Consider the following 107,558-nt stretch of genomic DNA (forward strand, 5'->3'; position numbering starts at 1 on the left):
TAACCCTTAACTGTACTAAGTTCGGTGTCATTTGAATGACATGACCAAGAGCGAGTCTTATTCGCTGTATGATGGTGATTTGTTTATTGGTATTACGTTTGATCCAGACACGATCAGCGTGATCCAGATACGATCATCTCGAGAGAAGATCGACCAGCATGTTTTACACCCTATAAAACATGACAGGTAAGAGTATTTTTCCGTAATGGCGTAATATAGGCGTTTTGCTATACCCTGCTCAACAAAAAATGTTTTCGTTCAAGGTTATTTAAGGTTAAAATGCTATTTTCGTTTTACTACATCAGCCGTAAAAGAGGAACTTACTGTTAAAATTAACCCGAAAGCTTTAACACAAAACATTCCATTTTTCAATCCCTCGAGGACAAGAACGAATTTTTCCACTTTCTTACCCTGTTCCCTGGTCAGGGTAAGGGTCCAATATTAAACATCCCCAATATTGGCTAACTCGCCCTGAGCCTTGCCTAGAAAAGTATAACATATCTTATCTAGACAAGTTGGCTAATATCGATAGTGTGATGTTTACAGTTGAACAAAACTTGATCCGCTTGTGTATTTTAACCCTTAACTGTACTAAGTTCGGTGTCATTTGAATGACATGACCAAGAGCAAGTCTTATTCGCTGTATGATGGTGAATTCATTGTATAGTTCATCCTTCTGAGCAACTTTCTCTCTATTTTTTTAAATACATTTCTATGTTCTATATTATGAAATATATTTTTTTTCATCCGTGTTATTCTATTTTAAACAGAATTATTTTTTTTCATCTGGGCTTGATGCTTGATCAGAAACTACGACACAATCAGTACAATAAAAAAGCTCATGATTTTTGCAAGCCTCCTTTGATAGATAACTTTGGTCAAATGGTTTGGAGCAAATGGTGGAGACACCTGGTACCGGAAAGTGATCCGTAAAAGAAAAAGAAAATTGTTCAGTCCGACCCTATTAAATACTGCGGCCGTCAATTTATATGCAAATGAAAAAAAGCAATTTTATTGTGAGCTGCAACCATTATTTGCGTTCAGTTGTTTTGTTGTCTTCTGTTTGTCACCAGTTTTAGAAATGGTGTCGATCCGTACAATATTCGCGCCAACAGTTGTTTCGGTATGTACACGTGATTGTGTGTTATTTACATGCATCCGGCAAGGAATAGGGAGGAGCGTCATCTTTTTTATGTTTGATTTATTTGTGTGAAATAGTATAAAAAATTTAGGTGTAGTTTATTGAACAAAACAGTTGGCTTTATGTTTCGCCTGTTACGAGAATCTAGGCTATTGTGGAATGTTCTCTGAATTGATCTCTTTCTGTTTCATTAAACTCAATTAAGTTTTACGATGTGTTTTATATTGAATATGTAAGATTTTTTGGTGCTCGTATAAAGTGAAATTTTTGTACTTCCACATTCCTTTATTTTAATAGAATGTTTCTACATTCTCGATACATTCACATACTCGATTGAAGAATATTTTATTAAAATTACACATTTCTACTACTTAATTACTGACTTCCAACAGCCGACATCTTGAGTCAGCATATAGCAAAGCACCGGATTAGAGTGCTTAATCCTTTGTCATTAAATTGTGCCATTATTGACACCTCGCCACTAAAAGACGACGCTTCTGCTGCATGACAGTCGACAATGTGAGCTGGCTTCGACCTTGCGTAGGCCTGTGTTGGTGGAGCATTTGCCCTAGTAAGTCGAGGGATAGGATGACTTCTACACGTGGTGTAGACTTCTCACATTTTTCTACCGATTTGCATTATCTTCCTTGCGAAAGGAGCTTCATCACGCTTGTAAATGAAGCGTAACGAGCACTAGGAGTATGGCTTTTTGGGAAGGAATAAAATTTACATTTTATGCTTTGTTCTGCTTGTTTAAAGTTGCCTTCTACAATGGTTTGGATAAATGTATCATTTTGTGGAAAAAAAGGAATTTGTTCAATTTTCGTTACTGTTTTCTAATATTTCAATTATAGCGCTTTACGGTGATTCGTAAACAATTGTTAATAATCATACCATGAAAGAATAGGGATATGTTCATATTTATTAAAAGCACAGAGATACATAAATCTAAACAAATCCAAATCAATATTTGCAGCCAGAATATGTTTGTGATTCATTTGAACTTAACAAACTCTTTTGTATTCTGCAATCCGGGAAAATTCATTCGATTTCTTTTGTCGTGTATTTGTAGCATGCTAGTAAAATTATAATTTTTCATCTAAACATAAAAATATAACGATTGATTTCAACACTAGAAGCCGAATGTTGGCTACAGTTGTCGTCCATCCAGTTGAACGACTGCGAGAAGCAATAAAAATTCATGGGCCATTTAAAGCTGTCAAAGGATCAAAACTTTTTTATTTATCACTTAACGAGCATTGTTCGGTAGGCCAGTAGCTTGTCGGCTAGGAATAAATTTACTGTCCTTCATTCGGTGGGTCTCACAGTAACGCGTCGGATCAGTGGAATGTTTGCACCGTTACGGCCACATTAACGAGGTGCTTTGCGAAGCAACGCCACTTGGACATTGGTCAAAAGCATGCCATCTGCGGTACGTATGTGAAGCATGTTGCAGAAACTTTTGTCATCAAATTTATTGTATCACTATTTCTGTTAAGCTTCCAAACACGTAACAATCTAGTACCGTGTCATCGGGATGAATGTTACTGATTTTTGTGTCTTTTGGTCGGAAGATTTGACTTTTAATTCTTTGCAATGCTTGCTATATCATACTGATAATTCTTCTAATATAATACAAAATTTCTCATAATAACCATCAATTCTCAATGTAAGCAAGTTGTCTATTTTCTACGTAAATTACTTATTTTGTCCACGTGGACATTGGCCTTCATGGTCTTCATACCGCGTTGGTGGAAGGTGTCGGTTGTTTGTCTAACTACCTTAGTTTATTTTACTCGAACTGTACGCTACTCGGTATCACTCGACATCCGAACTACTCAAACTCTTTCTCGCATGTTGAAACAGTAGGGCACTCAAGTTGCAGACAATACAACACCTTTCCCTTAGCACGCTTGGCTGTAGTGAATCAAACGGATGACAAAATGAAAGATGATTGTGATCGATGTACACTCTAATGATCTGCTTTTCCTCACCCTAGGGTGACAGGAAGTAGCACCAACATCAGGACTTCAAGAGCGAACCAGACAAACACCATCGGGAATCGATCAAACCGGTTCCGACGAAATGTGGATTAAATCAACAAACCCGGTCTCTTTCACACCAGTCATGAGCAGCAGTGTGAAGTCCGTATAACGATTCCACGGATGAGTACTAAAAAATAAAAGGTTCGTTTTGTTGTCTTTCTATGTCTTCCCCATTGCTGGAATCTAACGAGACTTTTGTCCGCTCCCACATAAGGAATGAGCAGGGAAGCTTCTGGTGCTTCCGTTAGTTGCTGCCGTTGTTTTCTTTTGCCACCGCTAGTGGAGATACTGTATCATCTTTCATTTTCTGATGAAGCGAGGCAATAATAGGAAGCTGCTCGATCGATCACAAACACTCGAGATTTTCACTCAATTCCTACGAGAGTTTTGTGTTCGGCACGGTGCGAAACCAGCTGTTTTCTATGGTTTGTCATGCGAATGGGTGAACGATTTTTTACGCTGAAATGTTTCAGAGCGCTTCAAATGTAAGAAAGTTTATGAAACATTTCACGACCAAAGGAACGTTTAAATGAATAGTAGTTTAAAAACATTTTCAATTAAATCAGGCAACTATGGAAAATTATGAGAATAAAAATGATAAACGTACTTCACTCAACCTTCTATTTTAACATGAATTTAGCATAATATTATGCTAACTTTTTGAACGATCCGTTTGGCTGATGTTTGTGTTATCAAAAATTAATATCTTAATAACTAAATTCCAATTTCATAAAATGGTATATTTACCTTCGCGCTCATGAAGACCATTGAAAGCGAGCAGGACAAAGCGTAAAATGTTAATTTCATTCCTTCCCGAGTGCTCGTTACGCTTCATTTACAAGCGTGATGAAGCTCCTTTCGCAAGGAAGATAATGCAAATCGGTAGAAAAATGTGAGAAGTCTACACCACGTGTAGAAGTCATCCTATCCCACGGTTGAATAGGGCAAATGCTCCACCAACACAGGCCTACGCAAGGTCGAAGCCAGCTCACATTGTCGACTGTCATGCAGCAAAAGCGTCGTCTTTTAGTGGCGAGGTGTCAATAATGGCACAATTTAATGACAAAGGATTAAGCACTCTAATCCGGTGCTTTGCGATGAGCTTTGCCAGTAATGGAACTGAAGATGTTGTGCAATCATCTGTTCGCTGTGACCGTTGTTCGTTGTTCGGAAGTGTGTGCTCATTAATGAATTGGAACCCCGTTTGTGATGAAATGAAAGTCTTCATTTGCGAATGAATTGTTCGATTATGTGGTATATTGCTTGTAATGCGGAGACGAATACAGCGTATAATCGTTCTACAATAAAAAGTCTTATTGAATAATCTATACAAATGGCGGGTATAATCTGAGGCATTCATATCAAGTGCGTAGATAGTAGATGGCTTAAAAAGTTGCAGCTTGAAGTTCAGATGTTAAGTATGGGTTTAGTAAGGTTTTGGCTCGGTTCCATGGTACCGTACTAACTGTTTCGCCTGTCACCACCGCACGCCCTTTTTAAGGACGATAAACGATTTGAAATTTGTTTTCCTAACACTAATACTTAACATTATACTGAATTGGTTTAAATCTAGGTTAGAACGATTATAAAAATGAGATTTTATTGTTTTTTTTTTAATTGAAGCCTAAAGAACGCCATATTTGGCGCTGGAGGCAAATATTTGTAACATAAATTAAAAAACAAAAAATAATTTAATAAAAATACTGATTATATAATCACGAGTCTACAGTCCACATTGTTTAACCTAGAAGACAAGGCTATTTGTCCTGACTCGAGTGGTTCTGGCAAGCCATGTTCCATTCCGATTTGAAGTCCATGCCGCGACGCCATACAAGAGTTTCGACCTTCACTATTCTCGGCGTAGTTAACTTAAAGACGACGGATCCGGAGTGGTGTATTGTGCGATTACTCTTATCTCAAATATCCGAGCACTCGTATCTCGAAGTACCTTCTGTTCTATATTTTATTAAATCATGAACCAAGCAGGTAACAAACAAATGCATGATTATAGTTATATATTGTATACTTTTGTTTCTTTATTAGGTTAGTTATGGCATTTTTAATGGCGGCGGGATGGTGCAAGGATTAAAACTTTTCGTCTCTTATTTCTCTGAGGCTCTTTGGTGATAAGGTATGAGAATTCAACTTCCTGACCCTTCCCTTATTAATCCTACGCAACAAGGCATCAAGGTTTATGAAACCGGCAACTTAAGGAATATATCCGAAGCCTAAAAAAACTCGTCCTGTCCTCCTTTTCCGGTGGTTGAACGGATAATTTGCGGGATGTGCGTATTGAAGCTTCTATCCGTTTCAACCTATGTTTACAAGCGTAAATACTAGCGTTAGCGCTAATTTTTTTGCTGAAATCAGAAATAGTGCCTTCAGGGCATATGCATTTGTTTTTCAGCGTATCCATCAGCAAGCAAAAGGTGAGCATTGTAGATTTAATATTTATTCAAAGCTCGTTACAGATCTTGCTATATGACAATAACTACACAAATGGATTTTGCTTTGTATAAAAATGTAGGTTGTTAATTTTGGTCCTAATGTTTGGCCTGTTAGTTGTTCGGAATTCCGGAAGACTATTGACTGCCAACTGAATCTGTAACGAGAGATGCCCAAAGAAATGGATGTGTTGAAGGTAATGAATATTTGGAAAATTTTAAACTTGTAGCGACGTTGTGTAAATCCATACGTCTGATACGTAAGACTTTATACGTCTGACGCACGCACCGAGTGTTACAACGCACACCACAGTGTTACCAGACGACACACTATTACTTCTAATGTAATGTAATAAAAGCTAGTCTTAGTAAAGAATAAAATGCAACAAGTGACCACCAACGTATAACCGTCCAGCTTCAATAATCCCATAACTGGTGACCACATAAACTCCTGTATTATGTTGGAATGTATTGAGTTGAACACTTGACGATTAACGTTGTGTTCTCAACATTTTTATACATTTTATATCTAGAAATAATCCTAACCAATCTTAACTTACTGTTCTTCATTTTGCCTCTATAAGTATAAAGAGCTTTTGGGCTTTTTCTTTTCTTTCAAGCATGAAGAAGGATCAAGCACGTAAATGTTAATACATTGTTGACGCGAATATTGAACGTTTCGACAGTGCCATTTAAAATAATCGCAAACATGTAAGACAACGGGAGGTATCGGTATCGGTTGCATGTCACAATAAAATTGCTTTTTTTCATTTGCATATAAATTGATGGCTTCAGTGTTTAATAGGGTCGAGGCAAGTAATTTTGTTTTCCTTTTATGAACCACTTTCCGGTACCAGGTGTCTCCATCATTGCTCCGAACTTTGCAGTATCATTGACTTTTCGTTCGGTGACGTATCCAGCCGAAACAATTTGAGAAAAGTTATCTAAGGGAGGCTCACGAAAGCCATGGGCCAATTCATGATAGCTCGTCTCATTTGCGTGCGTAAATTAACGCAATTTCGTCATAGGAAAAACACGATAGTAATATTCGTTGATGGAAGGAACGTGAAGGAGTGAAAGAAATGAAAGATCTTTTGGGTTCCTATTACCATTGCGTTTTAAAATATTTTTTACAGTGTCGAATCGATACTGACATACATAGAGCGTTCATAGCGAACGCAATATACAAACTAAAAAAGTTTCAAACATTGGAAAACACCGAAACTGTCAAATATCATCTTCCCCACGATCGCATCTGCTCCAGTTAAACAGCACAATATTGCCTTCCAAACGATCCCAACAATGCACGGAAACATTCTACAATTACTTTCAATATTTCATTGTTCTCAGCGCTCACTTTCCGGTATTTCCTGGGCCACAATCAATAATTCTCATTAGCAATAACCGTCCGTAATAGTTCGTTGCTTCATTCCACGGCAAATTGTGCAAAAGTATGATCGCTGGCTGGTTCGGCTCGTTGCAAGCGACCCAACGCGAAGCATAAAGTTGGACATTTAATTTGCAAACTTTTGTCGGTAATTCATTTCCCGCTCCCGAAACGAGGAACCAACGCAGAGATACAGCACCATAGCACCATGCCACGGTGTGGTCTCAGGTTGGCGGCATCGACTCGCAATGGGTCGCCGAAAGTTATTGTTACATCCATGGCCATCGAACGGAATGTAAACAAGCCGTTTATAAAACTGCCAAAGTGCGTGCGGAATACGACGAAGATACTCGAGTTGGTAATTTATGTCTCCGCTCCACTATGAGCCTTTCCACGTCTAAGGCTATCGACGTTACAAATGGTGTGCGCGAGTCAAGCAAGCTTAGCGATACGTTTTCATTAAAAATTGTCAGCTAGAAGTCGACAAATGACGCAAAAAGTGGCCCGCTTTCCACTAATTGCCAATCGTTGCGGGTCGTTGATGATGCGTCTGATTCCGTTTAGTGAGTGAACAATCAATACATCATAAGGCGTTGACGCTTGGCGAACGGAGTTCTGTGGTGCTTTGCCTTTGTCGCGACCTTTTCCAATGGTGTTTCTTCGATTTGGTTTTGATTGCTCAGCATTCTTTTTTTTCGGTACTTCGACACTCTGTTAACTGTTCACGACCTACGGAGTTGCGGTTGGATTTAATGGGATTTTGATAAGACATAAAACATTAATAAAATCCGGTCCAAGCGATGATGTACAGCTTCAATGTAGCTCCAATCGTCCATTCCGGATGTTGAGAATGAAGCAAAATGGAATGGGAGTTGTAACGGCCGCAATGGAAATGTCTGAAATGGTTTGAAAGGAGGCTTGCTCTCAATGACTTTCAGCGAAGAAATAATCAGATTTAATACCAGTGAACTGAATGTAAACAATATCGATCTGCCGCACGGAGAACATAAAATCAGAGCCAGCAACACCAGTTTGTGCAAGAAGTGGCGTGATTCATGTTAATGTAGTTAAAGCGTCAAGGATTTTGTATTTGCAATTTTAAACGAATTTTCGTTAAAGTGTATTGAACAGTTTTGACTTTTAATGGCAACAAAATTTACATGAATTAGTTCTATTCATTGGCGTTAAAAGGAATTGTGTTTCTATTTTCGTAACGATTGCCCAGAACAGGAAGTGACATCTCCCATCGGAGCTGCACAATGTACAATTAAGCCGTCAGTATCTGTTGCAACGAGTTAATTGATTTGCCCTGCACAATAAGAGCGAAGGCAAGCTGTTGGAGTTGGAGCTCGATCGTCACCCAACCAGTTGCCAGACAAATTTAAAGTGAACAGGAACCACCATTGAAGCAAACGAGGAACGTAGCTTTAGATGGGATTCTGGAGTGAAACACTAGTTCAAACCACGGTGCCGTATAGGAATTAAATTAGCGCTGGAAAAATGCTTTCCTTCCTTCGATCGGACTCTGCACAGGTACGGATTGGAATGCGACTAATTAGAGAGAGAATTTATTCAATTAAAATCCAACCCATAAAATGAGGATTACGTGCTGTATGGAGCAAACATTGTCCAGGCTTCCTGCTTGGGAGTTCTTTTGTAGTAAAGCTTTATTCTACCATCCACACATTGAGAAAATGTTTTCCGTTTAAATGAAAAGAACAATGTAGGTGAGCATTTTATCTTTAGAACTATTTTATAACAAAGTTGTAAAGGAAGCAATAATAGCGAGCTTAGTATCCCATATTCCTGGAAAGAGATAGAATCAGACATCAGAAATTCATATTATTACTTCCGCTTAGATGTTACAAAACAATGCCGTTAGAGAGAGTTGTTTCGATTTATCAATTCATATAGAAAAGCATCATTTGTCTCAAACGGCATTGAACGGCAACTATGAAACAATCCAGTCATGTACCATTTTTAATCAAAAGATACTTAACGTCAACCAGCAACTCAGGTCAAACGAACGCACATAAGGACAAGCGACACTTATGACTGGCTTGAGACCAGATTGTGTCACAACGAACGATGCCCGAAGCGTAGAGGTTAGTTGGAAATCGATGCACCCGATGTACTTCCAGCTGTCGCACGGATTCATTTTGTCTTTCGTGACATGGAACACTTTAACCAAGCTGACGATCATGCCACACAGTCTCCATTCGGCATGGAAGATGATAGTCGGAGGTAATAGAAAAAGATGTTAAACTGAAGTTATGTATTCTGAGTTTTGTGGAAGAAATTCAGGACGTGGGAGTTAAGGAAGCGTACACCAAAGAGATTAAAGCTCACCTTTTGTTCTTATGATTGAATCGGGGATGATAAGGAAAGCTCCATTGTCTTCGGATATTTTCAAAGTTATCAATATGTGTTTCTTCATTTCCTTGCTCCACAAAAACAAGTATGTCTGTCCCAGATGGGCAATTAAGCAAGATGCACTAAATTCGTCCATAAATCGGCTCAATTAAAATTCAATTCAATTTGCACGGAATCAGTGCTTGATTACGACTGTGCCACGGGCTTACAAAGTGCAGTTTTCTTTACAAGTTTATGCCATAGCTATAATAGGTACTGTAAACTTACAACAAGTAGTTGGCGAACGGAAAACGAAGACGAACTCTGGAACAAAATACCGAGAATAGCATACACATATTGGTTCATATATCCTTGGGGGAATAAATAGACCCGATGAATGGTCCGCAGAAGAGTATAATCAACAGTAATTAGATCTGAACAGTACTCCATGCAGTATGTCACGGTTCTCCAGTCCAGTTCCCCAGTCGGTCAGTCTTTACTTCAACAAAGCTGAGGTTTCACGGTAACATCAATATGCGTGATTAAGTTTGCGGAAAGCTTTGAGACTTGCACACTCGCAGAAGAGATCATAAATGACGCTTTAAAACTAAAGTAAACTTGTTGTCGCTTCATTACTTTCCAACACCCGAACGGCTCGAGAACCAATTCCTTGGACACGGTATTACATCCCCATCGATTCTCCGCAGCATGATTAATCGCTGTCAAAATTCATCACCGTGATTGTTCCCTGATTAGAGTGACACACTAGTGAGGCATGATTCTCGCTGTAGCGTCATTGTACCATCATTCACGACAGACGACACGACCAACATAATCCACCCACCCGGTAAAGTGATTAATTATGGCAGCATAATCATAAATTATTCGCTTTGCTGGGCAGCCGAACACAGCTGGCGTGTGTACTGCCTGCATTGAAGGTCATTTGTTGGATGCAAACCATGAAGTTAGTGCAGTAATTGCTACACGTGACTAGTGTTTTCCAATGGATAATAAAGTTTGAGATAGCAGATGGACAATTTTTAAGATTAATTCGATTTTTTTGCTTACTCTCGATTTCTGTAAGCTTTTCTTTCTAATTTATTTTATGATGCTCAAATCAAACTTGGTGTAAAATAGTTCTTCGACATGTAAAGTGCATTAAAATAAGACTTAATACGAACACAAATCAAGTACAACATTGATCGCACTAAATGAGAATGCGAAGTAAAACACTTACATCCTTTCTGTTCAACTTCTGTTTGCATGTAGTTTTAAGTTCCAACTGTTCCTCCACTCCATCGTTTGTGATTTGGTGGTTGTGTTCCATGCCGGTGGTACGGAATGTGTCAGTTGTTGTTATTTTAAATTACTCGGTTCAGTTGTCACCCGTGGAGAACTTCAACCCCTCGAGCACTTGTACGCTGGGTGTTGTGTTGTGAAGCAGCTTAAAAAAGTCCGACTTGGGGCAAAGTGAAACAAAACAAAAGCTTGTAGTGTTTTGTACTCCTTTGTGTGTTCTTCTCACCCGGCTTTATATTGTTACACGGTTTGTAATATTATTTGCTACAGTCCTGGTACAAATTAGAGTGGAGCATGCAGGAGTTGGAGTACTTTTAGAAGCAGAATATAAAAATATTGTATTTTATGTCGTATGGGAATGTACAATGTACAAGATAAATATATCTCAAAAATAAGTCTGTTAATTGGTTAAATCTTGCTAAAACCGTGTGTTTCAACATCATGTCCACAAGTAAATGAACGCATCACAAGTAAAGCCAACATCGATTGTTGTAGAACTATAATAGAAAAATAAACAAATTAAATGTAGTTTCGATTTGTATTCTTCTCTCAAAAACACATTCGTAGTTCTAGCGTGTTTCGTTCGAGAAGCGGATTCTTCCCGCGCTCGGTAATCTCATCAGCTGTAATCTTTATTCGCCAATCCATTTGGTAAATCACCATTTAGTGGCAATGGTGGCGAACGTGCATGCAGTGTCCGACTTTGAAGTGCAATTGCAGCCAGATCAAAAGTGTTAGAACTGTGTGCATCATCCAACCTGTGCGATGCAACAAAGCCTTTTATGGTAGCGACGAGGACCACCATGTGAAGCACGACGGATGGAGTTAATGGTTTGAATGTGGTAGTAGGTATCTGTACAAATCCAGTTACGGACATTCAACAGTGATTTCCAATCTGTGCAAATGCATCCAACAGATCACAGGCATTCGAGTGTACTTGTTGCGTTTTCAAAATAGAGACATGGAGAAAGCAGTCTCTGACCCTTCGCGTCTATTCGATGTGTGATGACACTGACCATGCCATGGACACAAGGACCAGATGCGTAACGATTTCGAATCTGTAAAGAGTCTGTATAATTACAACAGTTCAGGTATAACTTCTGAGATTTCTTCATGATAGATTATCATATTCAAATACAGTGAATAGTTTCATACAGATTCAGAAGTTAAACAGAAGAATAAATTTCCTTGTCATTCGTAGAATTTAATGAAATTGTTTTCAAATCGATAACAAGCAAATCCTTGGATTCTAGTTTTATTGAAATCCATTCATCAAGAACGAAAGCCACAAATTAATCATGAAATACCAAGAATGATTGATTGTTTTCATAATCAACATGAAATAATGCAAAACGATAATTCTGCAAAATTGAGCATCGTTTTAATTCGATGTGTTCTACATCAACGCTACATGAATATGACTGATGTTAGATGTTGAGGTTTAATTCGACAAAAGTTAATATTCATATTTAGTGAGTAATGCATAAATATCTCTTTGCGATTGCATTCTGAGAAACGACCAATATTCTATGATTCTTCCTAAATAGTTCATGAAACGATGACCATCGAATGAATTGAAATGATTTAAAGAGTTCCTTTACATACAATATGCATTCTTTTTCAGATTTACAATTGGATATTCCTATTAAATCATTTATCGTTTTCAATTATACGACCGTAACCTTCGTTCGTTTACTACCCTTTAATGGTGGTAGTATGCGTGTGTGCCATACATTTGACAGATGAAGCTTCTGCAGCACAAAAATATGTGACAATGCTTTTAAACAACTCCTGCCGACCGGTTGAAGCCTAACGCTTTTGCATTCCTGTAGCGTCCGCAATGGCAGATCCATCCGTTGGTCGTAAACGCACCATGTAAATGCCATAAAACGAGCTCATAAAACGCAAAAGAACAAGACAATTTGCAAGCGTACGCGCAACACCTGGCCAAAGTGATAATATATCACTTAGCTCCCAGCTAACGACGATAAACACTGCTCCACACACACACACAGTTTCCTTTTGCTGGCACATCCGGACATTAGAGTACCTTGGCGCGGATTTTTGTGAACAAGTTTGTGTTCTATCGGGCAACATCATCGGGTCGCAAATTCATCTTCTTTGTTGATATTTGCACATCATTGCAACGAGATTATCCATCCTTCTGGATGCTTCGTTCTGCAGTGCGAAGCTCCCTTGCTATCTTGTTATCGTATACGCACGCAGTTGCGAGACTTTATGCTATATTCACGACACACGGTTGCAAGTATTTGCATTTTCGGCAACGCAGCATCATGCCGGGTCGTCGTGCTTTTGCATGTGTTAGTGGAGGACCTGGTGCTCTACCGAGTTCTCCTTGAAACCCAGCCAGGATTATTGGTGTTTGTCTGTGGCGGCTAAATTCTTAAGACAATATCCACCACCAGCTGCACTATCTCGTTGTATACGGCAAGCAGATGTTATGACTCAGAAGAAAGGTCGTGAAGTGAGAAGTTGCTTTTCCTTTACGGTAGCAGACGATGAGCCCAAGAATAGCGTTGGGGTATATGGGGTAAGACGAGAAAGAGTAGTGTTGATTATTCATAACGCAATGCAAATTATACGTGAGTTATAATATTGTCAGATATGGTTGAGGGAATGCCTTAGCCGTGTGTGCATTGCATTAGAAGGAATAATGAGCGAGTCATTAATTTCGGGACGATTCAAAACAACTCGCAGCAATAAAATGGCAAGGTCCTGGGTTGATGTGAAAAGTGAATGAAAGAGTGTTGGCAATTAATTAATTTTTGGATGTTTTTTAACTAACGAGGTCTTTGAATGAATAACACACATTGTATGAATATTGACTAGTTTCGTGTTCAACACCGTCAGAAGTGTATCACACTTTGAATATTGAATATTCACCGCAGTATAATATTGTTTATTCTCTGTCAGACTAGCTAATCCCAAGCATAACCTCCCAATAACCCTTTTAAAGGAATGTATCCACTGTAAAGGGCATGACCGTGGCAAACCAATTCGAGGCCTTTCTCAATCACACAATTAGCCGAAGCTGGATAATATCGACTGCCTGCGGGGCGGGTGTGGATCGAGTTGAGCTAATTAAACGGAATACTTACAATATTGGATAGAAATTAATGGTTTCGCCATTGGAGCGTGCTTTCCACGAGCGAGAACAAGCGCCATCTGTGTTGACCTGCAAATACTTGAATGGATAATGCCGGTTATGTTTGGTTTAATATTCGAAATGGATTAACATTTGCGTACCGGAGAGCGAGATGAAGAGTATATTATATAGAATTCCATCGCGTGTTATCGGATGTGATTACAGATTGCAGGATTGGATCAATGCTCTAATGTTGTGCACTTAAATAATTTCAGATAGAATCAATGTAAAAAAGACAACACCAAACAAGTGCCTTTGTTATCTTTGTACCCATTTGTAGAGCAATAGTCGAACAAATTCGGGTTTTCGTTGTGAAGAACAACTCGGAAATTGCAATAATAATGATACATCTAGCATGAAAGTTTCCGTTTGCAGAAACGAGTTAGATTTTTCCATTTTCCAGCAAAATAGATTTTCTCTTTCAATTCTATCGCAAGGTTTCATTTTTTCATAAAATTGTAAGAAAACTTCATAAACCGAACAATCAATAGAGCGAAACAATGAAGTTTTTTTTTATATAAATTTGATGCATATCCATATCCATTGCAGCAAACCCACATCGATATGCTTGGGAAAGTGAAGAAAAGTTAAAAGAGCTACATTTCAACGGGTTCCACCACAAGGGGAACATCATTTTCCTTATTGTCAAGAGGCGGCTGCAGATGGCGTTTTCTAGCAAAGACATTTGTTATTCATACCGTTGATCTTCACCATCGGAAACATCGTACGTTTGAAGTTGTTTCAATTTGTAGCAACTCTTTGTGCAACTGATCTGGCAATGCAATAAGAAAGAAGGACCAACAACAACAAAAAAACTAACAACCGTGGCTTTTATACTCTGGCTATCCTTACATACTTGCACAGTGCATCAGTTTGTAAAAAGCTCTTCCAGGCACAATTGCAGTTCCACATAAGTTGTTTTGGGAAATAGGAACGACTACATTTCGAATGCGCTTCTACGCTAATGCATATTTCACGTTGTTGTTTCGTTGTATTGTTTCTAGAGCTGCATTCGTTGCAAATGAGCATCCGAATGCCTACCGCAAAAAAAAAACAATCCACACCACATAAAAACCTATTCCTGCCACTTTACCGGTACACTTCCAATCTTACGCAATTGCACAAACATTGCTCACGAAAACGGAAAGAAGCTTGACATAAACTTTCACCAATGCAACTAAACCTAATGGATGCTTCACATTTATCAGGCACCATCGAACACACCGTTTCAGTGGGCCATGTTACTTGGCAACATGGTGGAAAACCATAAATCTGTACCGTGTGCCCTGTCATCTCACTTCCGGCAATTCTCACAGCGAGAAGTGGCCACTTGCGAGAAGTGTTACCGTTGCACACTAGTGATGGGAACTCCGGAGTGAAATTATGAAACCACTCCGATTCGGGAGTTGGAAAACCGGATTCGAACTCCTAATTACAATGGAGCCAACTTCGGAGTTGACTACGGAGTCTGAACTCCTGTATTTCTCCGGAGTCAAACCCGGAGTTGAATGCGATATAGAGGCCAATTTCCGCAATCCGGGTAAATGCTGAATTTTTCAGAAGTGTACTGTACGGATTATCAAACAATTTTTCAACTAAATTTTTCCCAATTGTACTGAAGTTTTCTTGTAATTTTTCTCAAAATTCATGAAATTCTTCCACATGTTTTCCCAAAGTTTTTTTTTAAATAGATTTTCATATGCTTTTTTTTGTTTTGGATTTTTTCAGTTGAAGTTCTCTATAGCCTTCTTCTAGGTTTCAAATAGTTGTCTTTTGGGTTTTCCACAGTTGTTCATTGGTATTTTTCATAGTTTTCAATGTTTTGAAAACGTGTCTTTGATGACTTAGTCCGGAATTAGTCCTTAGTCGACTCCGGAATGTCCAGCAACTGGATAACACCGACTTCGAAAAAAAAAATGCAATTTTACCCATCACTATTGCACACTCACACGGCAACACGGCACAGCGTGTGTGTGTGTGTGACGATGTGTGGAGCAGACCCTTCATCGGCAATACTAAGGAAACTGCTGCCACTCGATGCCCTTGCGTCACGAGACACAAAGCGCATCGTGTCAAGACAAACCGGAAACCGGGAGAAACCCCCTTGCTGTTCTTGTTGTTCGCTTTCCGGTCTATAGAAGCGGGTTCCGAGGTTACTTTTCCGTGGCAAGCGGGCTCCTGATGCTGACAGAGTGATGATGAATTGGAGTACCCTTTCGTAAATAAAACATGCCCACTTCTTCTTCGTCGTCTAAGTTGCTGCAGACTGTGGTGAGTGGTTGGGATTAGAAACAAAAGTTTTTCGTATCCCAATTTCTGTGCATTTTTTGTTTGTTTGCTGTCTTTCATATTATTATCCTTCTTTTTTGCTCTCTCCTTCTTCTTCTTCATAGTGCGTACGAATTCACAACGCGAATAGACAATCATTTATCCATACGAAAGCGGTCCACGGTAACTGGGTTGTTGAATGGATCGTTTTAATACGACTTTAAAGTTGTGGAGAATCGTTATCACGGCAAAACTTTACCCAAGTAAGATAAAGTTGGACACAGTTTTCGGGCGGGGGAGAGCCGGAGTGGTACAACTAAGGAAATAATTTATCACTCACAGCCAAAGTTCTCGCACACGGTTGGGTTGAAGGAACTGTAAAAATTCGATCCATTATTTACAAAATAAAAACACTTCTACCGGTTACCCTGCTCACTCAAGCGGCGTAAGTGCTGACAAGGGGCGAAAACCCTTTGGAGGGTTTTTTTTATTTCTTTTAAAGTAATTAACCATCCCTATCGTACTTCTCTCAATGCAAAGAAAAACATATCGAACTGGATTTTACGGAAAAAAGGTGAAAGGACAAAACAAGAGATCTACTTGAATGAAGTAATGCTCGAAAGAAGCGCACACACACTCCATGATTTGATCTGCCAGTGAAGGATTTAAAATGTTCCATTTTCAAAGAAGCTTTCAAATCGCACTTCCACTACATGGTTCATCGCTTGATAAGGTTCGTTTGTAAAGACGAAAGGAAAAAGGCTAAACTATTTAAGCAATCCTTTTTACGTTAAAGGGGAATGAGGGAAGGGGTCCTCAGGTGCTCGAAGAAAACCGGGACAGTTTTGGGAACTTTTAAAAAAGAAGGGAAACTATCTTCAATAAGGAATTGGATGTACTTTTTTACAAGCAAGAATACACATTTAAGATTTTGAGTAGCAAAGCAATTTTTAAAAGTAACATGTAAGTCGACGCTTTTATAAGCCTTTCCATGAAAAATTAAGTAATGCTCTCCCCTAGCATTTCGTTCAAATTCTGGGCAAACCAATATTTTAAAACAGCATATTTGGAAAGAAGATAAACATGCTTGAAGCTAGGCAGATTTTCCAAAGATTCAATTACTAACAAACTAACATGGTTAATTCCAAAGATAAAAAATGAAGAAAATCACTCATCCACCAACAGTGCGTCTGAAGAATTTCTGATAAGAATTTCAAATTAACCGATTTCCAAAGTTTCGATAACAACAATGCTGTTTTCAAAGAAGCGTATTTTCACATAAGGAGAGTGTATATGATATGATACAGAAAAAAAAATGGAATGGAAATTATCGCTTCCATTCCATATCCATTCCGGTATCGACTCCAGCGCTCCAAACTCCTACGATTTATTTTTCTTCGAAATGCTCCAATGTAAATATGATGAACATCTGCGGAACAACACTAATTATCCAGATTATTTCACATCTATGCAGTTGTAGGAGGATTTTTTGTTTGCCTACGAGATTGCATTTCTTATGCCATTATCACGATTGGTTACGGAGTTCGATTTTATCTGGAAGAGTTGGAACCTCCGGGACAGATGGTAACGGTCTTAAATAGATGGCAACGGTCTGAAGTACTGGTCATATGCAAGGTGCAGTGCGTCCCTAAGGCTGGTAGACCCTATCAATGGTATTCGAGAGACCACTTTAACGGACACCATGGAACTGAGCTGTACAAGTTGCATTGTTGGAAATGTAGGGAATTCGTAGGATATTGGGAAGTGTCCCTTGGTCCCACCACTTATCAATCGTTTTGTTTTTTAACATATAATTTTAACATTTTAACACATATCTTAAAGTTAATTGTCAGGGTATGAGGTGGGACTGATCATCATCAAACGGCAGGATCGGGCATCAAATCCACATGACTGAGGGTGCTGAGTGCACGATTAAGTCAAGGAAAGCCAGATACGACAGACACAGACTTCTTTTAAGGTCTTATTTAGTCCTGCAGAAAAAGAGATCAGAGATCCTGGAGTTCTTCACACTTTGAAAGCTTTGAAAATAATTACTGAATATAAAACTTTTAGTGTGTCGTGAAAGCTTTGAACAAAGAGCTTAATTTTGCATATTATTTTACAAATAATATCGACGTTCGTTTCTTGCTTCGCGGCGATTATCATGTGAGTTCTTGCCCCAACTATATCACGACTCTCAGCGACTCTCTGCAAATATATCTCAGAACTTAAGATCTTCAAACTAATATAAAAATTATTCTTTTAAACCCGCTGACTGTATATCTTCCGTTAAGAAATTATGTTTTTTTATTTTTATTATATTATTATGAAAAATATTTATACTTTTCATTCAAATTTCGAACTTAATCACAGCAAATTATTTCAGTACCTTCAATTGCTTATTGATTGAAAGGTTAATTTCGCTTGCAATTACCGAAAGATTGCTGTTATGCCCATCATAGTTAGGTGCAATACAAATTGCTTGATCGTTTCCACATGACCACCATGTTTTTTTTTTATTTCTTTTTCCGCAAAAGGGCGGTAAATGAGCGCAATAAAATGAATGCAAAATAAATTATAAAAAAAAAACCATAAACCTCATCCCGTTTGACGCACTTCTTTTGAATGCATTTCATTTTGCATTTCAATTCAATCGGAGCAGCAGCATGAATTCATTTCACTCGAGTCCCTTGTCATGCCGTTGTCAGTCGCAGCCCCGATGTCAACGCTGTCGACGGTTGAAAAAGACTTATCAAGGGGACGGTTGGTTAGTTTATTTTCCCTTGCTAGGATTGCAATTATTTTACTGCAAGTCAAAAACACTCGCCACGCCCGGACAGTGTCTTGGCGCTTTAGCTAAACGTGACATGAAATTGGTTTGGTATGGCGACTAAATGGAAAACAAATTGTTACTAGCGTTAAGTTGCGAACGTCACTAAACCACTACATTTTCCATTTTCCTAACTAACAAAATTTTCTTTCCACCGCTTTCCATACATGCACGAGCTGAACATACTTTCAATATTAATTATGATCCTTTATTCATTACATTGCTCTTCTTTCCAACATAATATGCCCGGTGCCGTTGACCAGTCCCGGCCACTCGCGGTGCTGTAACACGGTCGCGCGGGTGTCGGTATGCTGAGTTTTGTTAATTATAATAATTTACTGTTTTACATTCTTGCTGCTGTCTAATTCATATGCATGCCCGTAACGTTTCTTTACTTTGATGCAACCTAAAACTTAAGCATCGCACGCGTTTGTTTATCTCTTTGTTTTGCTTTCGCTATTCAGGCTTGTTTTAAAGAAGATGCTAAAAAAAAGGCGCCATATCTCGTCTGCTCCGTCGATTCGGCACGAACCATGCCGCTCGTACGGAACACGCACGAAAAGCGAATGATGTGCAAATTGTCAAGATATCGGATAAGCTATAAATTCGTAAACTTAAACCAAACCAGAACGGATTCTATCTGCGAATCGCGTTCCCTGTTAACGCATACTTATTCCATCTGCAGTTGTTATTGTTGCCGTCCCGTGTCCCGTGTGTCGATTGAATGTAAAAAAGAGTGTTTTGTAAAAGCCTTCCAAACGGGTGACGTGTATAAATGGTTGGTTTTTGTGAGTGAGACGAGCGATCATCATCTACCAAACGGGAGACAATTAATGTTTTTTTGCGTTTTATTGTTGTGTGTACTAGTTACGTTCAGCTTTGGTTCAGTGGAAACATGATCAGTGGATTTATGGTGTAAATTCCACCTGCCATCCATTCTCATGCATTTTCTCTACTGGTTATTTTTGTTCTGGTATGCATTTCCTCTTCTCACAGCCAAAGAAACGTTAGAGTAATGATTTTTTTGAATACATACAGAATAAAACCAAGAGCTTTCGGGTCGAACACAAAATATCGGAACATGCAATGAAGTGTGTCCTCTTGGTCTACACAAGCGCTAACCTTGTACAGACCACTACGAAAGGCAAGACGAATGGTCTTACACAACACAGGCTGTAGATTTCAAGATAATGTGAAACAACCCATAAGGCAACAAACGATTGACTATTCTACTACGATGACATGCACAGTAGTAAAAGTAGATAGCCAATAGTAAAGGCAAATATACGAACAATTGGGCCGGTTTGCGTCAAATGAGTAGACGGAAAGAAGGAAAAACATGACACATAGAAGATACACTTTTGAGTGTGATAAGCAAACATTGAACTCGAACCATCATCACACGAAACCCCAACTAGTCTAATCGAAAACTATTTTCGATACGAACTGAACGCCAATTAATCATGCGGATGATTAGCAGAGACTTGTTGCCGAGGCAAACGCTTCATCATAACTAGGTATAAATATTCTTTGGAACGGGAAGCTTTAAAACGATCTAAACAAACAAACAAACAAAAAACACTGAACCGTACTCTACGCTTGACACTCTGCGTGTACCTTTTCATGGTGTAAATGCATAACCATTTGTTTGAATCTTTCGCTTGTGTAGACAATGTTTCCATTTAACCGAACGCACCCCGGTGCTGGTGCCGCGACATTGCACGGGCATGTAAAAGATGAAGATGCATTGATGCGTTGGTTGTTGTTGGTTTTTACAGTGCTTTTACATTACATGCTTGGTTCGCCCACCCGCTTTTGACATGGGCAAATGTTCATCGTTGATATACAGTTTGAATGCACACATATGTTGCATGTGTGCAAATGTTTCTATTCAATGCACCAACGACCCGCTATATACGCACATATTGATCTGACCTTTGATCTTTGATTTGTTTTCCACACCTACACAGTGCATATACACCCTCCTCCAACTTCCTTCTCTTCCTTACCGACTTGAGGGTGAAAATATACATTTCCTACTTTAAATTTCCAGAAGGCAATAAAACGATCAACCGAAAATAATCGGAAAATCTCTCATGCACATTTTTCGCGTCACTGTATTCTGTAGTCAGTTTTGAGTAATGCGTACATGCATATATACATATATATTTATATATGCGTATGTGTATCTACATCTTTATAAATAATTATCTCTTCTTATCCACACTCCCTCCATCTCGTTTCTATTCCTCATCATGTTGCTCTATGTGTAGCATCTATCTTTCCTTTTTTCTGTTTTCTCTCCCCTCTCGGACGCATTTTTCATCCATCTACACAGTTCATGATTGATCTGATCAAATCATACGTTACTGGCTTTTTGCTGCTGCAATGCTTTGATCCTACTGTACGGATTTTGTAACACTATGTTTGCTATTTTGAAAATGTACTGCATTATATATATATATCGCCGTAGCCGAATCTTTGTCGATCACAGATACACACGTCTACCGTATCTGCTCCAGTTGGATGAATAATATTACAGAGAACAACTTTCATGCGCTTGTGGAAATTTTGTATATTTATCCACACCTCGTGAAACTGGTACTGGTGTGAACATGTATTGTATGTGTTTCTATCGGTCACTCATTGGCTTTCACTCGTAATGCCGCTGCAGTTAGATGTGAATCCTGCACCCAAGCATCAACTTCCTCGCTTATTGGTGTGTGTATGTGTGTGGCTTTTTAACCTTTAGTGCCGAGGATAGTGCGGCCATTTACAATTGCTTGAGTTGACATAAGATTTCTACATACATTGTACGTGATCATACCACTGCGCTGCCTTTCTTTTTCCCAGTGTTCTCCTAGCTCGTGTGTGCCACTGTGGCATTTTATTTAGTTGCTTATTTTCAATTTTGCGATATCACGCCTACCGAAAATCTTGCGTATCCGATTTATTATCATTCGTTTAATTTCTGTTCATTCCGTTATCATTGCACACACACTAAACACGCTCGTAATACAAAAAAGCATCTCTTTTGCTTTTCTGATAGTGTGCTGTGTGTGTGTATTTGTATTTGTTAACAATATCAATCAATAAAAACTATTTATTTTTGTTTTCTCGCGTTCCTCGCTAAACTTCAAAGCGTTTTTTGTATCTCTCTTTTCTTATGCATCTTAAATTCTCTCACATTCTCACACGCTTCCCGTTTTGTCGCGACACATTTGATAGTCATCATCGTTTTGCTTTGTTTCGCTCTAGCCATTGCCAAACGAAAACTTCTGTGGCCACCCTTAACTATTTGCTGCCTAACCGATCCTATTCCATAATAGTCATCTCCCTTCCGAATGTTCCATTTAGATCACACGCTTACAGCCATAACTTTTTGGTTCGCGCTCGTATATAACTGACCGAATCATAGCGCTCACGTCAACCCGTTCCGTACACAGCTTAGCTGCCAAATGAATTTTGACGTGAACCAGCTGAGGCACCGAAAGTACGCAAAATAGGCACAGTCGAAACTACTGCCGAACTATTGCTGCCGGTAGCTACGGTGATGGTGGATGCGGTCGAATATGCATTTGCCGTCACGGTAGCTGCCCTTTCCCGTCCGAGCGTACTACTTCCGGCACTGGATGGGCGTGGAACCGGTGTGATCCAAATCGGTGTCGGTTTCGGAAGTGGTACGGCCGGTGGATAGGGCGGCAATTGTCTGTTGGAACCAGATCCACCAGGAGGCATCACATGTGACCCAGAGGTACTCATTAACGCGGTCGTTACAACTGCTGGGGGCGGTGGTGAAAAGCATGATCGTGCCGACGTTGCCGCATTGTGCATCGTTACTGCATCTTGCGGATATTGCGGAACTGGTTGATGTAGGTGAAGAGCTTGCAACTGCATTACTGGTACCGTTTGTATCGATGGTGGAGGAGGTGGTGATGGCAAGGAACAATCTTCCCCCTCTACTTCAGATCCTCTTCTTTCCATAAGTGAGCCATCCGGACGGAGTGCAGAGGGGGTAGCGGGTCGTAAATGCGACGTGGTCGTATCGTTATCAATACTTTGCAAAGATTGGTCAGAAAATACGATTGCTTTTATTGGAACATTTTTCAGCAACGCCGAGGACGACGACGCGCCTGATGAAGCCGATGCTACCACACCGGTCGCTACAGTGGTACCGTTTACCGTGTTAACTCGTTCATGGTCCTGACCTTGGGCCAATTGCTCTGCTGCAGGATCGTACGGCACAGAGGTACCGGTGAGCATGATTTCATCGTCACCATCAGTATTGCTGGAAGCGTTAGTGGCATTGGTGGCGGTGCTGGCCGGCGAACTGGCCGTTAATGATGACTTTTTCTTGCTGCGTCTCGTTAGGTAGCGGTTGAGAAGGGAGAGAAATTATTATTTCCGTTTATTGGTTGGATTTTGATTGCGCTGGGGTGTCTGCGGTCGCTGATTATTCGTTCCGCTATATTGATATTTTGCCTTCTTTTCCGATGGTTTCAGAATCTGGTGAAAAAAATATAGTCACACGCAAAAACAAAAACCATTATTATTAACAATTAAATCACCCAAAACACGCGATGCAACACACACCTGAAACGAACACATTAGATTTGCGTCTACCGACATCATACCGCCGGCATTGTCAAATTCACCACAATAGTTCGGTGCGGAAAACAGCGTTACTAGCGATCGCCGGGCGAAGAACTCGTACCCGTCCTCCACGACCTGATGCGCTCGGCAGATGAGATCCAGCTCGTGAATTAGCAAAAACTTTGCAACAATGTCGACACCGAACGTGAAGCTAACGCCACGATCGTTCTCTCCCCAACCTTTAACATCCTTGTCCGGATCACTCCACAGCAGATCGCACAGTAGCCCCGTATCGGGAACATCTGTTGGTCGCATTATGCGTTTAATTTGTTCCATATGCTATAAATAGAAGAAGAAAAAATACAACTCTTTAAGTGATGAAACCAGCACTAAATAGTGCACCGTTTACAAAACACTTACGTTCAAATCCGGGCTCAAGCCTCCGTGACAGCAGAATATTTTCTCATCAATAATGGCAGCAATGGGCAGGCAATTGAAACAATCCGTGAATGTTTTCCACAGTTTCACATTGTACCGCCGTTTGCATTCATCGTAGAAACCTAAAATTAAGATGTAATCAATTAATGCTTTCGTTCGTTCGAATAGCTCATGCTATCGATTTCTCACCATATATCCTATTAATACTGGCACACTCATGATTTCCACGCAATAGGAAAAAGTTTTCCGGATACTTGATTTTGTATGCTAGCAGGAGACAGATCGTTTCCAACGACTGTTTGCCCCGGTCTACGTAATCGCCCAGGAATAAATAGTTGGCCTCCGGGGGAAATCCACCGTACTCGAAAAGTCGCAGCAGATCTGTGTACTGTCCATGTATATCACCTGCAAGCAAAGGAAGATCATGATAATAGTAAACTTTGTTGCACAACAATCTGGTGGATTCTAGTAAAGTAGTGGGACTTTTTAGGTTTACAAAACTTACCGCAAATTTTAAGTGGAGCCTCCAATTCCAGAAGTATTGGTTGTTGTAGGAAGATTTCACGAGATTTTAAACATAGTGCTCGAATTTCTTCCTCTGGCATAGGTACTGATTTTCCTGGACGACATCCCCGAACTGCCATGAAGAAACAAACAAAAAAGAGACAATATTTATCAATACTTTTGATTAGTGTATATGATTCTATGTACACTTCAATAAAATACACACAAATTGTAGCAAAAAACCAGATGCATCCGCATACTAATATACCACAGTGTAAACAATTTGTCTAAAATTTAGCTAAAATTAACAGTATATTACTCGTTAAAGACGGACCATCACCGAACTCATTTTTCGTTATAACTAATTAGAATGCTGTTATAAATAGTGATCATTTAGCCGGAAGTGTAATAATCTGTCGATTCTGTTCTGTAACATAACACGTACTGTGCAAACGGTGTTATAATTAAATTATCCGCTTTGTAAAAGCCAAACACACAAACAACATATGCAACCGGTATGTATGTCAGGTAAGGCAAACAAAAACTCATTACATTCTGCATTCGAGTGGAACACTAGTCCAGCAACAGGACAGACATGAAAACATTAACTATTTATAAGCTAAATTTTTACTACCTTACCCAGGAGGTGATTCGTTTCCTATGGGACAATGTTTTACGGTTGAGTTAGTAAACCTGCTAACGTATGTTTGCAGGAATTCCGGGGCAATTTCGTTTATACTTGTAAGCTATAGAGTCAAGTTACTTTTGTATTCTTCTTTTGATGCGACTTTTTGGATGAATACATTACAACAAATTTATTGGATTTATTAATTTATTTGTATAAGTTTGGTGCTATATCAAATATTGCTTATATCGGATATCGTGTATCTCGGGAACTACCTGTAGATAGTGTACATACCCTTTATGCAGTAGTGTAAAATCCCATCATTGATGACTACACAAATCGTTAAGGTAAATTGCAACTAAACGGTTCTAGCGTTTCATTAGATCCTCACGTTTACAATGCTATATTTAACCCGGAGCAGTACGGTATGCTGCATTCATGCCATATCAGGTCAATTACTCTTGATAAATCAGAATAGCTTTAACATGCTTTATCGAAAGTATTAAAGAGACTGTGGACATCGATTTTATGTCTTACAACTTAGATGCCGTAGGTAAGAGTGATACTATATTCAATATCATGATTTCAAACCTTCTTCTTTAAGGCAGCTGTTCTGAGAATCCGACGTGAGATGACTCTTGAACACCACAAAATCAAATCTTCGCCGTTATACCTAAAATGCGCCATGGTGCAAACATTAGATCGATAATTGGATATCCTCCAACCATATGAAATTTTCGTCCGTGGAAATCAACTACTTATTGTAATTTCTTAAGGCTACGAGGAACTATGTTTTACTAACTAACCCAGGAAGATTATTTTATACATTCTTGAATATTACTGATAATAAATTGAAACTAAGAATATATTACTGCTCAAAAATGTCAAAAACTAAGCATATTGGAGAATTATACTTTGAATATGCATTTTTAAGAATACAACAACTGTTAATACACAAAACAGTTGAAAGAGAAAGAACTCCAAATTTCTAAATTAAAGCTGTAAAACATTATCTGCTCTATTTTTCTTATTCTCCCAGAAATTGTATTCAATGCAAACCCTCACACAACTGAACCGAATGTCATGGGAAGGTAATCAAGCAAAAGCGTTGCATTCATTCGCGAAAACAAGCCACCACGAAATTAGCTATTTCTCAAACCTGTAGCCCGCCTAGACAATCATATGGCGAAGATTTCATGCTTCTCTTCCAGGGAAAATGCTACGTTTTCCGAAATGTAAATCCGCTGCAAATGTTTTCGCCACGTGCTGTGATGCGCGAGGTGCGGAAAGCGACCCACAATGGGAGACCGGTTTAATTGCACCTAATTTACGATCAACGAACAAACCCGGTTTGTTGTAAGAAAATAAAATGGAGAAAAAAAAACCAAAAACAAACGTGACCAAAGGGGTTGCACCCACACGGTGAAGGCGGGGGCGAACTACAAGTCGATTGTGTTTTGTGAGTGCCGCGCGCTAGGGTGGTTATTAGCACGGTGACGTCGGTGTCGTCGACAATCCCCAACGATGTAGTTGCGGTATTTAAATCGTCATCGGCAGCATCGCGTGAGCCTAATCGAATGCAATTGATGCACGAATTAATGGCAACCGTCTTTGGTAACAATAGTTACAGAAATGTTGGTGTGATGCTAGCAGTACTAATGGAAATAACAGTAATAGTGGAGGAGTCCAACACACCAGCACTTCATCAACATTGATGGAGCGTTGAACGATAGAACATTGTGCGCTGTACATCCTACTTGGCATTGTAAACTAGGCGCGATTCGATGGAATGAACAAATTATAGCCTTGTAAACCGAACTAGATGCTGTACGACTCGAGCAAATTTTCTCTTCATCATCATCATCCAATTTTAGACATTTTACAATTCCTATTAGACACTATGCATTAGTCCATGGAAGAATGCGTGTACCGGAGAAAATGTCAAACATAAAAAACTTTACTATAAATATTTAACATCAAAATTGGGTCTATTCTCTATATTTTTGCTATTCCTCGTACGCCACGGGTTTGTCACAGAAATGTTGGGGATATGTAAAAACAGATGTTCTAAATTGCAACAAGTGTATTATCTACACACAAGTGACAGTGTCTGCCGCATGTCGCACAAATCCGCATCCTCAACATTAGTGCAATCGATTTTATCAGTGCATATTCACGCTAACTCGTGTTGAATTATTCCCATACACCCGAATGCCACATCATTGCATTGCCGTCGACAAGCGGGAAACTGTTCACAAAGCAAAACATAGCATGAAGTAAATAAACAATCAAATTGTTCAAAATCACCCATCCGTAACGCACCACACGGCATGTGCCGTTGCTAGTCGAAAGCAAAATCGTTGGCCATGAACTTCAACTACGCGGTGCGACGAAAAACCTCAAGTCTGGAGAGCACACGATTGTACGCCTCTGTACGGTCGTACCCATATCTGTCCTGCATTATGTATGCAAACCTTAACTAATGGCGGCGTGCTCAGTAGCTAGTAATTTGCTCAAGCCAAAAGCACCACAATCGCGCCGGTGATGATGACGCGCATTCTCGCATGATGACAGTTTCGTTACGCTTTGATTTGCATGCGGATCTGGAAACGTGGTTACAGTAGTGTCCAGCAGGGTTTTGCAGAATGGAGGACTATCGTTTGCTGGTCGGTATAAAAATTTAGTTTACTGCAATTACCACGATTCATCGTAACGACTTTTCAAAGCAGTGAGAATTAAATGTGAAACATGAATGAATGACACATTATAAAATTTGTTTTTTTTTTCTTACACATTATGCATTTCAAAATTAACGTTCAGTTAGTTTACCCTGCAGTGGAACTGTTATTGATCAATCAAATAGAATATACGGACTGTTTTCCACAAAAACGCTCAACGCGATTTATCCTGCTCGTACATTCGTACTTAGATTCCAACTTATTCGTAGACACAGTGTGTTCCCTTATCATAACACTAGCAAATTTTGTATACAGAACAATTCTGAAGTATGCGAAATACTGACCTGCAACGAAAATAAAATAGAAAAAGAAAACAAAACAAAAATCATTAGTGATCAAATTACTGAGAGGTTAGTTTATACTTTAGGTACTACTCAAAGACAACACACATTAATGTTTATCCTAAGTGCAGAGAGCACAGTACATCCGCAATCATTCAACAGAAAAAAACGTTACTAGCTACAACTAGTGGACAAGAGCATGAAAGATACTGTAGGCGTTACGGTAAAACGTACTTCGAAAAAACAACTCTACAAGAAATTGTACTAAGCTTGTAGTAGACTAGATCAAAGGGAAGTAAGCAACCTTGAACTTCAAAAAATCATATTTCAATTAAAACCACAATAAATCATGCTTTAAATTGGTTAAGTATTAAAAGTACAACATAATAAACCTTGCCATAAATCTGGGATTATCTTCCCATCCAAAGAGACACAATAAGCCTTTTTATTAGTGTTGCATTTAAATTTTCATTGTATATAGAATTTTAATATTTCTTTACCAACCTGCAACATCGCACAGTATATTTGCCTGAGCAGATGGAGGCGCCCGGTACTGCGGTAAAGCGTCTTCATTGTGAAGCTTATCAATGAACCTTTTTGTTTAACTTTATGCTTAGCGATGAAGGGTATCCCTTCACCAAATAGCTAAATGGCACGATATACCCGCATCTTCCGATGTATGAAATTTGGGTGAAGATGTAAACCACAATCATTTGGTGATTTTACGCCACACTCGGCAATCAATCATTCGCTCAACCTACGCGAATACATCGTACCGGCTAACGGCGTCACATGTGCTGATCCATCACCGTCGATGGTCTTTTGAACGTGTGATAAGAAAGGATCATAAATGCGCCCAGCATTTTAGCAGCTGCCAGACTAAAGGTAGCGTCTACTTCCCATTCTTTTGATGGATAAATATGGTATTAATTAATTCATCCTTAACTGAATTGAAGAAAAATTGGATGGAATCATTACGATAACAGTACCGAGAGAACATTCACATCCGGCTAGTTTTTAACTTGCTTATTATGTGTGTTGCAAGTACACGCAACCGGGAGGATGCCACGTGATTGTTTATATCCAACCCTGGGCGATGATAGCAGTGATAGGTATTAAGTAATTACTACCGTTCGTGAGAAAGCTTAAAAGCATCTCACCGTACAATTGATACCAAAACCAACGTTTGGTGAGGTAGAGATAATACAAAAATTAGATCATGTGCAACAGAAATAGCAACATGGATAAATAAAACTGAGCTACCAATCGGCATTATGCAAACACAATTATATGCATATAAATAAATCTCTTACTACTGACATCGTTGCATGTCTTTGACATGCGAAATTTAATACTCCCATAAAACCTCTATTTTTAACATTTAAATCAGTTGCGATAACTATCAACATCACAAACGGGTAGTGGTAAAGATTGTTGGCGATAACGCTAGCAATAACTCTTATAGCATATTATTCATCGTCTTATTTATTTACTTCAATGCTTCAGCAGCAAACCAAACGTCCACAGTACAGAAATGGATCAAATTTATCAAGCCGAACGATCATCCAATTAAGTCGTAAACGATAACAACACTAACAATCGCAATAAAATATGGTCCAGGCAAAGCCATAACCCTTCAAGCGCACGCCACTGTTGCCATCGCCAATTCATCCATGATAATGACATTGACAGCTAAATCAGCAACAGACCACAGCAACATTGGAACTTCACATGCTGGCAGATGGTTCACCTAACCACCGCGAGTTGACTGGCTAAACAATTCCGTCTAATTGCATTCACTCTTCACTGTGCTGTGCTTGTGACTTTGTTTTCCCTTTTTAATCCATTCCTGTCGTACGGGCACGTGTGAGTAATGGGCACACTGCGCGTCCCGTACGAAAAAAAAGCTTTACGACACTTGTGAGGAGCGAGTTCGTCTTCCAGATGGTTTCTACTGCGAATTCAAAGGACTCGAAGAAGCTAAAATCGGGAAATTTACATATTCAACGAAGGGAGTTGAATTTGCGAGAAAAAGAGAAACGCTGCGCATATTCATTCATGCATATGTAACAGGTAGCTGGCTAGCTATATGTCCCGACTCTGTTCGTGTGGACATCAACAAAATCATATCAGTTTTGGAGATGTACAAAACTCAGTACTAGCGAGCTATCGGAAGTCGAACTTCACAAATAAAAAACCTTGAATATCTTCCCATTTCCAATGTCTATTGACGTTGAGAAACAAATGTTGGAAAAATCATACCTGCACGGGAACTTGTAATACTAACCGAACAGTCATCTTTGGTACATCATACTATTCTGAATGCGATCGAATATTTACTGAGTTCCAAAATAGTATGTCATGTACTGAAGCCGCGAAATAACTTTTCAGTTTCTGTTAAGACTTAAAAATAGTCCATCCTGTGCAAATATAACAAAGAACTAAACAAGCAACATGATATCCGTAAATCTTACCTCAATAGTATTAAGATATTTCCATTCTCATCAAAAACATAAAAATCATAACGCGGTATAAAATACGGACTTCACATCAATTGAGAGTTCTATTCATAAAGGAGTTCTCCATTCTCCATCTCATTCTGGCAATTACGTGTTATTTTGTCCCAGACAATCAATCATTGAGTTTTTTACATTAAGAAAGTCATTTTCTAGCCAATTTAATCTACCAACAGATAACTAAAACACAACAAAACAAACTGCAGGCAAACAGGTCTAATGAGAATAGAACAATTAGACAAGGAATGCGTAGAGCGAAACATGGAAAATACACAACACAGTAGGAAGACACAACCACATTTGTTACATAACAATGTGGCACAGGATTCGGTAAGACAGAAAAGACAGTATAACACATTAAGTGCAAACAGCAACAGAAAGAAGAAAACGAAAAAATATTAGGACCGTATGCAAATAAACACTTTGAAAAAAAAAAACAAATTAGAAATATTTTCAATACAATCAAAAAAACCGGACAGGAAAGGTCAATCAATGTACTATACGTATCGCAACAAACGCAAACTAGAATAAAATGGTTACATAACAAACCGAAGGAGCAACTAATCATACAAACGGAACACACTACTCCCGAATGCAAAATCGCAATGCAAACGCGCAACGAAAATCAATAATTAAAACCAAAAAAAAACCAAAACCAAACATAACAAAAGGAATGTATATCGGCATTCCATATCAAGGCTCGCTATACCCATGAAATCGTGTGAGAATATCTCTTTCAGTTTGCCCTTTTTCCGGGACTCTTGCGCCTGCTGCTGCTGCAGTTTGTGAGCTGTTGGCACACGGCATGACGCACAGGGAGGTGTAGCAAACGAGTGTTATCGTGGCGCAGCAGAAAGGGGGTTTCATTCATTCGGGTGGATCACGCAGCCGTCGATCGTCGTGTGTACAGAAGCGGGGTAGAAGTACGAGATGATCCAAAAGAAAGCATAGAAAGGCAGGAAGATTACAGCACAATAGAGAGATGTATGTAAGTGGCGATATGAGTTACGAATAATGTACCACCGGTTTAGCACAATCGAAATGATGGGATTGGCGTGTGAATTGTTTGATAGGGTACCAATAGCATTCGCCCCAAAAGAATTGGTTTCAATTTAAAGACAGATTTCCAAGAGCATGTAACAATAATTGCCAGGTGACAGACACAAAAATTTCCCAGTTACACGATGATTAATACAGCACAATCAGAAATATACGTTACACGTAGCAGTTGAAACCCAAACCGATACAAGAACGCGATGATGATGGCGAGATAAAGGCATCGTAAGCCAGAAGTGTTAGGTTGGTTTATAGTTGTAAATTTTTTGATGTCATAATTATTGCGTGCGTGGAGTAGTTGTTTTTTTTTTGTTTTTGTTTTGCGTAGTTGTTTGTTCGTTCAAAACGAAACGAAATCCGGAATTTATAAAGCAGCGAGAAAAGAAAAAGAGAAAAAGAAAAGAGAGAAACGAAACGAATAAATAAAGCCAAAAATCTGGTTCGTTGTTAAAGAGATAGAGAGCGCATATTATAAAACAATTATTATTGATCATATAAAGTGCGAACATAACAAAGATGAAGCAGATCAGAGAGCTTTAAGGCGCATCGTTGTATGTTTTCAATGGATATTATGCATGCCAAATGATAGTATGATAGTACAGATAGGCAAGAGTACGTTAATGAAACTGCTCGCATGAAGCGCTAACCGGGAAATATCGTTGAAGAAACATGCAAAAGTTGAAGGCAATTAGAGTATAGTAGAGAAATGTGACAGAGTAAAATGAAAAACGTTTAATGCAACTCCCCCTTTCTCTTTCAGGCGCACAATGTTTTTAACCAATACCGTAATTGTTTTTAATACAGCGCTTAAATTAAAAAATAAAATTATAAAAATACGACACGCGCCTAACAGAAACACACAATATTGCAACATTGTAAATAATATCAACATAAAATACATAATTATTTTAGATCGGACGGCAATCGTATCAGGCATAAAAAAATGAAAGCAGAAATGATAGCAGAATGTACGATACTATCACTCAAGTACGATCGTGCGAGTATAAACACGCTCTGGGATGTATTTTGACACCCAGACGTCGTTTGTTTGAACTTACTACTGCATTATACTATTTAAGTTGGTTGTTTTATTTAATTCTGCTCGAAACGTTCGATCTGCAGTTATGTTATGCGATCGTTTAGTAATCCCTGGAAATTATTTCAGGAAAATAAAAGAAAAACAACCACTTTCTTCAATAACTCCATTAAGTTACTCATGACACAATAGAAAATTGTTGTCTACACTTCCAAAATATAAAAAACATGGCCTAACCTCGATTTAATCCGCTAGAAACAGGCTTTTTTGACATTTGTCGAGCGATTGATCGAAGCTCTTTATTAGGGAAAACAATCTAACCTTTAATCCACAGTCTAACTTGACTTACAAGGAAAGCTTTTAGCAGATAAGCCATAGTAGAATCACAAACCCAAATATTGCAAAAATGTCTTCTGTTGAAATGCGCTAATTTATATGCCTGAACTTGTACTTGACTGATACCGCCGTACTGAGACCGTGCTTCAATTCCAATATCATGTGCTTCTATTTCTTTATACCTGATGCGATTATCGTAGCATAGTGAACCTGTATGTCATGTATGTCATGTAACCTGGATGTTGTTGTAGTCCATGGCGTTGTTCTTTCATTTAAAAAACCCCCCTACCCCCTATATTAAAACCCTATATTGATAGTATTCAGATTTACGTAAGATGTTCGAAATCTTCATCTCAGAATTATTAGTGCTACTAAACTCATAACTGTTGGCAACTTTTTTTCCTTTACCAAAGCACAAAAATCGTGCATCAAAAAGTGACAGTGGTTTCACACCAGGGGCGTTCGCATTAGGGGGGATATGATGCCAGCATGGAAAACATTTCAAAACCCAATTTCCTTCCCAACGACGCCGGTCAACATACTGCAAAAAGGTAATAGTGTTACGACAGCAGCTCTTTTTGCCAGGCACGGAAAATTGTGGCGCGACACGTGAACCAACGGGGGGAGAGGGAGGATCCGATTTTCCATCTCGTTCCGTTTAAATATTCTTTGCCACAGCGTCTCGTCTGTCAGCGCGAGGGGGATTTTCATTTTCAACCTAATTATTGAGCTCAAATTGAACTAGCGAACCAATTTCCCGTACGCTCGTTTGCTTTGCGCTTTAAACTCCCCCTGGCAGGCCTTTCGCCGGCCATCACCATCATCATCGCCTTCACCAATTGGGCATGGTTGTAGTTGGGTTCGCGACAAGAAATTTCCTTAAATCACCCTTCCATAAAAAGAAATTACTTCTTTGCTTTACGCAGCAACCGTGCACACCATTTGCTTCTGGTGCCGCACCCGCTTTAGTGACCCCGGTGCACAGGTATTAAGACTTGTTTATCAAATATCCGTCCGCACTGATGATGCTGCTTGGGCCCGGGCCGGAGCAAGGTAACCGAAGACACCATACATCATCCAGTTTTCGTAGAGGTGTGCTAGCAACAGACAGCGGCAGTAGCCGCACGTTGTAGGAACCCCAAAAGCCACCCTCAGGCTAGAGTAAGCTAACACGAACGATATTGAATTTATACTTCGCATCCTTAGACTACGACCCCTCCCAAAACGGGGAGCGCCGAATTAGGGCATCCCGTTTCATCATTTCTCGCTATGCCAATGGATTTCCTAAGGGCCTCAACACCAAGCGCGAATAGCATTACACATCCGGAAGACATATTTTTAACGTTCTGCACCCGGTAGCGCCGTGTCGTGAAATGAAACCGGAACCGGATCATTTACCGTATCAAAGGTGATAAATATGTAACATTCAAGAGCTGGCCGGTCGCTTACGAAACCGTGACGTAGAGACATTCGTTTTCTTTGTTGCGCATGCCTTAACCAACTAACGATGTAACACGGCTTAGCGAAGCGAACCAGCAGCTAACATTACCTTCACCGGACTGTATAACAATCTATTGAGAGAACTTTAAAGTTGTGCAATCCAAAATCTTCCAGAAATTAACGTTACGGCTCTGTTTTATAGAGGAAAAGAAGTTTGGAGTCGTTTGAATTGCAACTCAGTGTTAAATGTTATCTGTTGTAGCAACTGCAGCTTCTTCAAAATTCCAATTCTAGCTTCCTTAAAATTTAATTATTTCTAGAAAAGCAAACTACGCAATCTCTGCTGTACTTGTGTATCTTATTGACGTTTAAATTTTATTTGTATATTCTTCGACTAGTTCTTTACATGATGATATCAATGTTATTACTGTGTAGCAGCAATTACTTGAATTTTATCAACAACTAAAGAACCTACGAAACGTGTCAATGCCAATACGACTCACCAATGTCACAATAAAAAATTTCCATTCACAATACTTTTGAAACTTATATCAATCATTTATTTGGAACTACCAAGTTATAGTGTTTTGGGTAAAATATTGTAAAACCCCATCACACATTGGCAACATAGCAAACAAGCATTGCAAAATAATGCAATGACTTCAGCAACTTGCTCCATCAGCGACAATCAAAGGCGATGAGAAATTGCGTCAAATCTTGGAGCCTGCGGTCAGCCTTGTCGAGTTTGAGTGACATGTTTACTCCGCCATTCGTTGTGGTCTTGCCTTCGCTAACTCTAAACAACACAATACACTTGCAGGAAAACAAATTTTGATCATCCGCGCTGTATGTAATGTCTGCACACTTTCTTTTTCTTCGATGCAGGCGAATGGCAGCGATTTAAAGCTCGACATATGTTGTCGTGATAGACTGTTCATGTACCCCATAGAGTACAAGTAACAATTTACCCGTACATGACATAATTAACCCTGAAACAATATTTACATCCACTAGCTTATTCAATATCCCAACACTAAAGACTACATATCTCGCGACAACAAAATTCAGCATTCAGCGTTGGACATAAACCATATCATGTTTAACTGAATATTGTATGAAGATAAGCAACAAAAAAAAACAACATACAGAACATCCTTCACTGTACCTACAAAGTCATGCTAGGCTACAGCATTGTCCTCTCTTGCATGTTCTAGCTATGTAACGACCTAAACCACATCAAAGCAAACAACCCACTTGGCAGAAATCGCATGAGAGGGGGGAAATTTCTTCATTCTCGCTACCCCTGACCGTCACTTTCGAGCGATCGTACGACAAACTCTCACTCCCCCACCCTACCTCACTCACACACGCTCCTATATTCTATGTAAACCCTCACCGCAACCTGCGTCACCAACCCACCCCACACCTGAACGGTCCCATACTCGAAGTGTTAGTCAATTTTGGTTCCACACTTCGAAGCCTGTCGAGGAGTGCGGCACTATATTGTTTTTCGCTGTCTCCTTTCTTTCACTGCAAAATTGCTTTCGCCCTGTCTTTGGCGTATTCATATGAGTTTGGCCTTTGTTGGAGGCGGAGGTGTGTGCGCAAGCGTTATCGTGTTTTGTGAAGTGATTCTTTGCTCCGGTAAGTAATGTGAAAACTAGTGATTGTGATAAGTGAATTAATTCTATTCCTTGTGTTTTGTGCGTAGTGAATCCCATCGAGTCGATCAGCTGATGGAAAGAGTTTGGCCGTGAAGCGGAAAGAGTGAAGCCGGAGTTAAACCGCAGGATGGCAGGACAAATCACATCGGAGAGAGTGCTGAATATTCGACGTCTTGAGAGGTACGCATTTTAACACTCGAAATGAGTTAAAGAAAAAAAAACAAAGTGTAAAGATTTCTCATGTCTCTCCGCTTTTTTTTTCTTCTATATATTTACAGAAACCACTGACGAACCCCATCCCACCGTCCGCTTCGCAGAACGCCGGCAGTTTTTTTTACCTGATCGTTCAGCGACCGCTTGCGCATGATGAGCGTAGGTGCAATAAAAAAAGGGATCGTATGTATTTCCTTGTAATTATTTCGTTCACGGTCGTGGTGTGCTCGGGACGAGGGTGTCCCGAATGCAGCAATAGGAAAGAAAGGGAAAGCGAGAAAGAACAAAAAAGCGAAGGAAAGAACGGGACAAAATAAAGCTAATTTTTTGGCTTCCCGGCTTATTATAAATAAGCTTGGGAGCTTCCATGCTTGCAAGCTTGCATGCTCGTATGCAAACGTACATGCGCCCCGCCCCCTATACCCGATTCCCCCACCCCCGCGAACGATCCACGAACGAGGCTTACTAAGTTGCTAGTAAGCCTTTAATAAGCCGGCTAATAAGCCTCGATGTCGTACGACTTTTGCCAAGTGGGAAACGTCTGTTGAAAGTGCGCGATGGCCTGAAAAATTGTCCGCCTTTTAGCGGAAGCTAAAATTAGAGAAATATGTTTACCCACTTGGCAGAAATCGCATGAGAGGGGGGAAATTTCTTCATTCTCGCTACCCCTGACCCTCACTTTCGAGCGATCGTACGACAAACTCTCACTCCACCACCCTACCTCACTCACACACGCTCCCATATTCTATGTAAACCCTCACCGCAACCTGCGTCACCAACCCACCCCACACCTGAACGGTCCCATACTCGAAGTGTTAGACAAATTTTGGTTCCACACTTCGAAGCCTGTCGAGGAGTGTGGCACTATATTGTTTTTCGCTGTCTCCTTTCTTTCACTGCAAAATTGCTTTTGCCCTGTCTTTGGCGTATTCATATGAGTTTGGCCTTTGCTGGAGGCGGAGGTGTGTGCGCAAGCGTTATCGTGTTTTGTGAAGTGATTCTTTGCTCCGGTAAGTAATGTGAAAACTAGTGATTGTGATTAGTGAATTAATTATAATCCATGTGTTTTGTGCGTAGTGAATCCCATAGAGTCGATCAGCTGATGGAAAGAGTTTGGCCGTGAAGCGGAAAGGGTGAAGCCGGAGTTAAACCGCAGGATGGCAGGACAAATCACATCGGAGAGAGTGCTGAATATTCGACGTCTTGAGAGGTACGCATTTTAACACTCGAAATGAGGTAAAGAAAAAAAAAACAAAGTGTAAAGATTTCTCATGTCTCTCCGTTTTTTTTTCTTCTATATATTTACAGAAACCTCTGCCGAACATAGGAACCCCATCCCTCCGTCCGCTTCGCAGAACGCCGGCAGTTTTTTTACCTGTTCGTCCCATGATGAGCGTATGTGCAATAAAAAAAGGGATCGTATGTATTTCCTGGTAATTATTTCGTTCACGGTCGTGGTGTGTTCGGGACGAGGGTGTCCCGAATGCAGCAATAGGAAAGAAAGGGAAAGCGAGAACGAAAAAAAAGCGAAGGAAAGAACGGGACAAAATAAAGCTAATTTTTTGGCTTCCCGGCTTATTATAAATAAGCTTGGGAGCTTCCATGCTTGCAAGCTTGCATGCTCGTATGCAAGCGTACATACGCCCCGCTCCCTATACCCGATTCTCCCACCCCCGCGAACGATCCACGAACGAGGCTTACTAAGTTGCTAGTAAGCCTTTAATAAGCCGGCTAATAAGCCGCAATGTCGTACGACTTTTGCCAAGTGGGTACCATCAACGAAACCTAGTTAAATCATTAGACAAGCAAAACTTTGCACCTTCTGGGAAGCACTATTGTAAGGGGGATGGTACATAACAGTGGGAAAACCCTGACATACATTTTCCTTCCCCACGTTCTATATTGTGTTTCGGCAGTATGTACTTGTTTTTCTTTTTGCCTGATTGTATGTAGATATCACAATCGCATCAGGAGCACTTTCTACCAGAAAATATCATAAAAATTGAACTATTTTAGTTTTCGATAAATAAATGATGCCAAAAATGTTACGTACAATTGTGAGATAAAAAATGCTTTTAAAAGTTGTTTATAACAATCTGCAGTGATTCGGATATTGAGGTGCATTGAAAAACTTTCTTGAATATCTGAAGAATTATAAATCTCTGAATGTTCTTGCATACTTGAGGATATTCGATGTTCTGAATTTCTAAAGACTCGGAAATGTCTAAATCACTCAAAATTTTTGAATGTTTCAATCCCTGAAGCTCTAAGAAATCACGATTTTAAAGAATATGTGAAAATTCTTTTCAAAGAACTCAATATAACTCAATGAATCTCCTATGAATCATACAGAACTTCTCTTTTTTTTTAATTTTCTTTCTCTATTTATTTACCATGCGATATATTCATTTTTCATCTCTATCTATTGTCCTCGTCTTTCTGTCTCTCTCTCTCTCTCTCTTTCCCTTTCTCAATTCCCCACTTTCTCTTTCTTCATTATTGATTTATTCTTCTAACTTCTGTTAGAACAATTTCATCGAACTGATATGAATCAGTGAAAATCTTTTCATCAACTATTGTTTTTTCTTCAACTAAACAGATTAAAAATTTAATGGATTTTCTCCACCCAAAAAGCTTTACACTTCCGAGGTCTAAAGACGAAAAATTGGTACGCCAACGGTACAAAACCATCGCTACATACGCTTCGTTCTACACGCTTTACAGTACGAAAGCGCGCATGAGGGAACGTCGCACCTAAAACAGCAATGAAAATCCTCCACCCAGGCACAAAAAAGGCCAAGTTTGAAAGTAATTATCTACCCTTCGAAACTTTTCCCAAACAACTTTGATACAGCTCTCTTGCTGCTATAAATTGGACTTCCGTTCCTCCCATCAACGCTTCGGTGTGACTTGAAGGGCTAATACATTTACAGTGCTGGAGGCTGATGCGGCCGGTCGAAACACATTATAAAACGCACCGAAAGCTGCTTTTGTCGGGGCAAACATTGCCCTTTTACCCTAACTTTTTCATTCGATCACTGGGAAAAAACGAAATAAAACCATAAGTTTCTCTACAATTCTCGGGGAGGGGAAAATAAAGAAAAAAAATGCGGCCCAAAACAGATAATATACCATGCAACGAGCCGAGTTCTAATTTTACCAATTATTTCTTCTCGAACTGAAGAACTATCGTTTCGCAATGAAAACGTTTGAAAGCGTCGAACCGTTTTTGTTAATCACACTTTCCGAGACAGAACATCCGAGGGTGCGGAATGAGCATTAAATTTTCTACGAACTATCACGTAACCCTGGTGGTACAGCTTTTGACAAACGCATCCACAAGCTTTACGGTTGATATCACTGCAGAAAATTCAATCAACAAGAAAATTAATTATTGCAGCTCTATAACATAGGGCACACTCCATTGTTATGGAAAGTACATCCAGGGAAGTTTTTCCCCCAGGCTTGTCGATAACTTGCCTCCTGCTCGGTATGTATGATTTCTTTCCTCTGAGGTTACCCACCATCGCTTGCTGATGAATTCTCCAATCGATTCACCAGTACGCTGTCCGGAAGCAACTCCTTGGCGAAAAAGCAACAACCCTTGCCACACCATTCCCGTGCGTACCCGTGTGGAAGCCATTGAAAAGTGAGAAAAACGTGATCCTAACTTGAAGAGTGCTCAAAGCAGCGGAGAGCATTCTATCATTTGCTTGGTTTTAGAGAAACATTTTTCCACCGAAGTAGTGCAAGCACAGAAGGGGAGCCCCAACATGACCCGTCGGGAGGGAGACAACACCGTCGACCAAGAACTGCCATTTTCCATTTTTCATTTTCTCCAACTCGTTCTCAACTTACACCAACTTATTCGTCGGCGAGTGTCATGGTCAACGCACAAAGTCCGCTTGAAACGACACATACCACCAACGCTGGGACCACCGTCTTACGGTTGGAAAAGCCGAAGAAAACTGCGTACGCTCCACCACGGTTACCGACCTATTTCCCGCCACAACCACAAACCACACACCCCGGCAAGCTGGTAAACTCTATAGCCCGAAGTTCATTGTGTCCGCTGGGAAGTGGTACATCTTTACGGGACTGGCAATGAAAAGTACACTACAGAGACTACGGAGCTACAAACCCTGCTGCTGGAAGTCTTCATCGTTTTCCACGGACCCTCTGCTGGTAGTATTAGTGGTCGAATAGAAATAGACACAGAAGGGATTTATCTGTACGGGAGCTCAGGACACGTGCTTTCCCTTTTTCCTTCTGTCTCCATCTCTCTCTCTCCCTCTCTATCGTTCTATCTATCTCTCTCTTTTAAACATTGTTCAACTATCGATTTTCTCAACCCAACCAGCTTGATGAAGGCGACCGTTGCAAAAACCCCTTATCGTTCCGCCCACTACCCGCGTCCGGACACGAAAGATAAGGAATGGCGGCCGCAACAGGAAAACGTCGCCTAACAAAAAACCGTCACTTGACATTTTAAATTGCATTAGCAATACTGCGTTGCATGCAGCCATGGCTTGCGGACCACCGCGAAAGTGATTTTCATACCGAGCTTGAAAAAAAAGGTCAAGCAAGACAACGTAAAAAGCAACAAGTACGAAAGAGAGAAATAATATGCTTTTTTCCTAGTAAATAAATATCTTCACCCAACTCTATACCTTCCATGGCACTCTCTGCGATACGTATTTAAAATATAAACTCTTCGGCTACTTTTCTCGATCGATTGCATCTAAATAACTTTCTTCGACACCTCTCGACAGCCACTGAATAATATAGGAATGGGGCAAAAAACACTAAGCTCCATCCCGCGGCATCCCTCGATTACGACCCACTTCATTGTTCCGGTTGGAAAACTGTTGAGTTTCCTTCTCTGCCTTCTTCCTTTAAAACCCTCTGGCTCGAATCCACCCCCCCTTAGCGGGCAACAACTTGAACCATAAAACCCAGGACTGCAGCAAACAAAACAGTGTGGCGCCTACATGGTCGTATTTGTCGGTGGCGTGCACATTTCGTGTCAAGGACATTCTCGATCGAAAAGTTAGAGCTATCAGGAACCACCGATCCAGATAGGAGGGTCGGCCACGATACGGTGGTTATCGTTGGGAAAGAAAATCACAACCAAAGCTCTCACGAATGGAAGGTGTATGGCACGATCTGTACGGCATAAGCGTATGTGCCGCGCTGTTGTAATGTAATTATGCATACAAAAAAAAGAGGTTCGAAAGGGAGCAAAGTATGGTTCCGTCAAGTTGGCTTCTGTCGATTGTGGGTCAAACCAAGACGCTTTTATAAACGAACGAGTCGGAAGTGGAAATCTAGGGTAATGGCAAACATATTGCCATGTCTGAATTGCTTTAGTAGCGCGGATGAAGTTGAGGTTTATATTCGTTCTTTGTTTTTATTTGTACAAAATGATTTAATTTCCACCTCCCCAAAGAGAGATGTCGCAAATGAAGCATCTATGTGTTGTACCATTATGATAAATTTATTCATCCTTATCAAGGTTGTGCTTATCACCACTCGCTGGATAAAAGTTTGATAAAGAATGAAATTCCCGGATGTCGTTTTCAACCATTCACTGGTTAAGACTTTTCTATTCAAACAATTCTGGAGGCACAGCAAACGAACATCACCTCTATCAACACAGCACAGACATTTGTTTATAGTCCATTCATCAATCAGCTTATATAAAGCAAACAAAATAATGAATCAGCGCACTAAGTCTGTGAATGTAAAAACATCGTGGGATTCACGTGGGATCACGTCACGTTTTAGCTTTTAGCGAGCACCTTGTGTGTTTTGTTCCAAAAAATAATGTATATAATTTTCTTTTTATTTTAATTTTCAATCTGACGGCCGTAATGTCAGATGTATAATTACTTATTAAATTAATAAATCTGGTTTTTAACCTGCATTGAAGAGTTCCTAAACAAAAGTGATTGCCATTTAAGGGAAACACCCATGCTAAGGGAATTTGACAAACTGTGTTCACTCACTAATTCGCGACTAATTTTAGTTCAAGCTTTCTAACCATGCACAGAGCAACTATACAAATCACTCATTGAACTGGAGTTCACTAAAATCTTCAATTCAATACTCAAGGAAAAATTACTTCCCTACTTTGTAAATTTGGAAATTTTTCTGTAAACAATTTCAATGAACTGGATTATTTTTGAATATATTTTTTAGTTCTATCTCAGATAAGATATATAACAGTTAGGCATCAACTACAGTAATTTTTGTTCACCTTTAAAAACTGAGGTGATTTGTAAAGGAGTTACACCAGTCTAAATTACCGGTCCAATCGTTTTGATTTCCGAATTGCTAAATTAATTAATTAATTTAGTCATTTTTTCACCAAATTAATGCAATTTTTTTAGCAATTTACGTTAGCACATTCCAAGAACGAAATGCCACATATTTTTCAATGTAAACACATGCTCCAGTTTCGGTAAATATCATGCTACCTTTGCTTATCTCCGGAACGAGTGCTCATGTACGTCTGGAAAAAATGGGTACAACCGATCGCACTCAGGGCAAACCTGTGATAAGATAGTGGGAAAAAGATCTTCCCGCTGCAATGTTTCTTGCACACGGTAGCAGCAACGAAGCTACTTTAACACGTGTGATTCAATCACACTGCAAATGGAGCAAATAAAAATTCTTTTAGGTAAGTTTGAAGACATCCTCTACCGAGATTTGTAGCCTATAAAGGTATGGATAAGTTAGGATTTTATGTTTATTTAAATTTTCTTTACAATTTTTAGAACGATCATAAACACATGAATTTTATTACTGTTATGCTATTTGGGTATTTTTGAAATTGGTAGTTGGGAGCCAAGTATACCTCAGTCGTAAGGACACCTTGGCTTCTTGTAACGTGTGCACAAATACCAATATGAATAAAGCAGAGTGCAAGTATTGAACTTAGTGAAAGGACGTGTTTTTTCTTTGCTCCCGAAATTCGTACTTGTGTCCTCTCTTGCAAATATATACAGTCCACTCGAAGAACAGTTTGGTCCTACGGAACCGGATACGTTGAAAACCAGTGTGCGTTATCTGTGCCTTTTCGCGTAAAATCGGTTTATGGAACATCCACAGTCGGATGTTAGTGGCGTGACACGTGGTGCGTCGCTACCGAGCCAATAGAGTAGCACTATCCGAAAAACAAAGGACCGTAATTCGGAAAGTGTGAGTCGTCGGATGTCAGCCCGAAGGCATTCCGATCGAAAAAAGTGCGTATTCAGTATAGAACCGCGTGCAACTTAGCTTGGCGTGGGTTTTGCCTAAAGCAAATGGCGGACCGGCGCAAGTGAAGTAGTGAGTGTGCATACGTAGTGTACAATGCAATCACCGTTTACACGGTCAAAGAAACTGAAACGAACACCAGAAAAACAATCGACATCTCATTCTCTAGAACCAACACAGCAACAACAGAAAGTAAAGAAAGATTCCAACAAAATGGATGCTCAGTTGAAGGTTTTAGTAAAGCAACGCGAGGCAGTGCGTCGAAAGCTAAGTCGTGTGAGTGCAGCCTTGTGTGATAGCGATGAACAGCCCAACACCAACGTAAAAAACGTGCGCTTCCTTCAGCTCCAAGAAAAAGCTTTAGCAAACGTGTACAACGAATGCAATGAAGTGCAGAATAAAATCTACGAACTAACGCTCTCTGAAGCCGATGACGAAGAGCAGAACGATCAGTACATCGAGTTTGAGAAAGTGTTTAACGAAGTTTCGCTGAAGTTGAGCATGTGCTTAGATTCCGCGCCCAAAATGGAGGCAGCAGCTCCAGTTGTGCCATCGATCCTGCCGCAAGCTCAGCCCTACCTTCCACCGTTGAAAGTGCCCTTACCGACTTTCGATGGATCGTATGAGAAGTGGTACTCATTCAAGGCTATGTTTACTACCGTAATGAATCGATACCAGCAGGAAGAACCAGCCCTGAAATTGTTCCATCTCCGGAACAGTCTGGTCGGAAAGGCGGCAGGTATCATCGACGACGAGCTAGTAAACAACAACGATTATGAAGCAGCTTGGAAGATCCTTACGCAACGTTACGAGGATAAACGGGTTGTCGTAGACAAACACATAGAGAACCTCTTTGGTCTAACCAAAGTCAGTCGCGACAATGCAGCAAACTTGCGTAAGGTGATCGACACCTGTACGAAAAACGTCGAGGCGTTGAAAAATCATAGTTTTCCGGTAGATGGTCTTGGTGAGCAAATGCTGGTAAACCTTATAGCCAACAAGTTGGATAAGAAATTAAGGGTGGCGTGGGAAACTAAACAAAAGAAAAACGTGTTTTCAACTTACGCTACATTGATCGAGTTTTTGGAGGAGCAATGTAGAATTGCAGAGAAGCTAGACACCGGCGTGAAACCTTCGACGGAAGCTGCGAAGCCAAGGGCAGTGGCAAAAACGCTAGTTGTCGGTGAATCTCAGCAACAGGAGAAGTGTCCAATATGCAGCGCCATGCATGAACTAAGACACTGTGAGCTTTTCAAGCAGAAGAGTGTCAGTGAAAGGCACGAAATAGTGAAACGGTGTGGCGCTTGCTTCAACTGTTTATCGAATGGTCACCGCATCCGAGCATGTCAGTCTGGTTCTTGCCGTCGATGTGGCAAGAAACATCACAGCTTACTCCACGAAGACAACCCTAGCCATGTTCCCGTTGGTGCTACACCAACGTTCGTGCCTGCTGAAGCTCCGACCACCTTGTGTGCCAAAGAAGTGGATCCGGAAAGACAAACCGTGCTCTCGACCGCAGTTGTTTTAGTAGACGGTTTGTGCAGAACTCCATATCCGTGCCGAGCAATTTTGGATTCTGCATCACAGCTAAATTTTGTCACCGAACGATTTGCTAACCTTCTCTCGAAAAAAATGGAAACCACGGACGTCATCGTAAGTAGTTTAAATGGTAATAAAACACGTTTAAACCGTAGGTTGCGCACGACGATCAGGTCTCGTGCCGGAGACATTGTTGCTGAACTGGATTTTCTAGTGACCCCACGAATCACTGGTGAACTTCCATCGAAGTCTTTTGACATATCACAGTGGCCCATCTCGAGCGAACAGGTGCTGGCCGACCCTACCTTCAACAGAAGAGGACCTGTCGATATGCTGATTGGCGCCGATTGTTTTTGGAATTTGATGCAAGATGGCCGATGCGAACTCGGTCCTAATCGACCTGTGCTGCGATACACAAAGCTAGGTTGGATAGCCGGCGGTGTGATTGCGAGTGATACGACGATCGTTGCGCGCACACTTTGCCATACTGCTGACGATGAGTCGCTCATCGATCTACTGAGGAACTTCTACAAGGTAGAATCCTGCGACGAGCCCCGCTCTTCTCCGAAGGCGGACGAAGAGGTGTGTCTGGAACATTTCCAACGCACTCACGAGCGAACTGCGGAGGGTCGGTATGTGGTTCGACATCCCTTCAACGAACGTAAGGGCGAGTTAGGAGACTCGCGTGAAACAGCGCTGCGACGTTTTCTGGCTCTGGAGAGAAAACTCGACAAGCAGCCGGACCTAAAGGAGCAATACTCGCAGTTCATCCGAGAGTACGAGAAACTCGGACACATGCGCGAGATTGTGGAAGCACCGAACGAGGATCCAGGGTCGGTGTTTTATCTACCTCATCACTGCGTGCTGAGGCCTTCAAGCACGACAACTAAACTCCGAGTCGTGTTTGACGGGTCGGCGAAGACGTCAACAGGTGTTTCGATAAACGACGTCTTGATGACTGGACCAACAGTCCAGAACGACCTCACTGCAATTTTGCTTCGTTTCAGAGGTTTTAGATACGTCTTCACACTCGATATTCCGAAGATGTTTCGTCAGGTGATCGTCCATCCGGAAGACACTAGGTACCAGCGAATCTTTTGGAGGTACAATCGGAACGATCCACTTACAGTAAGAGAGCTGCTCACGGTTACGTATGGCTTGGGACCCTCTCCATTCCAAGCAACCATGGCGCTCAAACAAGCTGCAAACGATCATCAGGACGAGTTCCCGAGGGCTGCCGAGGTGGTCAACAGAGGAACATATATGGACGATACACTGACGGGCGCCAATACACTTGCGGAAGCATGCCAACTACAACGAGATGTGACAAAATTGCTAGCGAAAGCTTGTTTCAGCGCCCATAAGTGGTGTGCTAATCATTCCGATATCGTTGCAGGAGTAGCAGAAGAGTTACGAGGAAATTCTTTTGAGGTTACCGACAACACCTGCAAGACGACCGTTAAGACGTTAGGCATTACATGGAATCCGTTTGAGGATTGGTTTTCGATATCCGTTCCTGACTTCGACAACCTAGAAGGAATGACTCGGAGAAGACTTCTGAGTCAACTGGCCAAGATTTTCGACCCGCTTGGATTCTTTGGGCCAGTAATTACATACGCTAAGCTGATACTACGAGAGGTCGGCGAACTGAAAATCGAATGGGATGACCCAGTCCCAACCGAAGTCAACGAGAAGTGGCAACACTTCCGAACCGAGATGACAGCGCTGAGGGAAGTCCGAGTTCCAAGATGGATTTCCTGGGAGGATGTGCTCAAGTTGGAACTGCAAGGGTTCGCTGACGCATCCGACCAAGCCTATGGTGCATGTTTGTACATACAGGGATCTTTTGCCAACGAGGAGTCCAGGATGCAACTGATTTGCAGTAAGTCCCGAATTCTACCGAAGAAGAGGAATCCGAAGGAGAAGGCCATTACAACCCCTCGAGCTGAACTATTGGCAGCACTGTTACTAGCAAGAATGGTCGTAAAGTTCCTGAATGCTACGGAGCTTCAAATTGAGTCTGTTCACCTATGGAGCGATTCAAAAATCGTCTTGTCTTGGCTTAAGAAACCACCGGAGCTCCTGCAGACGTACGTTTCAAATCGGGTAAGGGAGATTCAACAACTCGACCAATCATTCCACTGGCATTACATTTCCACTTACGAGAATCCAGCCGATTTGATTTCCCGTGGAGTCACGCCTAAGAAATTGATTAGATCAACGATGTGGTGGCAACCGTGGCCACTGCAACTCATCACCAAGAATGCGGACGAATTGGAAATACCAGACAACGAGCTACCAGAAATGCGATCTGGAGTGACGTTGACCATGACTGTTCCTTTCGAACGTTTCGCGATGTTTGAGAGGTTGAGCAGTTTTACAAAAATGGTTAGGAGTATGGCCTACTTGGTGCGTTTTGCTAGGTTCATCAAGTCACGCAAAACGGAGCTGGTAAAGGGTCGACTCACAGCGATAGAGATGCGTACAGCGACGTACGTAATTGTGCGGATGGTTCAACGCGAAGCTTTCCAGCCAGATATCCTCGCGCTGATGGACGGTGCAAACAAAAACCGTCGACTAAATGGACTGAAGGCGTTTTGGGATCCCGACGATGGCATTTTACGAGTAGGGGGTAGAATCAAGCGAGCTCTCATACCATACGATAGTCGTCACCAGATGCTGCTACCAGCTAAGCATCCTGTCACCGAGGCACTTATTCGTGAACTACACAACGACAACTTGCACATCGGACAAAGAGGTTTGCTTGCAGTTGTACGTCAACGGTACTGGCCACTGAATGTGAAGAGTATCATCCGTAAGGTAATACGAAAATGTATCGTATGCTTCAAGGCAAATCCATTGAAGACGACGCAGATAATGGGTGATTTGCCGTCGTATCGTGTTCAGCCAGCACCTGTCTTTGCGAATACAGGTGTGGATTACGCTGGTCCCTTCTTGATTAAGTCTTCCACAACTCGCAAGCCACAAATTACGAAGGCCTACGTCTGCTTGTTCGTATGCTTGCAAACTCGAGCCGTACACGTGGAATTGGTTTCGGACTTGACGACGGATGCCTTCCTTGCAAGCTTGCGACGATTCACCAGCCGTCGTGGATACCCGAAAACTATACGTTCTGACAATGCAACCAACTTTGCAGGGGCCAAAACGGAGTTGCATGAGCTTTGGCGTATGTTCCAGAACGAATGCGCCACGAAGAAGATCACCGATTATTGCACTGACAAGGGTATTGACTGGTCGTTCATACCACCTCGAAGTCCGCACTTTGGTGGTATATGGGAGGCTGGCGTGAAGCAGGTCAAACACCACTTGAAACGAATTGTTGGTGAAAGAAAACTAACCTACGAGGAGCTCTACACGACGCTGACACAGATAGAAGCGGTATTAAACTCTCGACCTTTAATACCGAGCTCTGATGATCCGTCCGATTACACTGCAATCACCCCAGCACATTTCCTGATAGGGAGGGAATTGCAAACTATTCCTGAACCTGACTATTCTATCCTTAAAGAAAACCGTCTCTCACGATGGCAGTTGGTGCAGTCTATGCTGCAACACTTCTGGAGACGGTGGACTGCAGAGTATCTGCCGGAGCTGCAGAATCGTTCGAAATGGTTGAAGCGGAAGGAGATCAAGGTGGGATCTCTTGTGCTGCTGATAGACCAGAATACACCACCTCTGCAGTGGCCTCTTGGAAGAATAGCGGCTGTACACCCCGGAGATGACGGTGCAACGCGCGTCGTTACTGTTAGAATGTCGAATGGAGCGGAGTTCAAACGTGCGGTAACCGAAGTCTGTTTGTTGCCGTTAGACGAGGATGAAGATTGAAATACTATTTCAACGCCGGGGAGGATGTTATGCTATTTGGGTATTTTTGAAATTGGTAGTTGGGAGCCAAGTATACCTCAGTCGTAAGGACACCTTGGCTTCTTGTAACGTGTGCACAAATACCAATATGAATAAAGCAGAGTGCAAGTATTGAACTTAGTGAAAGGACGTGTTTTTTCTTTGCTCCCGAAATTCGTACTTGTGTCCTCTCTTGCAAATATATACAGTCCACTCGAAGAACAATTACGTTACTAAATTGCTCCAAAGCCAAATGTCCATCAAAACGTGATCAATAGCATTGAAATTGTGCCAGAAACTAGCTACCAACCCATCCGGAAAATCTCTACCTTGAATCTCAAAAATACACAAACACACACACACACAAACAATTCGCACACTGTGAGATTTGTAACTCGTGAAAAACTATTTTTGGATCGCCAGTAACGTTCATCAGTGAAATTGATTCTGGTGAACGGGGAACTAACACACAAACACACCTACCTAAATAACCACCACAAACCCCTACAACCCAACGTACATGGAAAAAAGACCCTTTTGGAACAACTTTAACGTTAAGAGAAGTTTTTTTTTCTTCAGTAAAGCTCCTAGCGTCAATCGTCAAATGGAGCGATTTCGAATGGGATTGAGAAATTGGATTGAGAATATTCAAAAACTAACTTTTCACAAAATGGCATAATGTTGTTGCAAGTGGAGCCGTTGAGCGTTACAAGTGGCGATACATGAAAACACACAACATTCAAGGACACGCAACCGACATAGGTATCCCGAAAACACGGGGAAAATTATTTGCCAAACGGTCCACGGTCCAACCTAGCAACCCTAAACGTGCGTGCATGTGTGTGAGCGATTCTTTTGGACAGGGAGGCAACCCACTGGCAACCATGCGGGTCCAACTCCTCACATTAGCAACCAGACACATTATAAATAGAAATCCATTACCCATGGACATGGGTTCGCATGTTTGTACGACGCGGACGTAGTAGTGGTGTATGTCAATTTCGTTTATTTAGAGGAACTTCAGCTTAGCCCTGGATATGACGTTCGGTCTCCAACGTCGACTACGAAAAATCGGCAAATGAACGCCACAAACTGAAAATTATTTTCAATTTTTCATACCAGCAAGTCCAGAGTTGCGGTGTACAGTTTAGCTTTGCCGATATAGTAACATTGTATTGCGAGTGTCCAAAGCATGGCTAGAAGCGTCAACTCTACCTCAATGTTACCAGGGGAAATAACGTACACAAATCAAATGTAACATTTCATTCATACGACCTGTGAAGAATATTGAATTTGAAGTGTGACCAGCAAAGCGATACGAAAATTGACCGGTAAATATTAACCACATCGTTATGGAAGCTATTTATGGACATGAATTGCCAGGGCAGCAAGGGAATGCGTGCATTTGCCCTTCATCAACACTTTCATCGTGTGGTATATTAGATACACGATAAAGTATCATAATGCTCTGTATCCAAGAGATCTCGTTTCCAACAATCCCATTGTTTGCTACGCTTTCTGCCATCCTTCCCTATTAGCCTCCAATCAGTTCGATCCGTCAGCGTAAATAAACAAAACTAACGTCCCAGTTTGCGAGACGATGGCAGACGTTGTGAACCGTTGCTCTCGTATTTATGAGAACACTGTCAATATTTACACCACCGTTCGGTAAGCGCTAAACTCTAAATCTGCCATCATTCCTTCCACCATGTAAAAGAAGCGACTAAAAATAGATTCAATGCACCACAGACATAAACTGCGAATTGACAAACTTATCGCGAATTGCGACACTGCGCTGGTGATGAAACCAAATAAATCATCCATATGAATGAACTTCAAGCATCCATTTACCAAATAAATTGGGCGAAAACTTGATTTAAAATTCCAGGTAATATAAGTTTCTAACACAAAATCTTCCAGGGTAATAAAAAGGTCTGCAAAAAAAATCAGATAGTATGCATATTTTATATATTTTTTCATGAATAGAATTTATTTGACAGCACTGACAGCTGAAGACACATTACGTCGAACGGGAAGATAAACACATCGAAGATCATCAGAATTCGCGTAATTCTGGTTACGAGGTCAACGAGCATCAGATCGGGATTCTTTTCAAGTTCTTCTTCTTCTTTCTTGGCTTAACGACCTCTAAGGACACGCCAGCCATTTCTGGTTTACTAGACTTATTTTACCACGTAGCCGAATAGTCAGTCCTTGCTACGGGGGACGGTCCGGATGGGATTTGATTCCCGGTCCTGCCGTGTGGACCGACGTCGTTTATCACATACACCACCGGGCAGCTCCGGTTGAACTTTTCAAATGAAAGTTGAATATACAGAGATACATGTGGAATCGTTCCACCATTATCAAGCATTTGGCAAGCCAAATTCGATGCTGTGCAAAACTTTCTCACTCAAAAATCTTGACAGAAAAAGAACTCTGGATGTTGCTCGACTTGTGGATATTGCCCGATTATTAGGCGAAGAAATAATTTTAAATTTTCATACGACACGCTGAAACACACACACACGTTGTAGCATGAAATATTTATATACGTTACAGCAACATGAAATTCCATGTTCGCAACATGTTTTACCTTTCCGAGCAGTTGCAAATATCCATCTTATCGGCAAACAAATCGTATGATATTTTCATACTTTGGAGGCTTCTTTTCAGAAGAAGCTGACAGCAGAAACATACGACAACTGTGCAATATCAAGAGGATCTTATTATGATAAGCATGGGATCTATGAGCATACTGCCAACAAAAAATTGCTCCCTAACATTCTACATTTGCCCTTAACTGTCCTGCAGCGGAAAATATCGAGTTCAAATATTTTAGTGACGCGTCGTCCGCCCGCTTCAGATCTTTAACAAATGCAAAGAAGGGAGTCTACTCTTGTCAAACAAACACTTTATGAAGGAGGGAAAAGAAGGGTCCATACACCTCTCCGTGTGCAAAATGTTATGATTTATGCTAACGAGCACTTTCGCTTGCTGGCATGGAGTAGGAAATTTGATGTTTACAAATGAGATAACATAGCGAACCAAACCTGCAACCAGTGGAATAGCTGCTGGATGTAGAGCGTAGAAATGTACCAGAGTACGCATCAAACAACCATGTACGATATTGGAACGATTCGGCATTTTTAAGGCAGAATATAATACATTGTTAAGCAGAATATTGTTCCTCACACGATTTACCTCCAAGTGTTTTGTCATACTTGCTGACACACGCATGCCCGAATCAAACCTCGTAAAGCGACGAAAATTATTTTAATAAAAGCGACTCCCATAATCCCATCGACACGGGTTTGGAAGCCATGTCACTTTACGGTCCGACATTGACAAGCACCGGTACTTTGCAGAACGAACGGAACGAGTAAAGAAAAAATATAAACCAAACCACCTCTCCAAAAAAAACTAGAGCACTCCATATCAGCTAAAGTCAATGGGACGGAAAGCCAAACAGCATTAAACACCCGACCACCGCCCATCATGCTGGGGGTGAACTCCCCGAAATGGAAAAGGACGATGCCGTCAATGGTCATGCAGTAACAGTCTTATCGAGTGTCACTCGAAGCCGCGGCGGGCAAAGTGGATGGTCTCTTCAAAGCTTTTTCAATCCACTTGCTTACCATACTCCAGCAGTTAGAACCTCGTCCACCTAGCAGTAGGTTTGCCGATGTTCTACTTTTCAATCGATCCAAAACGTTGGATGAAACATTACAAACCCGTGGCACGGTTGCCAGTAATCATTGGTGTCACAAATTGAAAGAAATAAACAGACGGCAGGTGAAGGGATGTTTAAGTATCGATGAAGATTATGGAGAGTAGGGTTCATTTTGGACGACAAGTTTCAAGTGCGATCTTGCGCAATATGAGAAGAAATTAAAAGAAATTGAACGACCAGGAGCTGTTTACATTCGCATAAAATGGACCGCAATTAGTAAGTAGCAATATAAAAATTTATCCGTGTGCTTATGTAAAGTAAATAGACATTCCAATAACTTATTCTATTAACCTTTCTAATTCAATTCTGGCAGATGCCTTGCGTTTATGACAGGTTCAGGAGGTACAGTTGAAGTAATTTCTGAATTCCTTAGGAGTTAAAGTGGAGTATGAAGAGGAAGATGTGGATTCTATCCAATTTTCTTAGGGATTTTGAGGGTGATGGTAAAGGATGCTTTGTACAAAACCAAATTTATTTTGAGTATCATCCAGAGGGGAGGAAGTAATCCACAGTTCCGTAAAAATATTTCACTATAACTTGAAATGAAGACCAGAATTGTTCTCAACTTTCTCAATTGAGTTAGACACCCCTGTAATGTCGATTGTAATCCGCACATTTTGTTGATAATTTGTAATTTACAATTAATAAATAATTTTAATTGCCTGTAAACTGGCCACATAAGTATTGTACGCTGATGTACCTGTCAATGATCAGTTCATTTACTTACTTATCAAGTGCTACGTACGTACGTTAGTCAATATTTAATCATTTGTGCTAGAACTTGTAGCCATCTTCAACAGTTCATCGATGCATAAGTGTCAACTAAAAAGCACCGGTATACAAGATGATTTTGGTACAAAAATCAACATCAGCCATTTCGCTCCCCATCGGTAATGACATGCAAAATAAGCAAAAGGTGTTCCTATTAGACCACAGCCAAACCACCGAAGCGGATGATTGCTCTTTCCACGGTTCTATTCAATGAATGCCGTTGTTTTGTAACATTTTTTTTCTTCTACCACATTATACCATCCCCATCAATGGATGGTGGCCAGTATCTCCCGGCATGGCACAAGCAGGTGGGTGTTACCATTTAGCGGTATCCAACCGTTCCGGGTGCTCCCCAAAATGGAGCAAAACGAGCACAACCGTATCGAGCAGAAGTGGCAAACCAAACAACAACATAAAAAAATACAATTCCTCGCAAAAACCCACCCAAGAAACTTCCCACTGTCGGGGTGGTAGCGAACACACTGTTTCCTTTACGGATGATGCGGCTTCGCCAGAACCACGTGAAGAAAAAAAAACGGTACCGAAGCGCGAAACATTCATCGGCAGAAGAAACAACAGTAGGAAATTATCATAGAATGAGTCGAACTGACTGCCGACCAAAACACAGGTAGGGAATGGATGGAAGTAAAATCAGATCATCACCCATTAGGTAGCCCCCATATACATGGCAAGTGGTAAGATAATTTTACAGCACCACCAGCGACCAAGAGTATGTTTTAATGTATTTTTGTTTCTCTTCTCTTTTTCTCTTGTGTTTTCCAACCTCCATTCTTCCACTTACACTCGTTTCTCGAAAAGATCGCACATGATCTATCTGTTCTTTTTTTTTTTTTGCTATCCACTACAAACACTCTTTTTGGTCTGTTTAGTTCACTGTTGCTTCCTGTGGGTCGGAATAAACAAGCGAACACCATCCGGATCTAACGGATTCGCGGGCGGATAGCAAAACATTCATCACCCTGCGAATGAATGATTCTTAATTACGGTTTCCTTGCCTTCCTCTTTCGGCTTTTGATTCGACTGTTGAAGTTTCATCTTAACTCAGTGTCTTTTCATATCCAGCTTAAGTACGCGACCGATTGTTGGACCAGTAAAGGTAGTTGAGATCAACAGCGAACTCAGCTGATCAGGTGATGAATATATGACTAAATTGAACAGTTTAAGATGAATCATGAAAGTATGACTGGTTGTGTTTCCAACTCGTGTTATTAATTTGTCTTGTTTTGTTTAGTTGATTTATTTTGTTGATTAACTAGTTAATTCTGTATCTAGTTTTTTTTTTATCAGCTAAAAAATTCGTACGTTCGTTTACGTTCTTTAATTGATTTTTAATTCAATTTGATGAATACCATGAATTATATCGATTAATGATCATTTTATCTCATGTAAAAATGAGTTTCAGGTTCCAGCACTTCAATATATTCCCAATCACTACATCATCTAGAAAGATCCAACTTATTGAAGCTTTCTTTTTGCTATATCTTTCGTTTTCAGTATTTCTGAGAAGATTACACAGAAAGAGATCAGGTGTTTTTATTGCAAATAACACATCTGTTTTAGCAATACGGCCAGGCCGTTCTTTATTATTAAAAAAAAAACCCATCTGTTTTATTTTCAATGCTGTTGTATAAAGACAAATCATGACGTGTGCTCCTTTTATAATGTCAATAATAGTAATCGATTGGCACTCATGTGGAAGGATCACTAAAGATCACTGTTCAACCCAATAAACATTTTTAATTGCCCTAAGACGTTGACAGGTGCGCTGTCAATTTATGGTATCGATGCTATAATGCAGTGCATTGGACTTGAGCCCTCTGTGACTTGTTTATGGCACGCATATGACACCAGAACCATCTTTTGAATAGTCTTTTTTTTGGTAATATTTCCAGTGATACTCAACCATTAATAGGCCGTATTTTTTAGAGTGAAAACACATAAATTTAGTGATAAGATACATTGAAATTGAATTACCCTTAGTCAGTTCTAATCATCGCACACATGGAACGCAGATTCAGGCGGATTGGCAGTACATCAAACAATCATGCTCATCCTTCGAAATTACCGCTCCACAAGCACGGCTAAAAAGCTACCCACCAGCACCGAACCAGGGGCGCTGTACGGCAGCCAAAAATAACAAGTTCAAAAGTCGCAATATCGATTGGCGCGCGATAAAAATATTTCCCAATCAATTGAAGTCAATAATAGAGCCCGCGGGCATACGGGGGCGCTCTCTAAAAATTCAACACATGCAACATTAGCGCCGAAAGCGCGCGCACTTCTAAAAGCACGGGAAGGGAAAAAAAAAGTAAAACATATATGATTCGTTCACGGTCACAACAAAAATACACGCTCATCGCATATCGAACACTCAAAGGCAACCGATCGTTGACAATGAGGAACGGTTCGGTTGTTGTTGCTTTTGCTTCCTTTTGGTTTAGCAAAACAGAACCCGCAAACATCTCCCCGTAACGGATACACTTGGGGGGTGAGATTTTTGGGCGATTCCCAAACGGGACAATTCAATCGTGCATTGTTTATTGTTACAAATACACACACATACGTATGGCGGGAGATAAATAAAAACCACCAAATAAAGCAAACAAAACAGGGTGTACACAACAGGAGAAACTAAAAATATGGGTATGATAATAAAAGCGTAATGAAGTAAGCTTTTCCACCGAGAGACAAGGATAAAGCTAAAAGCCACCGCTTTATAACACTGCCCAGTTAGTCGAAGGATCAGTAACGGATAATCTCCGGCAATCCACACCCAATACTGGGGTTCGGTCAATACGAAGGACACTCGTCAACCGTCCAAGGACGTTGCCCAGGCACCGAACCCTCGCTACTTCATCGCCATCCCATCCAAAAACGTGCGAACCGTTCGGCAACGATATTGGTTACTTCCATCGATCGACCGATAACGACAGACACACGGTCGGTCCATCAATCGAAAACCTAACGAGCATTTTAATTATTAATTTTGGTGGTATGGTAAGCGCACTGAACACACAACACGATGATAACATGGACAGAGTGAGCATTCGCTGCTACGAAATTAATACGTTGACCCATCCCAAAGTTACACTCTTTTATTATTTTTTTCTGCGTATTAACACGCAACGGTCAAGAAGGGGTTTTTTATTAAATTTTCAAGCGCTTGGTGAATATCCCATACGCGTGACAGCTACGTGACACACAGGAGGAGCTTATGTTTGTTTCGGTTTTTGATTTTTTTAACAATTTATAGCACGTTACATATGATTTTTTTCATTATGTTTCGAGGTTAATTATAAAAATCATTTATAACAATTATTTGAAGTCGAGTTGTTTAACAATAGCAATCAATCACAAAATCATTTATTGAGATTGTAAAACTAAAGCATCATAAAATTAATTAATGATGTTGCATAATAAAATATTTCAAAAAAAAAGTGTACAATTTTACTGTCAACACATCCCTGAATGGTACTGTAATTTTGTCCAAAAAGTTGATAAATTATCGGCATATTGCCATTAAGCTTTTATTTGAACATTCACCAACAAGTGAACAAGTTTTGGTAGTCGATACGATTCTTTGATGACAAATGTTTCGCACATTAGTACAACAAGCTACTAGAAAAAGAATTGTCCCTCTTTTTTCATCGGCACATAACGATTCATGTGGAATCTTCTATAATGGAGGCCTTTTCATATGTATTAATGCAATAATTGATCATAATAACCAACCATATACGAAACATTCAAAGATTAAGGCAAAAAAGGCCACATCCACCAAGAATGGAAAGCCTTTTCTGCTTGCAATAGATTAGCAAACTCTACTCGAATGCTCCACGCAAAACAGATTCGCTGTCAGTGAAATTCTCCAACAGGATGGACCTACAGAGGGAGACTACTTCGAGTTTTTTTCTCTTTAACACTAGAACTACCAAGCGTTTAAAGCGTTTTTCGTTTGTGGTTAATTTTTAAACAATTTCGAATAGTTGGAATATATTTTATTGTTTATTGGAGATCGTACGATCGAATATGTATGTGAAACTCATGTTTCACCTACCTTAGAATTGTTTAACCCTAAAAAATTATGTGATGAAAATGAAGCGTTCCAGTCAAAATGACTGGTCCGGTAGTTCTAGTGTTAAAAAATCAAGTGCCTTAAGTATGAAATTAATAAGTAATTATTAAATAGTAATTATTAAAAGAAAAACAAAAAGGAATAAGAAAAAGGAGGAGTTTAGGTGGAATGAAATGTAAGTACTCGTGACTAATACATTTTGCACTATTTGTAACGCAATAATTGAAGAAATGACAGAAGAAAAGGAGAAAAAGCGAATCAGAATGAAAACAATAAACACAACAAATCAACAGCAATGAAATAAGGACATAGGAATAGAAAGAAAATGACGAAGAATTTTGTTTTGTGATACTGATCTGAGCTTTTCTGTTTCAGTTCCGACAAATGTTCAATGGGAAAACTCTTCTTTTTTTTTGCTATAACATGAACACGACAAACGACCAGCGAGTTATGGAATACAGTAGGATAGAAAGTGAAATGTGAAGGAAGACACAAATGGCGTTCATACACGCCACATCAGTATACACGCCGCAGTGGAACAACACTAGAAAAGATGGTTTTTGGTATGTAGGGAAAAGGCTCGAATAAAAATGAATTCCACGACGGGTTAAAGTTAATCACCCAAGATGGAGCGCACTTTTCCGACCATCTTCCACGGGGGGTGGGTGCGAGTATGGCACGGAACAGGTACGCGGGAGGGTGGTGTGTTGTGAAACGAAACGTATGTAAGTGTTTGGGTACAATATGAGGAGGACTCTCCGATGTTACAGAACCCCGTTCATTCTTGCGTGTGTTATGTGTGAACTAATGCAACTTGTGAATGGGCTAAACAACACAGCTACGCGGTGATGTACGTTGCCTTACCTTCTAGGAGCCGCTGGATCAGATTGTCCACGTCCAGCGTATAGTCGGCCATTGCAAGCTACGGTTTTCTTTCCCGGGAAGGTTGTTGGTAGTTGGCGAATGAGTCGGTCCCCGACTCTGGTTGCCTCCGTTCAGATCACTCCAATGTGAGAGTTGCGTTTGATTTCCACCGTTTTCGCGATGGATTGCTTCTTTTAACTTTCACTGCACAGTACAGAATCCCTATTGCTGCTGTGGGGATTTCAAACAAATTTGGATTTCTCGCGGTAGCGCCCACTCAGTTCCGATCAAATCATTGAATGTTTAACACTCTGGAACAAACACGGCTAATCGGCTACTTTGATGAATGTGGTACAAATCATCACTTGACAGAAGGACGTGATGTTCACTCACGTCCTGTCAAACCGCACTGGACACTTGTTTTTTTTTCTTCAATGGTTGCTGCTACTGCTGCTTTTTTCCCTGCGTGGAGAAGACATATGATGAAAATTCTTCAGATACTTTTAACCGCACAAACACCGAAACGCACACAAGCATACGGCGTCTAGCCCAGGGATAGCGCCGGTGACGAAATTAGCAAGCTGGCGTATAAGAACAATCGTCACACTGTACACTTGTGCTGTTTTATTAATAAAAAAAGGGTAAGACGAACGAGAGCAGGTTGGAGACACCGGCCATGATTCGCATCCGCAGCTTGTTCTCGCTGGTTACCGCCGAACTGTATTGATTGCACTTCCGATGGGACACACAACAAGCCGGCACGAAGCAATTAAACCTCCTTCAAAGTGTGCTATAACATACATTAATTTGAGGGCGAAACACACAAGCTGATATTAAAAATAGAAAAACAACATTTGGAACATTGATTCGCACGAAACGCGTAGGAAGTTTGGTGGTTCCATCTTTAACGCAAACCGGAAATTATTCTGCTTCAAAACGAGGTCCGTGTTTGCTGTCATTATTATTACTTCCATTCGACGACGCACGCGCATCTGGTTTTATTCACGCGCACAGCTTCCCGCTTTTTTTTTGTTAGGTCAACCCTACATTGAAAGGGATGAAAAATTTCTCATCATAAACACTACTACACAAGGGTTCCTACGCACACCATGCAAGGGGAGTTCACACCGGACCAATACGGTGGGAAATGTGCATTGTGTGGAAAAGATGTTCCCAACGTGGAGTTATGTCCGCACATAAATATACTTGCTCATGCACACACACACGAACACACATCCTCCGCACATGTCAGTGCAATATTCACACCCGAAAATGGAACGATTAACGCATACTTTGATACGGTAACACGATAGCGTCACACACTCATTCATCTCGCACTCATCGACTGCAAACAAACTAACGTGTTAAGAAAAAAAGACACACACACACATACACACGGTAGAAGCGAGTATTATTTTTGGACAACGGTCCCACCAGAGGAGAAAATTCTTTTTTTTGCCGTATGTTGCACACACTTTTCCGGAACGACAAATCAACCGTAAAGCGACCAAAAAAAGCTCGTATCAGACTAAAAATGCAACCTAAAACGAATGCAATGTTTCCGTCTTTTCCTGTTCCGGTTGTAGTTTCACACCCTTCCAACTAAAAGCCCCGTCTGGTGTAGCTGATTCAACGAAGCGAAAACTGCTTTAGACCAACAACTTCACATTGAAGCAAGACAAAAAAGACAGATAAAAATGTACGCGATCTGTCTTTTCTAGCTTGGTTCTTCACCGTGTATGAACAGATTCCAATCGGAACGCGAAAATGGGAGTAAAAACGCAAAATTAGATCACAGCCGCAAATGGAGCAATCTAGACACAGTTGGGGAACAGCTGAATATAGTTACACTTTTGCACACGTTCCCTTACGTTTCACGCTTACACTTCTACACTACCACCCGTCCCGGGGAGGCATTACCTTTCGTCGGAAAAAGCTAAATTCCGGCACCGTGCACGAAAAATCAACTCGTTCCGGGAGCGAATCACTTGACTGTGAACTTTCCACACGTCGTTCGCCGTTTTCTACCTGTGGGGAAAACTACACTACAGTGCACACACCTTTTTACGGACTTGTGCTGCTGCTGCTGCTGTGTGCGTGTGTGCCTGTATGAGTTTTTACCAAATGAGCATGGACAGTTCATCACGAATACGTTGACAAGCGGTTTATGTTTTGACCAAATTGAGGAACCACAGTTCATTATGGTCGTATTGGTTACATTCGGTGCCCATAGTTTGTATGGCAGCGAAGAAAGAGAAGGAAGAAAATCGTTGAAACACTGAAAAGGCCTTTTTTGCTTTTCAAAAATAGCACGAAATATCGGTTACAGAACTGTTATTTGTGTGTCTGAAAAAAAGTTTTCTATTCTGTGTATTTTTAAAATGCATTTTAAGTTTTCATTTATTTTGTTATAATATTTTAAATCTTCCGAAAATAAACAATGCCGAATGCAATCGATGCACAAACTTCACTTCTCCCTGACAGCACAGGGTGACCGAGAGAAAACATACAAACGTTCCGAAACAACAACAAAGCAATACAGCTTCGACGCATTTCCCGACCAATTTGCTATCAAAACTATCTGTTTCAATCGTACAGAATGGCCGATTTTGATTGGAACGATCACCACCGACAGCAGGTGCTACAGGGACGGCAAATATTAGAACGAACGTCTGCCAGTCTGGCTCGTTCGAATCAAATTGCCATCGAGACCGAACATACGGGTCATGAAGTGAGTGCCTTTATCGTTTCACAACTCCTTTGCTGAACAAGTATTTAACCCGTGTTGTTCCCGCTTTTAGGTAATTAACGAACTTGAAGTGCAGCGTGAATCTCTTCTACGCAGCCAGCACCGTTTGGAGAACGCCAATGATGATCTAAGCAAGTCCGGTGCCATCCTTCGTGCGATGAAGCGGAACGTATTGTACAATAAGCTCATTTTGATAATGATCATCGTGATGGAGGTGGTTATACTCGCGGGCATGATTACATTAAAGTTCTTATAGCGAAGGAAATATAATGCAACGGAATCCCAAAGTGTAACTGCAAGCGATTTGTTTTTCTTTCCACGCATTGATCAAATTCCCAATCTGTGATTTTTGAGCCATTTTCGAAACATTCAAAAAATTACTTCCCAGTGAAATTAGTTCAATTTTTGTTTATTATATACTTGTATCAGTATAAACGTGCATAATAAAAAAAAACATTGTTAAATCTTCAATTGTTAATAAAAAAAATATATCCTAGCTAACCTTACTGGTTTATAAGGTCTTTAAAAGGCCACACATTGCGTTATTAGATGTGAAGTTAGGAAAAATAGTAGCAAAATTGGAACCCATTGCACCTCAGATACGTATCTGACCTTAGCTTGACGAGCATGTCGCCGTTAAACTTTGCCTACCTATTTGTTCTTCAATACGTGCATGATCACCTCATCGACCGTGTGATTGTTCAGCAGCGCCTTAATGTCGTCATCGTCCATCGTGACGGAAAACAGAATCTTTGTGTTTTCGCGCATACGTGTCGTATGGTCACCGGCCTCCTCGCCCTTTGCCGGCTGATGCCCACAGCCCATGATAACGCGCCCGAGCACCTCCTCCACCGGTGCATTCGGCCAGCCGAAACTGCGCAACATATCGTCACCCATGAGCATCTGCAGCAGTTCGGAAATTTTGCATTCCAACATATCGTCGCTCAGGAAGATCGGTATGCTGTCTTCATCCGTGCGTGGACGCTTCGAACCGGCAGGTTTCAGTTCACGTTTGCGCTTCACTTTCGCTTCATTCGCTACCTTTGCTTTAGCGTCTTTCGGGCGTGTTGTGGTTGGTGATGCGACCGGCTTTACCTGTTTGGTGGGTAACGGGTCCTTCGGACTGGAAGTCTCTTTCGTTTGCTTTGTGACCGTTTTGACCGGCGATGATACTTTTGGCGAACGCATTGTTGCACCTTCCGGCTTTGGTTTTATACCGGTTCCGGATGGTTTTGTGGAGCTTGAAACGTTCCTCTTCGGCGATTCCCCCTCATCCACCATCGTTTCAACAGCCACCTTGCTTACCCTGGGTGATTCCTTTAGTTTCGGCCGTGCAATTACAGACGAATTTGCCGAAGAGTTAGATTCATTAAGGGAAACATTTTCCTTTTTCACTATCTCGACCGTTGACCGAATAGGATCAGTATTTGGTTTGTCTATAAAATCGACTAAACCGCTCTCGCCCAAAATCGCACCCGTATCATCCACTATCGGTATCAGCTCGAATGGAACCGATGTGGTAGGTAGCAGGTTTGTAATCGAATCCGAAGTGCTTGCCGGAATTTCTACCACCTCGAACATTTCCACCGTTTGGTGGGTATTGTAAGCGTCATCCTTCGGTGCGCCATCGTCCATCGTGGTGATCTGGTAGACGGCACCATCTATTTCCACCGTTGCTTCCTTTTCCGCTTCCCGCTTTGCGACCCGCTTTTCCATCTGCTCTTTCTCCGTTTCGTCGATGATTTTTTCCAAATAGTCACTGTTTGTAAAGACCATTAAGAAAATCAGTATTTTATCACTCATCTTATCATTCGTCAAGCAATCGCAAAAAGCATTACACAATTTGAAAAAGAATTAAGGATACATTGTAAGGTTCGAAAAAATGTAATTTTCATATTTTTAAAGGAAAAACTATCGCAATTATTTAAATTACAGCTTTAAATATGGGCTTCGTTATGAAAGCTTAAATTTTTTAAAAAATGGCAAACGTTTAAAGTTAAAAAAGAGGATTATGGCTTTAAATTCGTCAGTACTTTGCTTCGAAAAGAAATCATTAAAACAAATATTAATCAATTTGAAATATTTTTAGAAGTCCTCATTAAGTGTTCGTAAATTGGGTAAAGAAATTAATAAATATTAGATAACGGATTGTAAAACTTTGCTTTGAGAAACACTCATAAATTATTCGCATTGACATGAATTTACCTATTGAATTACTCATTTATCTCTGCTTAATCCTTTTACATTTGGAGGCTGATAATAAAGCAACGAAAGTACTTGCAGATTGACCCTTTCACTTACCGATGTTTTGAACGCATGTGCCGCATCAAGCAGTCGGACCGTTTAAACGTTCCCGAGCAAACCTTACACTGGACCGGATTTTCCTCCGTGTGCGTCCGCTGATGCAACATGATAGCACTTTTGGTGGTGAAAAATTTCCGACACACCAAACATTCATAGGCTGCAAGCAAAAGAAGAACAAAAAATAACATTATAAAACAATGATCGCAACGAAACAAAACACGAAAAAAAATCCTCCTCCCACTTACGCTTAACGTCCGAATGGATCAGCTCGTGGCGTGCAAGATCATCTTTGCGCAGGAACGTTTTGGGACACTTGTCACACTCGAACGGTTGCTCTCCCTTGTGCATAAACTTGATGTGCTCGTTCAGTCGGGCCTTCCGGCTAAATGTTTCATCGCAATCACTGCACTGGAACGCATTCTCGCCCGTGTGATTGAGCATGTGGGCCCGTAGCTGCGTGGCCTGGATGAACCGTTTGCCGCACTCCTGACACTCGTGCGGTTTCTCACCGGTGTGTGTTTTCCGGTGCCGGTTCAGCGTTTCACGTGCAGCAAACGTGGCCGAACATTCATTGCACCGGTACGGTCGTTCGCCCGTGTGCTTGCGCCGATGCTTCCGCAACGCTCCCGTGGACGGAAACGACATTGGGCAGAGATCGCACGGAAACGGTTTCTCTCCCGTGTGCGTACGAATGTGTATGTTTAGCAGTGATGACCCGTAGAAGGACTTCGAACAGTAGGGACACTGATAATCACGCTTACGCGCTCCCTGTCCCATGTGCGAGCGCAAATGTTCACGCAGATTGTCAATCCGCGTGAATTCCTTACCACAAACCTCGCACGGTAGCACCTCTACCTCCTTCGGGACCATACCACATTTGGTGTGCTTTTCGTGCCGGTCCAGATGGTAGCGGCGGGTAAAATCCTTCCCACACGCCATACACGCGTACGGTTTGCCCTCGTCGTGCGTCTTCAGATGCTCTTCCAAGATTGTCTGCGTGCTGCACTTTGCGTTGCAGTAGCAACAGGGAAAAGTGTCCGAGTCCGAATGGATCGAGCTCAGGTGTCGCTCCATGTACTCGTACGCCTTGAACGATTTGGGACAAAATTTGCACCGGATGTGTCCAACGTGCGCGGTGCTCACATCTTCCCCACAGCAGTAGCACGGATTATCCGGGTTCGGATTGCAGTACTTGTGAAACTCTTCACCCGGGTTCGCATGTTTGGCCGCTTTACGCTCCTTCAGGATAACGTCCTGTACCTCATCCACTACGCCGGGACACTTGTATTTATGGTTTTTTTGTTCCTGAAAAAATGTAAAATAGTATCAGATGTTTTAAACTTCCGGTTTATGCACGATCGCACGATCAATTAGCTCCCGCTGCTTACCAACGATGTTTTGAAAATCTTTTTACACGTCCCACAGTACTTGCTGCGCTTCATGTCCAGTATCAATCGACCGTCTTCCGTTTCGAGCAAATCCGGATCCGAGTCCGGATTGTCGGACAGTTCCTCGTAATCTTCCTCTCCGTCACCATCCCGAACGTCATCGGATGTGCTGCCATATTCCTGCTTTTTAATGACTGGTACCAGATCTATCTCATCGTTACCGTTCACCTGAACGTTGACCAAAATTTCTTTTTTCTTCGTCCCACTCGTACGGAGCGACCCGGCTCTGACAGAATTTCGACCGATCATTTCGATATTGCGCGCGGTAGGCCTGCAAAAGGTACGTCGCTGCTGTCGTCGGAAGCCAATCTGGATTGTGGCCCCGTAAGTTAGATTTCACTTTTTCGTTACACTCCAATGCCAGAACCGTACGCAGAACACGGCAATCACTTTAGGCGGCAAATCCGTAAGCATTGATATGCATACGCTTGTTCTAACCCCGCACGGTATGCGCCTACAGCCAAACCAATCGCACGCACGAAAGATATACAGTGCAGGAATGCTGAAAATACAGGTCCAACAGTTAGCGCTTACAACAACAACAACCCCCAAGCCCTGGATTTCTCTCTTGCCAAATGTCAAACTAGTTGCATACGTAAAGATGCTTGCGCACCGTAACACATAAAGTTAAGCCACGGTAAAATCAATGCGACTCACGTCTACATAGTTTAATGCTTACCCTTGCCGAGTGGATCACTTAACACTGCTTTTCACAACCGTAACACATCTTTGGGGAGGAAATTTCCTGGAGAATTGTGCGTGTTTTCTGCAGCTCAATGCTTAATTGTTCCCTATGTCTAGCGTGATTTGACATTACGACTTCAGTGACGCAGACACGTCAGCAGCGTTGCAGTTGAACAGGCGTTTTGATGTAAATGTGTAGTGGTAAATTAGGCGCATAAAAACCATAAATTGTCATGATGATACAGCATAACTTTTGAGAACTTTCTATTTGTTATCTTCGATACAACATAATATTGGTGACAAAATTAATTACACAAATTTCTTTTTCCCTACTTCTAAATAGCATCAAAACAAAAGTTGTAGTGAAAAAAAATGATTTTATTGGCTCCAGAGAGGATCGAACTCACGACCTTCGCGTTATTAGCACGACGCTCTAACCAGCTGAGCTATGGAGCCAGATGCTGCTTCGACTCTATAACTATTACTTGAGCGTAAGGCATTCTTCAGGCATAGAATGCAAGGCATTCACCGCAGACTGAAGCAACACCTTGCGGTAAATCGTTCTGATGCTTTACTTAGCAGTAATTCAATAAGTCATCATTGGTTAAAAAGTTCCAAAACTGCAGCAATGATCATCTTAGGTAAAAAAAAACCATCAGAATAATTATTCTGGCCTAAACTAGGGATACACTTTTAATTATTCTCCACGGATCTAGTGTATAGGCCCGGGGTTTACATTAGTGCTTTGCTTGTTGAATCTTTTGAAATTAGTCATTCATATGAATCTTCAGTGAAGTGCCATTCAAAACATGAGCCGATTCCCAAAATATTAATGAATTCTCATAAATTCAAATAAATCCTCAAAGATTCATGAAACCTGAATGATTCACTACCAACAGATTTATCGTTTCTGATTTCAAAGATTCATACAGACTCATGAATCTGCGTAAGATTCACCCAACTATTAGTTTACATAATAACGATTTATTTTACGATTAAAGAACACCTTCTTTCCCTGCGCTTTATACATTTTTTTTGTTTTATCCTAGTGGAGATTGAGTTGTTGCTTGCACCTGTCCACTTTACTGTAAGACGCGCTCTACCATCATGTATCTGTTTAGTTGCATAAAAAAGCGTCTACTATCACACAGTGGGAATGTGAACTACAACACTTCGATAACGTAACTATGGCATTGCTTACACAATACTAGTGTTTGTGTGTGTATACGATTGTTCCCGACAAACTGCTAGCGGGTACAGCAGGGAACTAGAATCCGTTCACGACAAATTTACATCCCATCTAATGTAGAGCTTCACAGCTAAATGTATTATTCCGTAATGTTTTCCTAACTCACGTCCTAAGAGAGAGATGTGCGCTACCGCGGTGATTTACATCCGTTTACAAGTGTATGAGATCGATCAACATCAATTTAAAATCGTCTTCTAATGCGCCTAATATACGGTACAACATTCCCACACCGTTATTCTCGCCATCCCACTCCCCACCTTGATACGATTGTTGATGAATCTAATTTTGTGGGCTGGTCTGCAACCAACCGCGGCTGACCAGATATTTTTTCACGATGCTCTCTGCCACCGAATTCATATTGTGGTCTAACGCGGGACGGCTTAGCAGGACCGTTTTTAGCGTGAGATATCTGGTAACGGGCATGTTTAGCGAACTGCAGAGTTGAATTTCGTTAGACGTCAGCAGCTGGCCGCCGGGCTGCTGTGCTGGATCGGATGCCAGGTTTCCGGCCGCGCCGCCGCCGCTCACCGGATGGTGCTGGTGGTGGTTGTGAAGCTTCTGGCCGCTCGTTGACTGGTGCAAGGCGCCCGAGCTCGTCACCACCTCCCGCTGTGAGCTATCCAAGCAATTTTTGCTGCTGTATGAGTCGTCGGAGCAAACCCGGTCTTCGGTGAGGTGCGTGGGCTTTCGGTCGATGGAATTTAAGCTTCGGACGTCGCTTTCGCTTCTTCTTGCCGATCCCACCGTCGATGGTACTCCCCCTTGGGTCGCACTCGCCAGGCCCGCCGCCACCGACGATGCTGTTCCCGTTTGGCCCATTCCGCTGCCCAACACCGAGGATGCCCCTTTGGCGATCTCTCCAGAGACGCCTCTGTTTCGGTTGTCCTGTCAAAATTTGTCGTATACAACCGGTGATCGACTGACCGTTTGGACCGATTATACATGCAAGCTATTTCGGAACCGTGTAAACAAGAGCATAACAGCCACATCAGACACGTGACCCGGGGTATAGAAGGGGGAAAAAGAACATAGAGAAAAGATGGAGACCGATTAACTTCGCGATTTGGCGTAAAGTGTATCCACAAAAATAGCTCCCATGTATAATCGGTGCCCGGCCGGCGTGCTATAATGTTGATGCTATGGAAATGGAGCACGATAATTGCAATGAAATGATTGTTCAATACACGAAACATTGTAACGAAAGTCAATGAATCAACCTGCTTCATAATCATATCAGTGTGTCCATACCGGTCCATTTCCATGGCTTTCAACGGCACGCCGGTGCGGAAAGCGACGCATATACATACCGTGCGTCCATGCCCGTATGGTCCCGTATTGCGATACTGTGCCGCGGCAACATGCTGCTCGAAGTGAACACATTCGTCGACGCGCTGAATGCCATTCCAGCGGTAACGGTTTAGCTCAGACAAACGAATCCGTAGCGCCCGTTCGCGTTCGAGGGAAGATATCAATCGTTCAAACTCTAGCGACGTGTAGAATTGAGAGTAAGTGCGTAACCGTTCGCGGAACTCACGCTGGTCGCGGGTCTGTCTAGCACGCTTCATATTGCCGCGGAAGAAGTTGGCTATCAGTTGATAATCTCGCACCACTCGTTTCCTTCTCGCACGTTCCCGTAACCGGCGGGTATAGATATCGACCTGGGCCAATTTTAGCAGCATATCCACATCTTCATCATCCGGCTGTAACGAAAGAGTAGAAACGAGCTGTTCCGCCGTTGGGTCGTATTCGCGCTCGAAATCGTCCCGATTTGGCATGTATCCCAGGGCAGCGGCTTCCTCGGCTGTGCAGTCCATCGGCGGTAGCTTCTGTATCAGCAGCTGACTGAGTGGCCCGGTATCGTCCGAGGTGTGATCGGTCAGTATCGGACGCTGATCGACAGCCGTCTGCCATGTGTGTCTGCCGATGGTACCATTGAGAAACTTTGACACATATTCGTCCTTTGCCTCCTCCGGTGTACGTGTTTCGATGTGTTTGCTAATATCCTCCCAGTTGCCGAAACCGTACTGCTCGATAGCATCAAGCAGATGTAGTTCTTCGCGTGCTGACCAGCCGCTTTTGCCACGGAAAATAGAAAGTATTCCCGAATCCATGAACTGGTACGAGTGATCATTCCGATGCGGTCCGATTTCGGCTCCTGCAGCAAAACACTGTAAACAAAACACGGTCATTCAAGCAAGCTGCAGGGAGAGACCCTTCTTCATTTTCTTCTTCGTCTTTGCATCAACACCTTACCGCTAGGCATAGTTCGAAGTCCGTGCACACCACACAGTGCACGCGAATCCCCGATATATCTTCCTGGCAGTTGGTACATGTGTATTTGGCGAACAGTTCTGTGAACATTAGTGCAAATAAAGGTTAGATACACTGTGGGAAAATTCACGACAAATTTTCGTCTTCCAGAACAGACGCTCGCACTTACCCGCCATCTTGGATGTGAGGCAAAATTTCGATTATTCGTGGTTGATTTTATTTTTAGACCTACCGTCGAGCAGTTTCTGTTGACTTTCGAGCAGATCTGCGTGACTGCGTCACTAAACGCGTAGCAATTTTCGCGTTTGCGAACGCGATTCAGTTTTTTTTTTGAAACTTCATACAAAAAAAATTGCGAAAAGTCGCTTTACGTATATTTTCAGCGAAAAATCGCTATTCGAAGCGCGATTTGACGCCATGAACGGTTTTTTTTTGTAACGACGACCAGGATAGCTCGCTTTTGCTGACAATAACAAGGTAAAAAAATATAAATTTAAAAATTAGATCGGTTGAGTGTCATTAAATATTGTAAAGTTTGAAAAAATCGAGTGCGTTTTTATTTTTTAAAGTACGTACGTGTTGTATATAATTATTTTGAATGTAAATACTATTTTTAAAACAGAAGAATGCCTGTTAAATTCGTAAAAAAAATCATCTCTTGGACATTTCCCAAAAAAAAAAATCAAAAAAAAAATAAATTAGCAAAATTTATAAAATGATGTATTTTAATGCGAATTTGTTGAAATAAATATCTTTGCACTCAAATAATGCTTTAAATAAAAAAAGAATAAAAATCTATAAAAAAATTAAATAAAATCTATAAATTAACCAATCTCCTAAGGCTATAGCCTCAGCGTTTTTATGGGACATTTAGCTAAATTTATAAATTGATGTTTTGAATTAAGTTTCTTTTCATTCAAATAATGCTTTAAATAAAAAAAGAATGAAAAATAATAAAAAAATTAAACATTCTATAAATTTGTAAATATTCTACGGCTATGCCTTAGCTTTTTTTGGGGAAATTTAGCAAAATTTATAAATTGATGTATTTTAATGCGAATTTATTGAAATAAGTTTCTTTTCACTCAAATAATACTTTAAATAAAAAAAATAACAAAAAATTTGGATTGGATTTGGAGTAAAGTTATTATATGTAACATTAAATTTTTAAATACCAGTTAAAAAAAATTTGTTTAACAACTAGCAGCTGAGCAGTGTTTTTTTTGGTAAGTATTATACATTCGATTTTTAAAAGTGATACAACTTATTAAGAAATGGATAGACACAAACTGACAAATATCAAATAGTATTATTATTGTTTCCGATTTTTTTGTTTGCCACGTGGATTTTACAAAGAAATTGATTTAACCTAAGCAACCAAAGGAAGGAAGTATCACGAAGATGGCAACGGAATTGAAACGAAAAACAATAAAAATAGACTTAAAAACATACAATCTAAATTGGTTATTTTGCTTAAACTTTATTCATAGTTTCGATTTTTTACAATTGTTTGTCAGTTTTGGTTGTTTTGCTCATCTACAATCTATGTACAATAATACTCGTTGGACTTGTTCCCAAGCTACCTACTCTTACGTATGCATGTGACCTCCATGGGATGTCCTACAGAATTGTCCTATACCGTCCACATTTCACTATATCTTTTCTTCCATAAACAGTAAACCTTTCATGAAGCTAAACCCGATTCGTTGTAAACACCATTCTGTTTTTCGCTCTTACATTTTCGAAATTTGTCACTTAAAGTAATTTCATTAAAATACACACGTAATTACGTGACTACTAAACTCGGATTGGGATTGCTTTGGCGTTCAAATCATGACTCGTAAAGCAATCTTCGACATATAAAATGAATAAACATGTAATGGCCTCAATGTGGTCATGGTACTGGTTTTTACACAATAAGATTTGGATGTGCTGCTCGAAAGGATCTGCAGTTATTGACTAGTTTTCCCTCCTTAGTTTTGTTGCTAATTAACGGCTAAGCGGATCTTAATTACATCAAATAAATACAGTCTTGTTCAAACTTAACGTCTATTAGCATGCGACACGTGTAACAACCATGCTGGATACTAAAAGTCCTCCAACCCTTACACGAACTTGTTGTGAAGCAAATAAGCATTCGTTAACTTTCCATGATCTGATAATTGTAATCCTACATTGGACATTGTATTCTCATCTTACACCATTCTATTGCTTGGTTATTCTGCAGTTATTACGACTCTACCATGATGATCTCTTCCTTTAGGGAGATAAACAATTCGCGCCAAATGATGCCCGGAGAATTTGAAGCTCATCTTGCTACAATTATTCATATCGCTTCCTAAACCGGAGATCGTCCCTATAAAACCCATTCATCCTAGAGGTTTATCTTTCGTGCTCCTCTCTTCCTGATTCTGTACAGCTGCAGTCGTTGTCTTATCCTACTAACACCATCCAGTGGTGATGACAGTTTTACCATTCAGAACTACTGAAAAGCTTTGCACCAAACAATTCTAGCTTCTACACAAACATACAATCACATTCACCCAACGCTTTAAAATAAATATTCTACAATGAGATTGCTCAAAACGAGACTCATCTTAAATAATTATACCCTTTCTGCTTGGCACAATGGTTAGTAGATACAGTCGTTGTTGTAGCTTCTATTAAATCGATACATATGTACACGTTCGTGTTCCGTGCCCGTTTGATCGTCACAATCTTCCTCATCCTCTTCGTCGTTGCTATCGTCACTAGAGGGGGGTGTTTCTAGTTGCGGTAATCCTAGGTCTAGGTACTCTTCATTGGACGTTATGCTCACAAGCCGATCCAAGTGTTGCACAATTTCACTGAACGTGGGCCGCTCTTCCGGTCGATAATGCCAACACTCTCGCATGAAAAGATATCTGAAACAATGAAAAAAAAAACATCCCCATTAATTAGTATCGTACTCGATGGCCTAGATCCTCAAACAACGAAACACGAACGTACATTTCAATCGAACAAAGGGGAGGTTTTTCCATCCGTTTCCCTTTTTTTAAGTGTTCCAACAAGTTATCCCACGTTGGTATCGACGGATATGGATTTCCTCCTAGTGTCATAATTTCCCACAAAAGAACGCCAAAAGACCATCTAGAGATGAAGAAGACAAAAATCAAAATTAATCATAGTTCGAATTCTATAGGCCATTTCAAAACTTACACATCGCTTTGTGAGTCGTAGAACTTTTCTTCCAGAGATTCCGGTGCCATCCATCGGATCGGTAGTTTACCAGTTGTCGTCTTTCGGTAATATTCCTGATCGTGGATGTCTCTTGCTAATCCAAAATCGGCTATCTTCATCACGTAGTTATCGCTTACCAGTATATTTCGGGCCGCCAAATCTCGATGAATGCACTGTATTGGACGTTAAAGAAAAGCCACGTATGAAACAAACTTCTAAAAAAAATGATACAAATAAACTTAACATACCCTTCTCGAAGCCAAATGTTCCATGCCCCTTGCTATCTGATACGCGAACGAAATAAGCTCCTTTTGGGTGAGAATTTTCTTTTCCTTCTCATTGGTTGCCTCGTAGTTTGATCCAAAGCGATGACTTCGTAGAAAATTCTTCAGATTGCCATGTGGAGCGTACTCCACAATCACGTACAGCGGTCCATCCTTGCAGCAACATCCCAGTAGATTGATGATATTCACATGCTTTCCGATCATCTTCATTACCTCCATTTCGCATACGAGATCCTTCACATCGGCATCCGTGTGTCCCTCTGAACAAAAAAAAAAAGACAAAACCCACACATTTCTTTAACAACCTTCTATCTTGCAACCCAATTTTCCATCCTTACCCTTTAACATCTTAACCGCAACCACGGTAGATGGATGACCTTTAACAAGCCCGTGCGCTTCAGCCATGACGACCTTTCCAAACATTCCCTCACCGAGACTCTTGCCAAGATGCAGCTTGTTGCGGGGAAATTCCCAATTCAAATCAATCGGAAATTCGTACTCAGAGATCATGGTGGGATCACAGTTTCCACTTTGCACTAGCGTCGAACGTTGTTTTTCGATGCGAACAATCGGCATTTGCTAATAGAAAAAAAACAACAAAAGCATACCTTTAACGCACCTATAAAAGAAGATAAGTAACCTCTTAAGTAACTCACCAATGCCTCTGACATGCCCGGTATGCTGCTCTCGACGATCGGTTGCTTCAACACGATCACCTTCTTCGTCCATTGGTTTACGTGTTCCATGGCACGATGCTTCATCTTTTCGCGCTTTAACTTTTTGCAGACAATGATTACCACACCGGCTAGCACCAGGAAGCAGACGCACAGAAAGAACGTCATGCCCATGATCAGCGTCGAGTGAGTTCTAACGGGATGGGCCGTCGGATTATCTTCCGGTGGCAGTTCGTCCAACACCTGCAGATAAGCACTCTCGTACGATGCACCAAGACTGTTGGCCGCAATACAGGTATACCAACCTTCGTCTGCGTGAGTTACGTTTTCCAACGTCAGCACTTCTGGATTGTCCGGATCGCGCTGTTTGTGGGGTACATTAGATGAAGATGTTTTAATATTTGTTGAAGCTTAATAATGAGCTTAAGCGACATTATAAATTAGTTACTGTTAATAGATCATTCCTGTTAGTCAACAAACTTACTGAAACTATCACTAAATCGATGATTAATGAGACGGTTAATACACAATGCGATAGCGTTTATTGTGTTAGCAATCAGATATTCTGTTTTGAACCATCACCTTAATAGTTTTTGTAATATTGTCGCAATCCACTTCGCAGAGACCTTTGTATTTGACCCACTCCACGTGTTTCGTGAGATCACTCAGTACCTTACACTCCATCGTAATATTTCCACCGACAACTATCGTTACATTTGATAATGCTTTCGTTATGATCGGCCTATGGTTAACACGATCTGTAAATTGATGGAAGAAGGATACGCTTTGTGTTACCGCAGTCAGATCTACAATATCCCACAGGACACCAGGTTTGCTATTAAACTGAAATATAAACTCTTTTATATAACCATCACCAGCAATTTTCCGTTAAAAGTAATACAAAACCAACCAACCAAGTACAGATAACCCATAACCCCTTTATATTAAAGGAACTCCACCATTGGTAGCCGAAAACCGTAGAACCGAAGTCGAATAAAGTACGTCAACCGTTCACCAACTTTAGCCAACTTGAACCTATTCGTCGGTACCTGTAGTTTAAGATTTTCCGGTATGGACACATTTTCCAACTCGACAATTCGTAGCTTCACCCACTCAATGTGTGGTTCCAGTTCGGACAGAGTCGGGCAGCGAAAGATGGCGGTGGTGTTAACCAGTGTGGTCACATTCTTCGGACGTTCGGTAAAAAGTGGACGTGCTGGAAAGCGATCTATGATGGTGATTGATACACCGCCGCCCATGAGGAAAGATAATGTCGGTCAATATCATGTTACGCATGAAAATACCTGATCCGCGCTGGTGGAAAGTTTTTCATTACGGTTTTCCATTTAAAACTTTGCAACTCACCTTTCACTTCGAGTTTGGTAGTGAAGTCGATGCATCCCACACGGTTACATACAATACAGGTGTAAAAGCCGGAATCCTGTGGCACTAGATCCTCCAGCACGATTGCCCAGTTAACCTTCTTCACTTGGCCCATGGTGCGTTCAATTTCGCGCCTATCCTTCGTCCAGGTTATGTTTGGTTTCGGATACCCGTCGGCAGGACACCGCAACCGTACCATGTTGCCCGATGGTTTAGACACAATCTTTGGCATGTGTTCCTTCTTCATGAATTCGGGCCAACGGTCGGGCGGTGGCGTACCGGACCCATTCACTGCTCCAGCACTATCCTCCGTCGTTTCAGCACCATGGACACCGGTTCCATTTGTCGGGTCTTCACCCTCATCGTCCTCATCTTCATCTTCCAAGTCCTCTTCGGGCTGTTGCAGCCGTTTCTCGGTCGCAACAGGATAGTATCGTCCCATGGCTCGCACCATCACCGTGTCTTGGGCGGGACCCGATCGTACATCTCCCTGCACCTGCGAATGGCTTTCCATCGTGTTGTGCTGAATATATGCAGGCTCAAGTTCTCCCGATTCTACGACCTCTAGCTCGGTAGTAGAATTAACGCAGCCATGCACATTGCACACCACGCACACGTATGTTCCGGCGTCCGTCGGCATTAGCTGCTTGAACACGATGGTCGATTTGTACGAATTGTCACGATATTCTTGGCCATCCTTCTGCCAGCTTATGTGCGGTATTGGCTGACCGATCGCGTCACACTTTAATCGATAATCTTCACCCACCTCACGCACTACCGAGCTCGGGTATGAATCGTCCCGTGTACCAAGTATACGCGGAGGACCTTCCTTCAGTTCGTTGTCTAGTATGTCTAGCGGCTTAACACCACTGGACGCGGGACCGGATGATGTTGCATGCAAACTTTTGCGTTCTAGATTTGCCATTCCGGCACCATCGCTCTGGTATTGGTCCGTTTCCTGGCTGAACACGGACAGTGTCAGATTGGACCATTCGTTAAATTCGGAACCGCATGAATAGTAACCGGCATCAGTTTTGCGAACTTGTTCAAAACGAAGTCTAGTGGAATGGGAGAGAAAAGATACAAAACCATTTCATTAGTCTACACATTTAAAATGTCTTACATTAATTTTTATCTTCAAACTTAAACATCTTCAGATAACTCAAACAGAATTGTCTAAAACTAAGTACACTATTAAGTTACATCCTCCCCTCGCAGTAACACACATAACGAGAACATTTACTCGTAACTGACTCTGGAATTAGACACCGCGAACACATGTTGAACAGTTGTTTAATACTACCAGGTTATCCGTCAGTATCACCTACTACGGAACAGAAGGAGCACTGTTTGGAAATAAATTCTAGGTACTTATGGTCCTACTTCCCGACTAGATCAGGAGATCCTCTACAGTTAGAGGGTGGTCCTATAAAAGTCTACAAAGGTATGGCAATAAATCCATCAAACACCAAATCCAATCACATGAACCCCTACAAAGCGGAACTACCAGAATACATCCCAAACGAGTACCCATGTCTGTCAACTGATCGCGCTCCCGTTGGGAACTCCGAGCGTATATTGGTCGTGTCATAAATTGCACTATTTCCCCTGCAGTAGCTGTACACGGCAATCAGTTCATTCAAGTGTCAATCGTTGGACTGAACTAATCCTGATCTAAAATTGTGTCTCCTTTCTTCTTAACTCCTTTTTCCTTCTCGTTTGTTCGTCAATCGACACAAGGGTAATGTACTGATCATTACTACGCGTGTGAAGGCACGTGGTCGATCGATCGATTCAATATTGGAGGAAAATTTTTCTGCGTCTTCTATTCGTTGCTTTTACGATTCTACATCCGTCCCACTCCGCTTTCGTGCACGCTTTGGTGCATGAAGGTTTGTTTATTTAACAACTATCTAATAAAGATTTGTCGATTGGTGGAGATTTTCACTCGATTGACTGTGGGTACCTAAAGACACAAGCGCAGCAGGGAAAGAAAGAACTCGACTTTTCTTTGGGAAATTATCTAAATCCTCACGGTCGAGGGGTTAATTGAATTTTTGGGGTTTTCCAATAACTTCCCTTCTTCGTGCACCCACCAGTGCTTGAATCTTCACTCGACGGTAGAATATTTCTTTCTATCCACAATCTTCGCGAACAAGCGATCGAGCAGATGTTGGAATGAAAACCGGCACAAAAAGTTTTGTTCCCTCCGTTGTTATGCAGCTCACTACAATCCATCCCTTTATTGCCTGATGGATGAATTAAATGCAGTTGTTGTTGATGCAGCACGCGTGCACTATCGTGCGTTTAGGATGGGGTTGTGGGACCGTATGTTTGTAAACATTGAGGAACTCAAGAGAGAGAGACGAAAAAAAACCGATGCTAAAACTCATAATTTTTCTTCACCTCCACTGTTTCGAAGGAGTATTTTTAGAATTGGTACATTGTCCAATCCGTTCCAAGGACGATGGATGTAAAAAGAATAAGTGGAAAATTGAGCCCTTTTAATGTACACGAAATACGCCGTATGTCCGATTGTGTTGTAGCGCGCTAGCCTTCAGCAACTGTCGTTGAAGAAAAGCAGTTCAGTTCCTTGTTTAACCGTGCGGACAATCACTGCCAGTCTTTTACAACTGTTTGAATGCAGTTTCTTGTAAACTGCTGTCGCGGAAGACGCTGGTAATTGCTCTTAATGGATTACAAATTGATGTACCGTCCCGGCTGCCTTTCGTCCCTACCATCCAAATGTCGGAATTGCAGAGTGAAAAAGATTGATCGCATGTGCATGTCGATCGATGAAAGAGCGAAAGTAAACCGATCGACTTTGCACGCAACAAGACTGTGGTTTTTGATCGGCGTCATCCGCACAATGTTGGCAAGCTCTCGTGAGGAACGTCCTTTGGAATTTGTATTTCAATTTAAACCATTGCAGCCGACTCATCTGCCACTGTTTTAATGTACACACATTGGACCTTAATGTAGTACCTGTACGAACCAACAGACCACAGTAAACCAGCACACAAGACCACTCGGGGCTGCTGATGGGATTATTTTAACAGTTTTTCTTTGACTCGAGGTAAAATACACTTCGCCGTACATCTCGATGATCGTAGCAACAGTAACAGCACATTGAATTCAGGGAACTCATCACTGCTTCTGTTTTCTTCCTAAATGCTAGGGACTGTTTCATCACGTACCGTTCGTTTAATTTTTCCCCCCACCGACCGCTACCATGGATCATGGAGGATACTGCCAAATTTCAAAAACTCTGCGTTTTGTGTTTATTTTAAGTTGCTCAATGAAATTTCAAACACACACCATTTTTCCATGTGTGCTGGCCGGTGGTAACAGTTCCGCCGCTGTGCTCTAAACATACGAAAGGCCCCACTTTTCCGACAGGACGCCGCGTACGTGCGCCCATGCGCCCGAGGAAAAGGTAAACAGTTTCAACCCAACTCTAACCGCCATCTGGTGAGTTTTCTTCTGGATTTCCACGAAAGCTAGATATACGGCTAGCACAGTTTGCTTCCCGAAGTATATTGGCTAGTTGTCTTTTTTTCTCGTTGCTCATCTGTTCATATCTTTTTTTTCGAAGCCGTTTGAACAATAATTACAAGCATCACTCATACATATTTTTTTTATTTCTGTTTGAAGAACATTTCATCTTATCAGTCGCGAGTTTGCACGAGATTATTTTAATTATCTGCAGCAAAACAAAAATTTTCTCATTTACTTACGATTTCGCACGCTTATGATCCACTGCAATCAATTTGCCATTCCTATACCACGTGGGACTGTCGAAATTGCACTTGATGATCAACTTTGTATAGAGTGGGACCGTTTCCTTCACGAGCTTTTTATTGCCTGCAATAAAACATGGAAGAAGGATGTTAAACATTTGGTTTAAGAAAAAAAGAAACGTTTTTATTAGTAAAGTGTTGAAATCGGGTCGACAAAACAGTAAAACAGAAGCAAGAGGTGGAGCGTCCGCGAACAATATAAAGCTAAAATTAAAGGTTTTGTTTGTAGCACATTTCATGAAGATTTCACCGCAAGACATCGCTCACATGACGTTCGCAAACCGTAAGGGAATAGAAAAGAAAACTCACGTCAGATGTAATTAAGTTTGGTAACTCTGTGCCACTGTCGAAGCTTAGCATCCGAATCCGAAATTGGACGGCAACGGGAAGATCGGCTGAAGATCGTCATTGAGAGCTGTGTCTTAGCCACAACCTGCGCATCACAGATCGCATCGAATATCACCGAGCGTTCTGGGGCGGGGAGTTACAGCTAGTTTGCACATGTTTCCGTTTTGATTATTTTCGGGACCCGAAACCCTTTCGGTGGCAAACGGTTCCGGCTTGTGTACGCATGTATTGGCTTCGTCGTTCTCCGTGTATTTCGGGGCGGTTTATCCATCGCTACCGGAACGAGGGATGAACCCGTTTTTGCGGCTTCTACCAGCTTTCGTAAAACAGATGCGAAACTACAAGATGCGGTTCTAAGCAACGCAGTGTGTTGATGGTTTCCGTGTTTATGGATATCCTTTCTGTGGATATCTTCGCAGCGTGCAGTAAGAAGACATTAAATCTAGCGAAAGATTTTTATTACTTTTGTCCAGATATCCATCATTGAAAATTTGCCTAGCGCAAAATGTCAAACCAATGGAAATTGCTTAAAAACCGTTGCACGAATCATCAACTTCGCTTTATATTTATAAAATAACGAATCAGTTTACCATATGCATGTTACCGGTGCAAAATGATCCAACATAAAACGGTTGATACAATTTCGATGAGTTTTACGCGTTTATGATATTAATTAAAACGTGAAAAGCTGATGCAGCTGATGTAGCGCTGGCAAAACCACGGCCTTTAATTAGTGACATGTGCATCGTAGCCGGTCGCGTCGTTTTTCGCCTTTCGCCAAGGCACGCACGCACGTGCGCAGATGAAACTGACGCGCGCGTGATGAGCGACACCGCTTCCTGACGGCTGGCTGTCAACGGTTCTGTCACAGGAGGTACGCGATTCAAACCCGATTCGAGTGCTGGTGCGATTCCAATAATTCACAGGTCAATGGTGTGATCGTACTGTACTACTACTCCCCGGTCCAATTATGCACGAGTATGAACTTTGCCGCGGTTTATACATTTTGCACGTTTCTGGCAGGCAAAATCATCGCCAGAGTTTCGACTCGAACATGATTTTTCGTTTCATTTTTTGCTTATAATTTATGTTCGAAGATCTCCTTTTTTCCATGCTAGACACCAAGCAGTCTGCAGCATAGACCTTTAGCTTGAAAGGTGTAATGTACGGCTGTGCCTAACATTACATACCCAACCATCTGAATACACTCTTCATATCCTGTCTAATGTCCGACGGCGAACCTACACATGGTTTACCTTAGGCATGTTGAGTGCATTCGCCCATCCACAGACAGTGACAACGTTTCCATGATCAAAGTAATGACCTTCGCGTGAACGATCGAAGTTAAAAAAAAACAACGATTCTCCAACCGAAACCGGTACTTCAACCTAAACTCTTGAACCACTCGAAAATAAAATATTAATTATAGCTCAGCGTCGTGTACCGGGTTGCGGTGTTCGAATGCTACATAAAGTATTGCACACTTCGGAACTGACGATCGACCTAACGTACGTCTAACCGGGCGAACAAGTGCACCAGACAGATACGCGTCGCAAATGGCTGGAACAGCTCCAAGTCCTCTGTGGCTAATTGATGTCTATGTAGCGTCCAGCGAAAAGCGTCTCTAGAAGGTTATGGTACGTTATGTATGGTTGCATCGATGCAGCACACCGCCGGCTTGGCATTCCAGCTAGTTCCGGTTGTTCTGCTAGAAACGTTTTTTTTTGTCTTGTCTCCCCCCGGTCACAGACAATACCACAAAAGAGTTGGTGTATGTAGCTTATGCAACTATGTGTCTGTTTTCTTCACCGCATCTTCGTGTATTGGTCGAGATCGAGATGCACAGTGATATATATTTCACTCGATGGATTCCATCTGGCCCACAGATGCTGGCTGCGTAAATTCGATCGATATCGGCCCTGTAACTAACCGTTTGAAATATGTAGAATACCGAACGTGTATGCTTCTGGCACAGCCGTTACTGCTTGGTCATTCATCTTTCATTTATTTTTTTCGCCAAAGCATCCAATTGCTGGAACGAAGCATTTGCATTGTAGCGTTTAATTAATGATATATGCCGCACTGTAAAGGTTGCTGCACCTGTTCTATTTTCGTGCCATGCGTTTCGTTGCCTTTGGCCTCGACGATGGTTAGATGGTTAGCGATGGTTTCAGCATCGTACCGCATCTGCGAACGGTAGAGTTTATTTTAGGTGACGCAAAATTTCACTTTCATTCATAACTTTTCCTTTACCCATGGCTGTAATTTTCAGTCATTCATGGTGTATGTTCGTGGGGCTGGAATAAATGCACGGGACGCAGCATCGTTTGGTGACACTGTGGAGTCAACCCCGTCCCATTAGATCGACTCTTCACTATGCAGCACGAGCATAGCGTTCTTCGAGCCGTCCCTGAAGATGCACGAATGGACTAAGGGGTTTTTAGGGTAAGACAGACGGAAATGAGCTTCAATTACTATCATCTTCGTTCGCCTGTTTTGCTTACGGTGGCCCCTGGGCCTGCCAGATATCTTGCGCTGCAACAGTGCAAGAGTGGACAGATAGGAAGGATTTAAATGTTTCGCTCCCCAAATCACGCTACCGTTCATGCACGGAATGTCCCATGTGTGTATCGTGGCCGCCTCTGGTTGGACATGTAGTTGCCGATGTTGCATCGAGCATGGTAGCGAATTAAATAATTTATAGCAGTGCTAAATTTGTCCACGCATCTTGTTGCTTACGTGTGTTCGCTTTGTGGCATTGCCTTCCTTAATCTAAATCCCTAGCTGGAGCGGTTAGCACGCAAAGGTTAGCCGGCTTCTGGATACGATGCGAAACATTTCCCAGCGCAAACGTACATCGTTTCTTCATCTTTCTTGTGCAATGTTCGGTTTGATTGTTTATGCGGAAACTTATCGATGTAAACGTACTTCAAACGTGAACATAAACACCGGATAAACAGTATTACTTGACCGCCCAAGATTCGGTAGAAAGATTTGAACGTTACCAAACCACGTTCCATGGCGATTGTTCCGGTGCTTGAAGGAAGCTGAACTTATTTCCTTCTCAAGGAAGTATACCGCAAACATACAATGTGGGTTCGTAAATATGATATTCTTGTTTCTTGATAGAGTTTTCCATGGTGCAGTGATGATGGGAAGCCAAGAACCACGGCAATTCTTGACGTTATAGGCAGCTCAATCAGGGTTCAATTAACCTTTCCCCCTTTGATTATCTATGGGAATGGCTATAACTATTACTATTATTACAGTTTGCAAACATGCTACCGGCTTGGGTCAATGATAAATGAAAAGTGTTGTGATAAACATTGATATAACTACTTCATGATTGCAATTATGATTAACCTTTAAGTTTGCCTGAAGATTAAGTGATTGATACTGGTCAGTTCTTTAATTCGCTTTTCCTGATTTGTTCCAGGGAAAGAGATAGAACGTTCACGTCAAGTGAAGATAAATGTGTGATAATGAGAAAAGTTTTATTTGTAATTCGTTTCAATTCGACTCAAAAATCATAAAGAAAATTTTAAATAAGTCACAAAAAACTATTTTACTACTTCGCGTATATCCCAAGAGTGGAGTATATAAACAACTAAATGAGCTGTTGATTTATGCCACAGAAATTCTAACGCTGGTGGCCCTTTCAATCCTACTATGTAGGGATTGTTTGTAACCTTGGTCCATAATGATAGTCTCAAGGTGTATCTGGGATCTGGGTCTCCCTCCACAAGCTGACTATGGCTGTTAAGTGAAATCACTCACCGGAAGCTTCATTCCGAGAGCGTACGGGATTGAGGCAGCGGCCCTGTACAAAATTGGCCGTGCTGCGTCAATTCCTATTCCCAATGCAGCTCACAAGAAGCTTAAAACGTGGTGGCACGTTATACATATTCTCTCCTGCTGTTAGTGTTACAAATACTACCATCATCACCATTCTGCATCGTCGTCGTCGTCGTAGTCGACGTCGTGGTCGTTATCATCATCTGTATCGTCAGTGTCGGTGTGTGCTATTTTCGACACCTTCCCATAAACCAAGGTAAATAAACATTCCAACGCGTGGTTTCGCCCAGCAACCCAAGTGCCAATGTAAACAGGCATCGAGCAAAACACTTGCTATCGGTAGCGATCGTTTCGTGGATCGATTTTTGAGAGTAATCTATTGGCACTAATTTTCAACAAGTCTTTGGCTGAGCTGTTATGCAGTGAGGTTGGAATGTAACGCGATTTTCGGGTAGATGATGTTGAACGGACATCGGTCCTTGGTAGAGGAATTCGTACGTTACCATGAACAATCTATTCGTTTACTGCAGGTGTGCACATTACATGCTTAATAGCTGTTCCGAACATGGCAGTGGGATACGATTGATATTCTGCAGCTGTACCAGTTTCGCACACTATTGCTAGCGTTGCGATCGGATGTTTGTGTTTTGCACGATCCACAATAGGTTTCCGGCAAATAAAGATGGCTAAATATTTCGTTAGTATTCTTATCGTGTTACGGTACACGGTAGTGTCACTTATGGCTGAATTTTGTTACATTTACGCGACGGACGTATGAAAATTGCAGCAGTAAAAAATGCCACAAGGAGTGCATTATTTGATAGTAATAGCACCAACATAAACTTTACATTTCTTTAGTTTAGGTAATTATACACCATTCCTCCAAACATCGTCGTCTGAATGTGTACCTTTGCACTATTAGACTATTTAAGAACAGTTTTTTTTAAGAAGAGGCCGAATGCGACGATAGCTCAAGTGACAGCCAGCCGGACACTAGACATCGTGGCTTCTTTGCAGTTCGCGGTCACCGGCCTGGAGTAACATTTTGGACGGTCTCAACGCTCACTGTATGTTGAATGTCATGTTGTGTTAGAAATCTCTCGCCCAAGCTCTGCTTGCTCTCCCTCAGGGTGTGGCACTGATTGGAGGAATGATGAGATTTATACGCCACATAAACGACGCTTGCCGTTTACCGTTCTCGAGGCAGGCTAATTATCTGACGACAAACATATCATTGAGTTAATTATTTTAAACGATTCAAAAGACCACTTTCGCGAACATCTTCGGCAAATGGTTGGTAGATCCGTGCAGACGATTAGACACGCTAGGTCAAAGTAAAATACCACATGAAATGTTGATAAAATCACACCGCATTTTGGAGCTTGCAAGAGACAAGAGTTAATTTGGGCTATACTGTGGTTTTGTTTTGGAAGAATCAACTCTTAAGGCCTTTGGAAAGAATGTTCGGATGATAACTTCGTGCTAGTTTGTTCAACAACGGTATCCATTAATTTTGAAAATGTCTGCATACCGAATATTCCAACAGAGCGCTCGATATATTCCAACCACGTACTGACCTGCACTGTTTCAAGCTATGACGCGAGTACCCGAACGATCGAGATTCATTTATAACCGTTGGAATGGAATGCGCACGCGATTATCTTGATGCGGAGAACAATGCGGCGTTGTTTTCTTCGGTTGGAAGGCAGACATACGAAATAGGATCACGGTGCAGCAGCTGAGATTCTCCGTGTTTTAGTAAACTTGCTAAAAGTGTACTTTTGCAACAAACTTTCCTTACAGTCATTCATAGACTACTACCGGTCTATTCTTCCGGAAAAAAATATTCATTTGAAGTACACAAAACAATTCTCAAAAAAATGATCATATCAATAACATGACCCCCAGACAAAAAATGAATAATGATGAAAAAGTAGCGCATCACATAACACTTCTACGTACTTTGCAGTAACGGCAAACATTCGCACAAATTGCCCGAAGCGGAGTGTCTGGTTTTGACGAATCAATCAAGAACGGCTTGAAATCTGTTACTTCTCCTGTCAATCGTCACCCATCTAATCGCAAAGATCTTTCCAAAACGTTTCGCCTCAGCAGAGTCTGGAGTTGGCGCCATCTTGGTTGGTAGTCGCTTTTCCCATCCCCTCCTACCATGGACGCTTCCGACTTTTCACCACAATACGGCGCTGCTGCATCGTGTGCGTAATCCCTTCCTTCCAAGAAATTCAGCAAACCAACATGAGATCCCATCAACATCAGCAACGCTGTCTCTGCGCCTCAGCATCATCAGTGACTGGAACAGGCCGCGAATAACCAGCAGCGTGTTTGCTGAGATTTGACAATATCAGTATCTCACGACGCTCCACAACTACCGCCGGGTGAGTCAGAATTGGCAGGAATATTAGAATTGTACGAACGGAGCCATAAAATTATGTACCAAAAAAAACCCTCCTTTATACACCCTACAAAGACGCAGCTTCCACAAAATGGGAAAACAACGCGAGATGCCATGATCCGCTGTCTGGCAAGTTCAGCAGGTTTGGCTTCTCTTTTTGTCTGACCCTGTGCGTAGAATACGTACCAAAATTTGGTGAACCATTCCGTACCCGATCCGAGAAAGATTGCTGCTTGACTACTACGGAGGCATGTGTGCCAAAATCGCAGCTCACTGGCGCGCCCCTTGAATGTGATCCTGCCTGGCAAAGACCACACTGTAGAGCGGTCGGAAACGGTAAGTCTCTAGGGCAAAGATCGCATCTAATAAAGTGATGCGATCGTATAAACAAATCATAAAGCGAACGATGTAAACATCGAGTTAACAAACGCAATAAAAAGGCGGCCCACAGAGATAGTCCGCCACCAGGGCACCGTGGAAAACAGACCCAGCAGTCTCGAGGACGGCGAAAGAAATGAAACTCCCGCTTCACCGTGGCCATGGCCAGGAAATGGATGTCGTCCGGTGGGACGTGGTAGTAAGGAAGGTAAGTGTAACGGTGGCAACTAAATGGACCATTCAAAAGCGTCAGTTTAATGGGGAAAAATTACGGTACTGCCTGCATGAAAGTGAACGAGAGGATCATACAGTGTGTAGGCAACGTTCAATTAATCCCCAATACTTGCCCACTGCCTCTCATCGTGTGCCTTCAATACCCCAGTTTGAAGGAAGTCACAATCAACGTATTTTTTTCCTTGTGTGGATCAATTTGCTCGACGACTCTTACTGATAGGAAACTGCAGTAATATGCCAATGTTATCCCAATGTCTTTAGGAAAACCCCAGTACCATTGGATATGATGCGTCGATAGTCAAAGATTCAAAGCATGGGTGGTCTTCTTTGATGCGTCACAGCTTCCAACTACATGAATCAGTCACTAAGTGAGTCGGTGAGACGATTCAGTTCCGCGGGTCAAGGAACTGTTTCTGCATCTAGTATTATCTCTGTTGCTTTTCGATCGACGAGCCATGCAAATTGCTTTATGCGACACATCCCAGATGACGGAACAAGGGACTTGCCCAAGTGCAACATAAAGAGCGAATTTCGATGGGAAGTGAAAGATGATTCGATCAGATCTTACCATTGGACGCACCCTACTTGATCAACGTTTCCTTTTTTTTTGTGCCTGCCGCAATGGCTTACGTGGTCCCTTTCTTGACTTGAGATCTCCTTTAATTTTTGTCATTTTATTATTTCCTGTCTTCCTGACTACATCGGTAGCTGCGCGTGACATACTGGTCGGAGAACAAGTAATTTATGATCTCTATTATATGCGCCAGACGTACTATGCTAGTGTTCCCTTCCTCTCTCTTTCTTTCGCTCTCTTTATCTCTCTCTTACTCTCACACATATTATGTTGCTTGTTCTGGCATCACCGAGACTTCAGGACACAAGACGCCAGCATATGCAACTTCGAGGGTGCTGTCTCGAGAGTGATCTTGGAAAGAAGAAAAAAAAGCCACTTCACGCGCCCATCAGGTTGATTTGAGAGTAACACTATCCTATCGTGGCAAACGTGTGCCAGTATGGGTAGGCAAGGGCTCACAAGAGACAGCACGAAATCGGCAACAAAATATCATTTTTCACATTCTAAAAACTGATGGCAAAAAATATAAGAGACTCAAAATGGGACACATTGTCGGGATACCGCCGAAACCTATGGTACTCTGCGCGGTTGGTTGTGTGCTGGAAGATTTCGTCAGAAAACAAAGACGCTTCAAAGTATCGTTTCAGGGGCTTGTCTTAAAAGGTTTCACAGGGTGCGGAATCAGCTAGCCGACGTGACCTTCGAGATTTTAAAACTCCCATCCGGTGGGGGACCCGCGGGTTGGTTTAGTGGAGTCGCGATGCAGATTCGTCACCGATTTCTGGGCAATTTATTGTTGCTGTCTGATAAGGGTTCGCGCGTCATACTACGCCTGTTTGCAATTAAATGTCGGGACAATCTGCGGCTAGCTTAAAACGCTGGTTGTGTTATGATGCACGGATTTCGTTTTCCATTGCCTGTGGGGAGTTTTTTTGTTGTTGTAATTTCGACCCTCATTCGTGCTTGTTTGTTAGCATTTAACTGATGGCTAGCGTGACAGATGAGAAGAATGCCGAATGAATGGGTGCAGAAATAACTGCACACGATCTATCGCTTCCATTATGAGCGGTTCACGACAAAAACCATGATCTGTTTTGTGATCTTTTCCTAGACAATTTAATGCGGGTCAAACTCCATTCCAGGTTCGCCGAAAATGACTAAATCTCGAAAAAGTCAATAAACTCACAATCCGCGCGTGAGGGATGTGTCCGCGACCAGGCGTACCCACCAGCACTTTAATGTATGGTTCCGAGCAAAAATGTTTTATTTTTGCTTTTATTATACTTGTTTTATTTTTGTGTTGCTTTTACGAGAATTTCAAAGGAAAACCAGTAAAAATGAAACGAGCAGCTCAAATGCGTCTGCCATACGTTAATCTCTTAAAACGAAATCGCCTGTGCGATTGTTACTCCGGAAATCGATCCCGCATATGCAAGACGTATGGGCTAGAAGAATTGAATGATCAATGCAAGTTCTATCAGGGGTCAGAACATTCAGGAAGTTTGCTTAATTAAAAGACTTGTTTTTGCATTTGCGATCAAGCACGAGATTCGTAATTGAATTTCTTAAGCTGAGAAAAATCTTCATCGGGGTACATTGAAAGAAATAATTAAAAACAATTGTTCACCAATAAAGTCGATTAATGTATGCGCTTATCATGTATGCGCAACATTAATACAAACATGCAAATAATCATCTTTAATTAACAAAAAATATGAAATTTTCAATAGAATTATAGAGATTTTATCCTCTTAGTAAGGTCGTTTTTTTCATCGTCATTAGTGTTAGGGTACTAGCTATAAGTTAATGTTTGTGAAGCAATTGTTGCAGACGAGCCCTTTAATAAATTAATAATTCATTAATTGATATGATGCACTTCTTCAATATTTTATATTAAATGCTATAAAATCGTACAAATTCTTAACAGTTGAACAGATGCTATTCGTTTATATTTATCACACGAATATCAATACCTTAAATAAGGGAATATTTTAAAATTTCAAACAATTATCTCGTGAATTACCTACTAAAAGATCCCCTAAATAATAAAACGAACAAATCACTGCAAATATCTTGTGCTGTAAACAATCGTAAAACTGAAACCCGATCACCACTGGCTGGTCGTGAACATTGTTGCCTTTACTAAACTATTGAGGATCTGGCGAAATAGTGTTGATTCTTGTAAACAATAGCAGTGCGTAAATGAAAAACGTGAAAGGATAACTGTATGAAGCAAAAAGCTAGTAGCAAAATAGCAGTAGAAAACTCTGGTATCTGAATACGTGCGGAATCAATACATTTTTCGCATGAGATGCAAAGTAAACAGACTAAAGACTGAGGCAAAATCATTTTTCGTATGCTGTATGCTGTACATCCACTCCTGGGCCATACTTTAACCTCAAAAAGCATTCACTTTCCTATTCGGTTCATTTGCAAACCAGAAAATAAAGTATCCAATTTCCCGCACAATGACCGCCAGCTGCAGGAAAATTTGATTTTAGCCTAAGCAAACACAAACCGTACCGTTAAGTGCGCCTTTTCGAAACACGCACGATCGTTCGTACGGCTCTTGCAAGTGGTGAAAAACTGTAAAGAAAATTCTAAACTTTCCCTGCACCGCGTGTGATGGAATGTGACACGCTTTCATCTGCTTCCTTCAGTGGCGGGATCCGCCTGTCTCTCAGCAAAATTTTTCTGCTTCAGCTAGACGGAAGTGCTTCCCTTCGTCAAAATGTTTGAAAAAGACGGAAAAATTTCCCCGGTGTGAGGTAAAAAAAACCTAAGCATTTTTCTTTCTTTTTCTCACTGCCATTTTTCAACCATTTCATACTTCCATAGTGGAATGTGTCAAAATGCTAAACGGGAAAATAATTATGAAAATTTTGGTGACTTAGAGTTGACGTGTTGTAGTAAGTGGGCTACGTAAACACACTAATGAGCCAGTTGGCAGGGTAATGGCGCCGAAAAGTGAAATAACATTATACAAAAAACAGTTCTTGGGGACGGCTTCTAGTGGAAAATGCTTCCATTAATCAATACGGTAGGATAAATCATCACTCACCTAAATTGATCCGTATCGTGTCCGGGTCGGATTGTGATAGCTTGTACGGTGTACTTTGCGCAATGCACAGACTTACGAAGACTGCCACAATACACCACCAATATACCCCCCTTGGAGCCATAATTATGGATATTTTTTTAAGCAACATAACACAAAACAACTCCACAATCACTTCACAATCGCTCCTTCTGATTGCTCGCACTGGTCGCACTATTGGTCCTTCCTCGTTTTTACGCGATCGTCGATCGTTCACCAGACGGTTCGATGACGCACGGTTTCACACATTCATCCACCTTGAACCTGGCCAGCTGCATGGTCGTTTCGTAAGTATGGATTTACACCACCGTAATAACGTTTGTAGGATGCGTTCTGCAAAACAGAGAATAAAATATAAATATTAATGGCAATTTTGTCAAGACAAATAATGTGCGCCTGTGTGGGTGAGGGTTATGCACATGCAATATAAAATGTGTACGTAAATCAACCCATTCCCATGCACGTGTTTCGGGACGCGTTAGTTGAACGTTTTTCCCGCGAAAAGTGCAACATACACTTGTTACGGTACCGACCTCCAGTCGTCGGTGGTTCGTACATTGTGACGGCCCCCAACAGTACCATTTTATTATCTTCACATCCGCTACGTTATACGCTTGAAGCACATGTTTGTATGTGTGTTTGATGGATTTTTGTTTTATTGTTTGTAAGACTTTTTTTATCTTACTTTATTATCCTCAAAGATTATTTACAAGATTACCAGTTCATTGAAAATATCCGGCTACATCTTCCCATTCACATTTGTTAAGGAAGGACGATCTGATTAAATGGAATAAATACACACACATGTGGGCCTAAACCTAAACAACAACCAAACGAGCCTTTTAGATAGAAGTTAGATGGAGGATCGAAACGATCCTACCAGATTCAAACAACTAAACTAGACCGCATTAACCCGGTCTAATAGAGTTCACGGAAATACGAGCAGGATATTCGACGGATGGGATGGGCTGAAAGTTTATGAACTGTAACGATGCCGAAAAAGCGCGCCGATTGTTGTTTTTTTTTCACGCCGTAATGTGGCACTAGATGAAGGGTTTGTGGACTAAGCATAACATTTCCAAAATGATAAAAAAGGATTACCGCAACGGAGCTTTGGAGGTTGTATACATTGAAGCGAAGAAAGAAGCGTTCGCTGGTTTGTTTAATTATTAATTCCTTTTAAAAGAAAAGCGTTTACACGAATGGTGAGCCGTTGAGCCCCCATTTGACCTTTTCTTCAATTTTAATATTTAATAATTATGCTTAAAAGATTTCTGTTGTTTCAATTCGTATGTTAAAATCAGCATTGTTCACAAAAATGTCTGTTTTTTGTCCGTTTTGTTTCAGTTTCCTATGGGATTTTCCTCATATTGTTCTACATTTTACGCTCGTTAGGTAAATTTCTGTGGAAAAATTAGCCTTTCCAATCCCACATATCTCTCATCATTAACCCCTTTGGACTGCAATTGTTCGTGAAGTACGTAGTGTTTGAGAGGTTTGTTTTCTTTACTGCCTGCCTGGCTTTAAAAATCCACTTCATTAACACACATGGCACTCGAGTGGAAGATGTCACAGGACACGACCATAAGCATCACAGGTTCACCAACGTTAAAATGAGGAGATCAAAACGAAGACACGAAAGAATTTCCCATCACACAAGGGGTGTGTTTTTGGAAATACTTGTACCTTACTCAAAAAAAAACAACCTCCGTCCTTTAGTAGGACCGATGGATTGGGCAAGGGAATTTAAAATGCAAAGTAGGCCATCCCAGTGCCGTTTCGGTGAGATGGTTGGAAAAATGCAACTGCACATCAGCGACCGATATGCAAGCAGCGAACAGTGCAAGTAATTATCCCAATTCCATTCTCCGCATCCTTCTTCCAGCCATGGAACCCCCGGGAAACCTTTGCTGGAAACAGACAGGGACCATCGGTTCTCTCTTTCGCTCACCATTTCATTACCCAGCGTCAGTATGGCCGCTGGTTTTTAGTAGGGTGCCGAAAATGGGACAAGAAAAACTGCCCGAAAATGAATGGCGTCCATGTGTTTTGCTCAACCATCCTGGTTTTCTTTACAACGCCCGAAACCCGAGGACAGTAATTGTGGCGGACGTAAATAACGCCAAAACGCTCAACACAGTGTACCGTCTGTGCGGGTTTTTGGGCGCGAGACCATCTCCACTCCGGTTACCATTTAGAAGGCTGCTCCTGGCATTGGTTTTACTCCATGCAAAGAAGGAGTCCACACTTCACTTTGCCCATACGAACTTAGCAGTTTAAAAAGCATCTTTTTGCTCAGTTGAAACGTTTGAATACGACTTTGCGATGTTTGCGAAAAACCAATTCAATTGTTCTGTCGCTTGGATGGTGTAGTTTCATAACAACGCCAAATAAATTATTTGTTCATCTTCTTGGATTGAAGATACAGCTGGCGAATCTTCACGCAGGCGTAAACCATTCAACACCAATCCGAAAGCATCGTTCGAGCGTACGGGATGCAAAAAAAAAATATTTTAAAACCAAAAGAATCATCGTCATCAGATGGAAGTAAACACTTTTTACCAACAAAGCGGGAAATTGTTTTGTGGCACGAAATGTGTCCTTCTTTTTAAACGATTTTTTCTCCATTTGGCTAACACAGTTGCAGAAAGGGTTTTTGGACACGTCCGTTTAAATATATGACTTATTATTTCTCTCAGTACTCGCTTTCCATCAACCCTAAAATGTAATTCCATCACGCACTGTTGTGCCGTTGAACATACCAAAAAATATTGGACAAACAGCATGGATACATCAAATTCCAGGCCTGCGGTTTTTGTCCCGCATCTCAATACAAACGTTCCGATTGTTGTGCTCAGACAGCGATCGGTTGAAGAAATCTTTAACAAAACTCACCCCCAAACCGGAGGGATTGTTTTATCGTACTCAATTTACAATGTAATATCTTGGCTAACCAGTAGTCTCCCTCCAGTTTTTTTTTATTGTGTTGTTTCGATGGTGAGCTTCTTAAGGTCGCGATCCTCCCAGCTTTGGACAATCAAATTTATGCTGGACACGCATCGGACACACGGAACAAACGAGCTGTATTATTTGACATTATTTTAGGCAACCACGGTTCTGGTGATGACGAAGTTTTTTAGTTTTGTTTTTTTTTATTAAGTGTTCTCAGTGTGAGGTAAATCACGGCCCCGGAACGAATGCCCGGAGGATGATCAACAGTTGCAATGGGCAACGATAACAACCAAAAAAATAATCCCATATCGTACCACTCAATCAGCTCTCGTTTCGGAACATCTTAATTCGTGCTAAAGGTTCAAATTGTGCCACGGTGCCTGATCAACGGTTCTACAGCGCGCGCGCTGGGCGAGATGTTCGGTGTCGTTTAGAAAGAACGTAACCCATCATCAAACGAACCCCTTTTTTCCGCGCGGGATTAGGCGACTCGGTGGCTGCGCTGGTAGCCGTAGTAGACAAGGCCACAGTGACAGTGATAGCGCATCAGTATCACTAACCGATGGGGCGTGAAGCAGTCTCACCAGAGTTGAAGATTTGATTTAATTCAATTGACGGATTCTTTCCGCCCGCGGGGTTTTGTGGTGCGGACTAACACCCGGGTCCGGTGGTTTGACACACGCTGACCGGCTTTATCGCGGTCATCTTTTGATGATCCCTTTTGCTGGAAGGAAAAGCCATGATAATTTGATTTATAACATAATTACACACATACACACACTAACGATTTGTTACGCCCGTAGATTCCGTCGGAGGTCGTGGGATATTCGTAAAAAAGTGAATCGCTGACTGTTGAATCAGTTTGTACCGAGTGCTAGTATGATCCATTTATTTTAAAATAATTTATTTACATTTTACAACACTTTTGGACCAGTTGCTTCAGAGTTGTTAGCAATTTGTCGAATCCGTGTCAGCTACTGTCCGCCCGCGCAAAATCATTCATAGTATTACTGTTATAACCTTGTCCGACGTGGTGCCTCTCTAAAGAATACACTAGTCCGATGCACTTACAATTGGAATGGTGTTGTTTTGCGAAAGAAGTAGCAATGCAAGAGAATGCAAAACAAGCGCATACGCACACGCATTTTTCTCTCTCTCTCTCTTAGTATGCGTCGTCACCTCGGCAGTTGGATCGGCTTTTCCATGTCAGTTTGCGCGCCATTTGACAGGTCCATCTGCCCATCGTACATCTTTTTTGTGCGAGCGTGTTCCATCGATGCAATTTACCGCCGACCATTGCTCTGGTCGGGATTATTGCAGCCGCAAGAAGGCAAAAAAAACAACATTGAGGTACTGTCGCATAAATTACGCTTCGAACCGCAACGGGGCAATGGATTGACAGGAACAGCGGCAAACGGCGAAAGTACGTTGCACGCGCGCGATTTTCATCATTTGGCGCAACATAGCAACGCATAGCGCACCCATTTTTGCCACTCAAAGACCTTAATACTTCAAACGGTTTTGCGATGTTTTGATAGAAAGCATCGCGGCATTGACATCGGCCAGTACCGTTTGGCATACGCTGCGGACGCACGTGATAGCGTTAAGTGCTAGCTGGTTGACTGGTAGTCGGAAGAAAAACACACTCGCAGATCCTTTGAGGTAGCACGCCAAAGTTCCTGCTCTTGATAACTGATAAAGCTTTCATCGAGCATGGCGTTTGTCACTCACGCCGAACGGAAATCATTGCACAGGCAGACTGTGACTGTGGTCTGGCTTTGTTTCTACCTTGACTGGTACGATCTCGTACAAAGCGGCAGGAAAACATAGACGGAGGACATCAAGGATTCTAATTGAGTACCATTAGCGGTGATGATCAGGCATCCAGACATACATCCGGGCACGCATACGAAACCTCGCAAAGGCAAGAATAAACTTCTTCTGGCCACTTGAGCGACAAATCCACCCGATGTCTTCGATGTCGATGATGGGCTCGAATCGTTGCCTTCGTATGCCGGTCTCTTTTTAGATGCTATCCTGCACAGTTTCAGCAACCGAACCCTTTACGAAGTTACCAACTCAATTAGGCACGCAACATCACCCCAGCGGGGACGCGAAAGCCTCAAGGGCTCGTGACAGGGATTTTGATTAGAAGCTTCAGCAGTTCGAAAAAGAAGAAATCAATTTCCAGCAACCGTACGCGCAGTATGTCGCACGGGCACGACATATTCAAGATGGGACACACTGTAGCGAGCGGTTAGCTATTGAATACGAAATTAATCAACCCTCAAAGCGGTAACGAACCACCGTCACTGCTCCTTTAATGTCCACCGATCTGCTGAAGTTAGATGGCTTTCCGAGCGGTGTACGTTGTCCTGCGTATCTTCGTTGCCTTTGCCACTTTCGAGCGTTGTGGATATGGTCATGAATTAATGAAACACCACTGCCAGGTATGCCGCTGTGTGCATGATTAGATCTGGTGTTGGTTTTTTTTTTTTTGGTTTGTGCCCAACATTGCAAGGAGACATGATCAATGTTGGTTGATAATTGTTGCGCGGGTGTTTCGACTACTAGGCAAGGCGTAAAAGTGAAATACAGTCGTCTCATTGTGCTTTTGGGGAGGGTTTTGCAGTGCTACCTACATAGCCAATGACGAGACAGTGGCACCTAGATTGTGAGGTTAGTGTTGTATTAGAATCTAGGTTAAATGAGCGTCACATATTAATAGAGGAATGCGCGGAATTGCGCCCAAGCGCTTGGTGGAATGTGACGATGATATTATCTGAAAGCATGTTTTTAAATACTTCAATATGTTTATAATTTCTTGCGATTCTAACCTAAATTAAAACAATAAATAAATATTTAAATCAAAATTTACACACACGGTTGTTAGTGTTATTAACAAACATATAAACATGATTTTTTTTATCATTCCAAAAACCAAGAAAATGCTCTCCCTAAGTGGGTCATAATTTTAAACTTTACGCTGAAGGTCTGGTGTATCGTAAACCTGTGAAATGTAAATTATACATTTTCTTCAAGCAAAACAAAAAAAAGTCGAATGATCGTAAGTTTCGTTTTTGTTTGCAAAAATTAAAACTGACTCTAAACTGTTCCGCTCTTAAATCGTATCGCTTGCGCATTTTACAGCTGTAAATGTCCACTTAATGCGGTCTATAACTCTGCAGACGTGTGACAGACGCATTCAAGAAAGCAAAAAAAAGGAAGGAAAAAAACGAATGTTTCCACTATGAACCACACCGAAGCCCCGTTAATTAATTGCCGAAATTAAACTTAATCCTAAGTTACATTTCTTACCCGATGCAAACCATGGCAAACTTGCTTAGGCGGGTGTGAAATTTAAAAAAGAAAATACAACAACACACATTTATCGCTCCAAACGCTGTAAACAACGTTTCGTTTAGCTGCAGAAGGATGAAAAATTACCACCGGGCACTACGACTCGTTGTACAGCACGCGAATCAAATCGCCATGCCTAGGCGGATACAGAATATATGTCCCAAGCTGGGCGTTCTGGCGGCGAAAGAAGTCCATTTGATTTGGGTACAATTCATGTTTACAAAAAGTGGCCAACAACAAAAAAAAAGTGCTATAGAACCATGTAGCGCGGATGTTACCTATGCCTAACATTACTTGCCGGCACCTTCGACGGCATGTTCAACTTCAACCCATCATCTGTCTTTTGGGTGCCCGAGCACTAGTGACGACAATACACGCGAAGGGTGGCCCACACGATCGGCTTAGTGCATACTCTGTTTGGCCCGATGAAATATGAACTCACCAGACAGTGAGACAGTGTTTGGCGTTAGAAGACCAAAAAAAACTCCCTTTATACAGGGAAATCCGTTGTGCTCGTGGTACCAACAACCAAGGTGTGTACATGTCTAACTTGGTGCACTAAAAGTAGAGCAAAACGGTGACCGCATTTTAGGATGCCGAATTAACGACCTGCAATCGTGACGGAGCGATGCTCAGTTACCAATCAAGCATATAGAGGACATCGCAGTAAATCAAGCGTCATCCCATTGGACAGTTACAATAAATCAAATCCTTACAATCCTGGTGATTGCATACCAAATAGCATATTGCTATCCGTTATTTTTTTTTGTTTCACCTAAAACAACGATCGCGGTCACGGTGATCGAAGATCGTTTATACTTGAAGATGTTGTGTTAAAAAAAAAACCAGGCACGGATCGAAAAATAGAAAAATGGATGCACCTTGCCCTGCACGGGTCTTGGAGGTCTTCTAGAATGTCTGTTAAAGGCGACTCGTCTCCGCGTGGGGAAAAGCTCGTGTTTTCGCATTACATTCAACAGAACCAGAAGCCAAAACTGTTTTCACCTTACCTCTGACCCATCGACAAAATGCTATAAATATTGATGTTTACGCCCCTCGCACAAATACTCCCATTCCATCGCCCGCCCGACGTGGAGTGTGCGACCTCAAACAGTGATGGAACCCCGTTGAGTGAGTTGCCCCCGAAACAGTGCTCGAAATTGGCAAAATGGGGGGTGAAAAAAAAGGAAACATTTCCCACTGGGGCGCTACCAATACACACACGTATATACTCATGCGGGAAGTTTTCGCGGATTTTCTTCAACGACGGTAAACTTATCCATCGAATCGCTCTAATGTGAAGATCGAGGTGAAGATCAACAACTGCGTGTTGATGTGTATTTCTTCACGGGGTTTTTTTTCTGTTATGTGTTAGCGATCTCGTTTTTTTATCTACTTTTTTTGGCAAACACTAAGCACCAGCAGCATCGGTAACACTGTAACGGAAAGGTTTGTCTTTAGGCTACACACCTTAACAGCAAACGGTGATCCTTCACTATGGATGGGAAAACGATCGCTATTTTTAAAATACACCGTCCAACGCAACGATCGATTGATTGCTTCAAAATCAACCGCTCTGCAATACCGTGGCACACTGTGCTCATGGTACCATTTTCCCTTTGAGCCTTTGAGGTACCTATTTGTTGCCAAAATACACGATAAGAAAGAAAGGAGCGATAGAAAAGCAGTGTACAAAATGCCGCAAAATAAAATCGGATTTTCATTTTACAATAGCATCGTGCGGTGACAGTTTAATTCCCATTCAATACAAAATTATCAACTCTATACTCTTTTTTTCTTTGATATGTTTTCTGTTAAAAAAATATTTTTGAAAAAAGCAGACTCAGTTCAAACTCAGTTCAACGAATCCTTTTTTTTATTTTCTTTCTTCAATCACTTCAATTTGTCTGTCAATTGATTGCTTTGTTTTGTCCTTTGATCCATTGATCAGTGATTTTTATGTTCCTTTAATTCGTTTTACCTGATTGTGTGTTGACAGCTTCCTAGCGTAACCGTGTGATCCGTTTTTTGCGTAATCCAATTTGTTCGCTGTTGCTTTTCAGATTTCCGTTTGGAAAAAACCGTTCACTTCTTCGTTTAAACCACAACGATTTGCGGCATTACACTTGATGTACCTTTTTTTGCGGTTCGCGATGATACCGAACACTTCGAACGCAAAGGACAAATATCGCAGATCGAATGACAATCGATCCGATACTATTCCGTGTTTGTTGTTTTCTTTCTTTCCTACTCGGTTTCGGTGTTCGTTTCGCTGTTGTTGCTGACTATTTTTTTTGTTTTGTTTCTGCACTTCAATACACTGATTATTTGTTTGCGCTCAATGAAATGCACTTTTTTTTTCTGCGACACTTTTATAATGATCATCCAACATACGCTTGTTCACTGTGGTAATGCCGATTTAAGCCTTCTTTTTTAAATTCCAATTTTTAGTCACTTGCTCTATGATAAACCCCTTAAACACATGATCGGTAAAATGCTTTACTTTTATGCTCTCTTCTTTTGAAACATTTCTTTCTTCTGTGTGTTTTTTTTTATTCCTTGCTCCGTCTGTTGCGTCTCCTTTTACTGGCCGTTTTATCTTCACTGCACAACACATGGAGTTTCACATTTCACATATGGAAAATGCACCTTTAACCAAAAAAAAAGAACGGCACCAGGAGCGATACGCACCACATGCACACTGCACTCGCAAACAAAAACTATTCGACCGTCGGGGTGTTCAGGCACAGACAACATACGCACGCGCGGTTGCTCTGTGGAAAATCTTCCGTACCGTAGCGTTGCAAACAGAACTTACTGCGTGCGTCTTAACGAACGGACAGTCAGTAACGGACTGAGAAAATATGTTTCGATGCTTTGCGGCTTTCCCATAGCGTGGTACGCATACTCACATGCTCTTAAGTACGGCGCGAGCTGCTCTTAGGTGCGCACGAAAGCTGCGTTCGAGTTTTGGTTCGGTACCGTGAACATAAGGATCGGCTTGGTTAAGATTTTTGCTTTGGATAATTGTTATTTTTTTATTAATTTAAGAAACACATTATTTAAAGAAATACATGTACTGCATAATATTGTAGAATTAAAAATGGTTTAATTTTGATCAGTTTTACACAACAGATACTAATCCTATTATTTACATAATAGTATAGTATTTTATTAACACTAAAGTCGGGATTACAGCATATCAAATCAAATAGAGTTTTCTTACAATTTACGATTATATAATGGATTTAAAAATGATTGCAGTTTGATCGGTTTCATATAGTAGTCCTCGGTCGGAACTACAGCATATCATATCAAATACAATCTTCTCCCGATTTACGTGGTTTTGTGGATTTTGAAAATCCGAAGTATGATTTTTAATCTTTTGTAATTAATTTTCGCATATTCCTCAAAACACGTTATCCTGGAACGGATTTAACCTTGTATGAAGAGGGTGAATTGTATTTGAAGTGCTGATAAGAAATATAAAATATTAGAATTCTTAATTTCGTGTAACATACATTTCGCAGGCATATATTATTCGTGTAACGAGGAACAGTATTGAACATAATTTAAAAAAAACCTACATCTCTTTCAAACGCACCCAACACACACTCTCCATCCCGTGCATGCTCTCAACGCATCGTAAGGATGCGCAAAATGAGAAAGAGAGTTAGTTTACGGCTTATGCTTCTCACATCGATCAATTTTATTCTCATTCTCATTCGCTTTTCCTCACTGCTCACCACGCAACAATCACTCACATAAAAAAGGATTCATCTCTTATCTGTTGTGTAGCAGTACAGTTAGCATTAGGTGGTATGTAATTAAAAATAGTAAATAAATCATTCTTATTGATTTTGATGACTTTTATGTCCATTATGACTGTCTATTATTTCGCCTACAGCATACCAAAAAAACGGAACACTGTTATGATACTTGTTTTAAAGTTCGAGATTTCCTTTCCGTGCATAACTTCCGTTTGGTATCCGGCAAACCCTTAAAAGAAGTTGCATGTCTATTCTAATAAAAGTTTGTACCCATGATACGTTACCTTCCGAAGCCAGCGGAATCGGTATTCCCACTTCCGCTGGAAGTAGTACGCGGTTTACAATTCGTTTTCCTGTGAAGTAAAACCCACATCCGGAAAACTCATCCAACGATTCACTGATCTTCATCATTGACAGCGATCGTACGCCAGTTCGGCACTCGCAGTTCACCTTTGTTACTCCAGAAAATGGTACCCCGGCACGAACCGAATGCACTGACGAACGCCGCACCGGATACGTCATCGTCATCGTACGTCAACGGAGCGCTCAATTTCGTCCTCCCTACCATGCCGGCCCCAGCAGTTGCCGCTGTGATGGATGGGATGAGGTGGAAAAACTGCGCTTCCTGTTTCCAGTGTTTTTTTCCATCGGTTCTTTTCTCAAATAGTCCCGGCTTAAGGCAACTATCTAGACGGTAAAGAAATGAAGAAATGTGTTTCAAAATCTATCTGATCAAGACAAAGAGATGGATACCTTCGTGAAAAGGTGAGGGTTTCTGCCGTTGTTGTTGTTGTTGTTGCTACACTACTATTAGTTTCCACACCATGCATGGTGTGTCGGGTGACAACAGTTGTAAACATGACAGTTTAATCACGTGAGGCCGTTTTGTGACGGGACCCCGACGCTCCGATGCGCTCTGGTTGCGGCCTCGCATTGCATGCTATCCAACAACACCCGCTGTTTCAAGTGCAAGGAGGGGTGGTAGTACGTTTTCGATAGGAGCGAGCATCCCCATGGTCAAAGCAAAACCCAACATCCGCCATTCGTCATCGCGAGACGTCGATGAGTTTGACGGAGAGTTCGTTGAATTGTGGTGTTCTGGCGAGATCTTTCAGACGCCCTCAAGTTCTGATTGAAGTGGGGCAAGAAACCATCCAAAAACCACTGACCAGAGCGAAGAAAACACGGTTGGAAATTGTAGCAAAAGGTTGACGGCAGGGGTCTTTGCTGTGAGGATATCGGCGTGGGAAGTGAAAGTCTCCGTCACGCGGAAACACTCCGTCGGCGGAAGCACAACCGTAGGCCATCGTTTTTTGGGATACGATATTTATTTTTAAGCAAACAAGATGACGTTTTGGCATCCCGTTTCTAACGAGCGGTATTCGCTAGGGACGTGAACGTGTACTACCAGTGCAGTGTGTTCTGTCCGAATTAGACCTAAATCATCTGTTCACGCACCAGCCAGGAAGATGGTAAGATGTTGCAATAGAAAGGGAAATGTTTACAAATTACGAATAAATCAACATCTCAAATGGTGTAATTTAGGAAAGGAAAGTCTACAAACATGCAAACAATAGAAGCTTAAATAAATGAAAGATAAATTTTATTAAGTATTAAATTTTAATACAATCAGAAGAAATAAAATTTTAGAAAGAAAATCTTTCAAACTTTAAAAATATTTACAAACACAAAGAATGGAACAAAGAATGATAAATTAAATGGATTAGGTATTTAATTTTAACGGAACGAAAGAGGGCGAAAAAAGATCTTCAAATCTTCAATCTTCAACAATAAAAAAAGGTTGTGCTATTTATATCATAATTTATAGTTCTAATTTCCCTTATAATTAAATTTGCTAAAAAATATTATTTATGTTCCTTCTCAGTTCTGTACGGCACTTGAATGATCGCTTGTTACTTCATAAAACAGTTAATATACATTAATAATGTTTGCTACCCAAGGTTGCAACAAGTGAGCTTCATAAACGAACCTGGAAAAGCGATTCTTCGGTCGATTATTAAACGTTTATTTTCCAACGGTATGTAATTTACTCGCAGCAAAAGCAGTCGAGCAGGAGGTTTGGTCAACTTCACTCATCACCTCCTGGCTAATAATTTCTCTATTGCTCGCCTCCAACCCCATCGTATCTCGGGCACTTGCGGGAACAAGCTCAGTGGTCAGTAGTATACACATCGTTTCATCTCGCGATCTTCCCTTCCCGGCGTTGCCGTGCTTAACACGTGCGCGTGCTGTGTGAGGTCGTGTTTTGATTCATTGTTGTTAATATGTTTTATGTACTGCATGGGGGACGGTGCATACGCTACTGCTGGTTTCGCTGGCATGCGAGTTAGCGTACGATTCGCTTTTAATCGTAACTGAAAATTAATCCCCAGTGGGAAAGCAATCCTGTTTTTATGGAAGCAACATTGAGCTATTCATTAGGTACATCGGTTATAACCTATCATTTGAGTTATCGTTTTAGTTAGAAACGTTTCATGCTGCAATGTTTGTGTAAACTGTTAACAAATCTTATATTTCATAAATGTTGAATTTATTGGGAATTGATAAGCATTTTTAAAATCATCTTGAACATTCTCAATGGTACGGCAGTGATTTTAAAATGGTGTTCCACAAATAACTCTTTACTAATATGCATTTTCACAGTGTGCTAAACGTTTGACAGATGACAAAAAAGGACACCTCCTTCTCCTTGCTCCTGATAAGCAAGTATCCATGTCTTTTCAATGTTTTTATTAGCTTCCCACAATCGATAGAATTCTAACATATACCTCGGACATCTTATTTCCTATATGTGGTAACGATATCCTCCTTTAAGCTTATCGAACACACTATTCTTTCTTATCACAGTTACCTCTTCCAAAGTTCGCTATCTACACGGTTTTGCGTGAAAAAGAAACCCAAGGTAGTTCCCAAACCATTTTATTTCCTTTTGTCGATCATGTATTTTAGATTAACGTTATGATTATTACCTTTCAGAGCAGATCGCACTAGAATGGGTTTATTTATTGTTCTGCTTTTCTTTCGTAATAGACTACGAACGGTTGGGAGATTCCTTCCCGTGCGTATGCGTGTTCGGTACATGCGTGGGAGCTACACAAGGGCTGGCAGTGCGCGTTCCAACGTATCACAGAACACATGGTTCAATGCTGAACATGAACGAATACCGATGGGGAGGAGGTAAAAGAACACGCAGGGATGCTTTAAATGAACCATTCTCTGACTAGCAGAGATTACAACGAGCTGAAACGAAACAAGCGGAATATGGAAGACGATCGTGAGGCCAAGAACGCCTCTTGTAGTAATTCATAGTAAGCGTTCCCTCATACGAGCCGGTTTGTTTGCGATTAATGTTGCCCAATGTAATCTTGTTGACATGGTGCACACGAAGCATACGGAATGGTAAGAGATCGTAAAAGTAATTGCATAGCATAAGATTAACAACCTAAATGATATGTGCTGCCATCATTAATAATTGCAATAATTGGAAAGTTTGCAACAGAATTCGCAAAGCAAAAGAAACAAAAGGGGATTCATTTGAATGACGAGAACAATCTTACTTTTTTGTTTGTTCATAAATCAATCGCATTTTGTGATTGTTTTATAAAAGTCTAAAATAATTATTATGCTACGGATAACGATTTGTAAATAAAATCAATCATTCTAATTACGATACCACTAACTTCCATTTCCACTGCACGATCATGCGCAAGTGCATCTGACAGCTTCCTAAATAGTTTGTTTTTCCGTATCCGAACAGAAATGTTCAGCGCCCAAAACGCCCAAAACTAAACATCCTTCACGGCAGCTGCAATTATCCGATGCGTTCCTAACGCTGCTTTGCATTCATTCTGCCTCACAAACGTTCAAATCCTTCGTAACGGAAAATCTGGCACTAGATTCAAAAGATGCTCCTTTACGGTTGCTCTCGTGCCAACTGCATCAACAAACCGGTGAAACGTTGCATGTGCATGGTGCATGTGTACACATGCATCTCCCCCATCTCTTTGCTGCATGTTCCTACACCGTACACAAACCTGCCGCAAACGCAACGAACATCTGGAACCTGATCGCTAGATATTTACATCGCTACCATCTTGCCAACTCGCGATGATCGCTTCCCTCAACTGCTTATTCTTCCCATTATCTACCCTTAGCATTGCTTTCCTGCGCACACACAATCTTCATTTCTGGGTGTACGCCGTACTCTGCGTCCCTTTCCATTCACCAAAAAACCCACCACAAACTAATCAATCTCAGCGCGGGACCTCAGGTTACGAGACAGGTTTTAGAAATTCGGGGATGGTGGCCCGATTTTTGGCTGTTTCCCTTGCGCCAACGACAGCTTCCTAGAATTGTCAACATAAATTTTGCACTTAACCACCGATTGAACGCGTGAGCAACTGGATTCAAACTTCCACATTGCTTCCTTCTTCGGGGCACCAATTAGCGAACGGGGAAAATCCTTTCCAGATGTTTTCGTCCGCTGCCGAACGTGCGCGGATGTGCCTTTCCGTGACCTCGATCCCGTGGGGCCAAATTGATGTCGTTTTTAATGCGATCTTAGAAACAAATTCAATACAACGTTGATCGTACACTGTAGCGCTTAGAATCGTTAACTTCCGTCGATGGTTAGTTGAAATTGGTGCATGTTATCAAAACACTCAGGTGCGTTTAAACAAGCAATTTATTTTGCGGCATTCATATGACACGAGGGTTATAAATTAGCCACGGGAAACTGAAAACAAACGGTGAAAATATTGAGGTCGAAAATTATGTTATTTATGGAGAATTGACGGGCTGCGTGATTAATGGTGTGGTATTTTATGCAATACCATAACATGCGGTATGTTTGTGCTGATATGAAAAATGTTTATGTGCAAGTTCGGTATGTGTGTGTGTTGAAATTATGAGAAAGCGAACATTGCACAACACTAGGCACAGGAAAATGGAAATGTATTTTATGTAAATCAATATTCATTCATTATCCAAAAGTTGACACAAGGTTTTGTCTTAGCAAATTAATGTGATCTAGGAAATTTTACTATTTGCCATTGCAATTATACTGCCATGACAAAACGTTGTAAGTAACAATGAGAAATCTTAACAATTTCTATTAACACTTTGACTTCTGCTCTTCTATGTAACGTTTCAAAAATAAATTAATGCTCCTTTACGCTAGAATTAGTTCTTAGGATAGCCTTAAGTTCAGTGTTCAGGTCACAGTTGGCCGTACACTTAAAGATCCAAATAAATAAATAACTAAATTTTTAAAACCCAAAATCGATAAAAGCTTTTGGACTAACTGAAGGTATTAGCACCGATCTTCACACGACAGGATCGAGGTGAAATCCTATCCACGCCCTATACTCTTCAAGTACATTAAATTGATCTGTACAAGGTTCTTTGATTGTAAAGTCTAATGTTTTAAACGGGAAAATAAATCAGTCAAGAAGAAATTCCTTTAAATACACGAAAGAATGAATAACGAATGAATAATAAAATTGAATTCTTCTAACAATAATTTTATACTTTATTTATGGGAAAGGCACAATTTTCAATTGTTCACCTTTAAAGTTAGCACCTTCCCATCGTACCCTAAATCATCTTCATGGCAAACGTCATCGGTACCTCGTATAGACCACGGCATTACCTAAACGAATTCGAACGGCTCACTTATACCCCATCTACCATTGTTTCCATTGTGGTCAATGCATCACCTGCTGATTCCTTATTCACATATACGAGCAACCCCCTTTAATATATCCGTCAATCGTTTCGCACCAAAGCTGTACGACATCGGCATCGAATCAAACCCATATCTGCCCCAAACCACACATCGCCCACGTTGCCCAAGACGATTACGAATAACGATTTGTCCCATCATCGTTTGTTTGTGAGGCTATTTTTTCTTTTGCTTAACCCTACTTTTGACACGAAGATAGTCACACCTTCCTAAGCCGGGTGGCATTTACTTTTCTCACCTCATTCCTGCAAGCGTTTTCGTGGAGCAGCGGGGGTGTAAAGGGCCTGATGTTTTCAAATAGCTGTTTTTGGACCATGGCTTTGTTTCGCCGAAGCTTTCCAACACTTCCGTTGGTGACAAACGACATAGCCTAATCGCGCTTGACAGGGTCGACGGAAATGATGGAATTTAGATATTCTATTTCTATTTACCGCTCGTTGGCCGGCACGAGTTCCGTCACGCCGGATATGCAGGACAGTATGCAAAAGGGAAGTGGAAGGGAAGCGTGTGTAGGAAGTGCGCTTTGAAGTGCATCCGATGCATATCGAAAATGAGGCCATCCGTTAGGTGCAGTACTATGGCACCTGTGCTGTCCAGTTTAATGCTTTGTTTACATTTTCTCAATTTCTTTTTTCGGAAGATTACAGTAAGATTTGGGGAGTTGAAGAATTATCCATTGTAGATCAGATGTTAATATATTGGAAGTTTTTTAGCGATCTGTTTGATTTTTGAAGCCCTAAATGTCTCCTTATTTATTTGATGTTTCTTTAGCAATGTTAATCCATAAAAAATAATCAAAAACTCCTGTATAATTTAATAATCTTTTGTAAGCTAAAATACAAATAAGCTGCTTGACAACTCTCGTTTTAAAAGTGATTCTTCCGACAACCAGCATAAAGCCCCAAAGCAAACAAGAGAACCCGTCTTAATTCGTTGTCATAGCTTCAGTAAACTATACATCCGCCCTGTCTGACTCTGTAGAGTTCACCCTGCTTGAAATAGTGACGGAAACAATGAGTGTGGGTGAAAATTCATAATTATATCTTTCACGTAGACAACACGCTAAGCCGCAAGGAAAGTCCAATGTATTGTAAAAAAAAATGTTCCTCCGAAAACTCTGACGCCAAGCGAAGATTTCAATTTGTGAAACGATTATCTTTCCGGTCGTTGCTCAGTAAGCTGAGTAGGAAGGATGTACATAGCGCAACGATACTCCCGCATATGACAGCGACAAGTTCTGAGGGTTTTGTGGTATCCCTCGCATAAAGTACCACGCGTATGTGTCGAGCGACCCTCGCGGCAGGACAAGTAATGATTTAAACCCATTGCCTAGAGATGACAGGTGAAGTAGTTTTGGTAGGAACGAATTCGCTACGAATGATAGATGAGACAAGGGTAAGCTTCTGGGAGGTACGTACCATCAAAAACGGCTTCCATAATCGTTAACGGATCGTTACGAATGCAACACAATGGTGCAGTTAGGTGGGAACAGTGTTTGGGTAATATTTTATCTCTCGATTACAGCAACGCACACATGCTACAACAGAATGGCTGTACTAAATTAAGCATAGGTCTGTGTATGGATTAAACTAATTAAAAACTGATCATAATGTTGTCACTATTATTTTTTAAATCGTTAATGGTATGTGCCCGGAATTGAAATGAAAATATTTTATTTTCTTCTCATCTTTACGCACATTTCGTTCACGCTGCTTCGTTGTTCTGAATACAAAAATTAGGATTTTAGATTACGTTTTTTTTTCATGCAAAACTAAGCATAAAACATTGAAATTAAACAACACAACATCAAACAGCAAATAGCCGGATGCCCTCCGTCAACGATGTGAAGGATTCAGTAGTTTGATAAGATTTTACCAACAATTTGATTACTTTGTTGTTTTTTTTGCTTAAGGTAGGAACATGATCTTCCTTTAATGAACTGCCATTAGAAGTATGTGTGTGTAAAAATTTAACTTTGTGCTAAAACAATCCAAACCTCCTAAACGATCTTCTACTACCAGCGAAAGTAATGTACATAGATGAAATAATTAACATTTCAATTACCATTCCAGAATACCTTAGTTAAGTTTTTCAGAACACGTTCAAAAACTAAAGTATCGAATGGAACATACTTAGAAGTTATCAACTTAAAATTGAAATTTCACCATTGGAATAACACAACATGACATTAAAATAGATTTTCAATTTCAATTAAAACAATTTCAAACAAACATTCCGTAATGACATTCCGGTAGCTTTTAATGTTTGTTCTTCTGAGAAAAACTTCCCACAAGTTTAAGCAAACAGAT

At 41.2% G+C, this 107,558-nt stretch overlaps 5 protein-coding genes and 1 non-coding gene across 11 annotated transcripts; 1 reads left to right on the top strand and 5 right to left on the bottom strand.

Annotated features, from left to right (window-relative positions):
• Window positions 1-19,118: 19,118 nt before the first annotated feature.
• Window positions 19,119-60,632, bottom strand: LOC125760570 (serine/threonine-protein phosphatase PP1-beta catalytic subunit). Of its 3 annotated transcripts, none has more exons than XM_049420827.1 (8): window positions 60,560-60,632; window positions 58,500-58,961; window positions 31,337-31,417; window positions 24,469-24,600; window positions 24,153-24,368; window positions 23,946-24,085; window positions 23,526-23,864; window positions 19,119-23,438 (listed from the first exon to the last, which is right to left on the bottom strand). In XM_049420827.1, the coding sequence occupies exons 2-8, from the start codon at window positions 58,549-58,551 to the stop codon at window positions 23,331-23,333; spliced, it is 1,068 nt and encodes a 355-aa protein (XP_049276784.1). In that variant the 5' UTR covers window positions 58,552-58,961; window positions 60,560-60,632; the 3' UTR covers window positions 19,119-23,330. The 3 variants fall into 3 exon arrangements, with proteins under 3 accessions (XP_049276784.1, XP_049276782.1, XP_049276785.1); XM_049420825.1 differs by having other exon boundaries at window positions 60,420-60,624; XM_049420828.1 differs by lacking the exon at window positions 31,337-31,417 and having other exon boundaries at window positions 60,420-60,621.
• A 357-nt stretch (window positions 60,633-60,989) lies between these two features.
• LOC125760585 (uncharacterized) lies at window positions 60,990-61,541 on the top strand. The gene is made up of 2 exons (XM_049420845.1): window positions 60,990-61,230; window positions 61,301-61,541. The coding sequence occupies exons 1-2, from the start codon at window positions 61,099-61,101 to the stop codon at window positions 61,502-61,504; spliced, it is 336 nt and encodes a 111-aa protein (XP_049276802.1). The 5' UTR covers window positions 60,990-61,098; the 3' UTR covers window positions 61,505-61,541.
• A 100-nt stretch (window positions 61,542-61,641) lies between these two features.
• LOC125760553 (protein suppressor of hairy wing) lies at window positions 61,642-65,857 on the bottom strand. Its single transcript, XM_049420794.1, has 5 exons — window positions 65,680-65,857; window positions 64,941-65,502; window positions 63,798-64,857; window positions 63,550-63,709; window positions 61,642-63,007 (listed from the first exon to the last, which is right to left on the bottom strand). Exons 2-5 carry the CDS (start codon window positions 65,247-65,249, stop codon window positions 61,900-61,902), a joined length of 2,637 nt encoding a protein of 878 aa, XP_049276751.1. The 5' UTR covers window positions 65,250-65,502; window positions 65,680-65,857; the 3' UTR covers window positions 61,642-61,899.
• Window positions 65,858-66,066: 209 nt separating this feature from the next.
• Trnai-aau (transfer RNA isoleucine (anticodon AAU)) lies at window positions 66,067-66,140 on the bottom strand. The gene has a single exon. It is a non-coding gene; the product is annotated as a tRNA-Ile (tRNA).
• A 508-nt stretch (window positions 66,141-66,648) lies between these two features.
• LOC125760559 (transcriptional adapter 2B) lies at window positions 66,649-69,428 on the bottom strand. 3 transcript variants are annotated; one of them, XM_049420808.1, is made up of 4 exons: window positions 69,374-69,428; window positions 69,187-69,284; window positions 68,241-69,101; window positions 66,649-67,818 (listed from the first exon to the last, which is right to left on the bottom strand). In XM_049420808.1, exons 1-4 carry the CDS (start codon window positions 69,378-69,380, stop codon window positions 67,213-67,215), a joined length of 1,572 nt encoding a protein of 523 aa, XP_049276765.1. In that variant the 5' UTR covers window positions 69,381-69,428; the 3' UTR covers window positions 66,649-67,212. The 3 variants fall into 3 exon arrangements, with proteins under 3 accessions (XP_049276765.1, XP_049276764.1, XP_049276766.1); XM_049420807.1 differs by lacking the exon at window positions 69,374-69,428 and having other exon boundaries at window positions 69,187-69,294; XM_049420809.1 differs by lacking the exon at window positions 69,374-69,428 and having other exon boundaries at window positions 67,418-67,882; window positions 69,187-69,294.
• A 1,232-nt stretch (window positions 69,429-70,660) lies between these two features.
• On the bottom strand, window positions 70,661-98,587 carry LOC125760551 (fibroblast growth factor receptor homolog 1-like). Of its 2 annotated transcripts, none has more exons than XM_049420792.1 (11): window positions 97,697-98,587; window positions 89,368-89,736; window positions 78,502-78,628; window positions 74,747-75,822; window positions 73,964-74,139; window positions 73,364-73,744; window positions 73,046-73,286; window positions 72,672-72,967; window positions 72,403-72,596; window positions 72,193-72,333; window positions 70,661-72,107 (listed from the first exon to the last, which is right to left on the bottom strand). In XM_049420792.1, exons 2-11 carry the CDS (start codon window positions 89,513-89,515, stop codon window positions 71,837-71,839), a joined length of 3,051 nt encoding a protein of 1,016 aa, XP_049276749.1. In that variant the 5' UTR covers window positions 89,516-89,736; window positions 97,697-98,587; the 3' UTR covers window positions 70,661-71,836. The 2 variants fall into 2 exon arrangements, with proteins under 2 accessions (XP_049276749.1, XP_049276748.1); XM_049420791.1 differs by lacking the exon at window positions 73,964-74,139 and adding an exon at window positions 74,431-74,609.
• Window positions 98,588-107,558: the final 8,971 nt, after the last annotated feature.

Source organism: Anopheles funestus, chromosome 2RL (assembly GCF_943734845.2).
Source record: "Anopheles funestus chromosome 2RL, idAnoFuneDA-416_04, whole genome shotgun sequence".
In the NCBI taxonomy this organism is placed as follows: domain Eukaryota; kingdom Metazoa; phylum Arthropoda; class Insecta; order Diptera; family Culicidae; genus Anopheles; species Anopheles funestus.

Excerpts from the sequence above, each read along its gene's own strand:
- LOC125760570 (XM_049420827.1), bottom strand. The coding sequence starts at position 58,551 with ATGGCCGACTATACGCTGGACGTGGACAATCTGATCCAGCGGCTCCTA. Across the intron at positions 31,418-58,499 it reads GATCCAGCGGCTCCTAGAAG|CTCACAAACTGCAGCAGCAG; the intron begins GTAAGGCAACGT and ends GTGTGCCAACAG. Across the intron at positions 24,369-24,468 it reads GGCTCCACTTAAAATTTGCG|GTGATATACATGGACAGTAC; the intron begins GTAAGTTTTGTA and ends CTTTGCTTGCAG.
- LOC125760585 (XM_049420845.1), top strand. The coding sequence starts at position 61,099 with ATGGCCGATTTTGATTGGAACGATCACCACCGACAGCAGGTGCTACAG. Across the intron at positions 61,231-61,300 it reads CCGAACATACGGGTCATGAA|GTAATTAACGAACTTGAAGT; the intron begins GTGAGTGCCTTT and ends TCCCGCTTTTAG.
- LOC125760553 (XM_049420794.1), bottom strand. The coding sequence starts at position 65,249 with ATGATCGGTCGAAATTCTGTCAGAGCCGGGTCGCTCCGTACGAGTGGG. Across the intron at positions 64,858-64,940 it reads AGATTTTCAAAACATCGTTG|GAACAAAAAAACCATAAATA; the intron begins GTAAGCAGCGGG and ends ACATTTTTTCAG. Across the intron at positions 63,710-63,797 it reads GATCCATTCGGACGTTAAGC|CCTATGAATGTTTGGTGTGT; the intron begins GTAAGTGGGAGG and ends TTTTGCTTGCAG.
- LOC125760559 (XM_049420807.1), bottom strand. The coding sequence starts at position 69,294 with ATGTTCACAGAACTGTTCGCCAAATACACATGTACCAACTGCCAGGAA. Across the intron at positions 69,102-69,186 it reads ACTTCGAACTATGCCTAGCG|TGTTTTGCTGCAGGAGCCGA; the intron begins GTAAGGTGTTGA and ends TTTTGTTTACAG. Across the intron at positions 67,819-68,240 it reads CATACGGGCATGGACGCACG|GACAACCGAAACAGAGGCGT; the intron begins GTATGTATATGC and ends AAATTTTGACAG.
- LOC125760551 (XM_049420791.1), bottom strand. The coding sequence starts at position 89,515 with ATGTTGCTTAAAAAAATATCCATAATTATGGCTCCAAGGGGGGTATAT. Across the intron at positions 75,823-78,501 it reads GATCATAAGCGTGCGAAATC|ACTTCGTTTTGAACAAGTTC; the intron begins GTAAGTAAATGA and ends CCATTCCACTAG. Across the intron at positions 72,108-72,192 it reads CCCCTTTGTTCGATTGAAAT|ATATCTTTTCATGCGAGAGT; the intron begins GTACGTTCGTGT and ends TCATTGTTTCAG.